This window comes from Myxocyprinus asiaticus, chromosome 21 (assembly GCF_019703515.2).
Source record: "Myxocyprinus asiaticus isolate MX2 ecotype Aquarium Trade chromosome 21, UBuf_Myxa_2, whole genome shotgun sequence".
Taxonomy (NCBI): domain Eukaryota; kingdom Metazoa; phylum Chordata; class Actinopteri; order Cypriniformes; family Catostomidae; genus Myxocyprinus; species Myxocyprinus asiaticus.
The window spans coordinates 19,362,146-19,506,324 of NC_059364.1; the positions used below are offsets into that span (position 1 = coordinate 19,362,146).

The 144,179-nt window shown below is 41.6% G+C and overlaps 1 protein-coding gene across 1 annotated transcript; it reads right to left on the reverse strand.

Annotated features, from left to right (window-relative positions):
- Positions 1-7,708: 7,708 nt before the first annotated feature.
- Positions 7,709-106,399, reverse strand: unc5b (unc-5 netrin receptor B). The gene is made up of 17 exons (XM_051647547.1): positions 106,265-106,399; positions 35,536-35,760; positions 33,564-33,707; positions 32,652-32,755; positions 32,100-32,280; positions 31,193-31,360; positions 29,298-29,462; positions 28,393-28,425; positions 22,704-22,898; positions 17,512-17,874; positions 16,804-16,891; positions 15,069-15,237; positions 13,745-13,984; positions 13,487-13,636; positions 12,470-12,634; positions 11,950-12,128; positions 7,709-11,811 (listed from the first exon to the last, which is right to left on the reverse strand). The coding sequence occupies exons 1-17, from the start codon at positions 106,350-106,352 to the stop codon at positions 11,646-11,648; spliced, it is 2,823 nt and encodes a 940-aa protein (XP_051503507.1). The 5' UTR covers positions 106,353-106,399; the 3' UTR covers positions 7,709-11,645.
- Between the last annotated feature and the right edge of the window lie 37,780 nt (positions 106,400-144,179).

Sequence of the window (144,179 nt, forward strand, 5' to 3'; positions counted from 1 at the left end):
AGTCATTTGAGAGACTGGTGTTGGCCCACCTGAAGGACATCACTGGACTCTTTCTAGATCCCCTTCAATTTGCTTATCAAGCAAACAGGTCTGTGGATGATGCAGTCAACATGGGATTGCATCATATCCTGCAACATCTGGACAGACCAGGGACATATGCAAGGATCCTTTTTGTGGACTTCAGTTCGGCTTTCACTATATTCACTATATATGAAAGAATTCTCACATTCTTTCAATAAATGCTGACATTAGAAAATTATCTGACATTGGCAAATAATTCTGCTGTACATCATGTGGTTGTGTGATAGTTTATAATTCTGGTATTTTAACCTTCTAGTTATTACACTGCAATCAATACCAGCGGAACTTTGTCACGTTTGCCGGAAATGCAGCCACTGCTTACTTCTGTGTTGCCATATAAGGTGGATTTTAATTTTTTTTTTGCTTTTGTTTCTTTTTTTTACAATAGGCTCAGTTAAACAAGTTGCAACATCAATACAGATAGTACAAATAAATGTACAAGAAAAGAAAAAAAAAAACAGAAAGAAAAATAAAAACAATACAAACAGTTAGGAGTTTCAAGACAAAAACTAAATATTATATTAAATTATATAAATTGAAGATTTTTACAAATCTTTTTGCTTTACTATTTTTACATAATTTAATAATGTTGTAATATCATTGTAACTCTTTCAAAATAAGTTAATATTGGGTTTATTTTCCAACCATTTCAACTTATGTATAAAGCATCTTCCTGTCACAAACTCAAGGACTTCTCCCATTCACCACCAGAGGTCTCCTTCGCCCAAATTCTGAGAACATCAGGAACTACACTTCCCAGCATGCCCACCTGGACTGATTACTCTCTCACCTGTTCCCAATCTCATTGTTTTGCCCTTGCTAACATTTCTGAGCGTTTTTCACTGTTAATATTGCCTACCTGTGTTTGACTCCTGCCTGTTTACTCACTGTTTGATTCTCTACTGCCTACCTTGTTTACCTCTTCATCACCTGGTTTTGTGCCTTGATTGTTTGCTGCCTGCCTTGACCATTGCCTGTTTATGACTCTGTCTCTTGTCTACCTACGCTGTACTATTGCTGGAGATTTACCCTGCCTGTCTGTTTTATGATTTGCATAGATACTAATAAACCGCACATGGATCTTAATCCCTGCTCTCCGGAGTCTGTGTTACAGAAGACTTCGCCAAATACAGATCCAGCGGCGATCCTTCATTTGTCTACAGAAGTTTCTGCTCAAGCGAATGTGTTAGTTGTTCATCAACAACAACTTACCTGGCTGACTGCTTTAACCGAGGAATTAGTTTAGACCTTACAAGACCTCCGCATTCCTGCATCGGACCATCCGGCACAGGCATCACAACCCATTCTGGTAAATAACCCTCCTTCTCCGAACACCTACACTGCCAACCCATGACTTGCTTTCCCGGAAAAGTTTGAGGAACATCATCTAAGTGCAAGGGATTTTTGATGCAGTGTTCAATATTTGTGAAGCAGCAACCCACGCTATATCCCTCTGATGACAGTCGCATCTCTTTTGTTTGCTACTTATTAACTGGAAGGGCACTGGACTGGGCAACTGCTATATGGACTAATAAGGGGTCGAGGTTCACCACTTTCGCGAATTTTCTCCAGCGTTTCCGAGAAGTGTTCGAGCATCCCGAGGGAGGTAAGGATGCTGGTGAACTGTTACTCTCAATCCATCAGGGGAAAACACCGCTGCCAAGTATGCGCTCTCTTTCAGCACTCTCGCCACTCAGACAGTATGGGTTGAGGACACACACTGGAGCTACAGTCTGAGCTGGCATGCCACGATGAGGGGAGAACCCTGGACCAGTTTACTGACCTAGCCATTCGCCTAGATAATTTCATCCGTTCACAAAGACCAATCCACCTCCCTACTACCACATCGCAGACCACTTTCAGCACAGATGCGACAGAGACCATGCGGATTGGGCACACTTATCTGATGTCGCAGGAGAGAGAACGCTGTATGAAGCCACGTCTGTGTTTATATTGCGGTCAGACTGGTCATCTATGAGCAACCTGTCCTCTACGGCCAGCCACATCATCTAAACTGGAGGTGAGTAACGCAATGACTCCACTATTCACCTCTTCCTGTATTAAGGTGCCTGTCACCATATCTGGTTGTCAGAACATAATCTCCACTCAAGCCATGATTGATTCTGGTGCCGCAGGCAACTTTATTAATGAAAGTTTATCCAGAAGGTTTGAGATACCACTTATCCCCTGTGAATCTCCTTTGGCAGTGGCAGCGTTAGATGGACACCCTCTGGGGACCGGCCACATTCATTACACCACTACAGACATCACCCTTCAAGTTGGCATGATTCACATGGAAAGAACACGCCTCTATATCATTCATTCTCCACACAACCCTGTAATACTTGGATTACTGTGGCTTCAACAACACAACGCTCAAATTTCTTGGTGTGAAGGACAAATTTCCCAGTGGGACTCAACTTGTTTCTCCAGCTGCCTAAAGCCCATTTCACCTGTTTCCATCGGATCCACTACTGTCAAGGAGGTCTTCTCTTCTGTGCTCAACCTACCCTCGTCGAAGCCTTTAGTAAGGCCAAAGCATCTCAACTCCCTCCTCACCGTTCCAGTGACTGCCATTGAACTATTGACCAGCACTACACTACCACGAGGAAGGATTTTGCCTTTGTCTGAACCCGAGTCTGAGGCTATGAAAAACTACATTGAGGAGGAACTGGCAAAGGGCTTCATCCGACCATCCACCTCACCCGCAGAAGCTGGGTTCTTCTTCGTTGGCAAGAAGGATGGTGGGCTCTGTCCATGCATAGATTACCGCGCTCTCAATGACATTACGGTAAAGTACCATTATCCTTTACCTCTGGTTCCAGCAACACTAGAACAGTTATGCACTTCAAAATACTTCACCAAGCTCGACCTTCGCAGTGCATACAACTTCATACACATCCGGGAGAGGGATGAATGGAAGAGAGCATTCTCCACCAGCAGTGGCCACTATGAATATCTGATCACGCACTTCGGATTGGCGAATAGTCCTTCTGTGTTCCAGTCGTTCATAAATGATGTGTTATATTGACGATATCCTCATTTACCCGAACTCCCTGGAAGAACACGTCACCCATGTTAGAGCATTCATTCAGCGTCTGATCCACCACCAACTCTACGCCAAAGCCGAAAACTGTGAATTCCATCAGACATCTGTGTCATTCCTTGGCTACGTCATCAGCTCAGAGGGGGTCACTATGGACAACAGCAAGGTACATGCGGTACTAAACTGGCCTCAACCTGCATCCGTGAAGGAGTTGCAACACTCTTTGGGGTTCGTCAATTTCTACAGACGGTTTATCAGGGGCTTCAGTTCAGTCGCTGCCCCACTGACATCTATGTTAAAGGGAGGGGGCACCAAACTGTGCTACTACAACCAAACTGTGTCTACTACAACCCTCCAGGCCTTCAAGAACCTGAAGTCCCGTTTCACCTCCACCCCCATCCTGCATCATCCTGACCCCAATACCCCCTTCACTGTTGAAGTAGACACCTCCAACATGGGAATCGGAGCCATCCTCTCACAACAACATGGTACGTCTCTGAAGCTCTACCCTTGTACTTATTTTTCCCATAAGCTATCTCCTGCTGAGCAAAACTATGATGTGGGCAACCGAGAATTGCTGGCAATGAAGGCGGCTCTCGAGGAATGGCGACATTGGCTGGAGGGGGCAAGACATCCTTTCCTTGTGCTAACGGACCATCGAAACCTCGAATATTTACGCTCGGCGAAAAGACTGAATCCGAGGCAGGCTAGGTGGGCTTTATTCTTTACCCATTTCAATTTCACCATTACATATCATCCAGGTTCTAAAAATTCCAAAGCTGATGCACTCTCTCCTCTGTTTGAGTCTGACACCCAGAACCAGACATCAGAACCCATCATCCCAACGTCAGTAATCTTGGCTCAAGTTCAATGGCACATCATGACTGAGATCGCCCAAGCTCAGATTCAGGATCCGACCCTCCCTGACTGCCCTCCTGAGAAGACCTAGGTTCCACGACTCCTTCGGGAAAAGACCTTACAATGGGGGGTTCTGTCATGAACTTAAGGACTTCTCCTGTTCACCACCAGAGGTCTCCCTCGCCCGAATTCTGAGAACATCAGGAACTACACTTCTCAGCATGCCTACCTGGACTGATTACTCTCTCACCTATTCCCAGTCTCATGGACTATTTAAGTGCTGTTCTAACTCAAGTCAGTGTGAAGTCTTGTTTTGCCCATGCTAACATGTCTGAGCGTTTTCACTGTTAATATTGCCTACCTGTGTTTGACTCCTGCCTGTTTACCTGCCGTTTGATTCTCTACTGCCTGCCTTGTTTACCTCATCTTCTGGTTTTGTACTTTGATTGTTTGCTGCCTGCCCTGACCATTGCCTGTTTATGACTACGTCCCTCGTCTACCTACGCTGTATTATTGCTGGAGATTTACCCTGCCTGTCTGTTTATGATTTGCACAGATACTAATAAACTGCACATGGATCTTAATCCCTGCTCTTCGGAGTCTGTGTTACACTTCCATAATTAATTAAGAAATGTATAATAAAAGAAAGGTTAGCATCTTTGTTATTGTGATGAAAATAAAGTAAAACATTGTTTTCTTCAATGGAAAAATAACAATTTGTTTTTCTACACATAAATTGAGAGTCATCCTTCCAGAATTTTTTAACAAGATGTAAATTCCAAAACAGGTGGGATAATGTTTCTGGTTCATCTTTACAGAACACACATTCATTATTAATTTCAATTTTACATCTTTTAACAATATAATCTTTAACAGGGTATATTCTATGAATAATTTTAAAAGTTACCTCTTTAATTTGATTGGTTATAAGATATTTGTTAGATTGATTTCATACGTTTTTCCAATATATATATTCCAAATTAATGTTCCAATATATGACACTAGGGGGGAGTATTATTGCTTCTGCAAACAGATCTAATATTACATTTTCTAATATCTACACCTTCTAGAGGAATAAAAGCTATAAAGTCCTCTTTTTTTATAGATTGGAAAGTCTGAGAATTCTTGAACAGTAATCTCAGGAATGGATCTCAATACATTTTTAAACTCCTTGTGACTGATGGAATAACCAGAGCGGTTCAGAAACTCTGAATAAATTAAAAACGATCCATCCTCCTTAGTTAACTGTATAACCCATATTATGCTTTTTTCAAAATAAGGTGGATAGGCTACCTGTCCAGTGGCCTCTGTACGATCTACATTTTGTCTTGTGTAGTTCGTTGAACTACCAGAAGATGGCAGTAAATGACAACTTAACGCAATTGAGTTTACCCACTTAAACAATTCAAGCCAAAAAAAATTACGAGCGTGTAATTTAAAAGATTAGTTTTCCGTTTTTAATTCTAAATTTACATGGAATAATCGTGAGTTAATCCGTGTAAAATAATTCCACCTGGAAAAATTATTATAATATTCCAACTCAAATCCATAAGTAAGACGTAATTCTTTGGATAATAAATAACTTCTTGTGCTGAACGGATTTATAATAGGGTTGGACTGAATGGATGTCTGACAATTTATTCGTGTAGGCATTTGTTACGTTACGAAAGAGCCTGTGAATTGCTCCAGGGACAGATGGAATTGATACCGGGAGTAGAAAGCAATATATAATTACATGTCTATTCAACCATTTTAACCATATGATGAAACAGGCCTTTTGCTCAAACCAAAAAGCCCACTGCAGCTGCTGAGGGCAATATTGAGACACTAAAAACCTTTTTACTCTTCTCTCTCAATCGCTCTTGCTTTCTCTCGAGGGCATTATGAACACTTTTATCTCACATATAAACGGAAGTGTGCATCCTGTCCACATCTCTGTAACAAGTCTATAAAGACTGTGGGGAACAGGTTCCTCACTCTGCAATACATTTAATCTGTCCAAAAGCTTCATATGGCATGACCATAATCTCGTTTCTTTGAGAACAAAGAGGAGGAAACAGCTGTTGGCTTCAAACTGTAAAGTTTATGAGTCAGAACTCTGTGTTGAGGTCAGTTGATCCCAGGCCTGGCTTTAGCTCTAAGATCTAAGGTGGGGCACCGTAGCAGGTCTTTTAGGGTGGGCTGTGTGCAGTTGGCACTAACAACAATTAACCATTGTATTAGCCATATATATATATATATATATATATATATATATATATATATATATATATATATATATATATACCGATGAGCCATAACAATATGACCACCTGCCTAATATGCTGTTGGTCCTCTGCGTGCCACCAAAACAGCGCTGACCCGCCGAGGCATTTACTCTACAAGACCCCTGAAGGTGTCTTGTGGTATCTGGCACCAAATGATTAACAGCAGATCCTTCAAGTCCTGTAAGCTGCGAGGTGGAGCTGCCGTGGATCGGATTTGTTGGTCCAGCACATCTCACAGATGCTCAATCGGATTGAAATCTGGGGAATTTGGAGGCCAGGGCAACACCTTGAACTCTTCATCATATTCCTCAAACCATTCCTGAACAATGTGTGCAGTGTGGCAAGGCACATTATTCTTCTGAAAGAGGCCACTGCCATCAGGGAATACCATTGCCATGAAGGGGTGTACCTGGCCTGCAACACTGTTTAGGTAGGTGATACGTGTCAAATTGACATCCACATGAATGGTCGGACCCAGGGTTTCCCAGCAGAACATTGCCAAGAGCATCACACTCCCTCCACTGGCTTGTCGTCTTCCCACAGTGCATCCTGGTGTCATCACTTCCCCAGGTAAACACTGCACACATACACAGCCATCCATGTGATGTAAAAGAAAATGGGTCTCATAGGACCAGGTGACCTTTTTCCACTGCTCCAAGCTCCACTTCCAATGCTCATGTGCCCATTGTAGGCACTTGCAATGGTGGACAGGGGTCATCATGGGCACTCTGAATGGTGTGCGGCTACGCAGCCCCATAGCAGCAGGGTGCGATGCACTATGTGTTGTGACACATTCCTCCCGTAACCAGCATTAAAATTTTCTGTGACTTGTGCCACAGTAGACCTTTAGTCAGTTCTGACCAGAGGGGATAGCCTTCGCTGCCCTCACGTAACGATGAGCCTTGGGTGCCCAACACCCTGTCGCCAGTTTGTGGTTTGTCCCTCATCGGACCACTGTTAGAAGGAACTCACCAGTGCTGTCCGGGAGCACCCCACAAGCCATGCCATTTCAGAGATAAAAATATGGCACTTGTCAAAGTCGCTCAGGTCTTTACTCCTACCCATTTCTCCTGCATTAAACACATTGACTACGAGAACTAAATTTTCACTTACAATCTAACCTACCCAGACACTGACATGGCCTTTTTTGGAGATGATCAACATTATTCACTTCACCTGTGAGTGGTTATAATGTTTTGGCTCATCAGTGTATATACAGTATTATCTCGCAAAAGGACTAAAGGTTATAAATATTATACTCAATGCTCTTGGGTAGGTGATTAGGAATATTCTATTAAAAACATTTTAAATAACATTTTAAGTGAACATATATTATTTCCAATGAAAGCAAATGATTTTCCTGACATTTTTGAGCTGTATTACCATTTAAAAAATATTGTCTGACACAAAAAAGAAGACACTTCTGTCTTGTTAAACTAGGAAATATAATTTATTGCATAAAAATTATATTTAGTTACAGTAAGAATTCTAAACATTTATGTACAGTAGTATTTTACAGCATTAAATGAAAAAAAAAAAAACCTCTCCTGACTTCATCCTCTTTCATATAAAATTACATCTGCACAAAAAAAAAGATTTAAGTTCAGCCACAAGTGAGCATCTTTGAACAGCGACTATCATCCAGAGAGAAGCAGACCCAAAGCAGCTTCACACATGTGAAATGCTCAAAGGCGTTGTCATGTACAGTAACACTGGGTGAGACGATTGGAGACATTTCAGAGCCATTTAAAGGTTCAAAGTTCTGAAGCCATCAGGGATTTTGAATGTTTTTTGCAGTCTTTTGCATGTACTGTAGAATGTTAAAAATAATCCTCTGAACAAACTGCTCGTTGTTGAGGAATGACTGGGAGGTCATGGATCCCTGACCCCCAATTACAAAACAAATCATTTTGTTTGCATTTATTACTGCTGAGAGGTCCCATTTCCCCTCAGCTTTGTTACAGCAGTGATCAGCAGAGTAAAAAATATAAGCATCCCATTCCATGTACTTCATACACGAGACATCAAGACGGCCACAGATTCACTTTTGTTGTGCACTTGCATAGTACTTTTAATGGGAAAAGAGTAACAACATATGATGAAGCCTGTTCATACATACCGTAGCACTATAATGACTCATAGGTTGGTGCAAACACAATCTCTCACACACTATTCTCTCTCTCTCTCTCACACACAAACAAACACTTCGGTTATTTAATTCACACCTTTACAGGCATGGACAGACACTGCAGACTTCCTTTTGTTTGTTGCTAGACATTTGAATACATTTGAAGAAAAGGTCAAGAAAAACAAAAATAAATGAACCAAGCATACTGTTTTCAAGTCCATTGCACTGATTACATGACTTTTGATAATAAGATGTCCAGGACCTGGCTTGAAGTCTTACTCAAGGGGAACCCATTAAAACCAAAAAATCTAAACTAATAATAAGGAGCAAGTGGGTCATAGTGCAATTAACAGTGCACTTACACAACCTCTCAAGGCTACTATTTATAACTTAAACAGCACAACAGACTGGCATCAAACCCAGAAAAGGGCTTTCTACCACCCGTGCAATTTCAATTAAACAGCACAGCATATTTGCACTGCACTTACCCAATGAGGATCAAAGAACATTTAAAGGGATGGTTCACCCAAAAATGAAAATTCTATCATCATATACTCTCCCTCATGCTGTTCCATACACATGACATTCTTTCTTCCATGGAACACAAAAGGAAATATTAGGCACAATGACAGCTTTAGTCACCAATCACTTTCATTGCACGGAAACAATTATGCAATCAAAGTAAATGATGACTTAGACTAACATGCCTAACATCTCCTTTTGTGTTTGTGGAAGATCGAAAGTCATACAGGTTTGAAATAACAAGAGGGAGAGTAAAAAGTGACAGAATTTTAAATTTTTGGGTGAACTCTGTCCCTTTAACCTAAAAAACAAAGTAAAAAAATAATCCAGTTTCACTTGTGATGCACATATATAATATTACAAAAACATCTTAAAGAAATAGTTCACCCAAAAATGAAAATTCTAATCATTTACATGCCATCCCAGATGTGTATGACTTTTTTCTACTGCTAAAGACAAACGAAGATTTTTAGAAGAATATTTCAGCTCTGTATAGGTCCATACAATGCAATCGAATGGGTACCAAAATTGGGAAGTTCTAAAAGGAGATGAAGGCAGCATAAAAGTAATCCATATAACTTCAGTGGTTAAATCTATAACTTCAGAAGGGTGAGAAACAGATAATTTTTTAATATCAAGCTCCACTTTCACTTTTACCCCATTTCCCCTTGGTATAACGATGCATGTAGGGCGATCCAATCACATGTGGTCAGGTGAGACACATCGCTGTTTACACCAGGTCACTTTAATGCGTCCCCTGTGACCACTTGTGTTCGAATTATCCATTATTTTAGAGGATTACCTGTATTAAAGGAGCTTCAGGTGTTTGTGCTTGTCATCTGTGTTGATATCATACACACTAAAGAAGATCTGTGAAGCACTCATGATTGCAAATGTATGCGCTTTTTAAAATTTTCAGATCGGACGTTTATTTCCTTTTAAAGTTGCTCATAAACGGCAAAGTTTAAACTCTTGTTTTAGTGCCGTGGTTGATTGACAGGTGCGGGGTGGTGCTTCACTGCTGCCAGGATGCATACAGGACAGATTAGTGTGTACACCTCAAATGCGAAGGGGACACATGCGTTTTTGACCACATTTGTATGTGGTTTCTGTGATCTGATCGCAAGATGTTTTAGATCCCGTTTAGACCTGCATTTAGGGCTGACCACATGTGTTCGGATCACCTGAAACTCATCTTAATACCAGTTGAAAACGGGGCCTTTCACATTCTTATTCTTTTGTTTATGGTGATTCGCATTCTTCGTGCATAGTGCCACCTACTGGGCAGGGAGAATTTATAGTAAAAATACGTTTTAAATATGGATCTGTTTCTCACCCACACCTATCATATCACTTCTGATGATAAAGATTTAACCACTGGTGCCTTATGGATTACGTTTATGCTGCATTTATGTGGATTTTGGAGCTTCAAAATTATGGTGCCCATTCACTTGCATTGTGAGGACATACAAAGCTAAAATATTCTTCTAAAAATCTTAATTTGTATTCAACAGCAGAAGAAAAATCATACATATCTGGGATGGCATGAGGGTGAGTAAATGATGAGAGAATTTTCATTTTTGGGTGAACTATCCTTTGTTTATACTGCTCTCTGCTATCCTGCCTGTGTTCAGTCAGAGACAATGCAACAATGCAATTTAAAAAACAAATGAGACCAAACATTATGAACAGAACAGCAGCTACGAGTAGAAGAGTGAAAAACAATGATCCACAAATAGGGATAATAACTTATAAAAGTCCGTTCCCTATAGGAAACTAATATGAGTTTACCAGAAAGCTCTCCTGCATTACAAATTATGGATCGAATAGAAGATTGTTTTAAAGAAAAGCCAGATTTATGAGGCTAATGGAGGTATGATCAGAGAAAGAAGAAAATCCAGCAAAACAACTGGTCCTCTGTTAACGAGAATGCTGAAATCCATTCCTGTATGCTATTTCAAAAGACAAACACAGAAAATAATGCTTCAAACAAAAGTCCAAGTGAAGCAACTCTAAGCATTGTCTGTTATTTATCTGGTTTGTTTCATGTGAAATCATAGGCCATTATGAAAATAACTGTTGATTTTAGTGCAGATTATCGTAGCTCCTTATTGGCAAGACTTTTTTTAAATCTGTGTTTTCATCTATAGTTCTGCTTGTGTGCATTTCCTGAGGTGCTTGCCGCACTGCTGATTTACCGGAAACCGATTCTCAGTGTCTTTAAGCATGTAGTGGTCGCTAGGAAACAAAGCCAGCGGCTCGATGTGCAATGCTGTTCGATCATGACAGTACTCTCACACTCGCTATTTGTATCTGCACGTGTAACAGTGAATCAGTGTGTATCAGTATGACAAATCTATCATCTACTAATAAGCTGCTCACATGGTGTTTTTTAACCGCACCAGCAAATGCACTGAAGAAGACGGACAATTTTTGTGACAATTTTCTAATTCATATGACATCTCTGTTGTCTGATTACAGCATAGTTCTGTTTGCTTCACATAGGTACAGTATGTATTACTTCAAGATGATTCAGACTGCTGGACCCCAGCTCATCCATGTTGTAATCCTTGGGAGATTCTGCATGATCGCAATGGAACCGAGGAACCGAGAGGCAAGTTGTACTGATGGTCAGGAACCTTGTTTGTGCATCTGACACATTTTCCTTCTTTCCATCCACTTGCATTAATTCTAGGTTTAAAGTGGCAAATATATCCCAGTTTCACACTTTTTGATTTGCCAATCAGCAATCTCCATCTGTTGTCATGACAACCAAGACCTCACTCTTGCCCATCTCTTCAAGAGCTGTCGCCAGGGAGACCAGGTCTGCGTCACCCTGGTGACAAGCTTCCCACAGGTCGAGAAGCACACCTGTGGGGCTAGGTTTGGTGGCAAAGTAGTTCAAATACCTGGGGGAGAGATGTGGAAAGAGATGATGTGAAAAAGAATAGAGCAAACATTCTAATCATTTATAATTTAGAATAAATATGCTTTTTTTCATGCTGTGAAAGATACACATGAATTTTAGTACAAGGGTGTAAAAATACCTGTCAAAGTCCAGGCTGCGAGCCAGCATTCTCCAGTCACAGCCATGCGCACTGGGGGCATCCAGACTGGCACAAATTTTCTGCCGTATGGAGACAGGCAGTCGGAAAGCATATGTGCCCACTTGAGATGAAGGCAGACAGGAGCCACCTGCTGGCAGTGGGGAGTGGGGGGGCAAAGTCTGAAGAAGATACACCCAAACACACAGGAAAAGCAGTCAGTGCCATGTGCTCTATAGTCTGAGAATGGTTTGCTGGTTTGTAAAAAAATAAAAAAAATAAAGCCATATATTAGCGACTTTACAGAATAAATTAAATCAAACTAAGGGAGCAAATGCACCCCCTTATTTTAAAGTGCAGCATCCCAAATAAATAAATACATTTGTATATACAGTACTTGCATCTTTGAAAATTAATTGTGTGAAAATATTTTAAAGGAAATGTTTTTTTTTTTCTAAAACACTATGGCAAAACTGATAATTCTGTTGACAAGTAGCAACCCTTATGTCTCTGGAAACTTTACTTCTTGGATGTCAGTGTTGAGCTGGAATATCTGTCCCTCTCCCTCCACCTGTCTGACACAGATCTTGCAGGTGAGTTGAGAAACCACCAAGCTTCCTCGCTCGAGACTAAAAGTGCAATGCAGTGGTCGCTGACTCCCGCTCCAAATATGATAGAATGGGATCTCCTAGGACGCACAATGTACACAAAGTGGTACATGCTTGATTAAAGAGTCATTCAAATAGGTACCATTTTCTTTAACTTTCATTAGTAACTCATAAACGTAACAGATGAGTAGTTCCTGTCATTCAAATATGACTATATATAAAAAAATCTTATCAAATAATAAAGATTTCATGACATTTCTATTTAAATGACTTAAATATTGATCTGTTTCTCACCAACACCTATCATATTGCTTCTGAAGATACAGATTTAACAACTGGAGTCATGTGGATTACTTTTATGCTACATTTGTGTGATTTTTTGACCTTACAAGTTCTGGTCACCAGTCACTTGCATTGTATAGACCTACAGAGCTGAGATATTCTGCAAAACAGTCTTTGTTTGTGTTTAGCTGAAGAAAAAGTCATACACATCTGGGATGGCATGAGGGTGAGCAAATGATGAAAGAATTTTCATTTCTGGGTGAATTATCCCTTTAAGAAGTTTCTAACTAATGATCTGTTAAGCAATATACTGTATAGGGGTTCCTGTAGCTCAATTGGTAGAGCATGGTGCTCGCAATGCCGAGATCATGGGTTCAATTCCCAGGGAACACACAAATTGATAAAAAGCATACCCTGATTACACTGTAAGTCACTGTGGATAAAACTGTCTGCTAAATGCATAAATGTAAATGTGTAGTGATGTTTGTTGTGTGCTACCTAAAAATAGAGATACTACCCAGAGCAGATATTTTTCATTTAATAAAAAATAAAATAAAGTTATCTTTAAGTAAATAAACTACAATGTATTTTAACAAAAGACTATATTAGAACCAGTAACACAATGATGGGTTTATCTGAACATCTATCACCTGATACTTAGCCAGAAGTTTACTCCTCCAATGAGAATGAGGAATGTCATGAATTGAGAGCCGCAGGTTGTGGTAACTGTCCTTAAAGAGGAGGGGTTTGGGATCCTCTAGTAAAACCCCACCCAGACTTCGCTCTACCTCTAACACTTCCTGCAGGTAGAAGAAGACAAGATTAAGTTTATGTCCAAGCTAAAACTTCTATTGGCAGTTCTCTTTGTGAAATCAGCTAATAGGAATACTTCAGCCTGGTAGACTGACCTTAAGGGCATGTGGGGTGTCCTGTATGCAATAGACTCTCAGGCTGTAGTCCAGGGAGAGACATGGGGCCCGAGGAGCAAATAATACTAGCTGCAGCCTCTTACAGGCTGGCCGAGGGGGAGCTGACTGCCCCACCAGACCATACGTCCCCAGCTGCTCCATCAGTATATGACAGCTCTGTTCCTCCACCTGTATGTAGCAGGGTGACGACAAACTCTCTTCTCCTACAGTTAGCACATCCTAGTAGAAGGGAGGGGAATGCAAAAAAGGGTACTGTTATATTTAGCTAATGATGTGATGTGTGTGAAAGTTAAACAGATGGAGCCGGGCTAGTCAGAGATATATATCTTGATTTATCTTGTCTTCCATAAAGACACTTATTTATGCACATCATTAGTTATTACAAATTTCTCTTCCCTGCTGTCTACATGGTCTCACTGAAGCTCTATCTTGTGCAACTGTTTACTGTTTTCCACCCTCCTTTTTCAGTGATTCTCTGATCATCAGGACGTCAAGATTTCCTGTCATTATCCATTCATCTACTGATGTGTTCAGTCATGACATCAACTTGTTGCCCAGTCTGCAAGGCTTATTCGCCTTGGGTTCCTTCTGGAATTTTTTATAAAATGCCTATTTATGAGTAAAATAATGTCTGTTGGTCACACTACTTGAAGAGACTTCCCTGTTTTTTTTCCACAACATAAATTTCACACATTTAGAAACCGTTGTGTGGTTTACACTGTGTCCTAACCAGCCACGACTGCAACAGGTGACAATCTGTTAATTGCTGCGCCATGGCATCAGATGGTCCCATCCACTGTGAATTCTCAGTGGTCCAAAATCCAGCTTCTCAAAACAGTACAATAAACTTTAAACATGTTCTGCTTGGCTACGACTGTGCCAGCAGTTTCACATTCAGTGTGGACAGACTGATTGTTTGTTGCAGGAATCTTATCATGTCTGGTTAGGACACGGTGTAAACGTAAGCTGATAACACGTTGCTTTATATAAGCACTACTACTACCACAAGGATGTAAGTTAATGTGCATGACGAACAGGACAAATATAGTAGTCCATATGTAGCAACTTATGTTTTAAAAGCACACAAATGTTTCAAAATTCACATTTGAGGTATGACTGTGTGTAATTGATAGAATAGGAAAGTCTCTTATAAAGTAATGTTAATCCCAGACCTTATTTTACTCATAAATCGAAAACCTAAAGTCTAAAAACACATTTGAAATTCCAGAGGTAACCCTAGGTTTAGAGCTACAAACTTAACAGCTCTATTCCCCCCCCATCCTATTTCACATATTATCCTCACCTCCCAGGCCCCCTGATGGTTCTGCATTTTGAGGGTAAGGGTCCAGTCTGGGGGCTCAAGCTGGGCACAGTGGGGCAGAGTGAGGACCACAGGTCTGCTAAGCAGCATGCCAGAGGGTCCACAGCTCACCACCGGACTCAGCACTGTCTGACTACCATCTGATGGTAACCTGATGACAACACAGGACATAGAGCAAAAGCTGTGAACAGGCAGAAGTTCATCCAAAATTTACATTAAAAAAGCACTTAAATATTGATCTGTTTCTCACATACACATATCATATTGCTTCTGAAGACATGGATTGAACCACTGGAGTCTTATGAATGACTTATGATGCATTCGTGTGCTTTTTGGAGCTTCAAAATTTGGTACCCATTTACTTGCATTATTTGGACATACAGAGCTGAAATATTCTTCTAAAAATCTTTATTTGTGTTCAGCCGAAGAAAGAAAGTCATACACATCTGGGATAGCATGAGGATGAGTAAATTATGAGAGAATTTTCAACTTTGGGTGAACTATCCCTTTAATTCACAATGATATTCATGCTGCTTGCCTTGGTACAAATTTAAGAGACAAAACAGGCTATAAAATAAATTCTTTATTACTACATTAATAAATTAACCAGTTAATTGACATTTATTTCATTATTATAAGTCACCTATCTCTTATTAGAAATTGCTACTGGTTAGATACATACAAAAGTAGTATGTGTGATGTGACATATTATACTCCATTTAAATCTATTTTAAACAGCAACTAATTCTTATATAGTTATTATGCATTTAGCTTTTATGTCTGAATTAACTGAAATAATATTTGCACTTTTAAAAATGAATTTGTCACACCAAAAGGCCATTTCAAATTAATTAAAAGGCAAAAGGGTGATTCAATCAATGAAAGCACCTAAATTATTCACTTTCCCTTATACATTCATGTACATTTTAACCTAAAATGTTGATGATTAAAAAAAAAAAAAAGTTTATGGACATAATTATATATATTATGGGTCAACTAACCAATTTTATTTTCAAAAATACATAGATAATAAGGGTATTGATTATATATATATATATATATATATATATATATATATATATATATATATATATATATATACACACACATATATATAGTTAATTGCTCATTTTATTTTTTGGCCTTTTGCCACTTTAATTTCAATGGATAGTGGAGAAAGTACAGAACAAATGGGGGGAGTGGATCCAGAAATTTTAAAAGCTGGAATTAAACATGCGTCAGAGGACATGTGCTAATTGCAAGGCCATGGCTCTGACAGTAATTGCTTGTTTATTGAAAAACTTTATGGCACATAAAACAGTAAACACTTCCCAGAGAAGCACAAAGCTTGCAGTCTCAAAGCTATGTAGTTTTTTGAAGGCACAGGGAATGACATTTATATATTTCATATTTGACATTAAATACAAAAACAGCATAAAAGGAGTGCCTCAGCAAAATGTCAGAGCTCAAACAACCATTCAGTGTTTTCATGACATATTTGTTTGTCTTGTTTTTTTTTTGTTTGTTTTTTTCACTGCGTCATAGTTTTGAAATATTTTTCTCTCCCTTCTGTATTGCTCCAGAAGAGCTGTTGAGATGTTTTGAACTGGACTTTGCCAAAGCACCAAGTGACAGATAAATGCAGGTGTTATATGTAGGGCTCTGACAGCATGATTGGGACAGGGCATAGAGAAACTGTTTTAAGTGTCTGACTTACGTTGTTTTCTCCCATTTGTTGATAATGAGATACATCTCATAGAACTTTCCCTGAGGAATTGTCCCTGGTGGAACCAACAGACTCACCCCTGCCAGGGAAAAACAATATGACTGTTTAATTAATATGTTCCCAGACAGTTTTGTGCACTGTGAGATCAAATAAGCTATAAGAACATATGCAGACATTTTTAGAAGAGCAAAATCTATTGTTTATTTATTCTAAACAGTACAGAATTATACTAGAATAAGAACAAACAAGAAACTTTTTGAAACTTGAGGGTTTCTTGAACTTGATGGTTATGATGTTGGAAGTGCTCATTAACATACTGTACGACCACCCACATTTAGCATATATTATACAGTATATATTTACAGTATATGATGCCAATCAGTGTGAACAGTGTGAACTATAATGTTACACTACAGTCAGCCAAATAATAACAGAAGTCATTTACATATAGAACTCTTAAAAGTACAATAGCAAAACAGTATGTTTAGCCAATCATAATAGAAGTCAGTTACATATAGAACTATTAAAGGTACAGTAACAAATAACAACTTTTTTATTCTAAGAGTCAGAGACAGGATGGAAAATGGTTATATAATCAATTACAATGTAATTAAGAAACTTTATAACATTACATTATAAGTGGACTTTGGCAAAAATTGCCACAAAAGAGTAAAGTATGGCCCATTTAAAGCATATTACCTGTATTAGGTATGGCGAGACGGCCACCCAGGGATCCCATTGTGGCGCTGGCACTGTGACTAGGCTCCCTAGGCAGAGTATGCCCGTAATGGTCTTTAATTCCAGAGCCCACTGTCTTCAGGCTCATGATCTCTCCATCCATAGAGCCTGGGCCGGTCGGCAGCTCGAGGGAGGACATTGTGGAGGAGTTGTACACCTTTATTTTCAGACTAGGTAGTGGGTCCAGCAGAGGAGAAGTGGTCATGGGGATCTTGTGCTGAGAGTCCAGTGTGGCCTGCTGTAGAGAGAAAAGAGGCCCGCGGAAGGTTCCAGCACTGGCTGTGAGGTCAGGGGGGGCTGCCGGATGCAGTAGATGGGGGTTATCTAAAAAAGTAAAGTAAAGAACAGAGAGAGTTATTCTGTCATTATTCTGTCAATGGGTCTTCCACAACTAGTGTAGTGACAGGTTGCATCTATAATTTCTAGTTTGCTAAATAAAAGTTTAGTTACACAAGTAAATAAGATTTTCACACTTTTTTGATAATTTGGTAATCGGAAAGTGATATTTACCTTTTTTTTTTTTTTTTTTTACGTTTTCATAAGACATAATTTGTCTCACATTTCATCTCAAAAATGCTCTTCACTGACACTTTTTTGGAAATTTATTAGGGTCAAAATTGTTTGGTGTGGTAGAAATGATGCCACAACTGTGGGATAGATGTAATAAAAAAAATGTACTTGATAAATATTGAAGTGGTTTATGTTTATTTCACTCTTTGTAAAGATAATCACAGTTTAAACATAATAATTTGTGCTTTTATAATGGATTTTTATAGTTTAATATTGACAGTCTGGGTCTGGGACAAGGCTAAAATGGTAAAATCTATATATAAAAAGGCATTTGAAAAGTATCTAAAATAATTGAAGGCCTGGTAAAAAGTTTTATCATCAGTTTTAAAGTGACCTTCATATAACAAAAAGTTGAAATATGTTTGTGGGGATTGGGGCGTGGTTGTGTGTCTGTCTGTGGGAAAGAGAGAGCGGTAAGGCTTGTCACCTGGGTTGTAATTAACTCTAACACCTGTCTCTTGCTATAGTGATGGCGGAGGGAAACTTAAAGGTCACCAGCTCACCAGAGAAGAGGAGAGAGGGAGAGAGAGTATGAGCTTGACGCTTACTGATGATCTGACTGTGTGTTCAAGAAAGATTATTTTGTGGCCTGATTGTGTGTATAGACTGCATTAAGTTACCCAGAACCTGAGGCTAAAGGAAATAAAAACCTTGCCTGCACTGCTTCATTGCCTCCTGTCTCCTCCATTGCCCAAAATAACTTATTACACTGGTGCCAAAACCTGGGATTTTGGAGGACCACGCCACTATGGAATCTTCACCGCTGAACGAAGTCATCAAATCCCTCGCCAGCATTCAGCAGACCCAGCAACAAGCCCTCATCGAGTTATGCCTGGAGCAGGAACAGCGGTTCCAACTCTTGCTCCAGGCCCAAGCTGAGGACTGGCAAGCATTCCAGAGCCTGGTCGAGAGAGAGGGGGCTGGCGCTGTGACCTCCTCGGAGCCCACTTCCACCGTCACCCTTATGAAGCTGGGGTCAAATGACGATCCGGAGGCCTACCTCGACTGGTTCGAGAAGACCGCAGAGGTGTGGAAGTGGCCGCCTGACCAGTGGGCGGCCCGCTTGTTGCTGCTTCTCTCCAGGGAGGCGCAGCTAGCAGCACAACAACTTCCCACCGCCAGCCTCCTCAATTACTCAGATCTGAAGAAAATCCATCCTGCAGCGGGTTGGTTGTAGTCCGGAGCAAAATCACCAGCAATTCCGATCCCTGAGATTCGGGAGACACAGCTGCCCATTTGCCTTTGCCCAACAGCTCTGGGATGCTTGCCGGAAATGGTTGCTGGCTGAGGGGACCCGTGGCGCTGTGGACATCGTCGACCTGGTGGTACTGGAGCAGTTCATTGCCCAGCTTCCTCGTGGGATGGCCGAGTGGGTCCAGTGCCACCGCCCAGTGTCGTTGGAAGAGGCCATCCAGCTGGCAGAGGACTACATGGCGGCATTTCCGGGAGGCAGTGTAGCAGATTCTATTTCTCTCTCTTCACTCTCTCTCCCTCTCCTGCATCTCAACCGACCACCCCCCCAACCCCCTTCCCGTCCTGTTCCGGCTCCCTGGAGGTGGGGAGAAACCCCACCCAAACCTTTTCCCAGGACTAAGGGGTCCTTTCCCGTGTCTCCCTCTTCTTCTGTCTCTCTCCGCTCACCTTCCCAGGTTGGCAGGACCGCCCCCACGAGTGAGGTAGGGAGGCCTGGGCCGGTCTGCTGGGGCTGCGGGGAAGCAGGGCACTTCCAGGATCAGTGCTCAGCGATGGAGGTGGTGACACTGGACCAGATCCCTGACGCTCCGCATGCCACCCCGATTGGGCAGGGGTGTATCGTGTACTGCTAAGCCTAAAAGGGGATACATACCCAGCTTTGGTGGATTCAGGCTGTTCTCAAACCTCCATTCACCAATGCTTGGTGCAAGATGGGGCATTGGGCATGAATAAATGGGTAAGGGTGCGGTGTGTGCACAGGGATATTCACAGGTATCCAGTGGTTACCACTGAGATACTATTCAGGGGAAAAACCATGGAGTAGAGGCTGCGGTTAATTCCCGCCTCACCCATCCACTGATTTTGGGAACAAATTGGCCTGGGTTTAAGAATCTATAAAGGGAAATATGTGTGGATGGGTCCTGTAAAATGTTATCTCGGTGTGTGACGTGTGATGCTATGGCTGGAGAGGTGGTACCAGGGCTGTCTACGTCTGCTCCGCTTCATGATGACGCAGGGGAGAGGGTTCCCGTACTCAGGAGATTCCCTGAGGAGGATTTCCCTCTAGAGCATTCACGTGATGAGTCTCTCAAGCACGTGTTTGACCAAGTGAGAGTAATTGATGGTCAACAACTCCGACCTGACATCGCACTCACATACCTGTATTTTTCTATTATCAAAGATAGGTTGTATCGAGTGATGCAGGACACTCAGACGAAAGAAAATACAACCCAATTGTTAGTACCGAAGAGCCGTTGGGAAACCCTCTTCTAGGCGGCTCACCATAATCCAATGACATATGGTGTTTAGGGCACAAGAAAACACTCAACTGAATAATGGCCCATTTTGGAATGTCAGTTGGTGAATCCACCGGCCACCCCAAAAGCGCCCTTGCGCCCTCTACTGCTAATCGAGGTCCCCATCAAAAGAATTGCCATGGACCTCGTCAGGACATTAGAACAGACTGCATGTGGGCATTGCTTTGTATTAGTTCTGGGCATCGCTTTGTATTAGTTCTGGTGGACTGTGCAATGCGATATCCAGAAGCAGTACCCCTGCGCAACATCTCAGCACATAGTGTTGCAGAGGCACTCTTCAAAATTATCTCCCGAGTGGGGATTCCAAAAGAAATCCTCACTGATCAAGGAACTACCTTTATGTCACGTTCACTATGCGAACTGTATGAATTGTTAGGTATTAAATCAATTTGCACCGGTGTTTACCACCCACAAACAGATAGGTTGGTGGAACGATTTAATAAAACCTTAAAAGCATGATTTGTAAGTTCGTACACAAGGATGCCAGGAATTGGGATAAGTGGCTCGATCCCCTGTTATTTGCAGTACGAGAGGTCTCGCAAGCCTCCACATGGTTTTCCCCATTCGAGGTACTGTATGGCCGTGGAGGAAGGCGGTCCCTGTGGCTCTAGCGAGGGTAATCCCCGAGAGGGCGGAGCTTGGGCCAGCGGTGACACTCAAACCAAATTCATTCACCCCAGTCCCTAATAGAGACCACCTCTCACCGTCGCAGCTCACAGACGTGGCCAGCTTGCAAACGGAATTTATGGACATGTTCTCGCCACTTCATGGTTGCACGAACCTCATAGAACACCATATCGAGACCACCCCGGGGGTGGTGATTCGTAGCCGGCCCTATCTCCTTCCTGAACACAAAAAAGGTTGTTAAGGAAGAATTAGAGACTATGCTTGATATGGGCATAATAGAATGGATGTTGCCCAGTCGGGCGGTAGGGATATGTGGGGATGGGGGCGTGGTTGTGCGTCTGTCTGCGGGAGAGGGAGAGAGCTAAGGCTCGTCACCTGGGTTGTAATTATCTCTAACACCTGTCTCGTTATAGTGATGCCAGAGGGAGACTCAAAGGCCACCAGCTCACCAGAGAAGAGGAGAGAGGGAGAGAGAGTATGAGCTTGACGCTTACTGATGATCTGACTGTGTGTTCAAGAAAGACTATTTTGTGACCTGATTGTGTGTTTAGAATGCATTAAGTTACCCAGAACCTGAGGCGAAAGGAAATAAAAACCTTGCCGGCACTTGCCTCCTGTCTCCTCCATTGCCCAAAATAACTTGTTACAATGTTTAAATAAAAAAATAAACTCCTGGGAATGTGCCCAAGGTTGAAGAAACACAGAAATACACATTTGTTTGTCTAAATCTTTGGAGATGGGACAGCAGTTTATAATTACAATTATGCATTTGGAAAATGCTTTTTTCTAAAACAACTTTTTATACAAAGGCATACATTATATCAGTATGTGTGTTTTTCTGGGAATCAAATTCATGACATCAAACTTGTTAGAGATATGTGAACCTGTAAAGAGTTTTGCAATGTTCCTTTCCTCTTGCATATGTTCATTAGATTCAACATGTCCACTGTTAGTTGGGAAATCTTGTAATTACAATGAAATAAATAAAACCTTATTAGTTAAGTGGCAAAAATGACAATGATTGATACAACCAAATTTCCTATTTTAAACTATTCCCAATCATTCTCTTGTTATATTGTGCCATCATGCATTTCTTATTTTTCTGAAAATTTTTACAGAGGAAATGTTTTTAGTTAGGCTGCAAAGTTATGACAGGATTTGCCTAAAAAATGAGAGCATTACAAGGTGAGAGGATTTAAAAGAGGAGCCACATAAACAAGTTAGATTAAATACTGTTGGAAAAGCAGGAGACAGCATGAGAAAGGATTAAAAACTTAAAATACAAGGAAAGAAAGAGTTTAGGGTTTGATAGGGTGAGAGAAGGAGATAGAGACTAAAAGTGGGAGTGAGAAGAAGAGGGGAGAGAAAAAACAAGTTCAAAGAAAAAAATATCAAAGAGAAGCAGAGAATGTGAGGAAGAGAGAATGAGATATATGGATGTCTCACCCTGTCGTGGTGGTTTGTAATTGCCAGGGTGAAAGGCAGCTGTAAGGGCTGATGAGGAATCTGTGATTTCACCGTGGAGATGATGGCAGCTCCGGCGATAGACCAGGATGCCCACACACAACACGAGGATCACACAGAGTAGCAGAGCCCCCACCAGTCCTGCATACACTGCTACACTAGCACCAGAGCCTAGAACTGAGACACATATAGGTACAGAATTATAAACTCACATACGCAAACCTTTAACCAATATAAATGTATTATGCAACATAAATACAAATATGTTATGCAACATAAAATTACTGTATGATCTAAGGAAAACAAATTAGATAGAGAGAGGAGAAGAGGTTAGTCTCGCATAGCCAGGCTTTTGACCATCAACATAAAGTCTGGTCCAGATTGCAGCTTATTCTGGCCAAGAGCTGCCCACTTAGACAGGAAGAGACAGTCTGACTAGCATGTAAAGAGAGTTTGTTTTGTGTTTATGTGCCGTTTAGGGATGGGTTGCTCGTGGATATCTAGTTAACTTAATACTAAGCTTCTTAAATAAACTGAGGCTGAGACTAATAAGAAGTCTAAAAGTATGAATGCATGCTGCTCCCCTAACTATCAAACAGCTGGGGGTGCTGTGGATCTAAAAGTGCATTGTGGGATAGTCAGAACTGCTATCTGGACCACACAGGTGATAATATAAGAACTAGACCCTTTAAGAAACACATCAGACACAGATAGTGGAGACGTGGCAGAGCTGTGTGAAGAGTGAGAGTGGGAGAAGGGCAAAAGGGCTAACATGGCTGGACAGAAGTGAATCCGACAGCCGTCTTTACTTATTACAGCAAATGGAACCAAGCCGAATTAGATGCGTTATTTTTCGGTCTCTCAAGTCCCGCATGTCACATTGATCTTGGAATATTAGCATCACTTCAACCATAAGCTACCCTATTGATTGCTCTGGGCCAGTAAGATGCACAGTCATTAACTTCAATGTCTTTAAAAAGCACTCGCTACACTTGGGACATTTGCCCTAGCGGCCAATAGAGGTCGCTAGGTGTATTTAAGAGTTTTAGTTTGTAATTCTGTATTTTCCTTATCTGGTCTTGTGATATCCTGTTTCCCTTATAATCATGTGTCTTGTTCTCATTGGTTTATTGTTTTGTTAACTTTTTATCAGTTCTGTTTTTTATTGGTTCCTGTTTAGTAGTCTTGTTATCTTGTTATTAGTTAAGTCTTGTCATTGGTTGTCTTTGCCATGTGTTTACCTTGTCAGTTAAGCCTGCATGTTTGCTATAGTCCTTGTCGAGTATTGCTGATTGTAACTCTGTTTCCATGTCCAGTCTATTTGGTTCCTAGTTAAGTCTAAGTTTATAGTTTAGTCAAGTCAATTCGTTTATGTTTGTTTTGTTTTGGATTCATGTTTTGGATATCAGCACTGTAAAAAATCTGTACTTCTCACACATCTTCGTCTCGTCCTGTCTTCAGTCAAGCCTGCCAGAATGTTACAGAATACTTGACCCAAGTATTTATTCGTCAATGGCAAGGGTATCGTTCCATAGAGGAATTTGTGGTGGAAATCTGTGGACTCTGCCACCGGGCGAGTTTCGAAGAGTTTTCCCTGAAGCTATTTTTCCATGCAGGACTCAATGAGCCCATATATTCCTTGATGCCACCAGGGGGAATAGATTGGACTCTGCAAAAATATGTTGACTTTGCCCTACTCCTGAGTGGTTCGACCTTCACTGTGGCCACGGAGGTCGTTCCCCTGTCACTGCCAGTGCCCATGGCCATGGAGGTCATTTCCCAGTCACTGCCAGCACTCCTGAACACGGTGGCTGTCGATGAGCCTGTCCAGTTCCCCGAGGCTGTCAATGAGCCTATCCAGTTCCCCGAGCCGAGCCTGTCCAGTTCCCTGAAGCTGTCCAGTTCCCCGAGCCTGTCCAGTTCTCCGAGGCTGTCGATGAGCCTGTCCAGTTCCCCGAGGCTGTCGACGAGCCTGTCCCATCCCCTGAGTCTGTCCAGTTCCTTAAGTCCATTCAGTTCTCCGAGGTTATCGACGAGTCTTCCATGGCTCTGCCCCTCGAGTCTTCCACAGCTCTGCCCCTTGAGTCTTCCATGGCTCTGCCCCTTGAGTCTTCCACGGCTCTGCCCCTTGAGCCTTCCATGGCTCTGCCCCTGGAATCCTCAGCTTCCCTGGCCTCTGAGCTCTCTGAGTCCCCTAGTGCCTTGACCTCAGAGTCCCCTAGTACCTTGACCTCAGAGTCCCCTAGTGCCTTGACCTCAGAGTCCCCTAGTGCCTTGAACTCAGAGTTCCCTAATGCCTTGACCTCAGTGTCCCCTAGTGCCTTGACATCAGAGTCCCCTAGTGCCTTGTCCTCAGAGTCCCCTAGTGCCTTGACCTCAGAGTTCCCTAGTGCCTTGACCTCAGAGTCCCCAGCTGATTTGAACTCTAAGCTCTCTGAATCCCCAGCAGCTCTGACCTCTGAGCCTTCCAAGGCTCCACTCTTGGAGCCTTCCGAGGCTCTGCCAGCTCCTTCTGAGACTTCTCCAGTGGCTCCGTCTACTCATTCTGAGACTTCTCCTCCTGCGGCTCTGCCTGCTTCTCTAGTGGCACCACTTGCTCCTCCTCCAGTGACTCCGCCCACTCCATCTGAGACTCAAATTCCTGATCCTCCAGCGGCTCCGCCCACTGAGTTTAAATTCCCTGCTCCACCTCCGGCTCCACCCCCTGAGTCTCAATTCCCTGCTCCTCCTGCGGCTCCGCCCGCTCCAACTCCGACTCTACCCCCTGAGACTAAAATTCCTGATCCTCCAGCGGCTCTGCCCACTCCACCTCCGGCTCTGCCCCTGAGACTCAAATTCCTGATCCTCCAGCGGTTCTGTCCACTCCACCTCCAGCTCCATCTGCTGAGCCTCCATCCCTAGTAGCTCTTCCCTCGTCCCTACCTTGAGTGGCTGCGTCCCCTGGGCCTCCGCCTCCTGCAGCTCCGCATCCTGATCCTCTGCCAGTTCTGTCCTTGTCTCCTTACCCTCTGCCAGTTCCGTCCTGGTCTCCTGACCCTCTGCCAGTTCCGTCCTGGTCTCCTGACCCTCCGCCAGTTCCGTCCTGGTCTCCTGACCCTCCGCCAGTTCTGTCCTGGTCTCCTGACCCTCCAATAGTTCCGTCCTGGTCTCCTGACCCTCCGCCAGTTCCATCCTGGTCTCCTGACCCTCCACCAGTTCTGTCCTGGTCTCCTGACCCTCCACCAGTTCTGTCCTGGTCTCCTGACCCTCTGCCAGTATGATTATTTTGTTTTGGATTCATGTTTTGGATATCAGCACTGTAATAAATCTTCACTTGGATTCTCACACATCTTGGTCTTGTCCTGTCTCCAGTCAAGCCTGCCAGAATGTTACAACTCTATTTCTAAACCAAGACTGAACATGTATTATACATCAACTTCCAGTAATGCATATTTAGCCAGCAGCCATATCACCCTGCAGATCTTGCCTGGTTGTCCACTATAGATAAGCAGGGTTGAGCCTGGCCAGTACCTGGATGGAAGACCTCCTGGGGAAAACTAAGGTTGCTGCTGGAAGAGGTATTAGGGAGGCCAGCAGGGGGTGCTCACCCTGTGGTCTGTGTGGGTCCTAATGGCCCAGTATAGTGACGGGGACACTATACTGTAAAAAGGCACTGTCTTTCGGATGAGACGTTAAACCGAGGTCCTGACTCTCTCTCTGGTCATTAAAAATCCCAGGGTACTTCTCGTAAAGAGTAGGGGTGTAACCCAAATTTCCCCCATAGGCCCCCATAGGCCCTTCTCAATCATGGCCTCCTAATAATCCCCATCCATTAATTGGCTGTATCACTCTACTCTCTCCTCTCCACCAATAGCTGGTGTGTGGTGAGCGTACTGGTGCACTATGGCTGTGGTCACATCATCCAGGTGGATGCTGCACACTGGTGGTGGTTGAGGAGAGTCCCACTATACTATATAAAGCACTTTGAGTGCATAGAAAAGTGCTATATAAATGTAAGGAATTATTATTATTATTATTATTATCCACATTTTTCTGTGTGTGTGTTTAAAAAATACATCTGCGATGCAGAAGGAATCAGCATGTAAAAAAATAAATACATTTGTGTAACTTAGTAATTATATGTATTTAAGACTGACACTTACAAAAGTGCCTAGTATCAAATATATTTTCTAGCTCATATTGCATAATCTATTGACCAGGACAACCAACCAGTCCATCCAAAAGTTATGTCTAAATGGTAATCATTAGGGTTGTCATAGAATATTGATATATTGATTATTGATCAGCACGTTATTTTATCGCTATATTTTTGAGACATCGTTGTATTAACATTAGCCTAATTTGCATGCTATCCAATTAACTCAGCTGGGCTTCTGTTTAACAGTCTGGTGTAATCGTTTTGGGAGACAACAAGATGGGTGATATAACATTTACTGAAGCCATTCGAGGGTACGAAAGGCACAGGTCTCACACACAGGACGTGTCGATGCGGCGCAGCAGACTGCAGTCCAAAGTTATGAAGGTTTTGTACTTTTTCAAGAATGAACAAAGTGACGTTGATGAGTTTACAAGTTATGAAACTGGTGTAACTGTGCAAAGTGAATGATAAGAAATGGCATAATGTATTGTGCAATTTCTAAGTATATGGCATTGAATAGGTATTTCATTCAAGCTGTCAAACCACAAAAAGGCATACTTGTAACTGAAAATACATTGTGTAGGCTATATGAAAGATACATTATATCTATACAATATATCATCCAGTGATGGCTAGAGTAAATTATATTTGTCCTTTAATAATGATTTGGGTTGAATTTAATGGGAAACTATGCAAGTTGAGCTCCATAGTGCTGCAGAAGTTCGAGCAGCCTCAGGAGCTCTCAGCGGCAGCTGCGGTGTGCGTACCATCATAGAAAAATATTTTTCAAAATTTTAGAATGCGCCGCTAGACGCGTCTGGTTTTTGACCCCCTTTAATTTACTGTGCCGCTCACACTTTACCAAAGTTGTGTTGAAAAATATGTTTGAAAAGACAAAGACTACTGTGCAACGAGCAGACCTATTTATATCTGGAAAAATGCAGATATACTGTATATCGATAATCATCGGGAAAATCTTCCGATTATTGATGTGTGAAAAAGGCATCGATCACAAGCCTAGTAATCATAAATAGTGATAGACCCATAAATTATCCAGGAAGATTTAAAAGGAAAATATTGGACCATTTTTAGATTATCAGCATCTGTCAATAATGTAATTGTTTTATTCTGATTAATTCTCTATTACATCTCTATTAGATCATTTCCATGCATGTTTTCAATTTGTTTAATATGGTTATGATTTATCATGCAGGTCAGGTCAGTGTGCTACTGTACATACTGTATCCAAAGATAAAAAGGAACAGACATGGCAGTCCAACAGTACATACACACACACACACACACACACACACACACACACACACACACACACATACATAAACACAAATACTGCTTTGATCAGACCTATACTGCATATTGCAGCGTAACAGTTCCAATCACTTTACCTCTGCTTTTCGAGAAAACATTCACATAAATATGCACACGGACATAAAGAGGATGAAAGGTGGATGCAACAGTGGATGTCAAATAATAATACATTAATAAAACAGTTATTAAACAAAACAAACTTACGATGGCTTGTATGTTCAATAGAAACCTTTTTATCTGTTAGAAAAAAGGCAAAACAAAGAAAAATAAATAAGATGAATGAACATGGAAATGGATAAACAAAATTCTGAGTGTAGATCAGAGATGACTGCGAACGAAAGTGGAACAAATAATCAATGCTTATTACAAAACATCAAAGCATAAACACTGAAATGATAGGTTTACAGTGGGCAGAGCAAAATTAAATGTCTTAACAGTGTTCTTGGGAACGGCAGACAGTAGAGAAACTATTTGTGAGGGTATATGAATGTATGAATGTGTGTGTGTGTGTGTGTGTGTGTGAGTGCTGCATTATTAATGCCGGAATCTGGGTTGTGCTCCAACTTTCAGCCTAGACAGATCGCTCAAAAACTTTCAGTTTGCACTGTGTTCTGTGTGCTCTGCGTGTGTGTGAGAGAGATATTAAATGCTGTCAGCTGCGTTCTTCCTAAATCAGCCCTGGGATGAGCACCCAGTGTCAAGATGAATCTTGCTCACCCTCGCATGGCTGATGTGCTTGAGTTTTTCTCCACTTGCTCATGTTAAGTACATTTAGTATGGCTGCCGAAACCTCTGCATTTACTCTCCTGTCCATCTATGCTAAGTGCCATATGCTAACTAATTTCCCTTTGTGAGGATGTGAGAACCAGCTTTTTTTATGTTGCTCACACAGTCAGTGTTTGGGATTGACAACCGTATTTACCGTATTTATAACAGATGTGAGTCTCGAATTGTCCCGTTTATACAACAGCTTACAAGAGCAGCTTGAATACTGCATAAAGTAACTTTATACTCTAAAATAGGACTGACAACCGTATGTTGCAGACTATTGTTTTATTACTATTAATTGGTGTATTGCCCTTCTGTGCGTTGAAAGTCATGCGACTCACTGCGGGCACACAGTCCCTCTGTGCAGTTCTTGCTCTCCATCATACTACCGCTGCAGTGGCGTCCTCCGTTACGTGGCGGGGGCGCCTGACACTCACGGCTGCGCCAGTGTGTGCACTCTGTCCCACAAGCTGACCACTTGGCCCACTCCGTCCAACCTCCGTCCACTGATAGAAAACATAGAACAGAGTTAGCGATTCGAAGTGAAGGAGGCATGCTCAACATGGTTCACTTCAGAGTGTCTGTTGTGGAACACTGCACATATCTTGTTGCCATGTCCATTTGGTGTTAACATGAGTGTTTGGATTAATGTGATTCATGAATCACCTTGTGGATCTTGTCTGAATCTGTTAGTGGCTGTTGGTTAGTGATTGCATGAATCAGTGGTATTATTGTTAATGAAAACTAAAAAGAAAACTAAATTATTACATGATTGGAAAAACTGAAACTAAACTAAAATACATTTTCATGACACCAAAAGTAACTAAAATAAAATGATCAAATTAATTAAAATTTTAGATCTTGATACACTGAATATTATAACATTTGCAAAACCTTTACAACTCCCCTTCATAACACATGTAAAGGCTTCTAGATAGCAATAACGCTAGACTGCCCTGAGAATTTTAACAAAGGTAAACACATTTAAATATAAGTATTCACTTTGGCAGCCTTAAAATTCTTAAAAGTAAGATAAAAATATACTAGGAATAACACACTAAAACTAACTAAAACTAACAGTCATAGGGCTCTATTATCGTGAGGGCGCTATCATGCCAGCGCAATGTGCAAGTGGATGGTGATCGGACCTTTCAAGCTCCAAAAATCACATAAAGGCAGCATAAAATACATACGATTCCAGTGGTTTAATATATGTCTTCTGAAGCGATGCAATCACTTTGGGTGACAAAAAAGATTAATATTTAAGGTCTTTTTTTACGCTTTCAGAATGTGAAAGAATGTGAAAGTGGAGATTTATAGTAAAAAAGGACTTATTTATCTGTTTCTCACCCACACCTGTTATATTGCTTCTGAAGACATAGATTTAACCACTGGAGTCATTTGGATTACTTTTGTGCAGATTTTATGTGATTTTTAGAGCTTAAAAGGTCTGGTCACCATTCACTTGCATTGTATGGACCTACAGAGCTGAAATATTCTTCTAAAAATCTTTGTTTGTGTTCTGCAGAAGAAAGAAAGTCATACACATCTGGGATGGAATAAGGGTGAGTAAATAATGAGAGAATTTTTATTTTTGGGTGAACTATCCCTTTAACTCAGTTCCTGCATTTGCAGTTTGGGGATTCCACCAGCAGGTGGTAATAAAGTTCATGTCCAAACTCAGAAAATACAGTGGAACATCAAATTATGTTCCCTGACAATTACAGCTAATACTAGAGATGGTGTTGTGTGTCAGTAGTTTAATATGATTAATTTAACTTACATTCTCTATAATTTAACGATGCCTACAGTACATCCGACATGACTGACATTCAACAAGTACACAGTTAATGCGCAAAAACCGTAAGATCAAATATTCACTATTTCTATTCGACTAATGCATTGCATACAGCTTATTAACACCAGAATTCTTATGAATGGGTTGTCTTCATTTATACTGACATTGCTTGAAAGGGAATGGAATATTTAATAGAACGCAGATGGCTCAATAACCAGAGAAGAACATCCGAATTAAACTGCACTTGACCAAATCCATTTACGCTTTTAAAATAGGGCCCATAGAGTGACTAACAAAAACTAAAGTAAAGGAAAAAAAATTGAAAGACTATTTAAAACTATAATAACCCTAGTATGAGTGTGCTTCAGTGGAAGTAGGCAAGTTATGTTGTCTTATGTTATGTTATGTTAAAAAGTTGTAACAGGTGTCAGTCTTCACCTGGACAGAGTGTGGTGCAGGTGACTCTCTGGAATGGGGGGCCCTCACAGAACACTCCTCCATTGAGCGGTGCTGGATTGGTGCAACTGCGCGTCCGTCGCTGCCAGCCTCGCCCACACTGAGCATTACACTCTGACCACTCTGTCCAGGATGACCAGCCACCACTCACTGAGAAAGGAGGAGCCAGACACATGTAATCATTCATTCTGGATCCACTCAGACTTGAGCTGGACATGCAGTTTTCTCTGAGATGATTGGAGCATTTTAGCAACAGTAATTGGACTTTGAAAGAAACAACCAGCAATGGAGAAGGAAACCTCACTGAGCCATACAACAGCACAAGTCATATCATTAGTCAACCCAAGTCTTAGCCCCAAGGCATCAAATACATCAAATTTAATAAGCCGTTTCTGTATCTCAAAAAGTACAATGATATGTTGGTATATCATTTTCAAATTCAACAGAAAATGTATTAGTTTGCAATAACACGAAATCACAGATCAATGCATATTTAATATATAATACACCTTCGGAAATCTAGGACAACTGGAATTACAAGTGAAGACAGTTTAGTTAGTACAATTATCAGGATATTGTGATACATTTATTTCATGATGATCCACTTCACATTGAAAGCAATGGAGTTAATGGCCATGGCATTATATAGATGCTATTAAGCATCTTTGCAGCCTACATACTGTAGTGACACCAGGGCTCTTGCCTGATTGGCAGTATTTGATGCCTTGAGACTGACAGCTTGTTGCATTTGTATAGTACACATGATGCACAAGATGTTACATATTATATAGTGCATACTGATAAACACTTTTGAGTTGTGAACTTCTCCTTCACACATTCGTTCAGTTATTCAGATTCCTGCGACCAGTCTGATTGGTCTAGTGATTACCATAGACGATGAGTGTTGCAGTGCTGCTGCGTCGCTTAGCGACCACATTGCGAGCCACACAGGTGTAGTTAGCCATATCAGAGAGTCGAGCCTGCTTGATGATTAGGTCATGGTCGATGGTAATTAGAAAGTTAGAATCCAGAGCCGGGTCAATGAGCTCTTCATTCTTCAGCCAGTCCACCTGTCGCAATATGGGAAATCTGTCCATTTAGTGTGTATGAAAGAATGATGTGTTCCTGGATTAAAACTGCACTTAAAGTGTGCATTACCATTTGAATGGAAAATTAAAGAGTGCTAGACCTGCTCTGAATACAGCAGAGGTGTTTTTGAATGAAATTGGATGGTGTTCAATTTCCTATGTTGTTAAATGTTTTATCAAAACATAGTAGTTGAAAGTAACATTGCCCCCAGGTTTCACAGTAAATAACAAGAAACTGTTTTTATTTTTTTGTCTGTGTGCTAAAAAAAAAAAAAAAAAAAAAAAACCTTAAGAAAAATCCAGTTGGAGACTTTGACAATAATAGAAAGGTGTAGAGGAAGGAGGGATGGCACCTCAGCGGGTGGGATGCCCTCTGGTGGACGACACTGTAGCAACACTTCCTGCTCCAGACGCACCTCCCTGCCGAGTGGCTCCTGCTCAAAATTCTTCCTTAGATCTGAAATGATATATATTACGTTTTTTCCATTCTTTTTAATTGTAATGTTTGAGGCAAATTTAGCTAAATTCTGTGGAAGGCTTTTAAACACTATGAAATATATTAAATGGACCTGAGAGTACTTCACTGTTATTGGTAGCTGAATACATTATGAAATTAACCAAAATATTAATAAACAAACATGCAAGGGGTGGAGAATGCATAGAACTTTTATAAATAATAGATGTTGCAATGCAACAGATTCTGTCTGGACCTGCTCATACGTATGTGTTATGGATTAAATGCTGCAAAAAAAAAAAAAAAAAAAAAAAAAACAACTTTTCTTTGTATTATTGTCTTGTTTACAAAAACAAACAAACAAACAAACAAACAAAAAAACACAACAAAACAATTTTATGAGTTTTATACTTAAATCATGAAAAAGAAAAAATGCCAAAGGGGTGAGAAAAATAAACAATTCAAAGGGAAAGCAAAAAGTATTTTCCTTACATCATTGGTGAATACTTTTTCTTTTTTAAAGCATTAACCTCAATAAATTTTGTCAGACGAATATGAAAAAAAAAAAAAAAAGACGATATCTTATGTCATTTTACTTCTCAGGACATATTTAAGGATGTATCTTTAATGAAAAACAAGACAAAAATACTGATTAGGATTTTTTTTTTTTTTTTTTTTTGCATTGAATACGAGTAGACAACAACCAAAGTGTTTTAGAGCCAAAATAGGTTTACTTTCTTCTAAATGTGGAGTGTGTGCCTAAGAAGGTATTTCACACCGACAGATCACAACCTGATGAACACAAACTCACAGGCAATGCGGACATACGCCCGCCGGCTCTTTGTGGTGCCTGCTGAGCTCCAGGCAACACACTGGCACCAATAATCCTCCAGCCCAAACAACTCCTCTACCTGTGTCCGGGAAACAGAGATATCTACTTCTCTCATGACCAGGCCTGAAACAGATCAAAAGAAAGAGACAGAAACAGAGAGAGACATGGGGAGGGGATATAAGATGAAACGCTACAGACAAAAATCTGAATTCATCCATCTGAATAATTTATACAGAATATATGAATGTAACGAGGAGGAGGGCGGGCTAATCAGCCGGGAGGGGGGTAAAGATGAGCTGGAGGAGCCAGTTCGAGAGAGAGAGAGCCACATGCTGCCACTGTGTGTGTTTGTGTTTGTGTTTAAGTTGATTTGAGTTCATTTATGTTATTAAAACAGCCGGTTCCCGCCTCCTCCTTGCCTACCTTACCCCGTTACAATGAATCAACATATTTACATTTTTAGCTTCCCTTCGCAGATCTTTTGGCCATAGCTGTGTACACAGCTGTTCAAGTATAACAAAGTATATGCAGTGGCCTCAAAAAGTATTTAGACCCATAAGTCACACTTAAAAATGAATAGAAGTCATTGCATTAGATAACTAAATAGCACACCAAATTGAATCTGCAAACAAATGACATAAGACATTTTCACTGAACTAGTTTCACTTTTCTTGTCATTTTTGCAGTTCCTTACAATCAACTACTCCCAAAGTGATTTTTAGTGGTTAAAGTCTGTGCCCCTTAATAGGTGATCTAGCAGAGTAACCACAGGTGCCGTTCAACACATTAACTCTTGACATGTTCCACAAAGTTTCACAACATGAAAGTGTCCAAATACTTTTATCTAAATTTTGATCAATAAGTATATCATCTTTTACTATGAAATGTAACAAACTTCTTATATTGAAATGCTATTTTGAAAAGTGTACTTGTGCTATCACTCTTAAAAGGGATAGTTCACTGAAAAATAAAAATGCTCTCATCACTTACTCACCCACACGCCATCCCAGATGTATATTACTTTCTTTCTTCTGCAGAACACAAACAAAGATTTGTAAAAATAATATTTCAGCTCTGTAGGTCCGTACAATGCAAGTGAATAGTGACTAGACCTTTTAAGCTCCAAAAATGACATAAAGGCAGAATAAAAGTAATCCATAAGACTCCATTGGTTAAATCTGTCTTCCGAAGCGATATAATATGTGTGGGTGAGAAACAGATCAATATTTAAGTCCTTTTTTACTAGAAATCTCCACTTTCACTTTCACATTCTGAAAGTGAAAGTGGAGACTTATAGTCAAAAAAAAAGGATTGAAACATTGATCTGTTTCTCACTCTAAGTGATTGCATCACTTCAGAAGACATATATTAAACCCCAGGAGTTGCATGGATTACTTTTATGCTGCCTTTATGTGATTTTTGGTGCTTCAAAGGTCTGGCCACCATACACTTGCATTTAACGGATCTACAGAGCTGAGATATTTGTCTAAAAATCTTTGTTTGTGTTCAGCAGAAGAAAGAAAGTCATACACATCTGAGATGGCATGAAAGTTAGTAAATAATAAAATAATTTTCATTTTTGGGTGAACTATCCCTTTAAAATAAATGCCACTTGATGCATATACAAAGAAATTCATACATTTTTGAGTGTAGCTTAAATGTCTGAATACTTTTTGAGACCAGTATACTGTATGTGTGTAACTTGCAGAAAATATCAGTTTAGACTAGAATGAATTTCCAAGCTGGTCCAGGCTGGTTTATGTTGGTTAGTGAACCGGTATAGCCAACAACTGGTCTTTCTCATGAAAATGCTTAACCAAAATAGTCTTAGTGGTTAAATTGGTTATGGCCTGGTAGGGACACCAGCATCAAATACACAACATTTTAAATGGTGGTGACCATCCATGCTGGTCTTTTCAGCAGAGTAGTGATACCTGTTAGCAGGCTTTACCTGTGATGGGGTCCAGACTCTCCTTGGTGACATGGTCATTCTGGTTCACCCATTCTCCATTGCATTTGAAGTATATCTGCGTAGCAGGAGCAGCTTTGCAGGAGAGTTTGACAGGCCTGTTTTTCACAATGAAGGCATCCTCTGGCTCGCTCTGGAACTCCGGCAATGGTTCGGCTGGGGCAGATGGAAATGAATCCGGGAGAACCTCGCTGTAATCACTGCCATCTAAACACACAGAAAGAAAGTGGTAAGAACATGTACAGTTTACTGTATGTGAGTGTGTATACACAAGAGTATCTGAGTGTATCTGACACTGCAAATGAGCTTGGCCTTGGGGATAGTGGCAAGACTGTCTGAGTGTTTGCTAGTAGTGTGTGTAAGAGTAAGCCATGGTCTCTGACATTTCAAGTGTGCCCCAGTGATAGAGTGTTTGCTTCTCTCATGCTCAGCAAAGCATCCCTGGGGAGTCCAAACAGACCCAAGATGAAGGCGGGGGAGAATGACCTTCCATTGAAATGCCCAGTGATCAAACATTATCCCCTGACATTTTCCCAATGACAGATTCCTCGCAGCACCTCAGCACAGAGCTTATCCAAGGGCCTGTGAGGTTAATGGCTCCACACCCAGGCCCTGTCGGTTCTGACACAACAATGCTGTTAACCTTTCTGCATTAAAAGCTAACAGCTACACAGGCTATTGAGTACCAAGTGAAAATTAGGTCTGAAGATGCTGATGTCGGGGGGAAAAATGAGAAAGTTGTTTGTTTGCATTTTCATTGATTTGCAGCACACGGTTTTTAGAGCTGACAAATTCTTTAAAGACCCAGTGAAATCAAAATGAAAGTTTTGCTTATTTAAAACCCATATCTATTAGCTTTAAGGTCATCTATATGCTAGTGTAATTCTAAACATTGACAACATTTTCAGAAGATGTAAGTCTTTAAAATCTCCAGTCTCTCTCTTCCGGCTTTCTAGAACAAGAACACACCCTCCCCCTCCAACTGTTCAGGGTGTGTTTCCCAAAAGCATCGTTAGCCAACTATGGTCGCAAGTTCCACCGTTACCAACAGAGTTCGATTATTTGGTGTTTCCCAAAACCATAGTTCCAGTTTGGAAGTTTGGAACTACAGCTCTGGAGTTACAGCTAACCTGTGGTTAGAAGCATAGTTCCTTGTTAGTTTGCAGTGTGGACATCATTTGATTTCACTGAGGCTTTTACAATATATATTTTATTCCATATATATCTTTCATTCTATCAAGACTTTGGCCACGTATATGTGCACTTAAGAAAACTGCTTATTCAGGGGTTTTGCAGAAAGCCTGTTCTGAAATGTCACGTAGACGCAGATGCAGAGAAAGTGCTTTAACACTCCATAAAAAGTAAAGTTCTTACATGTTTTTGATGTTATGTGTTACATGTTACATGTGCTCAAGTGTAACGGGGGAACCCTGAGGTCTGATGTAGCCTAAAGGGAAACCCCACTATTGCAGTGCTGTCACATTACATAGTGCACTCCGCTTTCGTGTCTTCAGCAGCTTTCGTGCACTAAACAGCTTTCTAGAGTACTTGTAAATAAGCTATTATGATTTAATATCCACATAAGTTATTACTCCATCCCCTGCGTAACGTCATTAACGACAGCTCTATATTGTTGAACCAATGTGGTTCAAATGATGAATGTGCGATTTAATTACTATGGTTTCAGTAAACAGCCATCACTAGCTAGTTAATTTAATCATACTATGGTGGTTAAGCAGTGAGTTACGTAGTTGTACGGGAAAGTCACCCTCAGCATGTCTGGCTGTGTTCTAACTGGCTCTGATCATGCCTTCGCAGGGCATTTCGAAGGGAGCACAATCAATGCTGTAAGGTCATTCTAAACAGAATTTTTAAAAAGAATCGCTTGACAAATGAGTTCAGAATGACCGTTATCATCTTTCTGCCATCTGATGCTCTCACAGTGGAGGGTAATGTCTCTGAAGGGAATACTGCATAGTAATGTTGCTGGAATTGATTTATATTTTTGGTTTAGCTGGAAGTTTCTTGGGATGTACAGCTCGAGTAAGAGTTCTTTATTCTTTATGCTTAGTGTATTGTAATTCAAAACATGGATATACTGTATTATCTTTTACTTGATTGTTTCTCATTCATCCTCATTGGGCTTGCACAACAGCTCCAGCCTCATCATAAGCAAAGACTGCAATGTAATGTGTGATTTGTGGGCTGGTTAGATCATCGTTCGGTCCTCAAGTCTTTAGAAAAGCTGGCCGGTATTGGGATCGCTTCTCAAAATGGGACGGGCCTTTCAACATGTCCTGCCCCCACTTACTGTTTCAGAAAGAAATACATCAAAACACTAAATCAAACTGCGCTCATCAAGGAACTTCACAGGGACTTTAAGTTCATTAGCAGTGAAATGTTTGTTTTATGACTAACTTTTATTATTAGGTGATGATAATGTATAACAGCTTCTATTTAGATACTAGATATCCTTGAATTTATCCGGTACCAATACATAATTAAATAGTTGCTTTTATGTTCTTGTATTTAATTACTCTGTTGGACTTTTTGCCAAATTGTATTGATAGACACAGTAGTAGAGAGATACAGGAAGGCATGGAGAGAGAGGGGTGGGGGGGTGGGGTCGATGGGATGGTAACATGACCTGGGCAGTATTCAAACCCAGATTTTCCATCAGCACTATGCCTCAATATGTCAAAACATTCAAAATGACCACAACGCCACTGCTCCTGTGATCTATCACTGCTTTTGTTTTCATTTAAAATTCTTCCCTGGCCTGCAAAACGAAAATGACAGGACATTCAATGTCAACCTAAAAATTCACTGCTGAGTTGCTCTCTCATTGACAGGCGTAATCATTAATGACAACAGAGGCAATTAAAAACAAAAATAAGACTGTAAAAAATAACACCTCTCTTTGGCCAAGACAGAGGAAAGTCCAGCCACTAAAACTGCAAAGGCTCTCATGGATGAAAGCTCTGTATGAGTTTAATTATCACACACACGCACTACTGTCATCAGCTGTCATTGAAATGGTGTGACTAAAACATTTCCATTGGCGTAGCCTAGTTTGCTGCAGTGCAGGAAAATAATTTAGTTCTCTGTTATATCAAGTTGTTGCACCAATGAAAAGGGGTCAGAATTCAATAAGTGGTGAAACGAGAATGCAAAGAGAAAGATGGGAAGATAGAAAAGGAGAGTGTGTGAGAGAGTGGGTGGGGAGGAAACATAAATGCTCTGAACGCTGACATGCAGGTCAACTTTCTTCCTGTGTCTCTGTTTGATGGAACACGTGTGTGTGAGAGGTACAGAGGTCTGAACTTGTCTGCAGACTGCAGAGGTGAAAGGGGTGAGGGAAGAGCAAGCTGAAAATTGGATTTGCGATGGTGTTTTTACATAAAAAGAGAGAGGATGCTCGATGGGTCAGTTCACAATAGAAAGGGCAAGAAGTGAAGGAGAAAGGGAGAGTGAGACCAAACAAACTATGCTTGACCAACGATCAGAATACGCTATAGCATCAACACAAATATTTCAAAATCATTACAAATAAATTAAATTAACATTAAATAGTGCTAGTATTACACAATTAATATACAGTGGTACTGAAGAAGTATTTTACACTTATAAACACTTAAAGGCCCCGATATACAGTATTTCAAACGAAGAACGAACAGGTGTGATGTCATTTAGAACGAAATCTGGCCAAAAAGAAAGTTTTTTTGAGTTCGTTTCAGAAGTTCGTAACAGATCGCCGAGGAAAACTTTTAGAAAAACTTCCTACTGGCTGCTAAACACCTTTTTACTGCCATTGGTCCATGTCATCAGTAGGTGTGACCTGAAGCTCCACCTACCTTGAGGCTGACAGCTAATTCTGTTTATGTTGTTCAGTCAGTCAAGATCAGTCAGCATGAACACATCGGCATGCAGAGTTATTAGTGAGCTGGTGAAAATGTAACTATATCTGTACGATCGTTCGCACAGACATTTTTCAAGACCATGTCAATTTTTATTATTTAATTAGTCTACAAAAGGAATCAAATCAATTAAATACTCTTAAGTGCCCATTCACTCATGTGCCATCTGCAGCGAAAGTCATTCACACATCTGCACAAAGTAAGATATGCCTCTTTTATCATCATTCTTTTGTCTGTATTTTGCCCATTAACTCTTTTATACACCCATCTTTGCAACAGTATCAATGTCAACATACATTTAAATAACAGAATGAATTCAAAATGTAAATAAGACAAATTAAACATTATCTACTGCATATATATTACTTTAAATCATAATTTAGTTGTTAAAACAGCTTCTTTTACTAACCTCATGTGAATTCTACTCATAGAAGGAGGCATAAATTAATTGACAACACATTTTAATGTTAAGGTTTTATGTGTAGTCTTGAGCATCCTCATATTTAAATGTACTTATAAACACCTCCCACAGCGGTGTGCCGGGTGTCTGAATGTTCGCAAACAGTATACCATTGCTTGGCTGTTTCGAACTTCTTTTTACCCCTGAACGAAGAACGAAGAAAAACTTCTCCGGAAGTATATCGGGGCCTTGAGTCACACTCAAAAATGTATGAATTCCATTGCATTATATTACACAACATAAAACTAAGCGGCATCTGCATGCTTGAACTTTTCTCAAAGCTGACTTTCCCAATTACTTTCAACTAAATGGTCCCAAGGTAATTTTTAATGGATGTATGAAGTCAGCTTCCCGAAATGTTTTGCTTGTAAAGTGTGTTTATTTGCTATAATACAGTATGCCAATATATTTCTTTAAAAATAAAGGTCACTTGGTTTGATATTTTTTAGTGCAATGACATTGATACAATGTGGCTTACATGTCCAAAAATACATGTGGAGGTCACTGTAGCTTCATAATATTACTTTAATATTATTTATAACATAATACCTTGAGATTTTACTTGACATTGCATGTCAAAATGGGTGTAGCCCCATGTATTGTCATTGTGTACATATACACAACAAAATCAAATTTACCCACACACACCAGATAGGTCAGTGGATGGAATGACACTAGAAGGTCCTGGCTGAAAGTGCCAGTCCAAATTTGTGTCACAATGTGACAGCTACATCCTTTCTCCAAGCCCACAGTGATAAATACATTAAGACACACATCTATCTACCTATCCATCCATCCATCCATCCATCCATCTTTCTATCTATCTCAGTTGCACATTATCTATCTATCTCAGTCACACATTATACTAAGGATGATTTCAAGCAATACCTTGAAGGGTGCTGTTCAAATATAATATAACTCTCCATTTTATACTCCCCATGTGTCTTAAAAACATAATAATGATACTACTTTGTTAAACACAAAGAGATCCAATCGCATGAGCACTTTCACAAATACCCTCTCCTTTTCAAGTCACAAACATGCATTGTGCCAATGACTAACTCGGCATCTCTATCTTTCTCCCTCTCCCCTTCATTGCTTTCTCTCTCTTTGTGTCGCTCCCGCTCATTCTCCTCTCCCTCAGCTGTCAGCTTGTCTTTTTCAGACTTTGACTTCTCTGTCGATAAGCAATTGTAATTCTCTTTTTCCACACTACCTCAACATGGCATCGATTGCTACACAAAATCACCAGTCAAAAGCATTGCCTGTCATTCTCTGTCACACACAGAGCGAGAGAAAAAAATACAAGACATTTTGTCGAAACAAGGAGTGAAGCAGAGTGAGAATGTGTACTATAGATCTTTGTGTGTGCACGTGTATGTGTGTGAAAGCAAAGATCTTTTGGGTGACAATGTGTGTGAAAGTCAGCGTGAAAGATGAAATCAGTAAGATAGAGCTACAGACTGAACATTTTTGGGATTTTGTGGCTGACTGAAATGCTAAATCACTGGCCCTCCTAACCCACTGGGCTGGACAGTAACTTTACACAAAAAAGCTCTCATACTTTGAAGAGCAGACACGAATAACCATCAGACCTTAGGCAGCCCACAATTTAGTTGGAATGGTCTCTAAAAAGAGGAAAGCTCTTAAGAGGCAGGTATGCAGGTATTTATCAAGGTAATAATAGACAAGACACAGCCAGGACTGAAGCCTCCCAGCGCTCAGTCTCTGGGAAGGGTGTAAACATCCACACATATGTGTAAACATCCACACACACCCATGCACAAACACAAAAACATCATATTCATATCCAAACCAAAGCCAGCTGCACTTGGGATATGTGTGGAGCGGTTGCTTTTTAGGTTGCAATAATAAAAAAAAATGCTAGAAGGGACAAAAACACACCTTTACTTAGCTATTTGTTGCTTATGTACTTCTATTGATTTAAAGAATATAAAGCTAATTATAATTACATATCCTATCCCTGCTCCTAAAATAACTTTTGGCATTTTTAGAATAATAATACAATTAAAAAAAGAACTTGCTTTATGAATCGGTTTCCCTAATGAGGACTTCCTTGAAGAGTGGTTTTGTCAGATTTTGCTAACTTTTGGAGACAGTTTTGCCATGACAATAGCTAAGTAAGTACACACCCACACACACACACACACACACACACACACACAAACACACAGCTAACAATAATGTGGACTAAAATCACAAATTTTCCTAGACCGGTCTTGTTTCTTTCACACACAAAAGTAACAAATTATACACAAAAGAATGGCAATACTCACCCCAAAAGCCACAGAGGGTGTCAGACAGTGTAATTTTGCTAGCTCCAGAAAGTCTGCAGTCATGGAAGCAATACTTTATCATTAACTTAAAAAAGCTGTCATTATCGTCCACATAATAAATATATTGACTGCAGCTTTACCCTCAGCTTTGCAGTGCTCTTAATGATGCTTTAGAAACATGTGGGATCTGGACTTTATTAATGCCAAGAGATTCAACATTTCTCAACATTCAGACCTCAAACTGTGACAATGTTTGATAAAATCCTGCCAACAAAGACTGTAAGCACTAGCGTGTCTCAAACCAATCCTATTACCTTCATTATGCTGCCTTTATAAGATGCATTCTTTGCCCAAATTCTAAGACAGTATCACAAGTATCTTTAGCAGAGAAGGCAGTCCCATAAATGCATTGTGACATGCTGAGTGAAAAAAACATAAATTTTAAATATAATTAATTCAATTTTAAAATTACTGTATTGATAAAAACAGCTCAATTACAAAATGACTATTTTACCTGCTACTTTTATTTTTTGTGGGTATTTTTTATTCTTAAGGCACCTTTACAGAGCTGAGTTAAGGCTGCTCTGTGCCTGCTCAAAATTCTGTGTAAAGATGCAATGCCACATAAAAGCTAGACTAAATTATGTCTGCTCTGAAGCTCCTCAGCACCTAGTATCAAAGGCAGTTCTGATGCTGCTTTGGTTCTGTGTAAAACAAAATCAGCATCAAAACTACCTCAAACTTTGTTATGACAGAGCATATATTTTATAATTTAGTTTAATATTTAAAAGTATAACATCACACTTTCATTCATTTCATATTTCTATATTCATTGTTTAATATTTAAAACATTAATCTCATAACACTATTTATGCATTTGTAATCTCTGTGTAAATGCATTTATGCCTGCTCTGAGCAGCACTAAACAGTCTGTGTAAATAAACCTAAATGCCACATCAGATGCAGCATCTCTGGCAACTTTGCAGTATAAAGATGGCTTTAGAGTATCACATTGTTACCTTAGCACCATGCTAATGGCAAATCATTTGTATGATGCACAGAATTGCTGCCTATGTAGAGTATTCCAAATCACTTAAGAGGTTCCATTTCAGCATTTCCCACATGAGCTTGTGGCACACTGTGTCTTTAGCGTCTGCATTAACCACTAGGCACTGGCTATGAGAGATCATACATTGTACATGTTTGTTTGCCAATGTTCAATACTATGTTATACCACCCAGTACAATACCACCAATGCCACTGTCGCTCCTGTATCTCACAGGAAGTACCACAAAAACACATTCAAACACAATTACTACTTTGCTAATTTGCATAGCAAACAGATATTATGACTGAATCATCAAACAACCCTACAATTTACTGGTATATCCTGAACTGCTCTAACCTATTATCACTCATCTTAACTTGCAACTATGTCCTGCTCTTGTTATTGTGTCGATTTACCCACACCTGTGATCGCACATCAGTTGAATTATATATTAATGTACCAATTGCCATGTTGCTTAGCAACCATAATCATCCTTCAGTTAGGCTAATGAACTATATTACATGGCAGAACAAGTGTTTTATGTGATTATTATTAATACATGTCATTATTTATTGAACACTGGTGCCTTTGCTGTTCTCACCATTATATAAAAGAAATGAGCCAATAAACACTGTGCGTTACAGTGATTTTGCAATGGATAAAGGGGTACAGTATCTTTTGTTCTGTATTGTTGATTATTCACTATTGGTGTGTTGCAACAGAGCAGGCTGAGAGAACTTCTCTTTTTCGCTAGTGCACGTCACATGATAGTTCAAATGATTTCTCGACAAGTAATAGCCTGGCTAATACCCTTGTTGATGATGTGGGTGTTTCTGGGAAGGCTGACACACAGCTGACAGCATCTCCACTAACTACTGTATACATAGCAAAAAAGATCTTATAATGCCTTCATCATCACTTACACATAACTCCCTTCAAACACACACACACACACACACACACACACACACACACACACATGTTGGTGCGGCTATCCTTATGAGGACTCTCCATAGACATAATGATTTTTATACTGTACGAACTACAGATTATATCATCTAACCCTACCCCTAAACCTAACCCTCACAAAAAACTTTCTGCATTTTTTAACTTTCAATAAAACATCGTTTAATGTGTTTTTTAAGCGATTTGAATTATGGGGACACTAGAAATGTCCTCATAAACCACATTTATAGCATAATATCCTTGTAATTACTAGTTTGTAACCTAAAAAAATCATCCTCGTAAACCACCTAAACCTGCCCACACACACACACAAACACACACACACATTTATTTTTTTATTTCATCGTAGGGATTTCCATAGACTTCCAGTGTTGGGAGGGTTACTTTTGAAATGTATTCCACTACAGATTACAGAACACATGCTGTAAAATGCAATATGTAACATATTCTGTTTGATTACTCAAGGTCAGTAATGTATTCTAAATACTTTGGATTACTTCTTCAGCACTGGTAGTTTTTTCACTTGTTTTGACTATAAAATCTCTGCCAGTACAGTAAGACAAAATACACATGTTAAAAATACATTCTCTGAAAAACCTAAATATCTTATTTGTTTCTAAAACAAAATAAATCAAATTGATCTTGTTTTAAGGATTTTTTTATATTTTTACAGGAAAACAATACAAAAATTATTATCAAGAATACGATTTTTGCCCTAATATCAAAGGTCTTACTAGAAAAAAAATTAATTATGATCTAACATGAATTTTCTTGATAAAAAAATATGATCTTGCCTGGTAACGTGTGCATGTAAAATGGCTAGAAATAGCATTTTAGCTTAGCGTAAAGCTGACAATTTACACAAGGTTTATTTCTATCTCTATTCTCTGTCTGCTCGTATGAATGTAACACATCATAAGAAAGTGTTTCACCACTGTTCAAATGCACTTTGGATCGCATCATTTAAATGTATAAATTTTTTCCATCTGAAAGGACTAAATATTAAATGAAACAAATGACAATAAAATGCAAAGTAATCTCTTCAGTAATCAAAATACTTTTTGAATGTAACTGTATTCTAATTACCAATTATTTAAACTGTAAATTGTAAATTGTAGTGGAATACAGTTACTTATATTTTATATTTTAAATATGTAATCCCGTTACATGTATTCTGTTACTCCCCAACCCTGTAGACTTCTATGGATTTTATATGGATCTAACGATAATTTCTGTCCTCTAACCCTAACCCTACCTCTAAACCTAACCCTCACAGAAACATTTGTGCATTAGCATTTAGTATGTTTACTAAGCCATTGCCCTCGTGGGGACCGCTGGCTGGTCCCCACAATGCAGGTGATCTCAGGTTTTACTATCCTTGTGGACACACACACACACACACACACACACACACCTTCAATGGTCAATGTGTGTCACCTAATATGTGGTGAATTTTTTTTATCATTTTAACAAGGGCTGTTTGTGTGCATGTGTGCATTCTAACCATCATCATCGTCAGGTTCTCTACAGGAACACTAGTAATGGCACACAGGTTGGACTAAAGAGAGACAATGACTAATGGATAAAACAATATCCCCTGGTGCTTCTTAAAGGACAATTATGAGTGATTGATATTCCAAGTGAATTTACACACACGTAATATTTTAAATGAAGCAAGCACGGTTATATCAAAAACATGACACCTGTTCTTATTGTCCTTGAAGGTGAAACATCTTATGTGCCTAAGACTTTTGCACAGTACTGTATACACATTTATATATATTTAAAATTATGTACACTCATGAGATGAAGACTGTAGTCATATCAGTTTCAGAGAAAAAGCTGCTGTAGAATATATTTGGTGATAGGCGCACATTCATATGCACCGCCATGTTGAGATCACATGACTAGCTGAATATTACTCATTTTATCTCAACAATCCCCTGTAAATGGACACTTTCACTCATAAAATAAATTAACATAGGTGAGAGCGAAAAGCAAATTTCTATTATGGCACTGGTTACTGACAATACTCTTGGGTGATGGTGAATCTACACCGCTAGGAGTCAGCGCAACAAACATGAATATTGCTGAGTGCACCTTTAAAGTCTGTGGTAATTAAGGAAAAATGTGAGACTACGTCCATAACATGCCAACACGAATACGTCACACGGGAGACCACATGAACTTTGCCCTCTTGTGAATGCTCATACTGCTGTTAACCAGAAGCAATGATTTATAGTTAAAAATGACATACATATTGATCTTTTTTGCACCAAAAGCAATTGATTTTTCTTCAAATGTCTTCTGCTGAAGAAAGAAAGTCATGCACATCTCGGATGGCATGAGTGTGAGTAAATGATGAGAGAACTTTCATTTTTGGGTGAGCTATCCTTTAAATATTTTTCTTATTGATTATGCTTTCAGTAATCAATAAGTATTTAGCACAACATATATTACCATATTTAAATCCATTCCACAGGTATTGGTGGTCCATTATCACATCTAAGTAAAGAAAGCTGTAACATCGCAGATCTGACTGGTTACATGGAATTCACTGCACACACACATGCACTGTACATCACTAGTACATCTTAACTCGCAAAACTGCTATGCATATTGCGCTGAAATGTGGCTCGACATGTTTAGAAAACTAAATGAGACAGGTAGAGGACAAAAACATAAAAAATAACAAAAGCAATCAGTAAACATAAGACACTCCTTTTGTTATGATTACACAGAATGTTTTATTGAGACTTGTTCTCCACTCTCTGCTGCTTTATTTAACTATCAGACTCTGTTTTTCCTCTATAATCATTTTTATCAGAATCAACACTTGTGTTGTTTTGTAGAGCAGAAGAAACAGTTCACTTCCAACTTAGCTCTTTCACTCTCTCTCTCAGTCACACAAAACCACACACACTCATACACATACACACAAACATATAAACACTAGCATGTACAAACACCAGCATCTACACAAATGAGGTGTGAAATGAAGATTTGAGAGTAATAGTTCAGGGAATTATCATGGCAACAGTAATGTCACACCTTTGATTAAATCTAGCGTGTTAACAAGCTCTTGTGTGACAGGGCTATTTCTGTCCTCTGTGAATATGAGTATGTGTGAGCATGTGTTTGTGAATGTAGTCTCCAGGGTGGATGGCAGATTGGCATAGGTGAGGGTTTGCTGGAAAACAGATATCTGAACTGACAAGAATGCTGTTCTCATCTGTTCTATGCGTTTTAAGAGCTGCTGGACAAACATGCTGGCATAAGTGCACATTCAATTTGCACACACACAAGCAGACACCAAAGTCCCTTGGGAGATATTTGTCAGTGTGTACAGACACAAAGAACACACATGTCATGAATGCACATAAATGTAATTATTTCCATAAGATATGGATCAGATGACTCCACCCACTCCAGTGCAGACACGCCCACTCCCCTCAGTTCCCATGTAATTACTCCTGAGAGAATTAATGAATCAACGGTTGGAGGTCACAGCCAAAAATCTAAAAAAATCTCCTTGATAATTTGACCAGACAACCTCAAAAGCAATGCTGTTACTGCACTGTCAGAATGTATAAACCTAGGAGTTTGCATCCAGTTCAAAGATAGTTTATTAACATTAACCTGGAATGATAAATATAAGATTAATTAAAGAGTGTAATTTTTTTGATGTGAAAATACTTATATATTATATATAAAATTAGCACACAAGCCAAATGCGGGTACTTTTTGAGTAGTGGCGGGCGACCTATAAGATGGCTTAGAGTGATATATAAAAAGAAATGTCTTTAGACACACAGACTCATGCTTGAAAAAACACACCTGATTATATTTTGAAGATACTAGAAAAGCAGTCAGTGTATCTTATTGGCAGTCTTTTCAGAGTTTCAGTGGTGCTCTGCCGCTTACGAGCACAGTGCGAGTGAAGAGTTTTCAATCCTTCTTGTGGAAACAGTTCACAAGAACAGTGTCGTATATGCGAATGCTGCAGATCATCTTCACAGGAGGTGCTCTGAGTTTAGTTAGCTTTATTTCCATGGAGAACTTCGTGTTTTACATGCATTGTGAATGCAACTCTGCAGGTTCAATTTATTTTAACATTATAATTCAAGGTATGCTGTATATGTTATTGTACAAAGCAAAGGGCATGCAGCGACATTGGGACTTCCGGTGAATTGTAATGTGTAGTCATAATAATTCAGTACAGCCTCAGAAATGGTACTTGAACAAGAAGTTTCTCTTCTGTGCTTGTCAACTTTTTAGCCTCTATGTGCATGTTGCAAAATTTACCATTTTGATAATAATAATATTATGGTATTATTATGTGTTAAAAATGCTCTCATATAAACAATATGATCTATATATGTTAATTTCTACTATACATTTTATATAGTAGAAAAAAACTACATACAGTATATGAAAAATAAAAGTGGCTGGTAAAACTGTGAATATAATTACACAACCAAATGTGCAGAAACATTGATAAGTAAGATATTTGTAAGTTGATATCCCCAAAAAGTGTAGACATGTGCTCTGTGGCACTTTCAAAACATTGCCTCAACCAATGGCATGCATTTTAGGCAGGACTTCTTGTTTTCCGAGTAATGGAAGATTGACGGAATATTTGAGAAACCTGTTTAAAATAGTGCCCGACTGATATATCGGCATATCGGTCGGCCAATATTAGCCTTTCATAGATATATCATATCGGCGTATATTTTACCGATATGCGCCGATATGAAAACTTTTTTTCAGAACATATAATGCAGAAACAATGCTTTAGAATTGGTGTCATAGCGTAGTTTGTCCAGCAGAGCATGCTCCGACTCCTTTGTTTACAGAGCTGACTGAGCTGACAGTGGCTCTGCAGACATGGCGGAGTTAAACGGTGCGGATTTGAGTGGTCTCTTCTCATTAAATTGCTAACTAGTTTGTGAAATACATACTGGAAAGTTAATAAAAAATGACCCCATTATTTTATATAACTAATATAACGTTAACCCTGTCCCTGACAACCATGTCACTCATGTTTATCACATCTGTTTGCTGTTAGCCAGCTATAGTTTGTCACTGCAGTCAGTAATGTAGCAGCCTGAAAGGTAAACATCAGAGCATCTTTTTGCAGCTCAGCAGACAACAGTGCAGTGGTGGATTGTGTGTGGTGAGTGTTGATTTCAGGCTATGTTATTACCTAGTTGGTGAGACACAATGCTGGAAAGTAAATAAAGTCCATCTTTTGCTCTCCGTGGCAATGAGCTTACAGCTAACTAGCTAACCATGTAGCTACTTTCATACCTTGTCAGCGTGTAAACATGTATTCACCAAACTGTTTTGTTCAGGATTCACAGTTTGGTACCCCCTTCAACTGAACAATTCCAGTCATTGCATTTATAAAATGTAATATTTAAAAGTCTGGTTTTCCAGACATTAAAATAAGATACATAATAAAAGTAGATTTAATAAATAGTATATTTGCCCTGTGTAAATAATAATATATAGGAACTGTATCTAAAATAAATGAGGGGTGATAAATACTAATACAACAGGCTGGAAAAATAGACATTTATTCATTTTAATATCCTATATATATTTTTTAAATTTTGAAACTTGACACCAGGCGACGCACCCTAAAAACAGCACCGTTAAAACGGTTTCATACTGAAGAGCCGCTTAAAAGGTTTTTTTCTCTCTCTCGTAAATGTAAACGAGTGTAAATGCCAACACCATCATATATGTCGAAAGGACTGATGCCTGTCAACCAAAACATGAGCTCATTGATGTCATTAAATGAGTCTGCTTTTTAATTCCATCAGTTACTCCTGGTCGGAGGCTGCCGTAAATATTTAGTTTATATATATAGGGTTACGTTCTACCTAAGTTTGATGGTGCAACAGTCAAATATTTAGTAGAGCATAAATTGTGACTTAGTGCCCATTTACGCCACAACTAGGCTAAGTTGTAACGTACGTATAGCTGGTGCAACTGGCCCCTGATGTTTATTTAGCTATTTATTTTATTTTTATATATTCTTTATTTAAATGGTCAGCCATTGACTGACACTAAACAGTACTGATGTTTACTTAGCTATTTATTTTATTTGAATTTATTCTTTATTTAAATGGTCAGCATTTGACTGATACTAAACAGTAATACTGATTTTATTTAGCTATTTATTGTATTTTTATTTATTCTTTATTTAAATGGTCAGTCATTGACTTATACTAAACAGTACTGATGCTTATTTAGCTATTTACTTTATTTGAATTTATTCTTTATTTTAATGGTCAGCAATTGACTGATACTAAACATACAGTACTGATTTTTATTTTTTTTATTTATTTTATTTATTCTTTATTTAAGTGGTCAGCAATTGACATACTAACAGCACTGATGTTTATTAAGCTATTTATTGTATTTTTATTTATTCTTTATTTTCTCAGTGTTCATTTCTAGAATTTGTTGACAATGTATAATAATAATAATGTCAAATGTTTTTGATAAAAATATTTGTTTAAGAAAGCAGCCTTCTGAGTACCTTTGCATAGTCATATCGGTGCAAAATCGTGCACAATCCACATGAAAAGGTCTGTTCCCTATCTGTCACATGTCAGGTGCGCACGGCCGTCATCACGAACGCCATCCACCATCCCATTTCGGCAAGTTTGGTGCTCCAGTGGCGGACCCCCCCGCCCCTGCGCGCCCAGCTGTGGCACAAACACACCAACACCGGGTTGGCTCCAACGGACTGTGGGGACGATGGTCCTCCTTCCCCCTCCTCGACCAATCTTATGGTGGGTATCAGGAGCCAGGTAAGTGCTTCAATGTCCCTGGACTCAGCATGGCCATGGGGCTCGTGCCCCTGCGATGTGGCGCCTCAGGCTCCGCCCCGCCACAAGGCCCCACCCGCCAGTACGACTGACGTGATTATCCCCTTGGTCCCCCTTGCTCGGAGTTTGGACGCATGGCTTGCGCTTTCCAACCCGTCGCGATGGCTGACCCGGACCGGCCGACTCAGCTACGCGATTCAGTTTGCCAGGCGCCTGCCCAGGTTCAGCGGCGTCCGCTTCACCTCAGTGAAGGGCGAGAGCGCCGCTACCTTGTGTTTTACAGACCTTACTTCATCGTACTGAAGAAAGGTGGTGGGTTGTGGCCAATCTTGGACCTGCGAGTTCTGAACCGGGCCTTGCACAGACTCCCGTTCAAGATGCTGACGCAAAAACGCATTTTAGCGAGCATCCAGCATCAAGATTGGTTCACGGCGGTAGACCTGAAGGACGCGTACTTCCACGTCTCGGTTTTACGTTGACACAGACCCTTCCTGCGGTTTGCTTTCGAGGGCCGGGCATACCAGAACAAGGTCCTCCCCTTTGGGCCTGTCCTTGTCTCCTCGCATCTTCATGAAGGTTGCAGAGCAGCCCTTGCCCCGCTAAGGGAAGTGGGCATCCGCATACTCAACTACCTCGATGACTGGCTGATCCTAGAGTTACTGTGCACACACAGGGACCTGGTGCTCAGGCACCTCAGCCGTCTAGGGCTTCGGGTCAACTGGGAAAAGAGCAAGCTCTCCCCGGTTCAGAGCATCTCTTTCCTCAACTTGGAGTTGGACTCAGTCTCGATGATGGCGTGCCCCACGAACGAGCGTGCACAGTCGGTGCTGAACTGTCTGAAGGCGTTCAGACAGAAGACAGCGGTTCCACTGAAACTTTTTCAGAGGCTCCTGGGGCATATGGCATCCTCTGCGGTTGCCACACCGCTAGGGTTGATGCATATGAGACCGCTTCAGCACTGGCTTCAGACTCGAGTCCCGAGATGGGCATGGCACCATGGGACACATCGCGTGGTGGTCGTCACACCAATCTGTCGCCGCCTCTTCAGCCCTTGGAACGACCTAACATTTCTACGGGCAGGGGTTCCACTAGAGCAGGTCTCCAGGCGCGTCGTGGTTACGACAGATGCCTCTAAGATGGCCTGGGGTGCCGAATGCAATGGGCACTCCTGGACTGGCCAGCGGCTGCGTTGGCACATCAAGTGCCTCGAGTTGTTGGCAGTACTGCTCGCCCTGCGGAGGTTCCGGCCGTTGATCCAGGGCAAGCACGTGTTGGTCTGGACGGACAACATCGCGATGGTCGTGTACATCAACCATCAAGGCGGTCTACGCTCCGGCTGCATGTCACAACTCGCCCGCCGTCTCCTCCTCTGGAGTCAGCAGCGCCTCAAGTCGCTACGACCCACTCACATCCCGGGTGACCTCAACACCACAGTGGACGTGCTGTCACGACAGGTTACGCTCAAGGGAGAGTGGAGACTCCACCCCCAGGTGGTCCAGCTGATCTGGAGTCGATTTGGTCGAGCAAAGGTAGACCTGTTTGCTTCCCAGGAATCCTCCCACTGCCCGCTTTGGTACGCCCTGACTGAGGCACCCCTCGGTATAGACACGCTGGCACACAGCTGGCCCCCTGGACTACGCAAATACGCGTTTCCCCCAGTGAGCCTACTTGCACAGACCCTGTGCAAGGTCAGGGAGGACGAGGAGCAGGTCTTCTTAGTAGCACCCTATTGGCCCACCCAGATGTGGTTCTTGGACCTCACGCTCCACTTTTGGGGAGAAAAAAGAGGAAAAGAGGCCACGGCTGGGCTAGCCTGTCACTATTTGTTGGGCAGACGACTTGTTCCAAGACAGTTCAACACTCATAAGAGCGTTGGGGGAGGTTACGTGATGGTCTGGTGCGCTGGCTACGAGGCACACAGAGGTCTGCCCATCTCGCACTGCTAGTCCAGGTAACACAGTTCAGTAGTCGTGGCGTTTTGTATAGGGACCCCTAGTGTCACTACATCGACACAACGTCGAGTGAGTGACAGATAGGGAATGTCCTGGTTACTTTCATAACCTAAGTTCCCTGATGGAGGGAACGAGATGTTGTGTCCCTCTTGCCACAATGCTGAACTACCCACTGAAATGGCCAGGACCTTGTCTCGGCTCCTCAGCACAAAACCTGAATGAGTGGTTGCATACCAGCTCCTTTTATACCCCTACGTCCAGGGGAGTGGCATGCAAATTCCACTCGCCAATTCCCACTGGCCTTTTTTCAAAAAGCAGAGGTGTTCAGGGCTCCCAAGAGTGACCCCTAGTGTCACTACATCGACACAACATCTCGTTCCCTCCATCAGGGAATGGAGGTTATGAAAGTAACCAGGACGGTATTAATTCAAACTCCCTTTTAATATAAAACCTTAATTGAGGAGTTTCTTTGAGCAATGTCAGATGAAAAGACAGTTTTATGTAAATAATACATAAAAAGTTTCATGTATACATTTTAGGGTTAAACCAATCAATCTAAACACAGAGAAATAAAAGTGGTACTGGAGCTCTGCATGACTCATTACCTATACCCATTCAAATCTGACACATAAATAAAACGTTATGCCTCTGTCATTTGTAAGAAGTCTCTTCAAAATGATGTGCCCCGTGTCGCCCCTGGCAAAATGCCGCCCCAGGCATCTGCCCATGTCACCCATGCCTAAATCCGCCCCTGGGGCTCTCCATCTTCACACAATTTGTGTAATGTGTTTGTCAGATCTCAAAAAGTTAAAGGTGGTTAAAGTGTGTATAGAATAGAACGCAACAGTCAGTTTTCAGATGTAATCTCTCAAACTACTAATGTATTTGTATATATCTGAATATTTTGCAATATACTGGATAAATACATTGATTCTATACTTATAATCAATGACTTCAAATCTATAGTTTTATATTTTTCCATCGTTTTTATTGTATTTACGTCATTCGCAATGCTTTATTGAATTCCCTTATTAAAGACAGTTAAGTACACATTCTTGTACCTTTGTCTATTTGTTCATTTTCAAATACTTATTTTCTTCAAATCAAAGTTTGTAATGTTGTGATTCACCTCAGAGCTGGGTGGTTTGGTTTAGAACTCTTTTATGAAGGATTTTTGAAATCCCTATGGGAAAAATGAATGTGAAAAATACTTCCGAGACGGCTGAAAAATGGGCAAGCACAGTTGGACTCTATTGCAAAAATAATGATGTAACGAGGAGGAGGGCGTGGCCGGGCCATGATGGAGCATGGCCGGCACTGAATCAGCTGATCAGTGGGAGAACGAGATAAAGGGCAGCCAGAGATGACGGTTCAAAAGAGAGAGACACACAGCCGCGTTGTGTGTGTCTGTGTCCGTTTATGTTTTATGTTTTGTTTTTTTAAAGTTCATTTTTACCATTAGACCTTTATGTTGACTGTTCAGCCGGTTCCCGCATCCTCCTTGCACATCCTTGAACTGTTACAAATGACTGTTTTAAACTAGAGCCTGACCAATATGGGATTTTTGAGACCAATACCGATTACCGATATGGTGACCGATACAGCTAATTTTTGAGCTGGAATGAAAACGTCGTGGTTACTTTTGTAACCTCCGTTCCCTGATGGAGGGAACGAGATGTTATGTCGATGTAGTGACACTAGGGGTCACTCTTGGGAGCCCTAAACACCTCTGATCTTAGAATAAAGGCCAATGAGAATTTGCGAGTGGAATTTGCATGCCACTCCCTTGGCAAAGTCCTCGACGGTGTTGCCGAATAGGCCAACCTGGGAGATGGGGGCGTCAAGGAACCGTGCCTTGTCGGCCTCTCTCATCCTGACCAGGTTGAGCCAAAGGTGGCACTCCTGGACCACCAGGGTGGACATCGCCTGCCCGAGAGACCGCGCCGTGACCTTCGTCGCCTGGAGAGCGAGGTCGGTCGCCGAGCACAGTTCCTGCATCAATCCCGGGTCAGAACAACCCTCGTGCAGCATTTTAACGCCTTGGCTTGGTGAACTTGCAGGAGAGCCATGGTGTGCAGGGCGGAGGCGGCTCGTCCAGCGGCACCATAGGCCTTAGCTGTCAGGGACGACGTAAACCTACAGACCCTGGATGGGAGCTTCGGGCGCCCGCGCCAGGTGGCGGCACTCTGCAGGCACCTTAACCACCTGGGGATCACCGAATACCCCTTGGCCGCCCCACCATCGAGGGTAGTGAGAGCAGGGGAGCTGAAAGATCGGGATCGGGCAGTAAAAGGTGCCCCTCATGATCTTGTCAGCTCCTCATGCACTTCCGGGAAGAAAGGGGCCGGGGCGGGGCGTGGCCGTGAGCGGCGCTCTGGGCCCAGGAATCAATCATCGAGCCACAAGGGTTCAGGGGAGAGAAGAGGGTTCCACTCTAGCCCGACGCTTACGGCTGCCCGGGAAAGCATGTCCATCATCTCCGCGTCGGCCTGAGACTGGGCGACCACACCCAAAGGAGGGAGCCCAACCGAGGAGTCAGCATCAGAGTGGACAAGCCCGCTCTCCGATGCTGCGCTCGATAACTCATCGTCTTCCCGGGCTCTGAATAAGAGGACGAACTCGCCGTGAGACAAGCCGGCGGTCTCATCCGAGAGCCCAACCGGGGCAAGCAAGCGTGCTGGGGAATGGGAGGTCTGTGGGGGTTTACCCGGCGGAGGTGCTCCCATTGAGGTCCCCAAATCGCCCCCAGTGCTAACCGGCAAGGCCACATACCCGTAGGTAGAAGGACCGAGGCGGGGAGCCGCTGGGGTGGCTTGCTTTCTAATGAATGCAAGCCGCGACCACAACGTTGCCATGGTCATGTTCTCGCAATGAGGACAAGACCCATCCATGAACGATGTCTACGCGTGGGCAGCGCCCAGACACGTAAGACAGCGATCGTGGCCGTCAGAAGCAGTGAGATAACGACCGCAACCAGGAATAACACACAAACAGAAAGGCATCTTTAAAAAGACGTTTCCGTGTGTGCCGCTCTTTTAGAAAGAAAATATACTCTTTTAGAATATACTCTTTTGCTCTGCTGAAGCACCCAGGGGCATTCTCTGCACTCCACGGGTGCAGAGGGGGAGAAGCTGCTGAAATGCCCTGTAAATCCAGCAGTTTTAGGTGAACGGTAAAGAGAACTGAGTTTGAATTGAATTCAGTGCACTGAATGCAACCGCTCGGCTCCGAAGAGAAAATCTGAATGAGTGGTTGCATACCAGCTCCTTTTATACCCGTATGTCCGGGGAAGTGGCATGCAAATTCCACTCGCCAATTCCCATTGGCCGTTTTTCAAAAAGCAGGGGTGTTCAGGGCTCCCAAGAGTGACCCTAGTGTCACTACATCGACACAACTTCGAGTGAGTGACAGATAGGGAACCCTAGTTTCCATACAGTATGTGGTGCAAACATTATTATTATTTTTTACATTTTCCATCTGTTATTTACACATGGAGGCATTGTTAAATATCATGTTCAGATTTATATTTAGTTAGAAAGTAAATAGCAAACTGTCATTTCACAAATGATCCATAGAGATTTACAATTAGAGTTGTTACAATGACTGAGTTAAGGTACACACATACACTCTAAATTATCATTAAAAACAAAAACAATAGTTTCTTAACAAAAATATGCATCTAATTCCATCTCGTCCTTTTTGACCCATATAGGCATTGTAGGAGGGTAAAGTTAGCTATGCGTTCTGGAGATGAACACATAAAGCAACTTTACAGAAAGAAAAGTGCTCCTCTTGTGCACCTTTACCCTAAAACACATACACCCACCCCCTTCCTTGGGTTGATTCGTGGAGCCAGGATGCTTTAAATGGGTGTAATTAGATGAGAAGATGAGCAGCATTCCTTCCTAAGGGCAGGGTGATTACAGGCCCTCTGTAGACTCCCTACAATTACCCACTCTTTTCCAAACACACACACACAGAGTACTGTTCTCTACACACTCTACCTGATTACTAGCTCCACTCAGAAGAAGGACATACAGTATAGAGGAAAACACAGGCACACATACACACAATTGGGTAAAGCCCTCAAAACCTAAAATCCCAAATTTCAGGGAGCTGAGCAGCACTCTGACCTCTGATGTCATCAGACATATGCCTCAGGGCAGGCTATGCTGACTAATGCCCAACATTTCAGTAACATCCCCCTAAACCAGAACCTCACTGGCATAGAAAACCAGTAGCCGCTCCTGCACCTCAGCAAAAGTCACTGAGTCTCATTTGCTAACCGTGCTTACGCAAAACCTGTGTGTGAAAGTTTTTTAAGCAGATATCATGATTTATCAAAAAGTGAGAAATGGCTAAACAACAGAGGTTGTGTGGAAAGCCCTTATATGGAGATGTCTGGGCGTGTATTTTAACTGTGGGCATGCACTCCCTCAAATAGAATAGTCCGGACTCATCAACATTAGAAAGAGGGTAAGAACAACTTTATGTGCATATGAATACTCAGCAACACATCTCTCTCCTTTCTTCCTCTCCCCACTTCCTTTCCTCTTCAACAATTTTAAAACTCCACCACCTTCATATCATTCACTGGACAGAGACTCTCTCTGTCTCTCTTTCAGTATCATGTCACAGAAACTGTGGTAATTATAGTAAATTGTATGTTGAGAGAGGGTCTCTAGCTGTGGATTATAATGAAGACCAACCTGTGAGTCACTCAATCTCATTCTGCGCTCAAGAGTCAATGACTAATACCAGAGATTATTTAGCAGAGATAGGGGAGTAAATTAGATGTTTCATCACGATACGATCTTGAATCGATTCCCTTGGCCTGCGATCCGATATTTGCTGATACTTCAAAGACTGCCGCAATACGATTCGATTCAGGAGCCTGCGATCTGTAATTATGTGCTTATTTTACACAATACATTTTTTTTTTTTTTTGCCCTCAAATGCAACCAAAATATAATTTCATTATTTTATTCAGTTCTCTGTTTACACATTGGGACATCCACAACAAAATATTCTGTTACCGTTATCTGGGATAAATGTTAGTAAGTGTGCTGATGTGTAGATGTGTAAAGTCTTGCTGGAGCTGAGCAGGTGTTTCTCTTTCCCTTGTTAGTGCTGTTCAGAATGTCGGCACTGTCAAGATGTCTCACATGATTGATGAACTTCTCCATGGTACTTTAAAATAGCAAATTCTCATGTAAAATTCAAATGGGTTGCAAGCGCAACGATATCGATGGAAGCCCAAATTAATCGCGCATGTGTGCCACTCTGCGTTTGTCACGAGAGCTCGCATTTCGCGGGAAGCCCGGCTGACGCGTGCGCACGCCGCATGGATAGCAGAGCACAATTTGGCTTCAAAGACCCCACGCACATCTGTGTCCCACATGAAAAGTATATTTAGCACTCATAAAGTCAAATGAATGTAATAAGTTTGCTTCATTGTCTGACGGAAATGCATACAGACATGGCTGACATGAGAGTATTAAAATAAAGTATCTTAAAAAGAATTCTATATCGATATTTACGCGTTGTATCGATAACATTAGATCGTTGGTCATTGGATCGATGCATCGATCCAGATCGATGGATCGTTACACCCCTAAGCAGAGATGGGCCACTTCTATTAAAATTAATGGGAGAAATAGGAACGCCCAACAGCAGCCAATGGTCAACGGATGTAGAAAGGAAGTCCCACCTTTTAGATATTGACATCGCCTGTCAATCAGCTCGACAACACGCAATGCGCATTATCTATACAAGCCAAGAAAAATATGTTTTTAGCGTAATCTGAGATAAAGTAGCACAATTTATGATACCAGTGTTGTCAGATTTTACTGCTGATTTGAAATATGTCTTTTGATCGAAATCTTGACCAAACGTTTTGAAGATTTCTGTCTTTTCCCATTCAAGTAAATAGGAGCTGCACTGGCACAAGTGGATATAGCCTACCCAGAGCGTTCCAAAGATGGCTGACAGTGGACTGACTTGCTAGAAAGACATTGCTAATACACATTTTCTTCATAACGTCGCATTCTTGAATGTTTCATGCCTCTAATCAGTTAGATAAAATAATTCACAAACCTTAACACAAAATGAACAAACTAAAGAGAATAAAATTGTGGTTGTGTATACCTTTAAATTTGGTCCCCCTAAAATCTTGAATATTTGGTTACATCCTTGGCAGGGTCTCTTAAAAATGTAAGTGCAAGTTATCTACCAGGCCAACACTCACCACTAAAAAAATAACAATATCAAAACATTTACATGATTCATTCCATTATTCTGATGCATAGACTGGTGTGTGGCCAGTCTAATTTTATGATTCAGAACAGTATTATAACATAATCCATATTTATTAACATCTAAGTTCACATGTTCATATAAAACATAAGAGAGTCAGATGTAGTTTACAGTTTAAAATAAAAGAACATTGTAAAACTTGCTTAGGAACTTCCAAATCATATTGAAAACTGTTGACTGGGAAACATTTAGTAAATAAAAGCAACTTTTTACAAGATGAAGCTTAGTAAACTAATCTCACACCTCAACCAGAATATTTTATTGTGAAAACAGATTTGAGACTGTGAGTTGTCATAATTCACAAAAAGTTTCAAAGCAACCACAAACTGAAAATGTGCATTATTCTATTAAAGCATACTGTCTGACAAAAAAATAAAAAACCCTGCCCTCATCTTAAAAGGATGTTAAATTCTATAGCACTGTGTGCATTTAATGAGCACTTGCCTAATTGGGTGTGAGGGTGAATGTTTGTGATCAGAATACCAGTGTTACCTTGAGATATTGTGGCTTCCTACATGTGAGGGAATGAAAGCAATTAAACAAGAAAGCAAGACAGCAAGAAAGAAAAAAAAAAGATATTCAGTTTTGTTTATTCCACTTTTTGTTTCCTTATTTTTGTCTGTGAAATAATTTTTATCACAAGCTTATACAACTCAAAATGTACTTAATTAAAATGAACTAAAGCAACACAATTATAGAACATGTTGTCATAACTTGATTTCATTGCACTGTAAATACTAATAGTAATCTCAAATTGTAAAAAGAAATGTACTCAACTTAAGCGCAAGTTTTTACTATTCTTAAAAACTAGTACTAGTTTGAATTGTTACCTTTACTCTCTAAACCCTAAAGTTGTCATTAATAAAAAAAATGTAAGTGGTCCTAATTAAACAGAACTTGAAATGTCACATTTTGGAATCATAACTCAAATATATACTTTCTTTAAACTTTGGCTTCAAGTACTACTAACTCAAAATTACTACTAAAGTACAAAATTGAAGCTGTGTGGAAATACCCATAAGCCCTTGTGCTTGAAAAAATTATGAATGTTTGGTCAAAACAAGGAATCTTATGTAGAAAAATAATCATTCTTATTTGAAAATGTATTTAGTTTTATTTCTTATGACTATTGTTGTTGTTTTGTTGTAGTTGGTAGACAGTTGTGATTTGTGTGAAGTCAACATGAGGGTGAATTAGTGTTACCTCTGGAGCCTGTTTAGTTTAATCCATTTTTCTTTACTCAATTGAACTTTACAAAATGAGCCTCGAAATATCTAAGTAAGATCAACTAATTAGATTTTACAGTGTGTGTTCTATCCATTTACATTTGTTAAATGCCAGTTAAGTTAATAATTTTGAATTGGGACTACATGAATACTTTCTGTGGTGTGATGTAGCACTGATGAAGCTGGGCAGGGGATTTCCATTTCCCAGCATGCTTTCCATGGGACTTGATAGGTAGAGTAAATGTTTAAAATAAGTGTAATTTTAAAATACAAAATGAATATAAAGGGGGATACCAGTTAGTGTTTAATGTTTTATTATGCTTAGATTTAGAAGAGTTTCTGTTATGTTGGAGTTTTGGTGGTTTCCATTATGGTGAAGAGTGGAGCTTGAGCTAACGATGAGGACAGGTAAATGATTGCTTTGCTGAACAAATACTGTGCTAACCATGGCATACTTACTAAACTAAACTCTGTAGTGCTTATTTAGTATGCTAACTTTCACTAGTTATGTAATAAAGAAATAAAGTGATTTTTTTGAGTTACACTGACATGTCTAATTTTGTTGGGTTTACCCAATTCAGCTAGGGTCTTTCTACACAAAGTGTTTGTGCTTAGTCAATTTAAGTAAAGAAAACGAATTTCAAAAAACCTGGAACCACTGTGCACGATTAAATCAACATCAGCCCTATTTTTTTGAGTGTATACTTTGGCCAATTATTGTGATTTAAATGCAAGGAAACAAAGTAGCAAAGAGTAAACATGTGTTAGTGACATTTCTATCTGTGTACTCTGCAACAAGGTGGCTGGGTTCTCCAGAGAGTGATGCGATTAGATGAATCAAACTTCCAGTAAAAATTACATCAGGACTCAAGAGGAGATGCTGAAAAGAGAAGAAGAAGGGACTGAGGCAAAGTGAAGAGAACATGAGACAGAGGGAAGTGTCATTTATCCAGCAACCGCAGAAATACTGAAGGAAACATGAAGATGTGAAGTGGATAATCCTCAGAATGTTGCCTGAAAAAAAAAAAAAAAACAGGAATGCAGAATGAAATTAAATTACAGAGTTTGGAGAATAGCCTGAGAATAAAGGTGAACTGTTTAAGCAAGCAAGGAGATGTGTTTACAGGAGAAAGAGAGAATGGAAAAGAAAGACTAAGGGAGGACAGAAACAGGAAGAGGGAGGGACAAAAACATATGTGCTGTGTCCAAGTAACCATGGGAAAGGATAGAGGATAGAAAGAGAGAGACAAAGCAGTGAGACAGAAAGAGAAAGCAAGAGAAAAATGAAGAGAGAGGGAAGTATAAAAGCAATTCCCTGGTTGAGTTTAATGCAGCCTGTGGTGTGTTTGGCTGTTCTCTTTGGTGATGGTTGTGTTCAAGCAGTCCTCATGAAATTTGTTGTGACAGCCCAGCATCTCTTAACTAAATGCTTTGGTAATGCTGCACCACTGTCATGTTAATGAAGACATGTGGAGACATGCACGACCGGAAACCAGTTGTCATATTGCAAAGGATTAACACTCACACGCTCTTATATACATTGGTATATGCACAGATTCACAGCGGTAAGGACAGATGCTGACTGGAGCTCGATGAAGAGCCAACACAATGCTGTAACACTCCCACACCCCACGTACATAACAGATGCTGAACGAGTGGCATGATCACTCATGCCTGTGAATGGATGTGGATGGGATGTGATAAATTGGTTGTAAACACCCAAACACACACAGATGTTCACACACCCAGACAAGCAGTGAGCAGAGGGACTGGTGTCACTTGGTTCTGTCATTGCGTCCCCTTGCATCAGAGAGCTCCCCTGGTGCTCACTCAGGCAAGAACAGGTACAAAGAGGACCAGTGGCACTCTTCGGCAACACACACGCATGCTACACATAAGTGTTGGGAAAGCTGCTTAAAACTGTAGCTCTGTCATGAAACAAGCTACGAATAATTTAAAGTAATTCAATTACAATCAAGCTACACTTTATAAAAGTTTTTTTAGTTAAACTACAAGCCACTAATAAAAAGTACAACATTTTAGTTATTTAAAAGGTTACTTCACCCAAAAATGTATATTCTGTCATGATTTACTCATCCTCGTGTCATTCCAAACCTGTATTACTTTCTTCTGTGTAACACAAAAGGAGAAATTTCAAAGAATGCTCTTTTTTCCATACAATGAAAGTGAATAGTGACTGAGGCTGTCAGTCCCTAACATTCAGCCAAACATCTCCATTTGTGTTTCACAGAAGAAGGAAAATCATTCATGTTTGGAACAACATGAGGGTGTGTAGCCTGCATGTTGACAACATTTTTGGGTGAACTGTCCCTTTAAGAGACAAAATCAGAAATAATAATTTGATATTTTATAATTCTGCAAAAAGGGTAGTATTTTTCTGACACAAAAACAATAAGGATCTTAATTACGGTGAAAGCATTGAACTAGAAAATGGTAATTTATATAACTTCATGGAAAACAGAATGATGAACAGCTGCATTTAATTCCTATTTCAATGCAGGGATAAATCGAAATGAATCAATGAGTCATTTACAGGATTGGTGATTGTGGCAGCAGGGGTGTGGTCGAGCGTCCGTCCGGAGAGAGAGAAAGCAGTAAGGGCGCTTGCACCTGAGCTAGATTATGTGTAACATCTGTCTCTAATTCCAGTGAGCATGGGGAGAGCGGCATATAAACAGCCACACCCCCAGCAGAGAGGGTGAGAGAGTCTGGCACAAAGAAGGCCACGGTGCTTCTGAAGCTGAAGTGGTTTAACCTGTTATGTTTATGAAGCTGATGTGTTTAAGTGACTACGTGTTTATGAAGCTGATGTGTTAAATGCCTATGTGCCTGAGAAGCTGATGAGTTTGTGAAGTTGTAAAACACTGAAGTGGCCTATTAAAAGTCCTACCTGGGCCAGGAAAAACTTGCTTCTCTGTGTTCTCCTTCCCGCCGGTTGTGAAGCTGTCTTACACTGGTGCCGAAACCCGGGATCATTGAGGTATGCCCTCCCAGTTGGCCGAGATCCTCCAGTCCCTCGCCAGCCTACATCAGAACCACCAACAATCCCAGTTCCCCGAGCGAGGTGGGGGGGCACACCCCCCTGCCCCTACAGTGCCCCACCGCTCTCCCCCTCAAGTGAAAGTGTCTGCCAATGCAGGTGCGGGCGTGGCGCCTGGAGTTGCGGGGATCCGGGACACTTCTGGGATCAATACCCTGTGATGGAGCTGGGAACGGTGGTCCGGATCCCCGACACTCCGAAGGCTGCCCCCGATCGGGCCGGAGCATACCGGATACCGGTAAGTGTCAAGGGGGGTACTCACCAAGCATTGGTGGACACGGGTTGTAACCAAACCACTATCCACCAACACTTGGTTCAACGCGAGAATTTGGGCACAGCTAAAATGGTGAGGGTGAAGTGTGTGCATGGGGATATTCACAACTACCCTATGGTGACCCTTTTTATTAAATTTCGGGGAACAAAACATAGAGTGGAGGCCGCGGTTAGTTCCCGCCTCACCCATCTGCTGATTTTGGGGACTAATTGGCCTGAATTTAGAAATGTATTAAAGGGAATATGCACGGATGGGTCCTGCACTAGAGCAATGAGATGTGAGATGTGCGATGCTCTGGCAGGGGAGGCGGAGCCAGGGCTGTCTTCGTCTGCTCCACATCAGGATGACGTGAAGGGGGAGAGGCTGCAGCCCCTCCCTTCCTCGGGGGATTTCCTGAAGGGGATTTCCCTTTGGAGCAGTCGCGAGACAAAACCCTCAAGCACGCCTTTGATCAAGTGAGAGTGATCGATGGTCAACAACTCCAGCCGGGTGTCGCCCTTTCATATCCTTATTTTGCAATTATAAATGAGCGGTTGTATAGAGTGACGCAGGACGCTCAAACAAAGGAAGATACAACCCAGCTCTTAATACCGCGGAGCCGTCGGGAAATGGTGTTACAGGTAGCTCATTATAATCCCATGGCGGGTCATCTAGGGGAAAGAAAAACACTGAACCGCCTAATAGCCCGTTTTTATTGGCCGGGCATTGGCCAATTGGAATGGACCTCGTTGGGCCATTAGAGTGGTCAGCATGTGGACATCTCTTTGTATTGGTCCTAGTGGATTATGCAACATAATATCAGGAAGCAGTGCCTCTGCGCAACATCTCAGCACGCAGTGTTGCGGAGGCACTCTTCAGAATAATCTCCCGGGTGGGGATTCCAAAAGAAATCCTCACCTATCAGGGCACAACCTTTATGTCACGAACACTACGCGAGCTTTACAAATTATTGTGCATTAAATCAATCCGCACCAGCATTTACCATCCACAAACAGATGGCCTGGTGGAGCGATTTAATAAAACCCTTAAAAATAATATACGTAAGTTCGTGGACGAGGATGCTAGAAATTGGGACAAATGGCTCGATCCCCTGTTATTCGCAGTACGAGAGGTCCCGCAAGCTCGAGCTGCTATATGGGCGGCGCTCGCGCGGCGTGCTTGATGTTGTGCGCAAAACATGGGAGGAGGGACCTTCAAACAGTAAGAATGAAATTCAATACGTTCTTGATCTTAGAGCAAAACTCTACACTTTGGGGCAACTAACACAGGAGAATTTGCTCCAAGCTCAAGAAAGATAGAGCCGACTGTACGACAGGGGAACACGGCTGCGGGAATTTGCACCGGAAGATAAAGTACATGTATTACTCCCCACATCGAGCTCCAAATTACTCGCCAAGTGGCAAGGACCCTTTGAGGTCACACGAAGAGTGGGGGATCTCGATTATGAGGTAAAGCGAACCGATAGAGGGGGCGCACGTCAAATATATCACCTCAACCTCCTAAAATTGTGGAGAGAGGCAGTCCCTGTGACGTTGGCTATGGTAGTTCCGGAGAGGGTGGAGCTCAGGCCAGATGTGAATACAAAACACAATTATTTCACCCCGGTCACTTGCGGAGACCACCTCTCACCGTATCAACTCGCAGAGGTTGCCAAGTTGCAAAAGGAGTTTGCAGACGTGTTTTCCCCTCTACCGGGTCGTACAAACCTCATACAGTAATAGAGGAATCCCACAGCGATTGGTCCAGCCCTGTTGTTCTAGTTCCTAAGAGCGACGGGTCTGTACGGTTCTTTATGGATTATAGAAAAGTAAACGCGGTGTCTAAATTTGACGCATACCCAATGCCTCACATTGATGAGTTGCTCGATCGGTTGGGCACTGCTCGATTTTATTCGACATTGGATTTGACAAAGGGTTATTGGCAGATCCCCTTGACAGCAATTTCCCGTGAAAAAACAGCCTTCTCCATGCCGTTTGGATTGCACCAATTTGTGACGCTTCCGTTCGGTTTGTTTGGAGCCCTGGCTACGTTTCAACGTTTCATGGACTGAATCCTCAGACCGCATTCGGCTTACGCCTCTGCCTACTTAGATGACATCATCATTTACAGCAATGATTGGCAGCGGCACATGCAGCATCTGAGGGTGGTTCTGAGATCGCTGAGACGAGCGGGACTCACAGCAAACCCCAAGAAGTGCGCGATTGGGCAGGTGGAGGTGCGGTATCTGGGGTTCCACTTGGGCCACGGGCAAGTGCGTCCCCAAATTGACAAGACTGCAGAGATTGCGACCTCCCCGAGGCCCAAGACCAAAAAGGGGGTGAGACAGTTCCTGGGGCTGGCTGGCTATTATAGGAGATTCATGCTTAATTATTCGGATGTCACCAGCCCGCTGACTGATCTCACTAAAAAGGGAGCTCCAGACCCGGTCCAGTGGACGGAGCAGTATCAACAGGCATTTATGCAAGTTAAAGCCACACTTTGCAGGGGGCCGCATTTACATTCACCCGATTTCTCTCTCCCTTTTGTCTTGCAGATGGACGCTTCAGACAGAGGGCTGGGGGCCGTACTCTCACAGGTGGTGGAAGGGGAGGAGCGCACGGTGCTGTACATTAGCTGCAAGCTCTCACTGAGGGAGACTAAGTACAGCACCGTAGAGAAGGATTGTCTCGCCATCAAGTGGGCGGCCTGAGTCGGGTGGTGGGGATATGTGGCAGTGGGGGTGTGGTCGAGCGTCCGTCCGGAGAGAGAGAGAGAAAGCGGTAAGGGCACTTGCACCTGAGCTAGATTATGTATAACACCAGTCTCTAATTCCAGTGAGCATGGGGAGAGCGGCATATAAGCAGCCACACCCCCAGCGGAGAGGGTGAGAGAGTCTGGCACAAAGAAGGCCACGGTGCTCCTGAAGCTGAAGCGGTTTAACCTGTTATGTTTATGAAGCTGATGTGTTTAAGTGACTAAGTGTTTATGAAGCTGATGTGTAAAATGCCTATGTGCCTGAGAAGCTGAAGAGTTTGTGAAGTTGTAAAGCACTGAAGTGGCCTATTAAAAGTCCTACCTGAGCCAGGAAAAACTTGCTTCTCTGTGTTCTCCTTCCTGCCAGTTGTGAAGCTGTCTTACAGTGATTCATTTATTTATATGAACTGCCCAAACAAAATAAATGAACCAGACTTCACAATGCCAGTTGACAGAGAGAGAGGACTTTCTAGGAGAGCGAGTGCACAATACAATGTGGTAAAAAAAAAAAAAAAAAAAAAAAAAGACAGCAATGATGTGTTTTTTCAAGCTACACCACTATTCATTTGAAAAAATATCTTATTACTGAAAAAGCTAAAATATTTTAAAACAAGCGGAGAAACTGTGACACTACTGATTTTTGTTGCTGTTGTTGTTGTTGCTAGTTAGTTACACACATAGGATGGACAGAAGAGTTGTAGCCAGGGAGTGAAATTACCAAAGAAACCAAACTTTACTTAAGTTGAAGAAAGATAGATAAAATTGACAGAGAGAATGAGAAAGAGGAAAAAACTCTACCAACCCTACATTGTCTTTGGCTAAGTAAATGTGTCTTGCGCTCAGATTAACTAAGCTTAATGCTGTTTGCATCCTTTATCTACCCTGATTTTTTCTCTCTGTCATACTGATCTTTACCTTCACTTGCATCCCATTATGCATTTTATATAATTAACATATTTAACCTCTCACCCTCAGGCCCTCACAATCTTTCGTTGTCTCTTCCATGCACATTGTTGGTAGACATTCCAGCCTTCCATCTCCATTAAAACAACAGTAAAATAGCTCTTACAGGCTAATGTCTCTCACTCACATTACTGGTTGTTTTCCCAGTCTAGTGACTCAGCACTCCAACTTAAATTATTCAAAAACAGCAACTGCCATGCTGATGTGTTTTTTCCCCCCACTTCCCTAGGCAGACATGATTGGATGTGTGTGAACACATGTTTTGTCCTTGCTGAAATACTACAGGTATAACTTTAAATATGAGACCAAAAACCAAAATGTAAACAGTGGCTAGAAACTGCCAATCCAAATTGTTTTAGTCTCAGCCTCAGACAGCACACCTACAGATCGCCCACAGTCCGTTCAATGACTGTCTGGTGCATATTGCACATAAAAACGGCAAGAGCTGGCTGAAATAATGTGTTTCAACCTGGCTGGCTGGCTTTATGCAGCTTTTGTAGCAAGCAAACAAGATATTGACGAGCAAAATAGTATTCCAATTTTTCTTGAATTATGTCTGTAAAATTATCAGTAAATTTGGATGGACAGAAATTCTAATAATAAAGAATCCATTTTAGATCAACCCACCTCCAAATGGCACATGAAAACAAATCAAACTGTGGTTGGTCACTCTACATGCCATTCAGTCAGTCTATTCCTATGTCAGTTCTTGGCCAAAGTATACTTCAATGTGGACCAGACTTCATGATGAAAGTCAAAATTTGCACTTTGAGGGAAATTATGTGAACAACTGATGGTTGGAGAACAAGAGCTGGAATTGTAATCAGCTTCAAAAACTTCACATAATGTCACTCATTTGATGTATCATACAGTAAGTGATCTAAATCCTCTGTTTAACTAGTTTGGCAGCATTGTTTTATCAGTTTTCTTTTAAACTTTTATATTGGATTATTTATTGAAAGCACATTATCTTGGGTTCTGTCAAATTAAAGCTCTCCTTTTGAGATACAGGCAATTGCAGGTTGTCTGAAATCACAGCTGCACTAATGTGATTGACAGATACTGACAGTGTGTTACTGGGAGCTGTGGTAAAGAAAGACTGGTCCTGTCACATGTCTAGAGCCCTAGGGTTAGATGTTTTCCTCTCTGATGCCGAGACTTGAGCGACTGACATGACGAGCCCCCGTGCCTGCATTGATGCTAACAAGCTATGACATCCTCTGTCTCTCTTTCCTCTTCTTCTTTTCTCCTTCAGCTGCTCTTCCCTCATTCACACTGTCTTTGTCCACTCATTTCCACTCAGCCAGGGCATTGGGCGAGTTCATTGTCTGTAACATCAGCAGCAATGTTTTGAAGTGCACAAAGGAAGCCAACCCTTCGAAAGATAAACAGCAAAAAAACATCCTAAGATGATTTGCTGGTCTTAGCTGGTTTAAGATGGTATCCCTGCCTGCCCAAGCTGGTCTTTAGTCAGTCCAGCTGGTCTCTATCTTGTCCATGCTTGTCTTCAGATGGACTAGATGGTCTCCAGCCTGTCCAAGCTGGACTTCAGCTGGTCTAGCTAGTCTCCTAGCCTGGCCAAGCTGGACTTCAAGCTTGTCTTTTCTGGTCTCCCAGCTTGTCCAAGCTGGTCTTCAGCTGGTCTATAAGTGGGCTAAGCTGCTCTTGAGATGGTCTAGCTGGTTTCCCAGCCTGTCTAATTTGGTCTTCATCTGGTCTCCCAGCCTGTCCAAGCTGGTCTTTAGTTGGTCTAACTGGTCTCCCAGCCTGAACAAACTGGTTTTCAGCTGGTCTCTCACCTGACTAAGCTGGTTTTCAGCTGGTCTAACTGGGCGTCCAGCAGGTCTTCCAACCTGTCCAACAGAAAAGTGTGAGAAAGCCCCCTAAATCCAGTAACAGATTAGCCTGACCAGGCTATGAGACCAGCAAACCAGCTTAGGCTAGTTTAAGCAGTTTATTTCAAGAGGGAACAGTGCCTATATTTGCTCAAGCAATCCTGCTGTGAAATTTCTTACCACAACACTTTCTGAATGCTTCAGTAGCAGCCTTTTGGATTTTCAAGGAAATGTTTTTATTATTAGTTATTTGTACTTGTGTACAGGCCAGTCTCGAGGTTTAGATCCAAGAAATTTAAGTGTTTCTATATTTGTTGTTGTGCTGCATTTTCTTGTGCAACAGTCAGTATATATTATATAAATCTACAAAATGTTAGCATTCCATTCATTATTAATGGTTTGACATGCTGCATGGATCATGTACTGTCTCTGGGTCAGCTGTCTGTATGCAGCTGTGTTCTCTAGATACCCTGCCTGCATATGGACTCTGTCTCCAGAGCAGAGAGATGCGGCATGAGGCTAACTATTGCAGAGCTTGCTGAGGTCCCTCACTGCATGCAGGCAAGCTCTAAGCTATGTGGCTCCCATTAGGATGATAAAAAGACCTCTCATCAGCTCGGTCCCTCTGGGCAAGAGTTGACATAAGATTTACCTTCAAAAGAGCTTCGTAGAAGCCAAACAGCCTGTCGAGTGACTGAACAGATGAGAGAGAAAGAAAGAGAGACAGAAAGAAGGAGGACCGTTCCTCATGGCCATATTTATTAAATTTCTAAGCGTGTAGTCTAGAGTTTTAAGGCTGAAATGTTATGGAGGAGCCTTCATTGTACAATAGCACTACAGCAAGGTTTTTAAATGTAGAGGGGTAAATCAACAGAAAGACAGGAAGACCGATAGATAGAGAGATGCAGTGTGGGCAGATAGAGAGAAATAATGTGGGAAAAGTAAGAGCAAGATGATGTAGGTTGAGTCTGACCTGCATAAGAGAGAATAATATTGATTATTTCTAAATTAGAGCTGGGCTGAATGAGAATGCAAAGCTTAAAAGAGAAAAAATGTAGTAGACAAGTCTGAGCATAAGCTTAAACACAAAGCCAAACACAGTTAGAGCGAGCCAGTAGACGAGAGGACAGCGAGACAAATCACGAGGTGCTTTAGACAAATCACTTTATCTTCAAGTGTGGCATTAAAGGCAAATCCACGCGGATTCTACGGTAACCATTACTAAAGCCAAAGTCTGAGAGAGTGGGTAAATCCACTTATAAATGTTATTAACTTGAGTAAAAGCAACATATGGGGGGCTCTATCAGATGATGTCATAGTCTGGGTGGCCTACAGGAGTAGAGGAGAGAACAATGCCACCCATCCCACCCCCCGCCCTGGAAGAGCTCTCCGCCCCTTTGAAAGCCCAGATTATTACAGTCAATCATAACAGATTATCTTTCCACGAGTGCCCATAATCGCTTTGTGAAATCATAACTAAATCACATGCACACAGAAGTTTTTTTTTTCTCCCAGTAAATGCTGTAGAAAAACATACTCAAGGTGAAATAACAGTGTCTCCACATTGACACACTCAAAACATGCACACACATGGAAACATTATAATAAAATTCAGAATTCGCATGCACTTGAGAATAGTAAACCAATACACACCACTACCAGGACACGTAAACATCCTCACATCCCCACACACTAAATCCAATTTAATATCTTAGTGTCCCTTCGGGAGGCTCTCAAACCTTTTAGGGCCAATGAACCTGCTATTTCAGTGAAATGGGTGTCTTTTTGAGAGCGCTTGTCTCCCATTAAGAGAAAGGCCTGTCATATGTATGTTACATCTCTCAGGGGTCTTGTATTAACAGACTCTTCACACTTAGGCATCTGAAACAATACACAGGAGGACAAATACTGACAACACAATCAGCCAGGCCTGAGTAGGCTACGAGGCTACGGGATAATGTGGACTGCAGAACTGACCTCTAGACTTATTGCAATTGAGTGTGCATGTGTAAGTGTGCACATGTACATTTAAGAGTGTGTTTGTAAAATATTGTTGTTATTAATTAACTTAACTGACATGTAATTTTTTTCAATGTTAAAAAAATCTCCTATCCCAGGTTAATATACAGAGCCAACTACAAGTAAACAATTTGTAAGCTGATTTCCCCGAAAAGTGTAAACACTGCTGTTCTGTTGTGCCATTAAAACTAGTTTAAGTATCCTGACCAGCCTAACATAGCAACATTGGATCAACCAAGTGTGCACCTTTAACAGCTCAAACATTACACAAGTTTTAATGATTTAATGAGAAGATTTAAAGTAAGTGCTTCTACGTAATCATAAGCTTCACAATTTTGCCTTTTTTTTTAAACCTCCAAAGGTTGGCCCCATTCCTTCCATTGTAAGTGCCTCACTGTAACCTCAAAATTGTGCTTTATTTAAAGAAAAGGAAGAACGAGTCAATTGTTTTTGTGGTAATCAACACCGACTCAAATGCTTTTGATCGAGCTTAACTTGTATTGAACCTGGAATATTCCCTTAAGCTTTGAATGTGTTATGTACTTCAGAACCTTTTTTTTATTGGATTTGTTACAAACACCGTGCTGCCTCTGTAGTCTTCTTTGACAGTTACAGAAGAATTAGGATTGACATTTATAACTGGCATTATACCTATTTCTAGTAACTTGACCAAATTGACTTCATCTAACATGATATAAACATGTATACTAAACAAAAACACATAAAAAAATAATTCAACAACACATAAAAAAATATCACACCTGAGTATTTACACATACTGTAAGGGGTTACACTGTAGCCACGAACTTTAATAATACCGTAAGGCAACCCATAAATCACTTATGGAGGTATGGAGTACTGTATGACCTCTACATCTACTATTATTACCTCAAAAGTACTATATTTTTAATAATACAGTAAAGGAAAAAAAATGTAACTAATTTCTCCCTAGTGAACATTCAATGTTTCATCTCGTGTATAACATGAAATATACACCACAGCATATTGTGTATTAAAATCCTTAGATAACTTTTATGAAGTAAAATATTCAATGACCGGTTAGGTGAGACTACTTATACAGTGTGACTCATGCATAGTTATAATCTCTCCCTTAAGTTTGAGATGAGCGAGGCCATACCCAGTCATATTCTAATCTTACAGTACCATGAAACGCAATGCGAAAACATCACGCAAGACAAAAACATAGAGTGTGAGAGGGCATGGTACACAGAAACTAGACATCACAAACAAGAGATTGATGAGAAATTGGTAGAACCAGACTGAAAAACCAAACAAGAGGAAAAATAGACCATGTAATTAAATAACACCTTGGCTTTAACATGCCCTTTGCAAAAGTAGTAAGACCGTTATTAAAGGGAAAGTTCACCCAAAAATGAAAATTATGTCATCATTTACTCACCCTTATGTCGTTCCAAAAACCCTATGACTTTATTTTTTTCTTTGGAACACAAAAGGTGATCATTCAGACCGGTTTTGTGAAATGGATTAACTGTTTAATTGGAAAGATCTGACTCACGAGAATTATTTGTACATAAATCGGACATCAATAATTCTCTTATCAATTGTCATGGATGTACCCAGGAGAGCTAGTGTGTATAACAAGTTAGTGATTGACCGATATGGTTTTTTTAATGGCCGATGCCGATATCCAGAGAGCAGGGTGGCCGATAGGCCAATACAATGCTGATATACCACACAATTTAATATAGTAAATAACAAACATAAAATTGCTAAACAAATATATATAAACTCTTATTTAGCACTATATTTACTCAATTTCACACAAAACTAAAAAAATAATATTGTATTTTATATGTAGATAGCAGTTTCTTCATACTTCTGTTTAGTCATCAAATTTTAGTAATTTATTTGCACATGAAGAAATTGTTAATATATTAGGAAGAAGGAAATAACAGTACACATAGCAGTCCAGCAACCATGGATAGCATGTCCACATTAGCAATCGTATTTACTCTAATAATACAGAATCAAACCAAAGTGTACATACTGTGCATGGTGAATAAGACATTAACTTATAGCACACGTGAAGTGCTTTTACTTTGGGCTGCATCCAAAAACGTAGGCAGCTAACTTGCTACCTTGCTGCCTAATCAATTAATGGCTTAACTGACAGCTGTTTTGAATGAATGGAACTCTTAAGGAAACTGATCTCCGAACAGTTTGAAAAGCACCTTATTTTCATCCTACCTCCATACACAGCCTCCGGAGGCAGCTTTTTCCTGGTTTCGGACGCAGCCTTGAAGTTGCACTCATGTGCTCGTGCGGATCCAGCACGAGAAGCAGCAATCTCCTAACAGTTTAAACAGCCTGGATCGCCTGCTTTGATTGTGACCACTGATCGTCATGATTTGTGAATCAGAGGAACTTTTGATCCTGATCCTGAAGTTTTTGATTCTAGCTGATGGAATACGCGCTTCAGAGGAAGATATTAGATGGTTCCCTATCTGTCACTCACTCGACGTTGTGTCGATGTAGTGACACTAGGGGTCACTCTTGGGAGCCCGAGACACCTCTGATCTTTGATAAAAGGCCAATGAAAATTGGCGAGTGGTATTTGCATGCCACTCCCCCAGACATACGGGTATAAAAGGAGCCGAACGGTCATGCTCATTGAGCTGAATCTTACTGTTCATTCACCTCTGCTGGATCTGACGGCGCATTTCAGCGGCTTCTCCCTCCTCTGCACTGGTGCACTGCAGAGAACGCCCCTGGGCGCTTCGGCAGAAAAACAAGAGAGTATATTTTCTGAAAGAGCTTTTTTCCTCAAAAAGAGTATATATTTCTCTAAAAGAGCAGCACACACGGAACGTCTTTTTAAAGGCGCGTCTTTTTAAAGATGCCTTTCCGATTGTGTGTTATTCCTGGTTGCGGTAGTCATCTCTCAACTTCGGATGGTCATGATCTTTCGTGTCTGGGCGCGACCCACACGAAGGCAGTGTTTGTGGATGCTTCATGTTCTTATTGCGAGAACATGACCATGGCAACGTTGCGGTCGCGGCTTGCTTTCGTAAGAAAAGGGCTTGCTCCCCGCCTCGGTCCTTCTACCTACGGGTATGAGGCCAGCGCGGCTAGCACTGGGGGCGATTTGGGGACCCCAATGGGATCGTCTCTGCCGGGTATCCCCCCGCGGACCTCCCATTCCTCAGCATGCTCGTCTGCCCCAATCGGGCTTCGGGATGAGTTCGCCGGCTCGTCTCATGGTGAAGATGATGAGCTCTCGAGCACAGCATCGGAGAGCGGGCTTGTCCAGTCGGACGCAGAAGCCTCGGCTGGGCTTCCCCCATCGGGGACGACTGCCCAGTCACAGGCCGATGCCGAAATGACGGACATGCTTTCCCGGGCGGCCACGAGCGTCAGGTTAGAGCGGAACCCTCCGCTCTCCCCTGAACCCTCGCGGCTTGATGATTGGTTCCTGGGCTCGCGGCGCCGCTCAAAGCAGCCACGCCCCGCTCCAGTGCCATTCTTCCGGGAAGTGCACGAGGAGCTGACGAAATCGTGGGAGGCACCTTTTACTGCCCAGCCCCAATTCCGCAATTCCCCCGCTCTCACTACCCTCGATGGCGGGGCAGCCAGGGGCTATACGGCGATTCCCCCGGTGGATAAGGCGCTCGCGGTGCACCTATGCCCGCAGAGTGCCGCCACCTGGCGCGGACGCCCTAAGCTCCCGTCCAAGCTCTGTAGGCTCACGTCATCCCTGACGGCTAAAGCCTACAGCGCTGCTGGACAAGCCACCTCTGCCCTGCACGCCATGGCTCTCCTGCAGGTCCACCAAGCCAAGGCGTTGAAAGAACTGCACGAGGGTAGTTCCGCCCCAGATTTGATGCAGGAACTGCACTCGGCGACCGACCTCGCTCTCCGAGTGACGAAAGTCACGGCATGGTCTCTCGGGAGGACGATGGCCACACTAGTGGTCCAGGAGTGCCACCTTTGGCTCAACCTGGTCGAGATGGGCGAGGCCGACAAGACACGGTTCCTTGCTTCCCCCATTTCCCAGGCTGGCCTATTCGGCGACACCGTCGAGGACTTTGCCCAGCAGTTCTCAGCGGTGAATCGGCACATCCTGCCCTGGCGCAGCTCAAGATCCCGCACCCTGTCTGCTCATCGCCAAGGGCGTCCCACTGCGACGACTGCACCGGCTCCACCGCAGCCTGCCTCTTCGGCCCAGCCCCAGCGTGGAGCCCACTGCAGGAAGCAGACGCCACCCGTCTCACAGCCGGCACCTAAGAACCCACAGAGGTCGTCAAAGCACCCCTGAGACGGGTGACCCAGAGACGAGGGAACCAACCCACTTGGAGCTGGTAAAAAGACCACTCCATCCCCCGGTGGAGGGCCGGGCGGAAAATCTTTTTTGCCTTTTTGTTTGATTTCGCCGCATGCCCAAGTGGCTGCGGTACCCAACAGTTCAGCAAAAGAGCGGCTTCCTTCCTCCCTGGGTCACATACCCAGTGTGCACGGTCGTCACCATGACTACCGTCCACAGGTTTTTTCTTGCAGGATTGGCGCTCCAGCGGTGGCCTTTCCGCCCCTGACCGCCCAGCTGTGGCACACAGCTGCCCCCGATGTGGCAGTCTCCACGGGTTACGAGGACAGGCCTCTTCCTCCCCCATCCCAGGCTGTTCTGGGGGTGGTCAAAAGGAGCCAGGTAAGTGCTTCGATGTCCCTAGACTCAGCACGGCCACGACATGGTGTGGCACCTCAAGCTCCGACCCACCGCGAGGCCCCACCTGCCGGTACTTCCGACGACATTGTCCCCTTGATCCCCCTTGCACGGAACTTGGATGCGTAGCTCGTACTTTTCAATCCGTCGCGATGGCTGATCCAGACCGTCCGACTCGGCTACGCGATTCAGTTCGCCAGGCAGTATTCACTTCACCTTGGTCAAGAGCGAAAACGCTGCTACCTTGCGTGCGGAGATCGCTACCCTCCTACAGAAGGGCGCGATAGAACCTGTCCCTCCAGCCGTGATGAAGAAGGGGTTTTACAGCCCCTACTTCATTGTACCGAAAAAAAAAGCACTGAACCGGGCCTTACACAGACTCTTGTTCAAGATGCTGACGCAAAAATGCATTCTGGCGAGCGTCCTGCATCAAGATTGGTTTGCGGCAGTAGACCTGAAGGATGCGTACTTCCACGTCTCGATCATTCCTCGACACAGACCCTTCCTGCGGTTTGCATTCGAGGGTCAGGCGTATCAGTACAAAGTCCTCCCTTTCGGCCTGTCCCTGTCTCCTCGTGTCTTCACGAAGGTCGCAGAGGCTGCCCTTGCCCCGTTAAGGGAGGTGGGCATTCGCATTCTCAACTATCTCGACGACTGGCTAATCCTAGCTCACTCTCGAGACATGTCGTGCGCACACAGGGACCTGGTGCTCTCACACCTCAGCCGAATAGGGCTTTGGGTCAACTGGGAAATGAGCAAGCTCCTCCTGGTTCAGAGCATCTCTTTTCTCGGTTTGGAGTTGGACTCAGTCTCCTTGACGGCGCACCTTATGAACGAGCGCACCCAGTCGGTGCTAGCCTGTTTGAAGGCGTTCAAACGGAAAACAGCGGTTCCACTGAAAATTTCTGGACAGGTCCGTGACTGCATTGGCATATCAACTGCCTCGAGTTGTTGGCAATTCTGCTCACCCTGCGGAGGTTCCGGCCGTTGATCCGGGGCAAGCACGTGTTAGTTCGGACAGACAACACGGCAACGGTAGCATATGTCAACCGCCAAGCGGTTCAAGTCACTGCGAGCCACTCACATCCCGGGCAACCTCAACACTACAGTGGACGTGCTGTCACGGCAGGTTACCCTCAGGGGAGAGTGGAGACTCCACCCTCAGGTGGTCCAGCTGATTTGGAGTCGATTTGGACAGGCACAGGTGGACCTGTTCGCCTCCCAAGAATCCTCCCACTGCCCGCTCTTGTACGCCCTCACCAAAACTCCCCTCGGCATAGACGTGCTGGCACACAGCTGGCCCCCTGGCCTAGGCAAATATGCATTTCCCCCAGTGAGCCTGCTTGCACAGACCCTGTGCAAGGTCAGGGAGGACGAGGAGCAGATCGTCCTAGTAGCACCCTACTGGCCCACCCAGACATGGTTCTCGGACCTCACGCTCCTCGCGACAGCTCCCCCCATGCGAATTCCCCTGAGGAAGGTCCTTCTTTCTCAGGGACAGGGCACCCTCTGGCACCCGCGACCAGACCTCTGGAATCTCCATGTCTGTCTCCTGGAGGGGACACGGAAGGCCTAGAAGACCTGCGGTGGTAGACACGATCACTCAGGCTAGGGCCCCCTCTATGATTAAGTGGCGTCTGTTCGCTAAGTGGTGTTCTTCCCAACGCGAAGACCCCCAGAGATGCGCAGTTGGATCAGTGCTTTCCTTCCTGCAGGAGAGGTTGGAAGGAAGGCTGCCCCCTTCCGCATTGAAGGTTTATGTTGCCACCATAGCAGCACACCACGACGCAGTCGACGGTAAGTCCTTAGGGAAGCACGACCTGATCATCAGGTTCCTAAGAGGCACCAGGAGGCTGAATCCCTGCAGACCGCACCTCGTTCCCTCATGGGACCTCTCTGTAGTTCTTCAGGGTCAACAGAAAGCCCCCTTTGAGCCTTTGCAGTCAGCCGAGCTTAAGGCGCTCTCCTTGAAGACTGCCCTCCTGACTGCGCTCACTTCCATCAAGAGGGTAGGAGAACTGCAAGAGTTCTCTGTCAGCGAAACGTGCCTGGAGTTCGGTCCGGGTTACTATTACGTGATCCTGAGACCCTGACCGGGCTATGTGCCCAAGGTTCTCACCACCCCTTTTAGGGACCAGGTGGTGAACCTGCAAGTGCTGCCCCAGTAGGAAGCAGACCCAGCCCTGTCGTTGCTGTGTCCTGTGCGCGCTTTACGCATCTATTTGGATCACACGCAGAGCTTTAGAATCTCTGAGCAGCTCTTTGTCTGCTTTGGTGCACAGCGGAAAGGAAGTGCTGTCTCCAAGCAGAGGATCGCCCACTGGCTCGTTGACACCATAACTATGGCATATCTCGCCAGGACATGCTGCCCCCGGTAGGGCTACAAGCCCATTCTACCAGGGGTGTAGCAGCTTCCTGGGCCCTGGCCAGAGGTGCCTCTCTAACAGACATTTGCAGAGCAGCGGGCTGGGCAACACCCAACACCTTTGTAAGGTTCTATAACCTCCGGGTGGAACCGGTTTTGTCCCAGGTAGTGGCACACAACACAAGCGGATAAGCCCGAGATAGCCGGCCGGGTGTATTGCTTGCACATAGCGCCTTCCACCTCCTTTTGAGCTGAAGACGTGTGCCATTAATTCCCAGTGGTGTTCACAAGTTTGTTCCCTGGATGACTTCCTCCGAGCCCTGTGGCAGTCGAGTTTTTGGAGAGATTCGCTGCTGGCCCAGTACACGTGCTAACTAAGAGTCCTGTTCTGGGGTAGGTGCTCCGCATATGGCGGTTCCCTGTAAGGCTAACCCCATGCGATATATATCTTCTGCTAATTCGTTTCCCTGTTGGCAAACTGCGTCTTCCTTGGGCAGAGCCCCTCTGCCCCAGTCTCCATGTTTGTAGTAACTCCTCCCCCATTGGGCAGGATCTACCTTGAAGACTTTCCACATGGTTGGAAAGACCATGTGACGTATCCTTCCACTTAAATATCCCCCCCTCTCTTTGGGCGAGGTGTGGTCTCCGCTGTGTCTTCCCCTTGGGAGGGACACCCCCAACTAGACCTGGCGGCCCAGTTGGATAATCCCCCTTCTTTTTTAGGGAGTGGAAAAAAGAGAAGGGGAAAAGAGGCTATGACTGGGTTAAGCCTGTCTCTATCTCTTGGGTAGTCGACTTGTCCCCAAAAAGGGCCGTTCGACACTCATCACTATGTTGGGGGAGGTTACATGTCGACCTGGTGTGCTGGCTATGAGGCACACAGTAGTCTGCCCACCACACACCGCCAGTACACGTAACACAGTTCAGCCAATTGTGGCATTTCGTATAGGGACCCCTAGTGTCACTACATCGACACAACGTCGAGTGAGTGACAGATAGGGAACGTCATGTTTACTTGTGTATCCTCCGTTCCCTGATGGAGGGAACAAGACGTTGTGTTCCTCCTGCCACAACGCTGAACTACCTGCTGAAATGGCCGGACCTTATATCGGCTCCTCAGCATAAAACCTGAATGAGTGGTTGCACATGTCCGGGGGAGTGACATGCAAATACCACTCGCCAATTTTCATTGGCCTTTTATCAAAGACCAGAGGCGTCTTGGGCTCTCAAGAGTGACCCCTAGTGTCACTACATCGACACAACGTCTCGTTCCCTCCATCAGGGAACGGAGGTTACACAAGTAACCATGAGGATTTCCATGTGGTCCGTGAATTACATCTGTATAAACGAATATCTGCATATTTGCAAATGGTATATAATACAAGTTTTATTGATATTTGCCTTTTATCATTCGAAAAGTTACAGGGAACTGTTGAGGAGAGACTGTTAGAATACGTGCTTTAGAGGTAAATAAATGAGCGCTCCACAGGATGCTGGATCTGCTGAAGTTGTATGAGGTTGGGTTATTACATCTGTTTAAAAGAGATATGCACATATTTGCAAATGGTATATGATATTAGTTTTATTGAAATTTTTTATTGAAAAAAGACAGTTAAAATTTGCAGGGAACTGTTGAGGAGAGAGAGGAAGAATGAAACAAACAAGCACTTTAACATTATGAGCTCAAACGTGTCTGCTGCGGCTCTGATATGTGGACCCATTAAATGACACTGTGTTGCACATCGGTCTATTATTGTAGTAACACGATGTTATCGGAGAATGTTGAACACAATATTTAATCAGGGCTCGACATTAATGCTTATCCGCTTGTCTGGGACAAGTGGATTTTTGAATGGGCAAGTGAAAGAATTTTACTTGCCCGACCAGACAAGCAGACTGATTAAAATGTCAATAACAAAAAAAGGCCTGTGTCACTTATTAGAAAAGTTATAATCTTATTCTGCTGTTGAAATTAATCCAGAGCACATAATTTTATAATTTGCTAGCGATCTAGTAACAGCTGCGCCCTGTTTGATTGACAGGCGGCGTATGTGTGTGTGCTGAACATATGCGTGTTTTCTGAAAATGCTTGCGCTAATGTGCGCCTGAATGGTCAGATACATTTCAAAATCCCACCAAAATGCCCGTCTTGGTGAGGTATTCATGTAAACACAGAGAGTGATGTCTAAAGTGAACATAAACAGTGGAGAAAAAGTGGATTTGTGTTATAATGTCGGACTAGTAAGTATAAATGTAAGGTAATAGACCTGATGCTGTCAAGTGTGTCATTATAATAATCAAACAACCATAACAAGAAAACGTGAAAACGCTCACTGCTCTTGACTGGGTAACTTTAGTAGCTTTAAAATGTATTAATGTATTATAATCATACAGTTGCATTTCATTCTGAATATTTACTTGAATACTTGATAGCCTACTGCTGTTTAAAACTTTTAAAGCTGTTAAAAAAAGCACTGAATTTTCTTCATTTGTATTTATTGTTCTATTATTTTTAATCTATTTCTATTCATCACTGTTTTTTATTTTTATTTTATTACTGACTGTTTACTAGTCTTGAATAATTACTTAAGAACTCGAAACCATTATTCCATAATTAACATATTAGTTAGTGTTATTATTTGTTGTGGAAAGTTCACTACAGACTACTGAAATTTTGGGATTGTGATAATGTATAGCCTTTATTGTACATGGCAGATCTTGCTGCAATAACATGATGAAAAAGTAGATCTCATTCCATAAAAGTGTGTGCACCCCTGCTGTAAATGATGGTGATGGAGGCTTTCCTTTATCTGACTACCATACGTAACATAAAATAATGATCATATGACAACAGCCTCCTCCCCTAACCAGTGCAGTTTACATTTCAAGTTCAAGGAAATCCACTGTTAAAAAGACAAATATATTTTTTTTAAAGTTCAATAAATGCATGATCGTGTTAAATAATCGTGATCTTAATATTGACCAAAATAATGATTATGATTTTTGCCATAATCGAGCAGCCCTATCAGAAGACTTGGAATATAATGCATAAGTCGTATGGGCCACTTATGGTTCTTCTCTGTTATTTTGTAGCCTGAAGGCCCCAATCCAACTTGTATTATATGTAAAAAAGTTGCCAGGATATTCTTAAAGGAACAGTCCACCCAAAAATGAAAAGAAAAAAAAAAAAAAAACAATCAAAATATAACAGACCAAAATATAACTCCTTTTTCACTGTTCATCTTGCCATTACAGTCTCTAGGCACAATCATAATTTCAAGCTTGATTATACTGCTTAGTGCTTGATGCATGCACAGAGCTCTAGATGGCGCTAGGAAGTGTAATCAAGCTTGAAATCATGATTGCCAAGGAGACTGCTGATGTCAAGATTTATAGTGATAAAGGAGTTATATTTTGGTCTGTTCTCACCCAAAACCAATTGGATCACTTCAGAAGACATGGATTTAACCACTGGAGTCTTATGGATTGCCTTTATGTGCTTTTTGGAGCTTCAACATTTTGGTCACCATTCAGTTGCATTGTATGGACCTACAGAGCTGAGATATTCTTCTAAAAATCTTCATTTGTATTTTGCAGAAGAAAGAAAGTCATACACATCTGGGATGGCATGAGGGTGAGTAAATGATGAGAGAATTAAAAGTTTTGGATGAACTATTCCTTTAAAAACTTCACATTTTGTGTTCTATGGAAAATCTAAAGTCATGCGTTTTTGGAAACACATGAGGATGAATAAAAGATGACAGCAAATTAACTGATGGTGTGAAATATTCCTTTACACAAAGTGGTGACCAATTACCTTCCAGCACCCTAAAATCTTTTAGCTCATAATCTAATTGTGCACTGTTTAGCCTAGCCCACCAGATCCTCTCAGGCATTCCCTGGAGGAGGGAAGAATAATGAAATGTACACTGCAGTACAAAGCCTGGCCCCAGCTGAGAGGAAGCTAGTGTAAACACACAGCAACCCCTTCAATCTCCCTCATATGAGCAATAAAACCAATTCTAATATCCAGTTTGGAGCATGCTTTCATTTGTTTTGCTTAGGTGTGTATAACGGGGTCCAGAGGGAATGGATGCATTAGTAAGCGAAAGGGTAACACGAAGTCTCCTTCTCTCTCTATATCTTTCTCTGCCTGGGGCTGAACAACTCGACACTCACTCACTCCAGCTCTCAGCTTCCTCTTCTTGTTTCATAATTCATCTTAAACAAGGGGGAAAACAAACAAGCAGAGAAGTGTCCAGAGGATGATAAGAGCAAGGCCAATCTTTCAGGGGAATACATGTAAGAGAGAGCAGAAGAGGACATATGAGTATTTGTGTGTATGTGTTTTTTATGGGAGAAAGATTACTCAAAATACAACACATAATTTTACAGGGCACAACAATTATGCAACAACCCAGGTGTTCTTACATCAGGTATTGTTCCACATCTAGCTGTGTCCCAAATGACGCAGTATACACTACGCACTCGGCCATCTAGTGTATACATTTTCAAAGTGTATTACTATCTCAAATGGAACACTAACTTTTTTTTACTACACGGAAGCAGTCACTGTTTTTCAGCTGATGAAAGTGTCATTTCAAATACACGCGATGTGTTGCTGCTAGCTTTAGCGTGTTAGCCAAACACATATCTCAAACAATGTACACATTCACAGTGTGGGGTGATGATAAAGCACTCAACTCACATTTGTAAGGTGCTTCACAGAAGTTTTTATTTGTTGCCACATTAACCATTATTGACAATTGTTTTGTCAGGCCAGCATCACAGCCAGGTAACCCTGACCCTTCCTCTAAGTAGGGCAAGCCGTGACCGCTGAGTGCTGGAATTTTTTTATTTTATTTTTATTTTGGTTGGAAAAGAACATCGTCCGGGTACTCATAGTACACTTCTTTTTTTTTTCCATTTCACTTACTACATTTACATGAACACCATAAAGCGGGTTATTGCAAGAAAGCACTGTTCTGGTTTACATGCACTGTTTAAGCGGTGTACTGCTCACTCCTGTATACTTGCAGCTCGGTCAGTAAGCAGCTTTCTCCACAGAAATTTCCCTGCAACACTTGTGTAAATAACAAACATGGTATCCAAGGAAGACTTCCCTATTTTATTTCCAGATATTCCAGAGTTGTTGCTGTGTTTGTTTCCTTACCTTTTGCGACCTGCAGCGGAATTACGCTTCAATAGTGGGGTTTCCCTTTACGTAAAACTCCAGGATTCCCTCAGTGTACCAGCACATATACGCCAACATGAGGGATCATCAATATTTTACAGTGGTGTTTATAAATGTGTATAGTTTGTAGTGTATGTGCTTTTCCCACTGTACTCCCAGAAATGTTTTGTTGACTTGTTGTTGGGCTCCATCCTATGGCGTTTGTTATTCGGTCTGTTCCATGCACATGCGCACTCTTCAAAACCCTGTTAGAATGGTGCTTATATGGCCACATAAGCAGCTTTCTCCAGGAGAAACCTATGCGTGTTAAACATCTTTCTCTTAATCCTTTAAACGGTGTAAAGAAATTGCCGTTCTCGTTTACATGACGTTTCAGAACACCGCTCTCTGCAAAAACCCTGGAATAACCCGCTTTCTTAAGTGCATGTAAACGTGGACATTGTGAACATACAGTACTACTCACACTACTTACATTACAAAATGGCTTAGTACAGTGCAGAAGTATGCATTTTGGGACACACCTAAACTCAATCCAAGTATGTACGTAAACGCAAACATTTCTAACTAAGCACTCATTTTAATACACTGTCACATTCCAAAATGTGTCAGACCACAATTCATAATGCAAAACAAGTACGTGTTGCATTTTCGATGTTCCCACAAGGGTCGCTTTTGTGGGCATTACCATGATTGGTGTTCGTCTACAGGCAGTTTTCACTTTCAGATCACTTACTGACATGGTGGCACAACAGTTTGAAGATAATCTTGCTGAGCAAGTTAGTTAAAATCGACATGTTTTAATGGCACAGATGCATGTTAAGTATGCATGTGCAATACATTGGCCAAGCACTGACATCTGCATTTGCATTAGGGGTGGAGGAAAAAAGTATTGTATAATCACAGAGAGGGCAGGTCAGGCCATTTATGCAAATATCAGCAGAGAAAATATACTGAAGGAATAAACTGTATGACACAATAACTGAGCTCATCATCCAGTAATCTCAGCAAAACTGGCATACATTCTCGCTCAATCTCAGTCTCTTCTCTCTCTCCCCTTTGGAATTAGTACTGTAAACAGGGCTGAGAATTTTTCACTGAAATATGATCAAAATTATCATTACATTTGAATTTTAAAGACATTATTTCAGGTAGAGGAAAAAATCTTAAAGACACCGTGTGTATCGATTGTTATTGCAAAGAACATATCTGGCTGTTAACAAATGTGCGTAAAATTAAGTTAAATAATTCAGCCAGTTCATATTCTTGAATATTAAGTAAAAAAGTTCAATGAGAAAAGTGTGTTGCACAGTAGCCTATACTGGTGCCATAGCACGGACTCAAGCTTCATAATATCGCCGGTACCACAGTGTTTTTCAATAAATACAGCTGTATGTACGTACTTAATGCTTATGCAGCGAGATGCTGATAAGAGAGTAAGGCACAGTCAACACACAACCACCAAAGATCTCCAACTCTGGGGGCCGTTCACTCCAAACATGTCCATCTTTTTCTATGTAAGCATGCGCTAGACGGACTCTTTGACCGTTGTGGTGTGTCTCACTGTTTTTTTTCAGCGTTTCGTGCAGTAACAATGCATTTTTTAGATGCGTCTAAAGCGTCTCGAGACACCCGCATTCTGTTTTATAAGTTGCACTGTGTCTGTTTTATCAAAAGAATTGAAGTAATCATCAGTGCTTGGCATAGATCCAAAATTCGAATGCTCATTTAAGCATTTGAATGTGCATTTTTATTTTATTTTTGTCTATTTGATGAATATTAAAATTTCGAATTTTCATTCAACAGCCTAACTGGGCATGCTTAAACATTGGGTGTGTCTCATTACAAAGGCTGTTGCTAGGTAGGACGTGTTCTCTGTAGGCAGCGGTATACCGAATGTCCTCAACTTAGCTTAGTTTAAACAAGATGGCCTTCGTAGTACAAACGAACACAGAACGTATTAGGGTTGCTATGACAGCACGCAACACTCTCAACCTGCACGAGTGCTATGAGTGACAAGTGAATCTCTGAGGTAAACTTTAGGAGAGTTATAACAATGTAGAGAGAAAAGAAAATGGATTCTGCGGCTGTACTTTTATAATTATTTTATAATAATTTATTTTACATTATTTATTATTATAATTTTAAATAATAAATATTTTACACCCATCTACTGAGGTACTTTAACAAAAAGGAATTAACGTTGTGAGTGCCAATGAAGGATACACCTCCTGCATCCTCCAAATTCCTGTGAAAAAGGTTGCATTCTAAGGATTTATTCAGAGTTCGAGAAAAATGCAACCTCTGAAGCCCACAGCCTTCTAAACGCGACACAGCGAGTCACACAAACAATGACACAAACTTTATTTGTTGTGGTGTGTCATCAATAGTAAATGGATTGTTGATGTTGTTAGTCTGTTTTTATCATCTCTCTGCTGTTATGTTCTTGAAATCTGGGCCTGTGGTCAAGCATTTTAATAAATTTTCTATTAAAGTGACATGGTCGGTCTGAGAGTGAGTTGGGTACAGGCCCGGCCCTAAAAAATAATACGAAATCTAATCTGTATTATGGTTCAAAGAGATTAGGGACCTATAATCCCTTGAATAAACAGGAGCAAAAAAGTGAGCATGAAAAAAGCTCCCTCCTGTGGGACACCATTTGATAATAAGTCTGTGTGTAGCTGAGTATGTGTTTGAAATGGAGTTTATGGTAGAGGTCTTCAGAGATGGACAACACCATTTAATCAAAACCACGATAATCCCCAAATCACCTCCCTTGCACTCTGTCTCCTCTGAGCCCCTCTATCCCACCCTTTGACCGTCCATCCCTCTATCTCTCTACAACCTCAAAGCCAATCTGAAAGCCAGGACTAAAAATCCTTTGGTGACCATGTATGAACCAGTTAGCTAACCCTGTTCTCATCAGGGCTGTGACCCAATGAAGCCATCACGCAAACCTTGAAGTTCTAAGAGAGACCTAAGGCAAAGAGAGGAGTCATATTGCGACAGAAATATGAGGTATTGAAAATGTGAGAAATAAAAAAAGTAAAATAGCACTCTTGATGTTCAGTCTCTTTATGTGGTATGCTCTTTTTTCTGGATGCTTTTTAGGCAGCTCATTGGTTGTTGAATGAGATCATTATGTAACTTCCCCTGAAATCTCTACCTAAAATTTCCCTGAAAAGTGTAAAAACTGTGGTGCTATTGACATGTAGCAACATCTGCTCAGCCAATGGTGTGAGTTTGGGCCGGGACTATCTGTTTTGCTGCTTATTGGCGACCGGTCGACAGGAGTGTTTTGGAAACACACACACACACACACACACACACACACACACACACTTAGACATCAAGGTGGTGCCGAGTATGGCTGCTGTGCTTCGAGCTCCGACCCAATATTGCAGTTTTTTTTTTTTGTTTTATCTACAATTCTTGTGTTTTTCGTTTTGGATGTCGTCTGCATTATTGTCTACAATAGACGAATGCTTTTGGACATTGTTTCTTCAATAGCACATGAAAACCAGACTTTAAATATCTCAATGCTGACCCGCTGTTTTCAACAGCCCTTTGTCTGGGCTGCCCGGCCGCAGAAATGCAGCCGGAAAAGGGGAAGGAAAGCCGCCGTTTTCGTCAGACTAAGACGTCATGCAAATCGACCCCTGCTACACAGCATTCTACTGGCAAATGTTCAGTCTCTGAACAAGCTCTATGAGCTGAGAGCGTGGATCTCTTTCCAACAAAAGACGAGGGACTGCTGCATTATCTGCCTTACAGAAACTTGGATGTCTGCGGAGGTTTCAGACTCAGCCATCGAACCTGTGGGGTTCTCAGTGGACTGAGCAGACAGAGTGAAAGACCTCTCAGGTAAAAGAAGAGGTGGTGGTGTATGTTTTATGATCAACAAATCCTGGTGTGATCAGAAGAACATACATTCTATCAAGGCTTTCTGCTCTCCTGATCTGGAACTTCTCATGCTTCTGTTTCGACCATTCTGGCTACCGAGGGAATTCACAGTGGTCATTATCACAGCTGTGTACATCCCCCCACAAGCCGACACAGACCAGGCACTCAAGGAACTGTATGAGAGTTTAAGTATGCAGGAAACCGCGCACCCTGAGGCCGTGTTCACTGTGACCGGGGACTTTAACAAAGCCAACTTCAAGTCAATAGCACCGAAATACTACCAACACATCAGTTTCAACACATGAGGGGACCGGGTTTTGGACCACTGCTATATTTCCCTTCCAGGATGGCTAAAAATCCCTCCCCCACCCACCATTTGGCAAATTGGCCACTCTTCCGTTCTCCTTCTGCCCGCTTACAGGCAGAAAATGAAACAGGAAGCACCCACCCTCAGAACGATCCAGTGCTGGTCAGACCAATCAGATTCTACGCTACAGGACTGTTTTGATCACGTGGACTGGGAAATGTTCCGGTCTGCCTCTGATGACGACATCGTGTCTATGCTGATACCGTAACGTGTTTCATCCGGAAGTGCACAAATGATGTATTGCTGACCAAAACAATACGGATCTACCCTAACCAGAAACCGTGGATAAATAGCAATGTTTGTGCAGCACTTAATGCACGGACCTCCGCTTTTAATTCCGGGAGCGTGGAGGAGCATAAACAAGTCAGTTATGCCCTCTGCAAAACTATCAGAGCTCTCTCCCGGATGAGCTTAATAATTGTTATGCTCATTTTGAGGGAAATTACACCACCCTCACGGAGACAGCTCCCGCGGCCAAAGCTACAGAGGTTAGTTCACTCCCCGTCTCTGTAGTGGATGCAACCCGATCTTTCCGATGGGTGAATATCCGTAAAGCCGCGTGTCCAAAGCCGAGTGTTTTATGGACATTTTCAAACTTTCCCTCTCCTTGTCTGTGGTCCCCACATGCTTTAAAACGTCCACCATTGTGCCTGTACCAAAGCAATCCAAAATCACTTGCTTAAATGACTGCCGTCCTGTTGCTCTGACCCACATCATCAGCAAAAGCTTTGAGAGACTAATCAGAGATTACATCTGCTCTGTGCTGCCTGCCTCACTGGACTCACTGCAGTTGTAGTGAGGTGTACAGTGTATTTCTATTGTATTCAGTCTTCTTATTTTGTGTATACTGTATATTGTATATAATTTTTTTGTATACAGTCTTATTTTGTGTATACTGTATATTATATATTATTAGGTGTATATTGTATATTATGTTGTGTAACAAGATGTGTAAACTATGTTTAGTGTAAATCAGATATTTATTGTAATTGTCATACTGCTATGTTGCTTGGAACCACACCAAAGACTTTCACCCACTGTTGCACTTGTGTATATGGTTGAGTGACAATAAAGGGATTTGATTTGACACACACTCACACACACACACACACCTTATTTTGGTAATTGAGTACTTTACTAATTAAGCTTCCAGTTTATCAACCAATGTCTATTTAATCCTTTGCTTTTTTATTTCGTATGATTACTTGTTGCTATTAACAATTTATCAGAAGAAAAAATATTTTTGAGTTTAGGGACTAAATCAAAAGCAATGGTTTACAAGCCCCATTTAATGTTCTATCACTTCACAAAATACAAGATCCTCTGGAACGGGTTTTTCTAAGTCATAGCAAGCACAAACAAGCAACTGATCTGCACTGCTAGTATCTGGATATTTATCAGATCCAGTACAAATTTCTTACAAAATGTAGGTTTGCAACTTCCATCTTTGATGATTTCATTGCACATCTCCATGGCATGTTTATGTCTCTGATGATGTTTTATTTTCTTTCGCTGCAACATTAATCAATCCATTCCTGTTTTATATATTCATCTTTCTTTTGTTGAAAGTCTCTCTTTTGCTGAAGCCTTTGTTTTCTGACCTTTGGATGAGTTGTGGTGAAATGCCATTTGAGCATACATGACATCAATGACTCCTAAATCTTACCATAGACAGCACACTGTAATCTGCCATTATTATGCTCCATGAAATAACCAAATTTATTGGCTAGTTAGAAAGCAAGGAAAAAGGTAACAAATCCATCTTACATTAGCTATACAAAGACATAAATTGTTAGTTTCAAACCATTTTTTATTTTATTTTATGCTTCCTGCCTTGGTTCCACCTAGGGAGTCCCATACTTAGAACTGCTGATCTGAAGATCTAGGCAGAGTTTAAAAGTGGATCAGAATATTCCTCTTCACAGTCCCTCTGGAGGTAATTTCAATGCACCTTGTAAGTTTTCTGTTTTTTATGAAACTTGTCTATGCTTTCACATGTTTTGTTTTATATGGTTATGTGCTGATCTTTGTTTAATATGTCATGCTGATAATTTTGAACAAAACCATTTAGACAATCAACTTTTTATACTTTTTGAAATTTTTGATGCATTTCTGAAATTGTATGGACCACTTTTATGGCACTTTTATTGTATTGTTTTGTCTTTCTTTAAAGCTTGACAGACCATGGTCACACTAAAAAAAATAATTTGTTGGCTCAACAACCATAAAATATCAAAATAAATAGCTTCTCCTCCGAAATGTAAATATTTATAACATTTTTAGCTTTACTTAATTTGCATTAATGTGTAAAACACAAAATATTAAATATAAGGTGAACTTAGAGTGATACATAAAGAAAGAAATAACTGTTCCTTGAACTTCTTTGGCTTAAAAATCCATAAAATTAAGATTTTAAATTCTACTAACTCAAACGATCAAGTACAGAACTGAGGTTGTGGACAACACCCATAAGCCCTTGTGCTTGAATAAATTAAGCACGTTTGTTTGGTCAAAAGGAATTTATTGGGGCAATGAATTAGTTGTTATTAAGAATTCATAGAGATTTTAGCTCTTTTTAGTATTACTGATGTTGTTTTACTGTAATTAGTTGTTTTGTGTATAGTTACCATTAGGGTGATAAGTGTTCACTTTGGTGAAGTTGGATCCCTTTAAATCAATGTCTTTTTTTCTTGTGCATGTGACTGTCCGTAGCTGAGGTGCAGCTTTATCTGCATTTCTTTGGGGAATCAATTGTTTAATGACTGACCTCTGTCATTATGTTCTCTTGAGCCAATTAAATAAAGTAGACAGAATAAAATACAAATTAATTTGAAACAACGTGCTATTATTTGTTCAATCTTATTTGTATAGCATATATTTTCAAGTAAATAAAGTAGAATGAACTGATACATTTCTGTATATCTAACAAAGGTTTTCTAGTTTATTTACTTGCACACCAGTAAAACCATGTTTACAAGAGATTTGAAATGATCGGGTTATTCTCTGCTTTTGATGTCGAAATGCAAACAGGCATACACACAACACTTGTGCACACTGGATAAGCCGGTAAGTACGCAGATAAAGTTTTTTACAAGCAATGCGAAATCGGGGTAATGAGCAAAAATCTACATGTTCCAATTGTTTTACTGAAACTGCTTATGATCTTATCCCAATAAAAGAAAACCATTTAAGGTGTTTACATGACCTTACACATTGTCAGCTTATTAAGCATAATCGTTATAAGATTGTGCATGTTAACACACTCACTGTATGGTGAGAGCTGCTTAATTCTTTAAAAAAATTATACTTTTGTGTTCCATGGGAAAAATAACAGCATATGGGTTTGGAACAACATGAGGGTGAGAAAACAATAGCATAATTTTCATTTTTTGGGTGAACTAACCCTTTAAAACAATACTGTCATTGTACGCTTGATGAGAAATTACCTTTGAACTCTGGCTCTTTGAGTGCCTTTGTCTGCCAGAACTTCTTGACTAGCCTATTTCATACAGCAAATTTTGTGTTCCCAAGCTCCAAGTTAAATAGAACCACATACTGTATACTCAATGTTGACCAATGTTACTAATTAGTGCTAATATTTTAAAGTGTCTGATGAACCTGTAAAACCAGATTGAAAATGGCATCATGAATACAAATTCTTCAAAAGAATGAAGGAGCCTCTCAAGTTACCAAGTGGATCCAAACAAGTCAGATGGGTCTTTTTATGTCCTCAAAGGTATTTAAGGTTGTATCGCTAAAGTGGGGTGTGTCAGACACCCTCTTCCAGGACGTCTCTGTGTAATTACATGAGAGAGGGCCATCATTTTAACACTGCTCCCCTCATCAGATAAAAGACAGGTAAGACATAGTCATGTAATTGGCCCTCTTGTTGAGAGAAGAGGAAGAGAGAGAGGGTGGTTTTGTTTCTATGTCCTGCTTATTCTTGTTCCCACCATTTCTCTATTTCTCTCTCTGTGTGTCCTCTGTGGCAATCAGACTGTCTCCAGTCGATTGGGGTCATTATTTCCAATGTGTCTGTGCCTTCAGGGCAGATGTGTAAATTGTGGTGCTAAAGTGTCCGGGCCTCTTTTAGGACAGATTTATGCCCTCGACACCACTGTATAACTGTCACTCAATACAAACACACACTCAGAAACAAATACTTTCTTAAATGCAGAAGTAAGCAAGTGTGCGAGATGTGGGTGGACACCATCAAATACAAAAAGACTCATACAAACATCTCTTTTTCCTGTCAGTCACACTTTGTCATTTTAAATCAATGAAACAAAAGCTCTCTTGCAGTCAATAACACAGCAAAAGGTTTTTGCTCAATTCACATGCCTTTTTTTCTCCCACTTTTTAACTTCAGTTTATTTTAGAAATGAAACAAAGGAATCAAAAATGTGTTTATAAGTCATTATAAGAAACTAAATGTAGGCAATGCAGTAATGGCTTCTCAAAAAAAAAAAAAAAAAAAAACATAAAAAAAATCCATTGAGCAATGCCCAAAGAAGTGGTTTCAAAATTAGTATTTAATGTAAAAATATGTGCTTGGGAGTAAGTTTACCCTTACAGATCCCTGTAGGGCCTTTGTTGTGGTTTAATCTCTCTTTTGGACAGATGGCAACATAATGACCTCTACAAAAAGTATTCCCTGACCCCAGACACACAAGTCAATGTTTCATACCAGTCTGCTTCTTCCACCACCTGTCTATCCTTGAGTGACATAATGCTGGGTACAGCCCTTACATCTCTCCTGACAAAGCAGAGTAGAATCCCAGTGGGTCTGTCTTTCCAAACACATCCTCTGTTAAAACCACAATCCCATGGGCTGTTGGTTGGCTGTCTACCTGGCTCAAGCCAGCTATTAAAATGTAGACAAAGCCTGAGCATGTTTTATATTCAGTAGCAAGTTGTTTAATGTTAAAATGCTACAGACCAGACAAAGAGAATGGGTTGGAGGTTTACTGTAGGTTAACCTCATGCACTTGTACAAAAGGTGGGGCTATGTGGCTTAACTGCACTGTACATGGCTTACAGTAGCGTTGGTTCAGATAGACATGTTGAGACAAGTGTACAACAGGAAACTAGAGCCTATTCTGAAGTGCAACTTATCGGCTGTCTCCCATTCTTCATCAAAACAAAACTTGTTTTGTCATCAAAGTGTTTTTAAAAAACAGTCAATGTGTGGACATCTGTGATTAGTTCTTGTAAGAGCGAAAAAGCTGAGATGCAGTGTTTACCAAAAAAAAAAAAAAATAAAAATCAAAAAAATCAAAACCGAGTTCAAAAAAATGTTAGAGTTCAAAAGATGTATTAGAGATCTCAGTTATGTTTGGTTTAGGTATCATCTTTGTCTCTGATATTCCTTAGGAGAATAAAAATAGAATCAAGTAAGACACTTGTTGTAATTTAATACACCGATCAGCCACAACATTAAAACCACCTGCCTAATATTGTGTAGGTCCCCCTTGTGCCACCAAAACAGTGCCATTCTGAGATGCAAAACAGCACATTCTGAGATGCTATTCTTCTCACCACAACTGTACAGAGCGGTTATCTGAGTTACCATAGACTTTGTCAGTTTGAACCAGTCTGGCCATTCTCTGTTGACCTCTCACATCAACAAGGCGTTTCCATCTGCAGAACTGCCCCTCACTGGATATTTTTTGTTTTTGCCACCATTCTGAGTAAATTCTAGAGACTGTTGTGTGTGAAAATCCCAGGAGATCAGCAGTTACAGAAATACTCAAACCAGCCCATCTGGCACCAACAATCATCCATGTGATTATCTAATCAACCAATTGTGTGGCAGCAGTGCAGTGCATAAAATCATGCAAATACGGGTCAGGAGCTTCAGTTAATGTTCACATCAACCATCAGAATGGGGAAAAAATGTGATCTCAGTGATTTGGACCATGGCATGATTTGATTAATGCTTCACTTCAACATTAATCAATCAAGGAGAAACACCCTGTCCACATCTCAGCTTTCAGATCAATAAACATCTTCACAGCCTTTATGAGTGCAATCCACCTCCCCCCGCTCTGACCTCCCTCTCCCCGTAGACCTCTGGGCTGGCTCGACTCGACTGGGCATGGAGCGCTCTGGAGCGAGACATGCAGGGGCGTCAGAGTTTAGAATGATTGCATGGAAAGTTAATGAAGCCACACCAGTCAGCATGGCTGTCCATCTGTTTCCTAAATCCTCGTAAACATGAGCAACTCTGTGATAGGGCGGTAGCCAATCCCGTGCTCACTGCTGTGATTTACAGACATAAGGACTGTATTGCTCACTGTGAATGGATAGATGGGCAAGAGGGTTTTGGGCTGGGTTGGGGAAGTTAACAATTTTAGGCAGGGGTTGGAGGTTTATGTCTTAGGTTTGCAAGTAGTCACTACGTATGCAGCACACCTGCTAATCGGAGCAGAGTTGTGAAGCAGACCAGAGTGAGTAGAAAGGTGAGGGTGAGGGTGAGGTCGGCCGTGCCGTCCATCTGTCCATCAGTGTGTAAGAGGCTTGGGAAACAGAAGAGGTGGGCAGAAGTATAAAATACAAGCACAAGCAGAAAATCCAAACATTACGCAAGCAAGCAAACCGCTCTCACACTGCATTAAGCCCAAGGATGCCAATCTAGAATGGATTAAGGCAACATGTCAAAAGACACAGAGCCAAAGCATGTTAGATTTGCATGAGTGAGGTGTGTGATAACATACATTGCCATGACTGACACAGGCCCAGTGAACGTGGCCTTTCTGTGACCATAAGTTAGCATTTTAAGATCCCCTGTGCTTTCCTCCAATTCACTCCACTTTCCTTCTCCTGGCAAGCATGTGTATGTGTGTTCACATTTTCACTTGCCCTAAAACATTTATATTTATTTATACTATAAATTATTAAAAAGTATACATTTAATACAAATTATTTTATATATTAAAAAAAGACTATTTAATATAATTTGATAAAATCTATAAAATATTATGAAAAATTATATATATATATATATATATATATATATATATATAAAGAAAAAATAAATCCAGGCAAAGCTGGAAAGGGGAAAACCAGCTTCCACATTCCAAAGGGTGTGGATATAACACCAACATGCATCCCATGGGGATTAAGCTACACTATGTAGTCCCTTCCAGAACAAGCCCAGCAGTCAGGGCGCAGCCAAAATCCACGACTCATCCCAAGGCGTTAACTGTGGAACCATGGCTCATGCACAAGGCATGACCTGCTTTCATTTGGATAAATGGAACAGTGTCTATCAGTGTGTTAAAATAATATTCTGAAAGTTCTGTCATCATTTACTCACCCTCATGTTGTTCCAAAACTGTTTGACATTTTTTTTTTCCATGGAACACAAAATGAGATGTTAGGCAGAATGGCCTGTCACCATTTACTTATGTTGTATAGAAAAGATGCAAAGGAATTGAATGGTGACTAGTGATCGACCGATATGGGTTTTTTAATGGTCGATGCCGATTTCCAGAGAGCAGGGTGGCTGATAGGCCGATACAATGCCAATATATCACACAATTTAATATAGTAAATAAAATAAACATAAAATTGCTAAAAAATGAATAAACTCTTATTTAGCACTATATTTACTCAATTTCACACTAAAATTTAACTTTGTAAAAAAGTAAATAAATAAAAAAAACAATATTGTATTTTAAATGGTAGATAGCAGTTTTTTCTGATTTCTGTTTAGTCATCAAATTTTTTTAATTTATTTGCAAATGAAGAAATTGTTAATATACTAGGAAGAAGGAAATAACAGTACACACAGTAGTCCAGCAATCATGGATGGCATATCCACGTTAGAAATCACATTTTCTCAAAAAATGCCAAATCAAACCAACTACACATACAGTGCATAGTGAATAAGACATTTACTCATAGCACACGTTAAGCGCTTTTACCTTGAAGTTGCACTCACATGCTCATGCGGATCCAGGGCCAGCAGCACCAATCTCCTCACAATATAAACAGCCTGGATCACCTGTTTGGATTGTCACGGACTGACCGTCATGATTTGTTAATCAGAGGAACTTTTGATCCTGAAGTTTTTGATTCTGGCTGATGGAATACGCACTTCAGAGGAAGATATTAGATGAGCGCTCAACAGGAAGAAAACGCTGGATTTTCGTGAGGTTCGTGAATTACATCTTTTTAAATGAGATATCTGCATATTTGCAGATGGTATATAATAGAAGTTTTATTGATATGTGCCTTTTATCATTCGAAAAGTTACAGGGAACTGTTGAGGACACGCTGTTAGAATACGTACTTTAAAGGTAAATAAATGAGCGCTCCACAGGATGCTGGATCTGCTGAAGTTGTGTGAGGTTGGTTTATTACATTAGTTTAAACGAGATATTCGCATATTTGCAGATGGTATATGATATTAGTTTTATTAATATTTGCCTTTTTATCATTAGACAAGACAGTTAAAAGTTACAGGGAACTGTTGAGGAGAGAGAGGAAGAATGAAACAGGCGAGCACTTTAACATTATGAGCTCAAACGTGTCTGCCGCGGCTCTGATATGCAGACCTTTAAATGACACTGTGTTGTTTTTTTTAAATGACACTGTGTTGCACAACGGTCTATTATTGTAGTAACACGATGGCACGTAACAACAAAACGAACCGTGACTTGTCGTTTACATGTTTCAGTCGCTTCACATGCAAGCAGGCGATTCTCAGCGCCCTCAAGAAATCAAAGGGGAAAATTTATTGGCCAATGCTGATAATTAAAACATTCCTCGGCGATATATATCGGTTGACCACTAATGGTGACTGAGACTAACATACTGCCTAACATCTCCTTTTGTGTTTCACAGAGACATTAAAGTCATGCGGATTTAGAATGACATGAGAGTGTATAAATGACGACAGAATTTTCAGATTTGAGTGAAATATCCTTTAATGTCTAAAGGTTAGTTAGGTGATATACTATCGCAAACAAACATGGCAAACATAATGCAACAGCTTCAGTAGATAAAACATTTATTGCACTGTGACACCCTACTTGAAGACCTCTTTATATCAAACGTATTTAGTAACATTTATATACTGTTATAAAGTGCTTGTGTCAAATGCCATATTCTCATTTTCTGGTCAGGCAAAAGTAAGGGTTGCTCTCTTTACAAAAGCACACTGTGTGTGGCCTTCTACATTTGGCACAATGAAAACTAAAGCAACGCCACAAGAGGACATTACTCTTTGGTCACACACCATCAGACTGCCTTTACCGCACGGCGCACACACACAGGGTACGTTTCATGCCAGCACTGTGACATGAGAACCAGACGGTAAGCAAGCATGTGTGTATGTGAGTGTATGTGTGTTCTTCTTGCAAATGACCCCCATCCCTCCCACAAGGCCCCCTGTAGCATGCAAACCATAGTAGAACCCTAATGAAAAAACAAAGATCTTCTACCCACCATCCACCTTAATTCTCCATGCTGTCTTCCAATCAGTAACTCCACAAACCCCCATCACAATAAGGGAGCCAGAAAGAATAAGAGCAAATGAGGGAGTGAGTGAGCAAACAGGAGTAAAGTGGAAATTCAACACACAAGTAAAAAGAATAATAGAAAGGTGTTTCATAAAGTTAAACCAAAAACAGTCTGTTGGGAGATGATGGCTGATGGAGTGGTTTATACCTTATAGCTTGTGAAAAACTGTAGTGAGTAGTGAAGACTTAAAGAGATAGTTCACCCAAAAACAAAAATCTACCCTTTTTGTTGTTCCAAATCCATTTGACTTTTTTAATTTGACAGAACACACACACAAAAAGATGTTAGGCAGAATGTTAGCCTTAGTCTTCATTCACTTTCACTGAATCTTTTTGCACACTTTGAAAGTAAATGGTGACTGAAGCTATTATTCTACCTAACATGTTTTGTGTGTGTGTGTGTTCCATGGAAGAAAAGTAATACAGGTTAAGAAGAACATGAGGGTGATGATGTAAAAAGATGCTTATATTACATTATAAATGAATATTCTGGGTTAAATACATGTTAAGCTCTAATGCAATCCTGTCCATTACTACAGAAAATAATTCCAACAAATTTCTCAGTTTGTCAAATATAATAATAATAATAATAATAATAATAATAATAATGTGTGAAGAAATGCATTTAATAATGGAAGTCTATTGGACACCATTGTATGCTTGCCCCATAGATTGCCATTGTAAGTGCATAACTGTAAACTAAAAAAAAAGAATTCTGTGGTACCCAAGTTTGTACTTGTACTTGTTATTAACCTGAATTATTCCTTTAAACCAGTAATTTAACCTCAAAAAGAGACACAGAAACAAAATTATACAGTTACACTCTGGCATAAACCACAGATTGGCTGAGGTCTAATCTTCAGCCATGGACCGGTTTGAACTTCCTTTGAAGGCTAAGAAGATGAGGGAAATCTCTATGGCCTCAGAAAGTCTCTCTTTCAAGGCAGGATCCACAAAGGCAGGTGGACTGCAAGAGACCTATTCACGTGGCCCTAGCACCACTGCTTCCAGACCCCTGCCGAAAGGAATCTGACATGCTTTCCAGACTCCCACAGGCATCGTCAGCGGGTCTGAGCTGGAGGCCCTTCAATCCAGATTCTTTTAACTTTCATATACAGTATTAATTTGAAGAACCTGGCAAGCAGTCGGTATGCTAGTCAGACTCAGAAAATCTGCTTGTTATTGAGTATCAAAAAAAAAGGGCAGCAAAAAAAAAAAAAAAAAAAAAAAAGACAAACTTTGCAAGTCACATCCATCTATCAATCAAAAAGAGGGCATCCGTTTTCCAGCCAGCGCAACTGAAGACAGTCAAAGCAAACAGTTTGACAAACTAAGAGTGAGAGACTGATGCTCCTAGATGTCTGTCATGCAGTTGGGTTTGGAATGGATGCTACAGTATGCAGTAATCTTTGGACTCTGACAGACACAGCAGCCTCTACTCTGTGCCTGGGGGAAAGCTGTCCGCCAAAGACATTGTTGGCTTGGCATGAGACTCAGCTGCAAGTCTGGCTCATTGTGAAATGCACAGTGGCTGCATGTTTGCCAGCAAAGAAATGTTTCTTTTAAAGCATGGAGCCAATAGAGCTTAACAGTGACTGCCCATTTTTTCAGCCGTCTTGGTTCTGGAAGTGTTTTTCCCATTCATTTTTTCCATGGGGATTTCATAAAATCGTTCATAAAAGAACCAAACCGACCAGCTCCGAAGTGAAACACTACATTACAAACTGTGATTTGAAGCAAAAAAGACAAAGGTACAAGACTGGGTACTTAACATCTTTAATGAGGGAATTAACTATAATCCCATGAAGCAATGCGAATGACATAAGTGAAATACAAACAAAAGAAATATATAAAATTATTGATTTTAAGTTGTTGATTATAAGTAGAAACAATTTATTTAAATTGTATTGCAAGTGTTTAATCATGAAATTGGACTTTGGTTTGTTGTTGGTCTCAATTTCCGCGGTTGGTTTGCCACGACTTTCTGATCAGTGGATCTTTCTCTTCAGGATTCATAGGTAAAGTAGTTCTTTATCATGTTACCATTAATTCCGCTATTAAAACTCTTTTTTTATGAAGTTGAAATTACGTGGCCTTCAACAATAGAATGCACTACAGATTGTTGCGCTCTATAGATTGAGGAAAAAAGGGTTAGACTTGATCTTTCTTTCAGTAAAGCCCAATACATTTTAACTCTAACATGTCAACTCTTGACAGTATTGTTTAGGAGGACTGAATAAGAAGTGTGACTATGAATGGAAAGCCGAGACAGAGGAAACACAAACATACACCGTCAGTCACTCTCGCCAGCTAAAGAAGCTGCGAGTCTGCCGAACCCTCCTCCTGCTCCCCCTTCACCCCACAAACATCCCACACACCATGGTAGAAAAGAGCCCCATTCAGTTTTCTATTCAGTCCCGGCACAAAGCCACCCTACTGAGTCATTCTTCTACAGACCCTGTCACTCTCCACCCCTCCGACCCACAAGCACCACCACCCAGCTGCCGTAAACTCGGGTGGGGTGAAGAGTCTCCCACTCTTCTATTCTCATTCAACCATTTACTTCTCACTTTGACTTCATTAAAGTCTCTTTCTTTTCTTCCCCATCATCCATCAATCTGTCCCTTTACACACACTATTTCATCTCAATATTATCCTTTCCAGTTCCTCTGTTCCTCTGTTGTGAATTTATCCTTCTCGCCTTGGAGTGAATCTTTCTCTTGCAACTACAACTCCACCATATTCTTTAATATATCTTTTCAACCTAGTCTCCTTGCTCTTCCTTCCTCTCTCACACACTCTATCTCTCCTGTTTGTTGCAGATTTATGGTGGTGAACATGCACAGTATTGGCAAAGCATTAAAAATGTCCACCATTAATACAGAGATCTCCAGGCATCGATAAGAACCTTAATAAAAACATCTCCACTCAACAATTTTTTTATCACGTTCCTTACTGTTGCTGTCCCTCACTCTCCCTCCTTCTCTCAGCCCCGTCGCTGTCTCCTTCTCTCAGACTGTGCCAGGGACTTAATGATGCTTGAATGCCAATGCTTCTGATTCCTGACTTTTCGCTCTTGCTCTCTTTTTTAATAAAGTCTATTTAAAAGGCAATCCCTGGCTTCATCTATCTCAGTACATCTCTCTGAGATATATTTCTCTCAGTTTCACACTCTTTCTGCCTTTTACTTTCAAGCTGTAGATGAATGTGGCTGCTATTCCTGACACTGTCTGATCTTCACATGCACACATACCATGCACCATAACATTTACCCATCTGACACTGAGCATCTGATGAAGAACTTCCAATTCTCAAACCAGCTGATACTTTGCCCTCGGCAATAACCCAACAACAAAACTCTCAACAAGTTTTTATACTGATACACTCAACACTTACACCTGCACGCTCAAAAGACACATGTCGAAGACCACTTTAGGAATCCACTGTATTATAAACAGATCACACACACAACCATAAACTTCATTTAAAATATTAAAGAAGGCCACTTTACGGTGATGAATAATACAGTATGGGGGTGAGAGGAAAACCAGCGGTCTCCTCCATCGCCCTCTCCTCACCCCTCTCTCTGCCTCCCACAGTGGCCATAAAGCTAATGGACACCACAAGACATGCAGTTCAAATCTCTGCCAGCCATCTCACCGATCTATGTATTTTTGCTTTCGCATTTACCTTCCTTTCTTCCTCTACCAGACTTCCTTGCTGAAAAGATCAGTATTGCTGGTCACCAGCAGGGTTGGGAACTGAGAACCTTATTCAGAACCGGTTCTATTTTTTAAAACATACCGGAATAAAATGATTTTCATAACTTTCGGTTCCATTAACGGTTCTCGAACGTTCATTCTTCCACCAATGTGGACGCAACCAAGTACTAAAATACATAGTAAAGTGTTTCCTGCAACACCGCTACTGAATCAGCAGCATGACACATACAGTACAGTGCGACCAGTGTAATCTGATTCCTGAACAAAAGACTCTTATGAGTCTGTTCTTTAGAATCTGTTCTGTTAAAATATGAAATGATCTCATAAACTGATAACAGGTTGCTGAAGGCAGTAAATCCAATAGACCGCAACAGTCTGGTTCCGGAAGTAAAAATCCCATTCATTTCTTCCATAGACTAATTGATTTTCAACACTAACATATAAACCTTCTAAAGACAGACCTACCGTGAGCTCATAGGCTGTTCATCAATGGTTTATGCTTCTGTTAAAGCCATCAGTCAGAGTTATTTCAACTTCATTGTTTAAAAATCATGTTAAATAGTGGAATTCCTGGTGAACAACAACACTACCTGTGGTACAGCAGTGCAAGATCCACCAGAGAACTCCAGCCAAGCAAGCCCACAGAAAAAGCCCGGAAGAGACCACCCACTTTCATGACGTACTCTGAGTGACGCATTAGAATCGGTCTTCCTTCACCCTCAAACTACTTATGTATTAGTAAATATCGGAATATTTTGCAATAAACTTAAAATATATTGTTTCTTTACTTATAATCAACAACTTAAAATCAATAGTTTTATATATTTCCAACGGTTTTTATCTGATTACATAATTCGCAATGCTTCATGGGATTGTAGTTCGTACCCTCGTGAAAGATGGCAAGCATACAGTGTTGTACCTTTGTATTTTTTTATCAAATTTTTTTAAATACTTTTTTGCTTCAAATCTAAGTTTGTAACGTTGTGATTCACCTCAGAGTTGGCTGGTTTGGTTCATGGGTTAGATCTCTTTTATGAAGGATTTTTTGAAAAGTCAATGGGAAAAATGTATGGGAAAAATACTTCCGGAACCGACACGGTTGCAAAAGTGGGTGGTCACTGTTGCGCTCTATTAGAAATGCATTTATCATTTCCAAATAAAAAGTCTTCTAAAGCATTTAAAGACACATTAATGGATTTGTTAAAGACTGGAATTGTCGGGGTCCTGGGTTGCTCAGCGAGTATTGACGCTGACTACCACCCCTTGAGTCGCGAGTTCAAATCCAGGGTGTGCTGAGTGACTCCAGCCAGGTCTCCTAAGCAACCAAATTGGCCCGGTTGCAAGGGAGGGTAGAGTCACATGGGGTAACCTCCTTGTAGTCGCGATTAGTGGTTCTTGCTCTCAATGGGGCGCGTGGTAAGTTGTGCGTGGATCGCGGAGAGTAGCATGAGTCTCCACATGCGGAGTCTCCGCGATGTCATGCACGATGAGCCACGTGATAAGATGCACGGATTGACTGTCTCAGAAGCGGAGGTAACTGAGAATTGTCCTCCGCCACCCGGATTGATGTGAGTAACCGCGCCACCACAAGGACCTACTAAGTAGTGGGAATTGGGCATTCCAAATTGGGAGAAAAGGGGATTAAATAAAAAAGACTGGAATTGTTAAGAGGAATCGGTTACATACCATGCGATTCCCATCCCTAGTCATCAGCATATGTTGTTTTTTGGTTGCTGATCCCAGCACGGGATGCTTGTGTGTTGGTGTTCCCACCAGATTTGTAAACTAGCTTAAAAGGATAGTTCACCCAAAAATGATAATTCTGTTATCAATTACTCACCCTCATGTTGTTCCAACCCTGAATGACTTCTTGAGTCTTTCTTCCATGGAACCAAAAGGAAATGTTAGCCTCAGTCTTCACTCACTTTCATTGTATGGAAAAAGATGCAATGAAAGTGAATCATGATTGTTGCTGATAATGCTGTAAATTATGACAGATTTTTTTTTTTTTTTGGGGTGATTTATCCATTTAACTACCAAGATAATCTTGGTTAACAAGACCATGCTGGCTGACCAGCTTTACTGGTCAACTTGTGAACAGCACTGCCATGCTGGTCCACCAGCTAGACCAACACTAAACCAGCATTAGCTAGTATAGACCAACCTGGACCAGCATAGAAATTTATGCTGGTCTAAGCTGGTCTTTTTAGCAGGGTTACTGGTTCTCATATTACATCAGAACTTTTATTTCCCTTTTCTCTCAGAAGCAGCATATTGCATATCCTTAACTGAATATATAATGGCACATTAACTGGTTTTATTTGGGTCAAAAATGCTATTTAATCTGAGTACATCAACCTGACAAGTTTACACCAACAAAAGTCATTTTTCTGGGTTAGATCAAGCAGAAATAGATCCTCGAGCTAAGAAATTGCAAGTTTCCACTTTTTTCATCATACAATGCATGGCTGGCAAGACAAAAACTTGATTGCAAAACACAGACGACCTACCGCAAAGATAACCAATTACACCCCCACGCCCTGGACTACCAGTGGAGAGTTCCGGCAGCCTTCAATGGGAGGATCAAACATGTTATGCTCTCTAAACATGATGGTGTGGTGGGGGAGACACAAGTGCATACCTCCCTCCTCCATCTTGACCTTAGGCACTCTAGCCTGACCCCAAGACACACCCACTCTTATTCAGAGGATTCTTAAGCAAGTAATCATCTACAACTCCCACAACTCACATGCACGCGCATGCAAATCTAGACAGTGTGACTCCATTACATACACAAGAACACACCTCCCGACTCAATCCAACTCAAGCGTGTATACAGAGATGATCTGCCAAACAAACAAACATGCATATGCACACACGCACACACACACACACACACACACACACACACAAACACATGCACATCAAGCAGGGAGGAGAAAAGCTGATGGGGCAAAGGAGCCAGACGTGGGTTCCTGGCAGTCTGGGTAATTAATGTGCATGTCAACACAGAGAGAGTTGTACCATACAGGAAATCTGAGCTCAGCACATCCACAATACAGACAGACAGGAGGGGGAAGAGGAAGAATAGAGGAATGGACAGAATGAGAGAGAAGATAAGTGTAATCTATTTTGACTGTGAAGCTTTATGGATGCTCTAAAATATGTGCCTACATATTTGTCTCCCTGAGTGACACTATAGCTCAAACTGAACACAGCATGCAGTCTTGGTGAACTTCTGTCAGAAAAATCATAAACAGTACAATGAGTACAATGAGTTTCTCATACATATATCAAAACAGAGACTCCATAGATGAAAATATGCATCTTTTCTATACCTTTGCAGGTAGTTCATTAAGGGAAAAGACTCTCTCTCCACATCTTAAATGGATAGTCATTATATTCATCGTTCCAATGTTCATTGTATGGGGAAAAGCAGAATCTCAACATTCATAAAAATTTCTCCTCATGAGTTTTTCAATGGAACAAAGAAAGTCTTATGTGTTTTTGATGGCATGAGGGTGAGTAAATGATGACATGAATTTCAGTTTTGGGTGAACTATCCCCTTAATAAAACCAGTATTTTTCTCTCGATTTCTCTTTTCCAAAGGAAACAATGAACTAAACTCTTTGAGTGTGCATTTCTATGTCTATCTGATTACATATGTGCAGAGAGTGCAGGGAGAGATTTCTTTGACGCTTCATTGCTTCCTGTCACTTCTGAGGTCAAACAGAAGGTAGGCTTGCCCTCATGCAGAAAAAAAATAACACAACACAACACAACACAACACAACATGATCTACTTGTGGGAATCTCTTTTTTGTTTTGTAAATAATATTCAGAACTTTAAAGTCGTTGAGTATCCACTTAAAACAACTGGAAAAAAGTTGAATGGTTTGGCTATGTCATAAGATCAAGCATGACCATTTTCAGAGAAACTCACTGTCGTTAATTCAAAATGGTTTTACCAAACTATATGTTGTGTCATTTAAAATGACATTAACTTGAGGTTAAAGTAGCAGTCTACTTAATTAATTACAAAAAAAAAAAAAAAAAAAAAAAAAAAAATTTAAGTAGGTCATTTGATAGCTTATTAATATTTCCACAAAATTAATTCCTCCACTTGTGGAAAAAATTACAATTATTATAGTCGCCTTCAGTTTGCTCACTGGGGTTATAAATACAATTATTATTTAATTTTATCAAACTACACAATGATGACTCTAAGACATTATAGATATTACAGTTTTATCTTCAGTTAATGCCTGATCTTCTGTAAAGCTGCTTTGAAACTATGTGTGTTGTGAAAGGTGCTATACAAATAAAAATGACCTGACTTTTAAATAGGCCTTGAAAAACAATCCTTACAAATACTTTTATCACCACTTAACAACATTTGTTACATGTACTGTAACCCTAAACCACATCAACTGGAAAAGCAAAACAACACAGATGAACTGATTTAAGTTTTAAAGGCTGCCACTTTAATTTAGTATTCACAATCCCTGCTTTCCCTCAGATGTTGTTTCCGTTTTCACAAGGTCTCTCTCTCTCTCTCTCTCTCTCTCTCTCTCTCTCTCTCTCTCTCTCTCTCTCTCTCTCTCTCTCTCTCTCTCTCTCTCTCTCTCTCTCTCTCTCTCTCTCTCTCTCTCTCTCTCTCTCTCTCTCTCTCTCTCTCTCTCTCTCTCTCTCTCTCTCTCTCTCTCTCTCTCTCTCTCTCTGAAGCCAGGAAGGCATTCAGCTAAACCTTAATTACTCCAGTAACACCAGGGGTTCTGCTTTTGCCACTGCTTACAAGCTCAACATCGCAAGCAGATAGTTCATCTAAATATATTTCTCTCTGAAGGGAGAGATGATATACCTTCAACTTGTTCTTAGTTACCCATTAATCTGCCTTATTAACAGACAGACAGACAGACACGCAGACAGACAGACTCTTCTATGTTTCAAACAGAAGGTATAAGGGAGTCATACATTATTCATTTAGCCTATAAATATTCTAGTGAATAACTGGACATAAAGGTTGTACCTGCATGGGTCGCAAAGGTTCCACATAGTAGAACTACAGCGAGTAGAGAAGCGGGAGGCTGGCCGCGCTGTATCCACGCAGAGAGCATCTTTACCCGGTCACGCTACTGCCAAATGTCCCCAGGTACTCTCGCTCAAGTCGGCTGAAGTCTCGCTGAATCCTCTTAAAACACTCTCCGAAAGATGTTTCAAACAGTATGAAATGCGGAGGAGAGTTCCTCCTAAAAACTTCACACACTGCACCAGGGTTAAGTAAACCTTCCTTTTTAAAGTGTACTCCTGAACTTTCCTTAAATCAGGAAGCGAATAAATGTATACAGAAAAAATTATAGGTATTTCTCCGAATTACACAATTAAAACAAAATGTTCAATCAGACACATTGCAGAAAACAGAAGAACCCCGACAACCAGTAAAGTTCATCTCATTCACAACTCCATTCTAGTGAACGCGTTTTCTCTACAACTGTTTAAAAACAGCGGAATCTTCAGAGAGAGAGAAAAAAAAGTACTTCACAGCTGTATTCCTATTGAAACGCGAGGAAAAGTGTGTAAAATATAATGCCATTGCTTTGAAATCTCCGCTGTTATCTGTGGCGCGCCATACTGATGACGCGCACGCTCGCCTGTGTCTTCAGTACTGAGAGTGTAAATACACGAACACGGTATGAAGCGCGAGCCTCCAGCCTCTCATCTCCCCATCAGCCAATGATCAACCTTCACCGACCCACACCGAGCGCTCGAGAACATCAGACGTGACTAGAGATGTGAATGGGAAAGACAGAAAGCCCGGACACGGAATTCAGGATTCACAGCGATGAGCAAAATAAACATTTTCAATATAACTTTTATTATTATTATTATTATTATTATTATTATTATTATTATTATTATTATTATTATTATTGTTGTTGTTGTTTTTATTTTTACTTTTAAAATTAAAAAAAGATAAATAAAACGGATTTAGTTATTTACAGGCTAGCGCGGTATTCATCTATCTGATTAATTCCAGTGTAGCAGAATTGCAAAAATACCTATTTTAATAATACAAAAAGTTTCCTAAATACACTTTCAAGAAGGAAAAAATAAAAATAAAATACATAATCAGTTTCAATGCTTGGGTCTCTAATCAAGCTGAGCTGCATTCTTTTGACCTTTACTATTTATTTAATTGTCAAATTATCTTTGACAACATCTATGATTATGATAATCACATTTAACCATAATTAAGGGTGTTGTGTGATCATCAAGGATGGTTAGAATGTATTAGTGTTAGTTTTAGAAATACACTTTGCCATTTTCACTATCTTATAGCATTTCAGCCCCGTCACATTTTAGTGTTATTCTGTTCAGAGTACTGAGCAGGTTTCAGTGTTTTTGAGCACACCACACGAGGGCGACAGTTACTACATGTGTGTTAGTGCAGTCGTCTCAAATATAGGCTGATTTTCGAAGAAACGCCTATAGCCACTCCGTGGTTAGTTTCAATGCTATCGTTCAGAAAATAGGAGCCAGGGCTTTCTGATGTTTTTTTTTTTTTTTTTTTTTTTTTTTTTTGTAAACAGGAATCGCAATCAAAGCAGAATATTCAAATGGCAGTTTATGGTCCTCATACATAGGCCTAGTAAGTGCAATCCTTTGAATGTCCATTTTAATGCAAATAGATGAGGAACAATATTAAGTATCATTCTTGGAATTTATAAATTCACTCTATTTACACCTGCTCAAAGGGAGGACGAAATACAACCTGAAGACACTAGGCATTTTCCAAACAGCATTTTTGCACAAAGAGCCCATCCATAAGACGAAGGGTTAATTCATACAGTAACGCCATGGTTGCTTCAGAGTGCCCAAATCAAGAGTTCTGTCCTTTGGAGTGAGTAGGGCATAGGGCATAGGGCTGATCAGTTTCGATTGGAATTTGCCCACTAAATGGGGGCTGGAAAAATAACTTGTCAACTATGTCAGACAATGTTTATGTTAAAATGACTGTGACTGATAGTCTTTAACATACATTTGCTTAAATCCAACTTTAAACATTACAATCCCTTAGGACTGATTCTCCTTCACTGTCCCTCAGAATTCTCTGTTTTGCCTAATCATAAAATACAAAAATGGAAGGTCTAACATTTTAGAAGTACTAGAAGCGTGGATTATTGATATTTCTTATTAAAAAATAAAAATAAAATAAAATAAAATATTTCTGTCATTATTTACTCACCCCCATGTTGTTACAAACATGCATGACTTTTTTTCTTTGGTGGAACACATAACGCCAACATTCACTTTCATTGCATAGAAAAAGTTGCAATGAAAGTGAATGGTGAATGAGGTTATCAGTTCATTTTTAGGTGAACTAACCCTTTATGAATTAATTAATAATGATAACAGATCTCCTAAGAAAAATCTGGAGGATGGTGAGCAGGGAGAGAAGAGTTACCTTGCTGTGCCTTTTTAACGTTAACACGAGCAAACCCATGATTTGATACTCCACCAGTGTCATCAGCATAGAATAGGGTAAATGTAGGGAGGAAGGGAGGTGTGGTGTTGTACAGGATGTATAATGGAAGCTGATGCTGCTCATTGCTGTTCATTGAAAAGTAAAACAATTAAAACCTGCATGCTGTTATAGAGTCATTATAAGAAAGATTCTCAAATACCTGTGTTGAACTGCTCAGATTAAATTTTGTCTTTTACATTTTGAACACTATAACACTTATCTCCAGGAAGGAAAACCCTAAAAATAGTCAGGAAATAATGGAATGGGATAACTGCAAATTATTTTCAGGAATTATCGAACTGACTCAAACCACAGACTAATTATCCTTGCTGCGCCAGAAGGAAGTCATGTCATAGATTTCAAATAAGATATGTGTTCATTTTCATCATATCATTAAGCTCTACTAGGATGATGTAACTTTCATAAGAAACCTGTCAGTGTTACATTACAACTGTTGGCTGTAAGTCATATATATGTAATATATAAAGAATGTATTTATAAATAACCTTTAAACTCTAGAAGATCTTTAGAGTCCTAATGAAAGACACCACTGTGATTTTTTCCTGTCTCTACTGTTTTTTTCCTGTATTTATTTTACACAGATGGCTGTCAAGATGCATTTTAGTATCTTAGCATTCAGTATTTTTTGCACACTCTGATTAGTATGACTTTTGGGAAATTGCTTATTTTCACCTCAGTGTTTGTGTGAATCTGTGTTTGTGTGTGGGTCAGGTTTTGCTATCTTTGTGTCCCCGGAAGCATAATAAAACATGAAATCACTTGCATAGCACCTCACAATGGTTCCCACGAGAAAAGGCCTTAATAATAATAATAAAAAAAGGACCAATGTTTTAATTAAAATCTACATATGCTAAAAGCTTACTGTAAGGGTTGGGTTTGGGGGCATGTGAAGGGGTAGGATAAAGAAAATAATAAGCACAGAAAAACAAAAGACGTCTATTGGAAGTCCCCATCATGATTTAAAACCTTGTGTGTGTGTGTGTGTGTGTGTGTGTGTGTGTGTGTGTGTGTCAGTATTAGAATGAATAACTTGTCAGTGATTCCATGCTGGGTTCACCTGTCCCACCTTGTTCTAATCCCCCGGTGCACCTGGGTCCGTTGGCCGCAGGGGCTTTTAGCAGATTGCATGGGCAAGACTTATTCTGATTGTTGCCCTAGAAACTCAGCAGTCCTGCAGGGATATGGGGAAAAGCTAATGAAATTAAAGGTGCCACAACAATTGGGAAAAATTAGAATTCTCTGTCCACATGATCCTTTGAACCTATCCATAAGCTGCATACTGAATTGTAGGAGTTTGCCTTGAGCTAGTAAAGTAGTGGCCGGGAGGTCAGGGACAGAGGTTTCCAATAGTTCTGGCACCGTTTTCCCAATTTCAGAGTCCCTTGCTCGTAGGCGTCATTTATGGGAGGGACAGGTGGGCCATGTCCCCACCACTATTTGCCTTGACCACTTTTGTCTCCACGACTTTTGAAACTTTTGTCAGGTATGTTTTTGATGCAGAAGAAACAACTGTAGTTCTTCAGCAGGAGCTTCTGTTTCATTTGTGTAAAATTAGTAACTGGAATTTGTTGTTTTTAATCTAATAATGAGAGCTTGTTGTGGCTGTTGTCAGTTGCAGCAGCAAAGCAAAATGCAAACAAATGTGTCCCAGTTCATGATATACATTGAATAATGTAAAGATGCAATCTTAGTTTATTAAAACCTAATTAAATGGTTAATTGTTTTGGGGCAGCTAGAACCCAAAACCCCTTGTACTGTACTTGAGGCCAAATTATTATCACTAGACCAATCAGTCATTCTATCTTCCAGTGTGCTGATTAAGGTACTTATCCACCGACTAACAAAATCCCAAGAACATTAGTAGCAGATGCAGGGATGAATGTATAAAATGAACGGTGACATTTTTATTCAAGCTCTTAAATTGGTCATCAGGATTGACTATTTATAAAAACAAGAAAAGATTATTTGTGCATATTCTAATAACTGTAATATTCATTAGTTTCATCTATACCACCCTCAAACTGTTCAAACAATTTTTTTAAACAAAGTTGTAAAGGGGTTATAAGGGAAAGGAGGAGAACTGGCTTGACAATATAAATAAAGTTTAATGATAAACTTAAACAAAAACACACAAACATAAACACATACAGGGCAGCTGCCTGTAGTTCTCTCTCTCTCTCGAACTGCCATCTCCGGTCACCTTTATCCCTCGCTCGCCTCATCAGACTGATTGGGGTCCGGGCATGCATCATTCCAGCCCGGCCCCGCCCTCCTCCGCGCTACAAAAGGGATGACCATGACCTTCCTTTTAAAGGAATAGTTAACTTTAAAAGGGGTCATGACATGAAGAATTACATTTTTCTTTTGACATATAAGAGGTCATTGTACTATAAAAACATACTGTAAGTTTCAGAACTCAAAACTTCCTCCTTAATAGAAAAAGAGCATTTATATAAACCAAGCTGCAAAAATGGATCGTTTGAAATTTGTGGAACTTAACTGCATATAACTGCCTCTTCAGCAAGACATCGATGCCTATTTTTCCGTCATTGCACCCTTGGCCCCGCCCACTGGTTCTCAGTCAGTCACACAGGTGAAGAGGAGAGAGATGGGCCTGTCGTGGGAGTTCATCCAAAGTCGACATACACAGGACACCTTCATGTGGCTATCTGGATTTAAATGTTTTTCTACATAAACGTGCACGGATTTGACCATTATCATAGATCTCGCGCCTCTTTTAAAAGATGCAATGTCAAGTTAAATCTCTGAAAAGGATCCCCTATTGTGTTTCATTCAGCTGCGCTGTATTGCTGTTGTGCTGTTTTGAAGGTGTTCTGGACCATTTTGCACACATCTGTGCTATTGTTTTGTAATCATGGACGTCTTTGATTGTTTTTAAGCATTTCCGGGGATGTGCGCCATGTTTTAAAAGCAGTACAAGTGCAACTTTAAAAACTCGTCTCATTCTGCTGCTGCCACTGACTGGGAGAAACACATGCAGTCCTGTGTGTAAACAAACATGGAAGATGTGAGATGTGAAGACCAGTGTTTCTGCTTTGGTCTGTTGAAGCTGGTTGAAGCACCCAACATCACTGTGCATTGTATTACGTTTGTGTATTAAGAAGATTTCAATGTGGATTGCTTGTGAAACAGTCACAATATGATTCAAGCTTTGCAAAGGAACTGTTATTGAAAAATGGGACAGTCAAAATTTGACTATTGGACGAATAACAGTAATTAACCAATTTAATTCATGAATATTTAATATGTCATGACTGATAGTTTATGGTGCTGCTTAAGTGAACAGTTTGATACATTCAGATGAAATGTGTTGGGTGTATGTTATGTGTTAACCCTGAAATGTAGTTTTTTTTATGTGTTGCATTTGTTCATTTTCTTCTGATTGCAATTAAAAAATGGCTGTATTGGAAGGGCTGCATAATGTTAGCCAGTTACAACAGTGGGTGTTTACGTTTAAGTCTTAAAGGGCCAGAATGCTTAAAACCGAGCGTTTCAGACAGAGGGCCAGAGACAGGGTTGAAAATTATTAGATATAATGAAATCATGACTGTTTGGTGCAAAAAAAATAAATAAAAAAAAATAAAAAATAAACTTTACTAACATTATAAGTGGACCTTAGGGAAGATAATAATAATAAATAATAATAATAATAATAAAAAAAGAGTATGTTATGACCCCTTTAAAGAAAACTTAATTTAAGTCACTATTTACTCTCAAATCAATTCATTATAAAGTACATAAATGGTGCCAAAATCTAACATTGATAACATCAAACCTCATTAGTTATTGCGCATCTTGTGACCAAACGTAATGATGTCATGCCACAACCTCATTGGATTGAGGTTTAATGTTGAGTGAATATAGCTGTTCAGCTTGTGGTCCAAAAACCCGGAAGAAAATTCACCATGGGTTCCCTCTGGATTTTCCTATGGGTCTTTGTAATGTGTTTTTTAAATTTATGAGTAAAACTGAGGATGAGTAAATTATGACAGAATTTTAATTTTTGGGATTAACTGTTCCTTTAAAATCATGAGACAAGACAGATTAACTGAATGGCTCATTGAAATGTTTACAAATGGTCCCCAAAACCATGGCATATATCATATTTGTGCAAAGAGTTGCATAGAGAAACAGGATTTAATCGGAAATGCATGTTTGTTTGTAATTACAGGCTGACAAAGGGGAGCACAACATCTTTCATATCTGTCACTTGTAGTGAAGGCCTAGTATTCCACACAAAATGCAGGTTTTCCACTAAATTGCAGCTATTCTTTTTATGTGGGAAGACACATCTTAAATTGTTTTCCAAAGTAAACAGACCTGTGCAATGACTTAGGAATGAGTCAGCTGGGTCCTGGTTGATGCTTACACATTGTGACATTTAGAGCACATAAAAGCAACCCAGATCTGAGTAATCCAGTCCTCACAACTTACTGTCACCTGGGTAAATACCTAAACATGAAACACAAGATTTGAGAACACGGAACAGTCTGTTGAGAAGAAGTCCCTATGTACCTAGCAGCTGAGTTAAATATAAATATGAAGAGTTTCAAGAGAGAAACATGAAATGTCTGTTTAGACTTTTTGAATAAGGATGGATTGATTTTTACTGATTGTTTAATTATATCTGATTTTCCCAATCATATTTTTAGCTACCTGTTGTCACTATGATCACCATGGAAGTAGATCAATTCAACAGTCCTGACTCCTGATTGAAGTATTCACTCAATTGATTGTTATGGAAACTTATAAGTTTCATTAAACATTCTTAACTGAAGTATCCACACAATTACATGCATGTGTAGAATAAGATATATGGTAACTGCTGAGTAAGTGAAAGGATATTTTTTGGGGGTAACTAAAAGCAGAAAAACACAGAAGTTGCTACAATACTTCAAATATTTATTAAATGTTACAAAAAGCTTTTGCTATATTAAATGTATTTACATATGATGACATATTTTGCAATATTTATTACTATTGTCCCTATTTCCCCTATACATTTTATCACCACAGCTCCTCGGGAGCCTTTTTTCCTCATTTTATGGTCCCCTCACTGCCTTCATATTTACATTATTTTTAATTAAAACAAGCTTCTTATATTCTTCTAAAATCTCATATAAAATAAAAATATTTATGTGATGAATATTACAGTGTATGATGCAATGTGGAACCAAAAAACAGGAAACTTCTTAAGAGGGGCCGTTAGCACCATTGTACCCTAATGATTTGAGGTCACTGGCAGTGCAAGACTATGTTCTATTGAGGTTGTTTCTTTTTACAGAGTACTAAGTTCAGTCACAGCATACTATACTGTGTCCTCTTGTCTCCTTCTATGGTAATTTATTTTGTTTGTCCTCCTCACACATTTAGCTGCGAGAATGAGCGAAGCAAGTGAGTCAAATCGGGGAGATATAAGTTGAATTATCCAAATCGAGAATACATTTGCACTGTGTGTTAGTGTGTCTATGTGTGCATTTGTGTGTATGTGTCCCATTGATTAAGGCAAAAATCTGTGCAAAAGTTAATTAAACAACATTTGCTTGCCTACAGGTCTGTGGGGAGACAGACTAGAAAACTAAAAGTTAAAATGTGATGGGTCATATATCAGTTATCTGGTGTAAATCAATTGCATAGCACATACTAGAGACAATGTTTCTATACAATTTGGAAAACCATTCTGAAATATTTCCACTTACACATGCTCTATAATGTTAGTTTGGCACACTAACTGGAACATTCACCACACCAACAGTCAACAAACAGCCATAGCGACTGCATAGCTAACTGCGCCATTGACTTTTTTTTATATGGTTGTGAAAAGAGTCAGGTGTTAACTGTGAACACATACAGTATGTCTGAGTGTAACAGTGTGTGTGTGTGTGTGTGTGTGTGTACAGGTTTAACCTCCATCGTGGGGACCAAATGTCCCCACAAGGATAGTAAAACCTGAGATCACCTACATTGTAGAGACCAACCAGTGGTTCCCATGAGGAAAATGGCTTAGTAAACATACTAAACTGTTTTTTTTTTTTTGTTTGTTTTTTTTAATAATGCAAAAAGTTTTCTGTGAGGGTTAGGTTTAGGGGTAGGGTTAGGGGATAGAAATGATCTTGTGTGTGTGTGTGTGTGTGTGTGTTAGAATTAATGACTATGGGTTAAGGAAATGCCACCCACTAGCATTTTAGACAAACAATCTCTGGTTTGGTGATGAATTGAGGGAAACGCCTGAGGGCAGAAACATGTCTGTTGCTGTTGTCTCTTATTCCCTCCATCATCCTTCGCTCCATCTCTCCTGGACCACCTCACTAATGATCTCTTAGAGTCTGGGACCCTGCCATGCATCATTTACTGAGCTCTGGAGACAGAAAAGGAAAAAGAGAGGGAGGAAAAGAAAGAAAAGAATAAAAAAGAGGGAGAGACTAACTAGAGAGACAGAGCTAAAGGGATTGGTGATAATGTAATTTTGAAAAAGGGATCATGACATATCTAAGAGGGAAAAAAACAAGAGGAAGGATTTGAATTGAAGTCACAGAGACAGAGAGAGAAGGACTGAGTGGTGATGCTAGAAATAAGAGTGTTTGAAAGGCAGTGTGCTTGTGTTAATTTAATTTTCAGGGAGATCAGAAACAAGTAAGATGAAATCTGAAATGTATTTGACCTTCCAAAGTCATGGCTCCATTACTACTGAAGCAATAAAACCCAAGGGCATAAACTTTGTTTGCTACAAATTCAAATGACCAAAAACAGTCTAAAGCTGATCAACAGGACAGTGCTGAGCTGAGACTAGCTCTGTTCCAAAATCTAGGGAGCTCCCTCACTGCGAACTGCCTACATAGGGAGCTGCCTAATAAGACAGCATCCTAACTGTTATGGAACCTCAAAAGTGACCAATTTGTAACCCTCTACATAGACAGCAACTCAGTGTTACACAAATAGCATTTTGCATGGAAGACTCAAAGGAATATTCTGTGTTCAATAAGTTAAGCTCAATCAACAGCATTTGTGGCATAATATTTATACCACAAAATTTTTTTTGACTTGCCCCTCCATTTCTTTAAATAAAGCAAAAATCTGGGTTCCAGTGAGGCAGTTACAATGGAAGTGAATGGGACCAATCCATAAACATAAAATACTCAAAATTATAGCCACAAGACATAAACAATATGCATGTTAACATGATTTTAGTGTGATAAAATTGCTTACTAACCTTTTCTATGTAAAAGTATATCCAATTTTTCAATTTCGTTGCCATGATGTAATGACATCACACCCTTAAACCCTAAAGTGACTGTAAAAATTATGATTTAAACAACTTAATAATGCATGAGTTTTAACAGAAGAATTAATGTAACTGCTTTTACAAAATTATAAGCTTCACATTTCTGCCTTTTAAATCCTTAAAAAAACTGGCCTTATTCACTTCCATTGTAAGTGCCTCAATGTAACTGTAACGATGCTGGCAATGACAGGCAGACGATGATGATGAAGTGTAGAATCCAAGTGCAGTTTAATACAAACGTGAATCCAAACATGAACAAAACATAAACATGAACTTGACTAGACTTGGCGAAACATGACTTGACATAACTTGACCTCCAAACAACATTACAACACACAATACCTGACAAAGAACCAAAGCAAACATGAGGGTATAAATACATGGACAAGTGTAACAAGACAACCAATGAACAGACAGAACTATAAACAAGATAACAAGACAATAAACCAATGAAAACAAGACACATGAACATGGAGGGAAACAGGTTGATCACATGACTTGACATGGAAACAGGGAATCACATGACATAAAACAGGAACTAAACTTCCAAAATAAAAGACATTAACACAAAACATGAACAAAAACACATAAAACCATGACATAAGGCATGGCTGTGTCATGGCATGGAGCAGGCCGAGGCATTGCTGTGACATGGCATGGAGCAGACTCAGGCGTGGCTGTGACATGGCATGCAGCAGGCCGAGGCGTGGCTGTGACATGGCATGGAGCAGGCTGAGGCCGACCGTGATGTGGGACGCTGGCTCGTCGTCCGTGACTTGGGACGCTGGCTCGTTGTCCGTGACGTGGGATGCTGGCTCATAGGCCATGACGTGGGACGCTGGCTCGTCGGCCGTGACGTGGGATGCTTGCTCGTCGGCCGTGATGTGGGACACTGGCTCGTCGGCCGTGACGTGGGACGCTGGCTCGTCGGCCGTGACGTGGGACGCTGGCTCGTCGGTCGTGACATGGGACGCTGGCTCGTAACATAACTTTTCCTCCAAACAACGTTACAACACACAATACCTGACAAAGGACCAAGGCAAACATGAGGGTATAAATACATGGACAAGTGTAACAACAACCAATGAACAGACAGAACTATAAACAAGATAACAAGACAATAAACCAGTGAAAACAAGACACATGAACATGGAGGGAAACAGGATGATCACATGACTTGACATGGAAACAGGGAATCACATGACATAAAACAGGAACTAAACTTCCAAAATAAAAGGCATTAACACAAAACATGAACAAAAACACATAAAACCATGACAGTAACCTTGATTTTTTTTTTCTTAAAGAAAAGGAGGGACGAGTCAAAATAATTTTTTTGTGGTAATCAACATTATGCAACAAATGCTGTCGATTGAGCTTAACTTGTATTGAACCCAGAATATTCCTTTAACAATTCTAACAGTACAAAACTCTAATAAATATAAAAATGCATATATTTGACTGATATTTTGTCATATAACACATTTTTAAATACACTGAACTACATACATACTGAAATACATTTCAGTACTGAATGAAATGTTCGTTTATTTTATAATCAACATTTTTTCATTCACCATTGTGGAGTTATTTTTCATTGCAATGCATTCTGGAATTGCATTTTCCCTGGTTTGCCTGCATTTGGCAAAAACAACGTATAATTAAGATGCCTACCTTTTGCAACAGCTTTAGCACTGGGAGCACGCAAGATGCCATAAAATGCTCCCTCAGTAGCTCACTAGGTTTTGGAACAGCAATTGAATTTTCTCCCCTTTTTAAATGTGAAGGAAGCTCACATTTCTATCTGTTGGAGTACAAATAATATATCAAGCCAAAGGTTTACAACTAGATTAAAACAGTGCTTTACCAGTTCAAAGCTGAACACATCTATCCAATAAAGCATTTAAGGGGTTGTCGATCTCATAAATGTCTTTGTTTTATAGGCAGTTGGATGTATTGGCTGTTTCACAGTATCACAGTAAAATTAAAGTACATCTGATGATCATCAAGGATACCAGAGAGCATCTGGTTGGCACATGAGTGGAGTGTCCTGACGTTAGCTGACTGGAGAAAGAGAGCAGTAGGGAGGTAGAGTAATGTGCACAGAGTATAAATGGAGAAGGTGAGAAAGTGCTGCAGGCTATAGGAAAGAAAAGGCCCATTCTATTAATCATGGCTTTGATGGAGGGCACCATGTAGTGACAATAAGTTCTGGTGTTCCAGCAGCAAGCCATGGGTCTCAGCTGCTGCTGGCTTTCATTGCAGCTACCTAGAGAGACCCCCATGGGCACACTGCTCAACCCCACTCTATAAAAGAGACAAGTGGAGACTAGCTTTAGGTAGCAAGGGATAAAATAGAACAAAATTATGGAACAGCAGTTCTTCTGGAAAGCCGTAAAAATGGAGCAAAATAGACAGAAAGTGTGCCTTTTATGTGAAATCAGATAGAGAGATGATAGGAAAATGCTTGTAAATTATCTAAATGGATTTTAGAAATCTAATAAGCACCTAAAGCCACCTCTTATCACCTTTAGTTATGAGCAGACTGATAAATGGGTCTTATGACCTCAGGAATAATAATGTGTGAATGTTCTGTGCTGGACTACAGCTGCTTGCTGTCTTGGTCACCGTATTAGAGGCCTATACAATGGTCCAGGTGTGTGTACGCTCTGTTTGACTCCATGGGCTCCTGCACCACACTAATCTCACCTCATCCGAAGGCAGAGGTGAGAGAGGAAGAAAGGAGGAAGAGAAGAATAAAATGAGAGCAGAAAAGAAAGATTTCTTTAATGCTATGCTATTTTATGTGGTCACTTGAAAGCGTAATAGGTTGTTACATAACTGGTGCACTCAAGCAGAAAAGCATGAAGTGCTTAAAGTACATGCAGGAATTTGTATTTTTGTAGGCATTTTAGCTTTATCCAAAAAAATAAATAATAATAATAATAATAATAATAATAATAATAAGCTTCTTTGTATATGTTTCAATTTATATGGGTTTTATGTAGCTGCTGTCAGAGTAAAGCCTTCTTGATAGATGTTTTTTTTTTTCTGCTCTGTGACATTTCTTTGATTTTTATACTAAAATCGAAGGAAGTACAAATCCATACAAAATTACATAAGCTTTGCATTTATTCACTTTGAACTATGGTTTCAGTGTTATTCTGAAAGGTGAAGTGCACAATTTTTTCAATTTCTACAATCTCAGTTTTATATGCAGTGACATCTATAAGCTATTTATTTGACATACACATTGGCTCAACCAGTGGCATGAGTTTTGGGTGGGCAGCAATGTAATCCCAAGTTGCAGGCCTGATTCAGCCTCATGCTGATTCTGTGATCCAATCCATCAACCTCCCAATCTCAAACCACATGAATCTTGCAACATTTACTCATCCTCATTTTATTCCAAGCAGTTTGCTTTCATTTCTATGTGGAACATAATTTTTTTTTTTTTTTAAGAATCTTTACCCAGCTTTTTCCGTAGAACATCATTCATAGTGACCACACAGCTGTCAAGGTCCAAAAAGGACAAAAAACACAAAAAAACTGGCATAAAAGTACCATCAAATTAGTCCATATGACTTATACACTGTATTCCAAGCCTTTTTGTGAGAAACAGACCAAAGTCATTGTTCACTGATAATCTTGCCCTCACCCAGAGCTTGCAACTAACCCACATTCGAGTCCAGAATAAAAAAAAATAAAAAATAAAAAAAATTAGGTTATCTGAGCAATGTTTTGTGTTTTTATGTTTTTTTTTTTTTTTTTTTTTTTTTTTGTCCTTTTTAGAGATTGACAACTCCTGGTCATATTGTATGACAAAAGCCATGTTACAGTTCTTTATTTTGTGTATGACCATAAATACTAGCATACAGGTTTGGAATGAAATAAGGGAGAGTAAACAATTGCAGGATTTTTATTTTTAGGTCATCTATTCCTTAAATTGATATTTGGTGCCATTGATATGAGGTAACATGAGGAAGAGATGAGCATGGGAAACTTACACAGCACGTCAAAGCGTCTTTGAAATGGCATTAGTCCCATAAAACAGCCGTGATCCAGCACATATACAAAAGAGGAGAAGAAGGGTAAAAGACAGATAGGGAGCGGGAGACAGATAGAGTGAGGAGAACGTGTGTGTGTGAGAGAGAGAGTGACAGGAAGATAGAATAAAGAGTTTTTAGCCTGCGGTTTTGTAGCTTTTCTTGGTGAGGTGTGAGGAGAGCACATATTCCCTGAGCCTAAACGAGAGCATGGCAGCTCAAAGAGGTGCTAATTTAAACACACAGAGACACCTGGACACCTGATTCCAGCTATCCACGGTACTCACACAATGAGCACACAAGTCCAGCTAAATATAACTCTGCCACACACTTGTTCTCTCTCTCTCTCTAGCACACATGTCATACCCTCAGTAGCATGTGTGTCACTTAACGTGCATCTGTCACTCCAGGCAGGTGAAAACTATTTTTATTAAGATTTACAATATTAGTACAATTAATACTAACAACAATAATTTGGTGAAAATAGGTGTGCCCTAATTACATTTTCCCTACTGATGTAGAACTTTGAAAATGTACTAAGAGGATTCTTTGATTTTTGGAAAGATTTTTGATATTTAGATTACATTGTTTATTCATTTAGCAGAATCCCCCCCCCCCCCCCCCAAAAGTGCCTTACAAATGAGAATAATACAAGCAGAAGCAATCAATTCAAAGGAGAACACAATACAAGTATCACTACCATACCAAATGTCTCTTAAAGGGACAGTTTAGGCAGAATGACAGCCTCAGTCACCATTCACTTTTATTGTATGACAAAAGAAGTAATGAAAGTAAATGGTGACTTGGACTAACACACTGCCTATTGTGCCTAACATCTTTTGTGTTTCATGGAAAAAAGTCATAAAATATGAGCTTAAGTAAAATTAGGTCAGAAGTTTGTTTGGAGACAGTAAATATACAGTATATACAGTTGTGCTCAAAAGTTTGCATAACCTTGCAGAAATTGTGAAATTTTGGCATTGATTTTGAAAATATGATATCTGTCTTTTATTTAAGGATAGTGATCATATGAAACCATTTATTATCACATAGTTGTTTGGCTCCTTTTTAAATCATAATGATAATAGAAATCACCCAAATGGCCCTGATCAAAAGTTTACATACCCTTGAATGTTTGGCCTTGTTACAGACACACAATGTGACACAGAGGTTTAAATGGCAATTAAAGGTTAATTTCCCACACCTGTAGCTTTTTAAATTGCAATTATTGCCTGTGTATAAACAGTCAATGAGTTTGTTAGCTCTCACGTGGATGCACTGAGCAGGTTAGATACTGAGCCATGGGGAGCAGAAAAGAACTGTCAAAAGACCTGCGTAACAAGGTAATGGAACTTTATAAAGACGGTGTGGTTGTTTCAAGGAGCACAATACGACAATACTTGAACAAAAATGAGCTGCATGGTCAAGTTGCCAGAAAGAAGCCTTTACTGCGCCAGTGCACAAAAAAGCCCGGTTACAATATGTCCAACAACAACTTGACACGATTCACAGCTTCTGGCACACTATAATTTGGAGTGACGAGACCAAAATAGAGCTTTATGGTCACAACCATAAGCTCTATGTTTGGAAAGGGGTCAATAAGTCCTATAGTGAAAAGAATACCATCCCCACTGTGAAGCATGGTGGTGGCTCACTGGTGTTTTGTGGGTGTGTGAGCTCTAAAGGCACTGGGAATCTTGTGAAAATTGATGGAAAGATGAATGCAGTATGTTATCAGAAAATACCGGCAGACAATTTGCATTCTTCTGCACAAAAGCTGCGCATGGGACGCTCTTGGACTTTCCAGCACGACAATGACCCTAAGCACAAGGCCAAGTTGACCCTCCAATGGTTACAGCAGAAAAAGGTGAAGGTTCTGGAGTGGCCATCACAGTCTTCTGACCTTAATATCATCGAGCCACTCTGGGGAGATCTCAAACGTGCGATTCATGCAAGACGACCAAAAACTTTGCATGACCTGGAGGCATTTTGCCAAGACGAATGGGGCAGCTATACCACCTGCAAGAATTTGGGGCCTCATAGACAACTATTACAAAAGACTGCACGCTGTCATTGATGCTAAAGGAGGCAATACACAGTATTAAGAACTAAGGGTATGCAGACTTTTGAACAGGGGTCATTTCGTTTTTTTCTTTGTTGCCATGTTTTGTTTTATGATTGTGCCATTCTGTTATAACCTACAGTTGAATATGAATCCCATAAGAAATAAAAGAAATGTGTTTTGCCTGCTCACTCATGTTTTCTTTAAAAATGGTACATACAATTATCCAAGGGTATGCAAACTTTTGAGCACAACTGTATATATATATATATATATATATATATATATATAGAATATACTATTATATATACAGTATATACAGTATACTATTTAGTATATCTATACAAAAAATTATAGATTTTTCCATTGTGAAAATTAGGCTCTATTTTGGAGTTACACTGAATGTATTCAAAGCTCAAGTCTGTATTATATATGCAATTGTAAAGATTGTGTCTTCATAACAGATGCAAAAAAATAAAAATAAAAAATAGACAATTTAGAGGAATCTCACAGTGTGCTTTTAATTTACAAACAGTCTCTAAGTGAACCCTGAGCACAGAAACCAGAGTCTGAGTTGTGTTGGGCCTCTGCAGTGGGCTCTATTTAGACAGCAGGGGTCCAGGGAGCACATAAGACAAAGAACTCCTCTCAAAATCGACACAGAAAGAGAGAATGGCTTCTTGCCCTCGGGAAAGGAAAAACGTTCTTCTTTATTCTCCTCTCCTTCTTATGTCTCTGTTTTAAGTTTTCTCAAGGGAAGCCGGTGCACTGGGGAGCTCTTTAAGCCAAGGATGTGCACAGATGTAACAGAACATGCTCTTTAAACCTGCTGAAAGGCAACGGTACAACATTCTCTTAGATTCTTTCATTTCAGATGCATTTTGAACAGTTGTTTATACTGTACAGGCTGAATTACAACACGTCTAATGTAATTTACAGTATAGTATAGTATAGTATAGTAGAGTATTGTATAGTATAGTATAGTACAGTTCTGAACATTTAAGTATAGTATAGTATAGTACAGTACAGTTCTGAACATTTAATTATAGTATAGTATAGTATTGTATAGTTTTTTGTGGTTTTCTGTTTTGGAAGTGTTGCGTCGATGACCCTACTCCAGTTACTTCCAATTACTTCCAAGCCACATTCTTTCAAATCCTTCTAACTCCAATACATTCTATAACCTCCAAGGACTCATAACTTGAACTCCAGACAACTAGATGGAATAGAAGATGACAAAGAAAGGAAATGCCCTAAATCTCAGTGTTTGGCCAGTCTCCTCTGTTGGTGTCTGAGAGATGAGGAGATGCTGTTGAAGTGCAGTGTGACTAAGATTGAGGGTCTGTCTGTCTAAAAGGAATTTTGGGACAGTGTGACATTATTGTCTCTGAATCAAAGTTTCACCATTCGCCATTTAATCAAAGCCTCTGACACTATAATTTGGCCATTAAAGTTGTCTTAAGAGTTTCTGGCCACATGATACAGATACTGATTACCCTCTAAATCAGACAAACACCTTCACTGGATTAACATCTACACATCTGCTCATCATCTTACATGCTAAGAAGTTCCCTCTCCTGCTAGCTCCAGTTCCCTATCAGTCACTCACTTGACGTTGTGTCGATGTAGTGACACTAGGGGTCACTCTTGGGAGCCTGAGACACCTCTGGTCTTTGATAAAAGGCCAATGAAAATTGGCGAGTGGTATTTGCATGCCACTCCCTCAGACATACGGGTATAAAAGGAGCTGGTATGCAACCACTCATTCAGATTTTCTCTTCGGAGCCGAACGGTCATGCTCACTGAGCCGAATTCCCACAACTGTTCATTCACCTCTTTTTAAAGATGCATCTTTCTAAAGATGCTTTTCCGATTGTGTGTTATTCCTGGTTGCGCTCGTTATCTCTCGCCTTCTGACGGTCACGATCACTGTCTTTCGTGTCTGGGCACTGCTCACGCGGAGACAGCGTTCGTGGATGGTCATGTTCTCATTGCGAGGACATGTCCATGGCAACGTTGTGGTCATGGCTCGCCTTCGTAAGAAAGCAAGCCACCCCAGAGGCTCCCCACCTCGGTCCATTTACCCACGGGTATGAGGCCAGCGCGGCTAACACTGGGGGCGATTTGGGGACCCCAATGGGACCGCCTTTGCCAGGTATTCCCCCCGCGGACCTCCCATTCCCCAGCACGCTCGTCTTCCCCGATCGGGCTTCCAGATGAGTCTGCTGGCTCATCTCACGGCGAGTTCGACCTCTTATTCGGAGCCCGCGAAAGTGATGAGCTCTCAAGCGCAGCATCGGAGAGCGGGCTCGTCCAGTCGGAAGCCTCACCTGGGCTCCTCCCTTCGGGGACGAATGCCCAGTCACAGGCTGACACGGAGATGACGACATGCTTTCGCGGGCAGCCGCGATTGTCGGCTAGAGTGGAACCCTCTGCTCTTCCCTGAACCCTCGCGACTCGGTGATTGGTTCCTGGGCTCGCGGCGCCGCTCAAAGCCACACCCCACCCCCGTTCCCTTCTTCCCGGAAGTGCATGAAGAGCTGACAAGGTCGCGGGAGGCAATTTTTACTGCCCGGTCCTGATCTTTTCAGCTTCCCCACCCTCACTACCCTCGATGGTGGGGCGGCCAAGGGCTATTCGGCAATCCCCGGTGGATAAAGGGTGCACCTATGCCTGCAGAGTGCCGCCACCTGGCGCGGGTGCCCAAAGCCCCCGTCCAAGGCCTGTAGGTTTACGTCGTCTCTGATGGCCAAGGCCTACAGTGCCGCTGGACAAGCCGCCTCCACCCTGCATGCCATGGCTCTCCTGCAAGTTCGACCGTGCCTCCAAAATGGGCTGGGGTGCTGTTTGCAACGGGCACGCAGCCGCCGGCCTCTGGACGGGTCTGCGACTGCATTGACACATCAACTGCCTCGAGTTGTTGGCAATTCTGCTCGCCCTGCGGAGGTTTTGGCTGTTGATCCAGGGCAAGCACGTGTTAGTTCAGACAGACAGCATGACAACGGTAGCATATGTCAACCGCCAAGGTGGTCTGCGCTCTCGTTGTATGTCACAACTCGCCCACCGTCTCCTCCTCTGGAGTCAGCAGCACTTTAAGTCGCTGCAAGCCACTCACATCCCGGGCGACCTCAACACTACAGCGGATGCGCTGTCACGACAGGCAGGACACCACAACGCAGTCGACGGTAAGTCCATAGGGAAGCACGACCTGATCATCAGGTTCCTAAGAGGTGCCAGGAGGCTGAATCCCTCCAGACCGCGCCTCGTTCCCTCATCAGACCTCTCTGTAGTTCTTCAGGGTCTACAGAGAGCCCCCTTTGAGCCTTAGCAGTCAGCCAAGCTTAAGGCACTCTTCTTGAAGACTGCCCTCCTGACTGCACTCACTTCCATCAAGAGGGTAGGTGATCTGCAAGCGTTCTCTGTCAGCGAAACGTGCCTGGAGTTCGGTCCGGGTTACTCTCGTGTGATCCTGAGACCCTGACCGGGCTATGTGCCCAAGGTTCCCACCACCCTCTTTAGGGACCAGGTGCTGAACCTGCAAGCGCTGCCCCAGGAGGAGCCAGACCCAGCCCTGTCGTCGTTGTGCGCTTTACGCATCTATTTGGATCACATGCAGAGCTTTAGAATCTCTGAGCAGCTCTTTGTCTGCGTTGGTGCACAGCGGAAAGGAAGCGCTGTCTCCAAGCAGAGGATTGCCCACTGGCTCATTGATGCCATAACTATGGCATATGACGCCCAGGACAAGCCACCCCCGGTAGGGCTACAAGCCCATTCTACCAGGGGTGTAGCAGCTCCCTGGGCCCTGGGGTGCCTCTCTAACAGACATTTGCAGAGCAGCGGGCTGGGCAACACCCAACACCTGTGCAAGGTTCTACAACCTCCGGGTGGAACCGGTTTCGTCCCAGGTAGTGGCACGCAACACAAGCGGATAAGCCCGGGATAGCTGGCCGGGTGTATCGCTTGCACATAGCGCTTTCCACCTCCCTTGGAGCTGAAGACATGCACCATTAATTCCCAGTAGTGTTCACAAACTATGTTCCCTGGTTGACTTCCTCCGAGCCCTGTGGCAGTCAAGTTTTCAGAGAGATTCGCTGCCGGCCCAGTACACGCGCTAACTAAGAGCCCTGTTCTGGGGTAGGTCCTCCGCATGTGGCAGTTCCCTGTAAGGCTAACCCCATGCGATTATATATCTTCCGCTAATTCGTTTCCCTGTTGGCAAACTGCGTCTTCCTTGGGCAGAGCCCCTCTGCCCCAGTCTCCATGTTTGTAGTAACTCCTCCCCCATTGGGCCGGATCTACCTTGAAGACTCTCCACATGGTTGGAAAGACCATGTGACATATTTTTCCACTTAAATATCCCCCCCTCTCTTTGGGCGAGGTGTGGTCTCCGCTGTGTCTCCCCCGACTAGACCTGGCGCCCCAGTCGGATAATCCCCCTTCTTTTTTAGGGAGTGGAAAAAAGAGAAGGGTAAAAGAGGCCACAACTGGGTTAAGCCTGTCTCTATCTTTTGGGTAGTCGACTTGTCCCCAAAAATGGCCGTTCGACACTCATAAATATGTTGGGGGAGGTTACGTGTCGACCTGGTGTGCTGGCTATGAGGCACACAGTAGTCTGCCCACCACACACCGCCAGTTCACGTAACACAGTTCAGCCAATTGTGGCGTTTCGTATAGGGACCCCTAGTGTCACTACATCGACACAATGATGAGTGAGTGACAGACAGGGAACGTCATGGTTACTTGTGTAACCTCCGTTCCCTGATAGAGGGAATGAGACGTTGTGTCCCTCCTGCCACAATGCTGAACTACCCGCTGAAATGGCCGGACGGCTCCTCAGCATAAAACCTGAATGTGTGGTTGCATACCAGCTCCTTTTATACCCGTATGTCCAGGGGAGTGGCATGCAAATACCACTCGCCAATTTTCATTGGCCTTTTATCAAAGACCAGAGGTGTCTCGGACTCCCAAGAGTGACCCCTAGTGTCACTACATCGACACAACGTCTCGTTCCCTCCATCAGGGAACGGAGGTTACACAAGTAATCATGACGGACTCTGGGACTGATTCAGTTTGCCAAAAGGCACCTGAAGGACTCTCAGACCATGAGAACCAAAGATTGAACTCTTTGGCCTGAATGGCAAGCGTCATGCCTGGAGGAAACCAGGCACTGCTCATCACCTGGACAATACCATCCCTACAGTGAAGCATGGTGGTGGCAGCTGTGGGGATGTTTTTCAGTGGCAGGAACTGGGAGACTAGTCAGGATCGAGGGAAAGATGAATGCAACAATGTACAGAGACATCCTTGATGAAAACCTGCTCCAGAGTGCTCTGGACCTCAGACTGGGACGAAGGTTCATCTTACAACAGGACAACGACCCTAAGCACACAGCCAAGATAACAAAGGAGTGGCTACGGGACAACTCTGTGAATGTCTTTGAGTGGCCCAGCCAGAGCCCAGACTTGAACCCGATTGAACATCTCTGGAGAGATATGAAAATGGCTGTGCCCATCCAACCTGATGGAGCTTGAGAAGTCCTGCAAAGAAGAATGGGAGAAACTGCCCAAAAATAGGTGTGCCAAGCTTGTAGCATCATACTCAAAAAGACTTGAGGCTGTAATTTGAGCCAAAGGTGCTTCAAAAAAGTACTGAGCAAAGGCTGTGAATACTTATGTACATGTGATTTTTTTTTGTTTTTTTTTTTTGTTTTTTTTTTTTTTTATAAATTTGAAAAGATTTCAAACAATCTTCTTTCACATTGTCATTATGGGGTATTGTTTGTAGAATTTTGAGGAAAATAATGAATTTAATCAATTTTGGAATAAGGCTGTAACATAACAAAATGTGGAAAAATTGGAGTGCTGCGAATACTTTCTGGATGCACTGTATTCGTTCACTCAACAAGAAAAGCCTTATTCTGAATGAATTTATAACTGACAGTAATCTAGATTCCCTCTGCCTCACTGAAAACTGGCATTGTAAGGGTGATGATGAGTAATTTTAAAAGAAAAACAACAACTTTTTTTGGCGCATAACACAGTGTTGCTCTGTCCCATCTCACTGCTGTTTATAATGTCAGGGCTGCCTGTTTGAGAGGTTTGACTTCCTCCATAATGATTTAAACTAGAAAATTCTCACTAGAATCCATTCCAGAGATACAATACATTAGAGGAGATCACTGGCATAAATAAGTCTGTACAACTTTACTTTTGTTAAACGTTCCGACAATGTATGCATTATTTTATTCGTCCAGACATTATAACATTACTTACAACAAGATAAACATTACCAGTTGTACACACATCACAACAAAAGGACAGTCATTGCCTACGTTGCAATATTTAAGAGACACAAATTTCTCAATGCTTCCCCTCATTTAACAGACCAAGGGACAACCAGACAGCCAGACAATGTTTGAACACGAAGCGTGCACCATTTCCTCAAGCTCTGCATCTTCATTTACCTCGACACGGTGCCTTGGTTGAAGCTAAGGTGTTGCTCCAAAGAGTTCACTGATTTGGGCAACTCTAACACGAATCATCCCTTTAATCACAGCACTGAAAACAGAGTGAGAGATGTCACAGTGGTCAAAGACATCTATCTAGCACGTTTACATGGGCCAACAAATTAAAAAAGCATAATATCAGTAGCAGCATCGATATTCCCTGTAGTTAATGTCATCAAAAAACCAGAAAGAACTCCCGTTGTCACACTTCAAAACAAATACCATATGAAACATAGTAACCTAAGGTATATTCATTTAATTGTGGGATTTCATGTATTAGTAGACTCTCAAACATTATATACAGTATGTTTCTTTCCTTGATTAAGATTTGCAAAACATTCCTTTTGTATTTTACAACAATAAAAATAAACAGATCAAGTACCACTGCTGTCATCTGTCACCTTAAGCATAAGATTTCATGCTTTACTGATAGTGGTACCTGGTGGCCAAGGCTGGTACCACATGCTAATTGTTAGCTAGCTAGTAAGCAAGCAAATAAATAAATAAATAAATAAATAAATAAATTCTCATGTGTTGCCTTGAGGAGAAAAAAAATTGGAGAGAAAAAAAAAACAATTTGAGAAAAAAAAAAAAATTTTTTTGGAGAGAATTATTATTATTATTTATTTATTTATTTATTTATTTTTATTTTTTTGGAGAAAAACAAATTTTGGGGAGAGAAAAAAATATTTTGGGGAGAAATATGAGAGAAAAAATAAATTCTAGGACATAGGCTCAGGAAGGCACAAAGACACCTAAAATATAATAATAATAATCTAGTGAATTATTATTATTATTTTTTTAATGGTGCGGTTCAGGGCTTCAGTATTAAACAGATAGATAGTCCCCAATGAAAAAGAAAAGGAATGAATAAAAAGAGGGGACAGGAAGTCAGAAAGAGACAAACTGTTAGTGGAGTCTGCCAAAAACAGATTGTGAGATTGGCCAAGGAAAAACCTGTTGGACAAGACAAATGATTCAGACACAAGTCACCAGCAGGCACAGAAAGATATTCTGGTGCCATGCAATCCATCCAGCATTGTACCGTATGTCCAATGCACAGATGTTCAAAATCAATAAGAAAGAAGTGAAGAAAAAAATCATAGTAAGAGGAGAATACCTGAAACAATGAGGTCCTTGATGATGTGGCTGGAACTGCATTGTATGCAGATATCTGTGCAAACATTATGTGCTACACAGAAACTGTTTTAAGAGAGTGCATCCTGTGGACACAGATGTCTTGTTCACTACTTTGTGAGCATTAGGCTTTCCAGCCTCTTTGATGAGAAATATTTGAATTCATACTGAAATCTCTGACTTTCGATTTGTAGCCAAGTCAATAGGGGGCGCTGTGGTGAGTGCCTGCAGAAGGTGTGAACTGCTTTTATATATGTCACTTTCTGTGGGTAGAATGGTTGCAGTGCCTGAATTGTTTGGCGTGCAGGTGGTTTTTGGTCGCTGGAAGAACAGGTTTTGTTGATTGTAGATGTGTTTTAAATGCTTTCAAGCTGGTTATGTTGAGCTGGATGAGCGGTGGATGCTGAATGGTTGGTACAACACATTGCACAAAGTGTATGGCTGTGGTACTTCTCTCATGGCTTCCGTAATCATCCAAAAGCTACAAAGAGCCGTATTTGTCCTGTGCAATTGATCACTGTTTTCCCTACCTTTACTTTTGTTATCAAATAGATTATGGTTTTGTGAACATTATTGTAACCTTCTGTTTTTGTCTATTTGTTGTTGTTGTTGGCGGCCCATGACAAATCAGTTATATTTTTCTGGATTGGTTTATTTTGTGTACTAACTAGGCCATTACTTACAGCCTTGCTATTGCAACTAAGGGGGTGATATTCACTCCTATTCGTGGGAGTGTGGTGTGGTCTGTGTTTACTGAGTTTTTTGTGTAGTTGTGTGGTGTATATAAAAATTGTATTTTTTGGGGGTTTATTGTATTTATCTTTTTTTTGGTGGGGGGGGGTGTTATATTACCCTCAATATCTGCTATGGGTAAGTTTGGCCAGCTTTTGAGTGAAATCAAATAAGGCCAAAATCCATGTATTTAATAAAAGTAAGGCTTTGTTTATAGTAATTCTGCCGTAAGTGTATTCATTAGATTGGATAGCCGTGCGGGAAGCCCTAAGGTGATCGGGGTTCTCCTACCCAAATAAAATTGGAGTGGCGTAGTCAAGGGCATTGTGAGAAGTACCCATTGCCCTATTACAGATTGTAGACTTTGGAATCTTGGGAAATCTGAGCGCAGACTTTGACATCACTGAGATATCTTCTGAAACTCTTGAGAAGACACATTTGAGATAACAGGTCTTTCTTCTCAGGGGAAATATCTGAGAAGAGAATTTAGCAAAAGTCTCTATTTTCTCCATTTGATGTCATTGCTGTGCGGGAGAAACAACTGAGATATTAACTGTTTTTCCTATGGTTTCTTCCTGAATCATGAAGAGAAACAGAGAAAAGAGAAACGCAGCATCCCTACTTTCAGACATTCTTTTATCACTAAAACAAGGTAGGAAAAACGGAGGTAGCAGATAGGGAACCCCAAAGCACACAGCGATCCATCAGTGCCAAAATCAACAGATGTCTTCTGCTGTTTCTGTTTCTGGTTTTGTCATTATCATTACAGCAATTGTATTACCTATGCATTTTCAGTAACAACAATGCCAAGGAAAAACTGTTCAAAATTATCATTGAAATATATTGCATATATTTCAAAGGGATAAACGGGTAACACTTTACAAAAAGGTTCCATTTGTTAACAAAATTATTTAATATAAACTAAGACTGAAGAAATACTTTTACAGCAATTCAAAATATAGTAATACATTTTAAAAATCAAAAGTTGTATAAAGTTGTATAATGCACTATGAACTAACAGCAATTGTATTTTTATTAACTAAAATTAACAAAGATTAATAAATGCTGTCAAAAATATATTGTTCATTATTAGTTCATGATACCTAATGCATTAACTAATGTTAACTAACGGAACCTACTAGTAAAGTGTTACCGATAATTGTTTCCTGAAGTGTTGTTGCAATTTTTTTTTATTTCATTATTTCTATAATGTAGTAGACTGATGTATAGTTCATTGTTGTGTGATTTGGGATTAGCATAATCTCAACCTTGAACAAATACCATTATGTGAATTGGATAAAGAGGGCTAATCTGGACTCAGTCTTTATCAACATGAGGAATAATCCACACTGATGAATTTATTTAACTGTAATTACCATAATGGGAAATTGTTCACAAGGGAAAATTTGTTCTGGTAAAAGTCATATAAGGTCATTGTCCCAGTCTGTCTCCCTAATTTTCTTCAAGGACTCTTATTTTGAAGTTTGCCCCCGGACTTCATTTCCCAGAATTCACAGCCTTCATCATTCCGACCTGCTCATCATCATCCTCACCTGTATTCCATTCCCTCATTTAGTTCTTTGTGGATAAATACACTCTAGTTTTGCCCATTCCTTTGTCAGTCCTTGAAGTGTTACGTTGTGTTGTTAATTTGTGATGTTAAGCTTTATAGTTTGTTCTACCCCAGTGTTTGTTCTACTCCAGCGTTTGTTCCACTCCAGCGATTGTAATTAAAAGATTGAATGATTCTGCTCCTGCATTTCCTCTCTTCCTCTTCCACTCCAAGACAACCAACATTACAGAAGGACTGACCTACAAAGAATACTGAATCACTTACCTGTTCCTCCTAACGTCCTCCTCCACTCCAGCGATCCCTCTAATCCTCCTCTCCTACACATCCAGACCCACAAGAGTCATGGAGCTGACCGGTTCATTTATGGATTTATTCAAGCAAGACCTTCCTCCCTTGAATACACTTTCAAGTTCTGCCAACTCATCACTTCCACCACTATCTTGGACCCCTACCTCTGTGCCATCTATGGTATGGGTTTAAACTTCCATCATTCCCTTCCACAAGTTGAGAACCGTCCCTTCTTAGAATACGTCTGAGCCACGCTGAACCTCCATTACCCCTCCTCGATGCCTGCCACGGTCTACGAGCCAGTGCCCAAGCCTGCCACGGTCTACGAGCCAGAGCCCACTCCTGCCATGGTCAAAGAGCCTGTAGCCTTGACCTTGCCAGAGCCTGTAGCCTCGACCGTCCCAGAGCCAGAGCCCAGCCAGCCATCAGCCTTGCCCGCAAAGGACCAACAGCCAGAGCCCACCACAGACTCCGAGCCTGAGCCCATCGTGGAGTCTGACCAGGTGCGAGAGCCGGCACCAACGTCTGTCCCAGAGGGCATATTAGTGGAGTTCGAGGGCATTTAGTGGAGCCCCACCCATACTTCCGCCACTGAGGGTGAGCTGAGCCCAGTCCCTACTAATATAGTTGATGTTTTTGAAATAATCTGTCCCATGAGTCTCCAGTCGCCATTGATCCCATCCAGTTTCCAAGTCTCCTCGTCTCTGCTGTGCCCGCCCATCCTCCCACTCCCTCCTCCTCTGCCAAGGCCATCAAATTCCTCGGACCCGCCTCCGCAGGCTCCCTTCAACCCCTCGATGACTTCCATGGCTTCTCCCTCGACACCTTCCTTGGCTCCTCTTCCTTCCTCCTCTGATCAGCCGGTTCCCCTCAAGTCACTGGCTCAACCATCAGCCCCGGGGACTCCACAGACAAGGGGATTGGCCAACCCTCCGCTTTCACCCTCTGAACCCTGGACTCTGCCTTGGCTCTCCGATCCCTCTTCACCACCTTGGCCCTACATCCTCTCGTCTCCACCGTGGGCTGTCGGCCTGTCAGCATCACCAGGTTCCTTCGTCCCTCCAGCTCCGCATTGGTCCTCATCCTCACTGGCTCCACCTCTGTCCTCCGATTCCCCCAGCTCCGCCTCGGACCTCCGAGCATTCGGCGCTGTAGGGCTTTACTGGTTGTTTAGATCAGTGTTACTATCAGAAATAATTAATAATTATTTATTAATAATTAATAATTATTTCTGTAGTTATTAATCAATATTTAAATTAATTAATTGGATCTAACTCATTAAAACCTCATATGGGGCTCCAGTAAATGTAGTGTGCTACGTTTAGGAGCAAGTTTGGTTATTAGCAGTAATTAATAATTATCAAAGATAATTATTAATTATTAAAATCAATAGAACATTGATGAGAATCAATGTTAGCTTTTTTTAATCCTTTAAATTAACAGTTATCAAAGATAATCGTTTTTGATTAATTAACACTAGCTTATTGATCATTCAAATTCAATCAAAGATAATTATCAATTATCAAAAATCAATAGAATATTAATAAGGATTAACATTATCGGGGCACCACCCTGGAATCAGGGACTAATAACCAAATATTAAAACAGTCTCAATATTAGATTGTTTTCTTAGGAAAATCGACATCCGAAGAATATCGATTTTCGGGGAAAAAAAACAATGAATAAAGGTTTGAATCCGAGCACTGACATCCCGTCAGCATGACACAGGCGTATGCAAAACAAACCAAAACACTTCTCTTTGTAATATAAACAAAGTTTATTTATGCAGTAATATCAATTAATAATTAATACAATGCAGTCAATCAACTTCTGACTTACAACTACAAACTAAACAGTGATATGATTAGATATGGAAATAAAAATAATTCTATAACACATAAGGTGTGTGTGTATCAGTGTGTCTGTGTATGTTAGTGAGAGAGAGAGAGAGAGATTATTTAGTGACAGCCCAAAAGCTGATTTCACGATAGCTGGAGATAAAGCAGCCGTGTTCATCACTCAGAGACGCGGTTTTACGAGCGGGGCTTGAGAAATGTTTTTATGACTGTTAGGCCTGCCTTTGTCTTCTATCTGAATACATGAGGCCCAACAGTGCTGCCTCGGTCCTCCGAGCCCCCAACTCCACCATGGTCCTTCGGGCCTTCGGCTACGCTCCGGGCACCAAGTTCCCTGGCTCCACCCCTCAGGTCTCTCACGGCTCTGCCTTCCATGGCTCCGCCCTTAGAGCCTTCCATGGCTCCACCTGTCTTCGTTGAGCCTCTCCTGGCTCCACCCCTCGAGCCTCCCGTGGCTCCGCCTTCCACAGCTCCACCTGCCTTCGAGCCTCTCCTAGCTCTGCCCTCAGACTCTTCCACGGCTCTGCCCATTTCCCCAGAGTCTCCTCCTCCTGCGGTTCTGCCTCCCAGGCCTCCGGATCCATTCCCAGCCCTGAAGCCGCCCCCCAGGCCTCCGGATCCATTCCCAGCCCTGAAGCCGCCCCCCAGGCCCCTGGATCCTTTCCCAGCCCTGAAGCCACCCCCTAGGCCTCCTGATCAGCCTCCTTGTCATCATACCCTCATCCGTCGTTGGGCACCAGGAGTTGCCCTTTAAAGGGGGGGGGGCTAATGTCCCAGTCTGTCTCCCTCATTTTCTTCAAGGACTCTTATTTTGAAGTTTTCCCCCGGACTTCATTTCCCAGAATTCACAGCCCTCATCATCCTCACCTGTATTCCATTCCCTCATTTAGTTCTTTGTGTATAAATACCCTCTAGTTTTGCCCATTCCTTTGTCAGTCCTTGAAGTGTTGTTGTGTTGTTAATTTGTGATGTTAAGCTTTATAGTTTGTTCTACCCCAGTGTTTGTTCCACTCCAACGATTGTAATTAAAAGACTGAATGATTCTACTCCTGCGTTTCCTCTCTTCCTCTTCCACTCCAAGACAACCACCGTTACAGTCATAGCTATTAAATATTAGTGTGAATATTTGTTGGATCATCTTTCAGAGTTTTAATGTTTATGTGAACATTTTTGTGGGTCCAGGTGTATATACTGTTATATGACACATAATTTAAAGTTCAAATTGCAAATGAGGAACTATATAAATCAGTAAAAATCAATCATACAGTATACTGATGTTCCAGTCTTACCAATAATGTGCATGATGATCAAAGTGTATCCACAGAGTAAATGGATACAAGTGTTGGGGCTTTGTTCAGGAGCGGGTTTGGTTATTAGCAATAATGAATAATTATCAAAAATAATTATTAAAATCAATAGAATATTGATTAGAATCAACATTAGCTTATTAATCTTTCAAATCAACAATCATCAAAGATAACTATCAATTAGAAGTCAGTAGAATATTAATAAGAATTAATATTGCCGGGGCACCACCTTGGAACCAGGGACTAATAACCAGACAGTATAGCAGTCTCAATATAGGATTTTTCTCTTAGGAAAGTCGATGTCCGGAGAACATAGATATTCAAAAGGGGAACAATGAAGGCTTGAATCCGAGCACTGACATCCCCTGCCAGCCCTTGGCACAGGTGCATGCAGAACAATGCCAGAACACTTCTCTTTAAAGTATAACAAAGTTTATTGATGCAGTAATATCAATTAATAATCAGTACAATGTAGTCAATAAACTTCCGACATCTAACTACAAACTAAACAGAAACATGAATAGATATGGTAACAGATAAGCCTATAATACATGAGAGGAGGGTAGAGGTGTGTGTGAATGGGTGTATGGCCGCGAATGTGGGCGGAGAGACTGGTTAATGGCGTCTGCCCGTTTAACACGTGTCTCTGCTGGTACGATAACTTAGGGACAAAGCTGGGCTCTATTGCCAAGTTATCTGTTCACCAAATGTGTGTGCGGGTATGTGTATGAGGGGTCGTATGTGTGTGTGGTCAGTATGAGAGAGAGAAAAGGGTGACGTCACCGAAGCTGGTTTAGCGATCGTGGGAGAGACTGCAACCATTAGTTTTATCACTCAGAGACACGGTGAACGGCTCGTAATCCGTCCGCTGCTGTCGTTTATTCTTTAATAGATAAACTCAGTGTGCCGGTCTCACCCGTGATGGCGGAAATGCAAACTTGGAAGCAGCAGGGCTGCAACTAGATGCAGTGAATACTGATGCTGGAAGCCAGGCCTAGGAGGAATCTCCAGGGTTTTATGCTCTCGATGGCATCATGGTTGAGGGACACATTCTGTTGTGCGTTTCATCTAATAGGAGTTGAGAGTTCGATCCTTCAGAATTTCCCACCTAGGTGTAAAGTGAGCAAGGCTTGATGGGATCTGTAGTCTGTATGGACTCCCTTTGTTTGATTTTGCCGCTATTTATGTGTTATCAGGCTTTGAGTGTTCCTACAGGCCCCAGTCGGTCTTTATGACTGTGTGTAGGCCTGCCTTTGTCTCCTATCTGAGCACATGAGGCCCAACACGGGTGAATGCATATTTAAATATAAAGTATAACCTTGAATTTTAACTATAATTGAAAACATGAAATTGTCTTTGTGTTTCTGCACTTGGGGGCTATTGGATGTTAGACACTCAGCTAAAGGCATCAGACATATGGTTGGAATTAGATTACACAATCACAAATGTCCCAATCAAGACCTCATGCATATTTCATGACTGCGCCTCATGGTATGATAATTACTTAATTAATATTGTGCCAACCTGAAGCTCCACTGAGACTGGACTGGCTGTAATCCCTTGCCATCTCAAACCAAGCACTGTGCCCTTGGGACGGGTGAAACTCCCATCGTGGAGGCCCCTTAAACACTGGTGAGCTTCAGCTAACTGCCACATCACACAGTCACCATAGAGCTAAATCTTCCCTGTTTGGAACTTGTTTTTTTCTTTGCTTTTCTTCCCCATAATCTGGCCGATCCAATAATGTTCACAGCTGGGTCTGTCAAACAAACGCTGAAAGATAGATTTATTCCCTGTGCGTTTCCCTGAGCCACATTACTAGAAGCCACAGGGTGACAGTGGATTTGGGCTGTTCTGTCCCTGAAGATGGATTGGAAATTATTAATATGAGAGGACTAGTGGTTTTCCATAAAGGTCTCAATCACACAATAATGCATTTTCATATTCAAGGGAAATCGATTTCTTATGGTCCGCATTAGCTTGTGTCACGTTAAACGGCACAGCAATCCCAAAACTGGATGCCTAAGCTGAATTTGATGAAAACATTCTTGTTCTTTGGATTTAGGAAAGCTGATTATTGTCAAATAATTGAAATGCTTATGCTACTGCTGTTAGTACTCTAAGCTAGTCATAATAAATATTTAGGTACTCCAGACTGATATTTTTGAAAGGTAAAGTGCGTTACTTCTGCACCACTAGAGTTACCTTAATGGAATTTAAAAAAATAACTAGATAGGTAAAGTTTGTGAAGACAAGTTTGTGAAGTTGAAGTTGAAGATGCTTTTTTGAGGAAAAAGATGACAGACAGACAGACAGATAGATAGATAGATAGATAGATAGATAGATACTAATCACTGCACAGGGTTTAATATTTATAATGAACACTGTCTTTTGTGTTTTGAATGTATGTGTCCACGTGTTAAATAGATAGATACTATATTACTTTTAGTCAGCACCAGTGGTGATTTCTCAGGGCCAGCAAAGCCTTCTCTGCTGGCCTAACATGCCAAATAAATAAATATTTTTCATCCTTTGATTCTCAATCACCTTTTTGCCTATGTATTTTTAACCGCATTCCACTCTTAATTAATCTACAAATAAATAGAGAAAAACGAAAAGTTTATCCAGTCAGAATTTATTCCTTGATTCATACAAGCAAAGTGTGACAACTGTTTCACGAATCTCATGCCCATAGCAGCGCGTGAGTCTGAGCTCCACCCCCTCAGGCCTTCAGAAGTTCTACAGAATACCTCAACAGTGCAAATGAATTGGCAACTAAAGTCAGATTGTCAGCTTCATCGGCCAATCAGATTGATTTATTTGTTCTTGGTGGGTGTGATCTTTAGGATATGTCCCGGTCGAGGTCTTCTAGCTGGCCTTGAGTGACGCAATCATGCTTTAAGTGATGTACGTAATTCGAAAGCGAAGAGCGCGAGATCTTGAAGACGAGTTGGCTGTCACTGCCACATCACCACTGAGAAAGAGATCCTTATGGATTTAAAAACAGGAGATGTTCTGCATGACTGTGTGATTGCTTAATTTATTAAACAGGAAAGGAGGACTGATTTTCACTTCAAGCAAATTGATAAGTGCTTTTTGCATTGTTATAGCAACATCAGCAGTTTTCTAAGTGTAAATTAGGCTGCTTGAGCATTCAGTGTCAGATCAAGTTTTGAAAAGTAGTGCTGTGTTCCATTCAACTCGGAAAGTCGGATTTTACAACTTCCTACTAGGAAAAGTGCAATGAAATGCATGTTCAAGTCAGAATTAAAACTTGTAGGCTCGTGCAGAAATTCTCAACTCCGATTTCACGGAGATGCAGGGGCATGATATAACACAAACATGTCCACACTCAGGGAGATATACAAAGTAAGTGATAAACATTCACTTTAAGTAATATCGATAAATGAGTTTGTTTCCACATTACATGATATTAAAACTTGTTTAACAAACGCCTATAGAAACAGGTGTATAAAACATTATAATCTCTTTTGATAATCGCACAACTGAAGCACAAATGCTAGCGCTGCAGCATTGTTTATCAGTTGGGTTGCTAGGTTGGGTAACTAGAGTTATTCCTGGTTGTGGTCGTTGACTCTCAACGATCGCTGTCTTTCGTGTCTGGGCGCGACCCACACGGAGGCAGCATTCATGGATGGTTCATGTTCTCACTGCGAGAACATGACCATGGCAACGTTGCGGTCACGGCTTGCTTTCGTAAGAAAGAGGCCAGCGCGGCTAGCACTGGGGGCGATTTGGGGACTCCAATGGGATCACCTCCGCCGGGTAGCCCCCCGCGGACCTCCCATTCCCCAGCATACTCGACGCCCCGCGGACGCCCAAAGCTCCCGTCCAAGTCCTGTAGGTTCACATCGTCCCTGACAGCCAAAGCCTACAGTGCTGCTGGACAAGCCGCCTCTGCCCTGCATGCCATGGCTCTCCTGCAAGTCCACCAAGCCAAGGTGCTAAAAGAACTGCACGAGGGTAGTTCCACCCCAGATTTGATGCAGGAACTGTGCTCGGTGACCAACCTTGCTCTCCGAGCGACAAAGGTCACGGCGCGGTCTCTCAGGCGGAAGATGTCCACATTAGTGGTCCAGGAGCGCCACCTGTGGCTCAACCTGGTCGAGATGTGTGAAGCTGACGAGACACGGTTCCTTGCTGCCCCCATCTCCCAGGCTGGCCTATTTGGCGACACCGTTGAGGAATTTGCCCAGCAGTTTTCGATGGTGAAGCAGCAGATGGAGGCTATCTGGCATATCCTGCCCCGGCGCGGCTCAAGATCCCGCACCCCGTCTGCTCGTCGCCAAGGGCGTCCCCCTGCGGTGACTGCACCGGCTCTGCCGCAGCCCGCCCTTTCGCCCGGCCCTGGCATGGAGCCCACTGCAGGAAGCAGATGCCACCCGTCTCACGGCCGGCCGCTAAGAACCCACTAAGGTTGTCAAAGCACCCCTGAGACGGGCGACCCAGGGTCAACGAAACCCACTGCATTGGAGCTGGTAGTAAGACCACTCCATCCCCCGGTGGAGGGCCGGGTGGAGAATCTTTTGTTGCCTTTTTATTTGATTTCGCCGCATGCCCAAGTGGCTGCGGTACCCAACAGTTCAGCAAAAGAGCAGTTTCCTCCTTCCCTGGGTCACATACCCATCGTCATCACGACCACTGTCCACGGGTTTTTCCTTGCAGGATTGGCACTCCAGTGGTGGTCTCCCCGGTAAGTGCTTCGATGTCCTTAGACTCAGCACGGCCACGACATGATGTGGCACCTCGAGCTCCGCCCCGCCGTGAGGCCCCACCAGCCGGTACGTCCGACAACGTTGTCCATTTGGTCCCCATTGCGCAGAACTTGGATGCATGACTTGCGCTTTCCAATCCGTCGCGATGGCTGGTCCGGACTGTCCAACTCGGCTACGTAATTCAGTTCACCAGGCATCCGCCCGGGTTCAGCAGTATCCACTTCACCTCGGTGAAGGACGAAAATACTGCTACTTTGCACGCGGAGATCGCTACCCTCCTACCCTCCGTGACCAGGGTGCGATAGAACCTGTCCCTCCGACCGAGATGAAGAAGGGGTTTTACAGCCCCTACTTCGTCGTACCGAATAAAGGCTCACTCTCGGGACATGTTGTGTGCACACAGGGACTTGGTGCTCTCGCACCTCAGCTGATTAGGGCTTCAGGTCAACTGGGAAAAGAGCAAGCTCCTCCCGGTTCAAAGCATCTCTTTCCTCGGTTTGGAGTTGGACTCAGTCTCTTTGACAGCGCGCCTCACAAACGAGCGTGCACAGTCGGTGCTGGCCTGTTTGAAGGCGTTCAAACAGAAAACAGTGGTTCCACTGAAACTCTTTCAGAGGCTCCTGGGGCATATGGCATCCTCAGCGGTGGCCACCCCACTCGGGTTGATGCATATGAGACCGCTTCAGCACTGGCTTCAGACTCAAGTCCCGAGATGGGCATGGCGCTGCGGGACACATCGCGTGGTCATCACGCCAGTCTGTCACCATCTTTTCAGCCCTTGGACCGACCTCTCGTTTCTACGGTCAGGTGTTCCCCTAGAACAGGTCTCCAGGTGCGTCGTGGTCATGACAGATGCATCCAAAACTGGCTGGGGTGCTGTTTGCAAAGGGCACGCAGCCGCCGGCTTATGGACAGGCCCGCGACTGCATTGGCACATCAATTGCCTTGAGTTGTTGGCAATTCTGTTTGCCCTGCGGAGGTTCCGGCCGTTGATCCAGGGCAAGCACGTGTTAGTTCGGACAGACAACACGGCAACGGTAGCATATGTCAACCGCCAAGGCAGTCTGCGCTCTCGTTGTATGTCACAACTCGCCTGCCGTCTTCTCCTCTGGAGTCAGCAGCATTTCAAGTCGCTGTGAGCCACTCACATCCTGGGCGACCTCAACACTGCAGCGGACGTGCTGTCATGGTAGGTTACCCTCAGGGGAGAGTGGAGACTCCACCCTCAGGTGGTCCAGCTGATTTGGAGTCGATTTGGACAGGCACAGGTAGAATTGTTCACCTCCCAAGAATCCTCCCACTGCCCGCTCTGGTATGCCCTGACCGAGGCACCCCACGGCATAGACGCGCTGGCACACAGCTGGCCTCCTGGCCTACGCAAATACGTGTTTCCCCCAGTGAACCTACTTGCACAGACTCTGTGCAAGGTCAGGGAGGACGAGGAGCATGTCATCCTAGTAGCACCCTACTGGCCCACCCAGATGTGGTTCTCGGACCTCACGCTCCTCACGACAGCCCCCCCCCGGCGAATTCCCCTGAGGAAGGACCTCCTTTCTCAGGGGTGGGGCACCATCTGGCACCCGTGACCAGACCTCTGGAATCTCCATGTCTGGCCCCTGGACGGGAGTAGACACGATCACTCAGGCTAGGGCCCCCTCTATGAGGTGCCTGTATGCCTTTAAGTGGTGTCTGTTCGCTAAGTGTTGTTCTTCCCGATGGGAAGACCCCCAGAGATGAGCAGTCGGATTGGTGCTTGCCTTCCTGCAGGAAGGGCAGCAGTCCCCTTCCACCTTGAAGGTGTACGTAGCTGCTATAGCAGCACACCACGACACAGTGAACGGTAAGTCCTTAGGGAAGCACGACCTGATCATCAGGTTCCTGAGAGGCGCCAGGAGGCTGAATCCCTCCAGACCGCGCCTCGTTCCCTCATGGGACCCCTTTGTAGTTCTTCAGGGTCTACAGAGAGCCTCCTTTGAGCCTTTGCCGTCAGCTGAGTTTAAGGCACTCTCCTTGAAGACTGCCCTCCTGACTGCACTCACTTCCATCAAGAGGGTAGGAGACCTGCAAGCGTTCTCTGTCAGCAAAACGTGCCTGGAGTTCAGTCCGGGCTACTCTCACGTGATCCTGAGACCCCGACCGGGCTATGTGCCCAAGGTTCCCACGACCCCTTTTAGGGACCAGGTGGTGAACCTGCGAGCGCTGCCCCAGGAGGAGGCAGACCCAGCCCTGTCGTTGCTGTGTCCGGTGCGTGCTTTATGTATCTATTTGGATCGCACACAGAGCTTTAGGATCTCTAAGCAGCTCTTTGTCTGCTTTGATGCACAGTGGAAAGGAAGCGCTGTCTCCAAGCGGAGGATCGCCCACTGGCTCACTGATGCCATAGCTATGGCATATCACGCCCAGGACGTGCCGCCCCCGGTAGGGCTACGAGCCCATTCTACCAGGGGTGCCTCTCTAACAGACATTTGCAGAGCAGCAGGCTGGGCAACACCCAACACCTGTTCCAAGGTTCTACAACCTCTGGGTGGAACCGGTTTCGTCCCAGGTAGTGGCACGCAATACAAGTGGATAAGCCCGGGATAGCCGGCCGGGTGTATCACTTGCACATAACGCCTTTCACCTCCTCTGAGATGAAGACGTGCGCCATTAATTCCCAGTAGTGTTCACAAACTATGTTCCCTGGTTGACTTCCTCCAAGCCCTGTGGCAGTTGAGTTTTTGGAGAGACTCACTGCCAGCCCAGTACTCGTGCTAACTAAGAGCCCTGTTCTGGGGTAGATGCTCCGCATGTGGCGGTTCCCTGTAAGGTAACCCCATGCGATGTATATCTTCACTAATTCGTTTCCCTGTTGGCAAACTGCATCTTCCTTGGGCAGAGCCCCCTCTGCCACAGTCTCCATGTTTGTAGTAACTCCTCCCCCGTTGGGTAGGATCTATCATGAGATTCTCCACATGGTCAGCAAGACCATGTGACGTATTTTCCCTTGGGATGGACACCCCCCGACTAGACCTGGCGGCCCAGTCGGATAATCCCCCTTGTTTTTTAGGGAGTGGAAAAAAAAGAAGGGGAAAAGAGGCCACGACTGGGTTAGCCTGTCTCTATCTTTTGGGTAGTCGACTTGTCCCCAAAGGGCCGTTCGACACTCATAACTATGTTGGGGGAGGTTATGTGTTGGCCTGGTGTGCTGGCTACGAGGCACACAGTCGTCTGCCCGTCACATGCCGCCAGTTCACGTAACACAGTTCAGCCAGTTGCGGCGTTTTGTATAGGGTCCCCTAATGTCACTACATCGACACAACGTCGAGTGAGTAACAGATAGGGAACGTCCTGGTTACTTGCGTAATCTCCGTTCCCTGATGGAGGGCACGAGATGTTGTGTCCCTCCTGCCACAACGCTGAACTACCCGCTGAAATGGCCGGAACGTGTCTCGGCTCCTCAGCATAAAACCTGAATGAGTGGTTGCATACCAGCTCCTTTTATACCCGTATGTCCGGGTGAGTGGCATGCAAATACCACTCGGCAGTTTTCATTGGCCTTTTATCAAAGACCAGAGGTGTTTCGGGCTCCCAAGTGTGACCCCTAGTGTCACTACATTGACACAACATCACATTTCCTCCATCAGAGGACGGAGGTTACGCAAGTAACCAGGACATTTTTTTTCCTTTAAACGTCTTCTTCCAAATATCAGGGAACGGATTGCATTTATGGTCGGAGATCGGAGATATCAAGTAGGAATATCCCACATCCAACTTGAATGGAACGCAGCATAATCGTGTACCCTGACAAAATGTATTTGCAAATATTATTAGATAGATTTTTCCAGGCATTATAGACCTCCTTGGTAGATTCATA

What these genes read in the sequence shown, in the direction of transcription:
- unc5b (XM_051647547.1), bottom strand. Translation starts at nt 106,352, where the DNA reads ATGCTCTCTGCGTGGATACAGCGCGGCCAGCCTCCCGCTTCTCTACTC. An exon ending in GGCGTATGTCCGCATTGCCT is followed by an intron (nt 32,756 to 33,563) that starts GTGAGTTTGTGT and finishes ATATCATTTCAG; the next exon opens with ATCTAAGGAAGAATTTTGAG. An exon ending in TATTGAACATACAAGCCATC is followed by an intron (nt 22,899 to 28,392) that starts GTAAGTTTGTTT and finishes TATGTGTCTCAG; the next exon opens with TTCTAGGCTCTGGTGCTAGT.